This window comes from Nicotiana tomentosiformis, chromosome 4, assembly GCF_000390325.3.
Source record: "Nicotiana tomentosiformis chromosome 4, ASM39032v3, whole genome shotgun sequence".
Lineage (NCBI taxonomy): Eukaryota > Viridiplantae > Streptophyta > Magnoliopsida > Solanales > Solanaceae > Nicotiana > Nicotiana tomentosiformis.
The window spans coordinates 6979870-7124048 of record NC_090815.1 but is presented as its reverse complement, the minus strand read 5'-3'; the positions used below and the strand labels follow the sequence as shown (position 1 = coordinate 7124048).

Sequence of the window (144179 nt, the reverse complement as noted above, 5' to 3'; positions counted from 1 at the left end):
GGAGATGATATTGTTATAGATCGTGTTTATCGTTCTTGTGTAGTCACCATTGGGAGTCTTGAGACTTGTGTAGACCTTCTACTTCTCGATATGGTTGATTTCGATGTCATCTTAGGTATGGATTGGCTAGCACCTTATCACGCTATATTGGATTGTCATGCCAAGACGGTGACCTTATCCTTGCCGGGGTTGCCTCGATTAGAGTGGAGAGGGTCTTCTGGCCATTTCACCAGTAGGGTTATCTCTTATGTGAAGGCTCGGCATATGGTCGAGAAGGGGTGTCTAGCTTATTTGGCTTATGTCCGCGATTCTAGTACGGAGGTTCTTTCCATGGATTCAGTAACGGTTGTTCGTGAGTTTCTAGAGGTATTTCCTGCAGACCTGTCGGGGATGCCACCCGACAGGGATATTGATTTCTGTATTGATTTGGCTCCGGGCAGTCAGCCCATTTCCATTCTGCCATACCGCATGGCCCCACCAGAGTTGAAAGAATTGAAGGAACAATTGCAAGATTTGCTTGATAAGGGCTTCATTAGACCCAGTGTCTCGCCCTGGGGTGCACCTGTGTTGTTTGTGAAGAAGAAAGATGGATCGATGAGGATGTGTATAGATTATCGACAGTTAAACAAAGTCACCATCAAGAACAAGTATCCATTGCCGAGGATTGATGATTTATTTGATCAGCTTCAGGGTGCCAAGGTATTTTCGAAGATTGATTTGAGATCTGGCTACCATCAGTTGAGGATTAGGGCATCTGATGTCCCTAAGACAGCTTTTCGGACTCGTTACGGGCATTATGAGTTTCTGGTGATGTCCTTCGGGTTGACAAATGCCCCAGCAACATTCATGGATTTGATGAACTGGGTGTTCAAGCCCTACTTGGATTCCTTTGTGATTGTGTTTATCGATGATATCTTGATCTACTCCCACAGCCGAGAGGAGTATGAGCAGCACCTTCAGATCGTTCTTCAGACTCTAAGAGACAACCAGTTATATGCTAAGTTCTCAAAATGCAAGTTTTGGTTGAGTTCAGTTGCTTTCTTGGGTCACGTTGTATCAGCAGAGGGTATTCAGGTGGATCCAAGGAAGATTGAGGCAGTTCAGAACTGGCCTAGACCCACATCAGCTATAGAGATCCGTAGTTTCTTGGGATTGTCAAGTTATTACCGTTGGTTTGTGGAGGGGTTTTCATCCATAGCAGCCCCGTTGACCAGGTTGACCCAGAAGGGTTCCCCATTCAGATGGTGAGACGAGTGTGAGGCGAGCTTTCAGAAGCTCAAGACAGCTTTGACTACGGCACTGGTATTGGTGTTACCCTCAGGTTCAGGTTCTTATACAGTATATTGTGACGCATCTCGTATTGGTCTGGGTGCGGTATTGATGCAGGGTGGCAAGGTTATTGCATATGTTTCGCGGCAGCTGAAGGTTCATGAGAAGAATCACTTTGTTCATGACTTAGAGTTGGCAGCCATTGTTCATGCGCTGAAGATTTGGAGGCACTATCTTTACGGCGTGCCATGTGAGGTATTCACGGATCATCAAAGCTTGCAGTATTTGTTCAAGCAGAAGGATCTCAATTTGAGGCAGAGGAGGTGGTTGGAGCTATTGAAAGACTATGATATCACCATATTGTATCATCCCGGTAAGGCCAATGTGGTAGCCGATGCTTTGAGTAGAAAGTCAGCTAGTATGGTTAGCCTTGCATATATTCCAATTGGTGAGAGACCACTTGCACTAGATGTTCGGGCTTTGGCCCATCAGTTTGTGAGGTTGGATGTTTCTGAGCTCAGTCATGTTCTAGCTTGTACTGTCACTCGGTCTTTGTTGTTTGAGCCCATTAGGGAGCGGCAGTATGATGACCCTCATTTGCTTGTCCTTAGGGAGACGGTGTGGCACGGTGATGCCAAGCAGGTTACGGTCGGAGATGATGGAGTTTTAAGGATGCAGGGTTGTGTTTGTGTGCCTAATGTGGATGGACTTCGTGAGTTGATTCTAGAGGAGGCCCACAGTTCCCGGTACTCTATTCATCCGGGCGTCGCCAAGATGTATCAGGACTTGCAGCAGCATTATTGGTGGAGGAGGATGAAGAAGTATATAGTTGCATATGTAGCTCGGTGTCTAAAGTGTCAGTAAGTCAAGTACAAGCATTAGAGACCTGGTGGCTTGCTTCAGAAGATAGAGATTCCTGAGTGGAAGTGGGAGCGTATTACTATGGATTTTGTTGCTGGACTCCCACGTACTCAGAGGAAGTTCGATGCCATTTGGGTCATTATGGACAGGCTAACTAGGTCAGCGCATTTCATTCCTGTGGCAGTTACCTATTCTTCGGAGAGGTTGGCAAAGATTTACATCCGCGAGATCATTCGTCTTCATGATGTGCACGTGTCTATCATTTCTGATCAAGGTACGCAATTCACTTTGCACTTCTGGAGAGCAGTACAGCGTGGCACGCGGGTTGAGTTGAGCACAGCGTTTCATCCTCAGACATACGGACAGTCCGAGCGCACTATTCAGATCTTGAAGGATATGCTCTGTGCATGTGTTATAGACTTCGGAGGATCGTGGGATCAGTTCTTTCCCCTTGCATAGTTTGCCTACAACAACAGCTATAAGTCGAGCATTCAGATGGCTCCCTATGAGGCATTATATGGTAGGCGGTACCGGTCGCCAGTTGGGTGGTTCGAGCTGGGGGAGGCTCGATTGTTGGGCGCAGACTTAGTACATGATGCCTTGGATAAGGTCAAGATTATTCAGGATCGACTTCGCACAGCTTAGTCCAGGCAGAAGAGTTATGCCAACCGTAGAGTTCGTGATGCTGCATTCATGGTCGGAGAGAGAGTGTTTCTTCAGGTATCACCCATGAAGGGTGTTATGAGATTCGGAAAGAAGGAAAAGTTGAGCCCTAGGTATATCGGGCCCTTTGAGATTCTGGAGAGAGTGGGTGAGGTGGCTTACAAACTCGCATTGCCACCTAGTTTAGCAGTTGTTTATCCGGTATTCCATGTGTCCATGATCCAGAAGTATCACGGCAATCCATCCCATGTGTTTAGACTTCAACTCTGTCCAGTTGGATAAGGATTTGACTTACGAGGATGAGCCGGTGGCTATTCTATCCAGGCAGGTTTGCTAGTTGAGATCAAAGAGTTACCCTTCAGTTCGAGTGCAGTGGAGAGGTCAGCATGTTGAGGCTGCTACTTGGGAGTCCGAGTCTGATATGAGTAGTAGATATCCCCACCTTTTCAACAGCTCAGGTACTTTTCTATGTCCGTTCGAGGACAAACGGTTGTTTTAGAGGTGGAGAATGTGATGACCCAAAAGGTCATCTTATGTTTTAGAACTCGATTCTGCGCTCTTAAGCCTTAGAAATATCATTTTTATCCTCCTCGACTTGTGTGCGCAGTCCGGGCGTGTTATCGGAAAACCTTTATGTTGAAAATTGATGAAAATAAGAATTTTTGCCTTAAAAGTTGATTTTAGTTGACTTCGGTCAACATTTTTGGTAAACGGGCCCGGATCCATATTTTAATGGTCCTGGTGGGTCCGTATTGAATTATGGGACTTAGGCGTATGCCCGGAATCGAATTCGGAGGTCCTTAGCTCGAGTTATGAATTTTTGATGAAAATTAAAAGTCTGAAAATTAATTATTTTTAAGAATTGGTTGATGTTTGGCCTTGTTGATACCAGGTCCGTATTTTTGTTCCGGAGCCCGGTATAGGTCCAATATAATATTTATGACTTATCTGTGAAATTTGGTGAGAAACGAAGATGGTTTGACGTGATTCGGACGTCCGGTTGTGAAGATAGAAATTTTAAAGTGTTCTTGAGAATTTCATTTGATTTGGTGCTAAATTCGTAGTTTTAGGTGTTATTTTAGCGATTTGATCGTGCGAGCAAGTTCGTATGATATTTTTAAACTTGTGTGCATGTTTGGTTTGGAGCCCTGAAGGCTCGGGTGAGTTTCGGATAGGCTACGGGATGTTTTAGACTTGGAAAATCTGGTGTGTCTATGATGTATCTGGTGTCTGCTATATTGTGCTTCACGATCGTGAAGGGGAAACTGGGCTGGGGAGGATTTTAATCTACGCGAACACGAGACAATGGTTGCGAACGCGGAGCATTGGGGGGAGTTGCTTTACGCGAACGCGACCCGTCAAACGCGAACGCATAGCTTTAGCTAGGCTGGGCAGGGGACCTGGGAAACTCTATGCAAACGCGAGCCCTGTCTCGCGAACGTGAAGGTAAGGCGGGCTAAACCTTCGCAAACGTGTAAAGCCTCCCGCGATCGTGTAAGTCCGAAGGAGGCTGCTCTTCGCGAACGCGACAGTGTTCACGCGATCGCGATGAACACCGTCGCCCAGCACTTAAAACAGAATAAAAAACGGGACTTAAGCCATTTCTTCAACTTTTCAAAAACCAAACGGGCTAGAGGCGATTTGCAAGAGATATTTTCTTCCCCAAAGTGTTGGTAAGTGATTCTAAACCATTTTCTATCAATTACCCATTACATTTCAGGAATTTTCAACCTAAAATCTAGAGTTCTCATGGTAGAATTAGGGGTTCGGGGTAGAAACTAGGGATTTCAAAATTTGGGGATTTAGACCTCAATTTGAGGTCGGATTCCAAAACCAATTATATATCCGGACTCGGGGGATAAATGGGTAAATGAATTTTGGTCCGAACCTCGGGTTTTGACCAAGCAGGCCCGGGGTCGATTTTTGGACTTTTGGGGGGAAAAGTTTGGGAAATCTAAATTTATAAATGTAATTGATTCCTTTAGCAACATTTGATATTATTGAGTCATTTTTGAATAGATACGAGTGGTTTGGAGGTGAATTCTAGAGGAAAAGTTGTGATTGAGTATTAAGTGGCTTTCGGAGCGAGGTAAGTGTCCTCATTAACCCTGACTTGAGGAAATTAGGAACCTTAGATTAATTGCTATGTGAAATTCATGTGAGCAGCGTATATGTGAGGTGACGAGTACTTATGCGCCGCCAATTTACCTGTTTTCCCTGTTTCTTCCATTTTTCTTATATTGTCTCTTTCCCATGCCTAATTGCTACGTGTTTAGATTAATGTTGTTAAATTAATCGTCCTTATCATGTTTACGGATCTTCTGGTGATAATTGAGTATTTATTTTGAAGTTGAGATTTATGTTTTGGAACCAAATGCTGAAGTAAGGCTTGTACTTGTTATTCTATCTCCCTGTTGTTAATTGTTCATTGTATTATGGTAAGGGAGAGTGTCAATGCACGGAGGGTAATGTCGTGCCATGTTGTGAGTGTAAAAGAACGAAGGGTGATGTCATGCCATATTATGAGTGTAAAAGCACGAAGGGTGATGTCGTGCCGTTTCTATTGATTTTATGGTGAAGTTGAGAGTAAAAACACGAAGGGTGATGCCGTGCATTTTTCCTTTGTTGTATTCGTGTTCCTGTTGATTCATAGTATATTAGTTATTCCAGCTATCATTCTGTTGTAGTTCTTTATCTCGTATTTCCCCCAGCATGTTTCCCCCTCCCGATATTTCCAGTCTAGCTCTTCATTACTGTTATTTGGATATACACTGTTAAATTGTATAGACTGATTTGTAGGTGCCTTGCCTTAGCCTCGTCACTACTTCGTCGAGGTTAGGCTCGACACTTACCAGTACATGGGGTCGATTGTACTGATATTGCACTACGTACTTTTTGTGCAGATTTTGGTACCGGCTCGGGTTGATCGAGGTTTTTGCTGTTGGACCCGCTATCCCAAGACTCAAGGTAGATCTGTCGGCGTTCACAGACCTTGAAGTCCCCGTCTATCTTTTTGTTTTACTGTTTCTTTCATTCAAACAATTGCATTTCTCTCAGACTATTATATGTAGAAAATTCTAGAATGCTCGTGAATTGTGACTCCAGATCCGGGTGGTAGTAGTTAATACAATCTTGATGTTATTCCGCACTCACTATATTTCATCTTAGCTAAATTTGTTGTTAATTACTGAATGGAATAAGGATTGGTTTAATGATTCTCTAACATTGTCTTGCCTAGCAAGTGAAATGTTCGGCGCCATCACGGTCCCGACGGTAGAAATTCTGAGTCGTGACAGCTATAAGCTCATTATCTATAGTAGAACCAAGACACACGAATTTAGTAAGAGTAACCAGCTCTTCTAGAGCTCGCATTATCATCACTCGCACGGGCAACTCACGTGTTATAGTATCAATATCTGAACCCGCACGGACAACTCACGTGCCAATAATATCAGTATATGGATCCACACGGACAACTCATGTGCAAATAATATAATCTTCCTGGCATGGTCACAGGCCTCCAGTCCAAGCATATAATGTTGAGCAATCAAATAAGTACACATGTATATGATAAATGAAATAAAATTCACATGCTCGTGAACTAGTATAAATAACATGCCATAGAGTAGGCATGTGCAAAGTGTGATATCATAACTCAAATCGGCAAGTTAACGCAGAAATAGTAACTACCTAATTTATTCAGGGAATTAGCCTCTTTGTAACCTCAAGTGTAGCCCAGATAGTTCTCGACAAAGGTACGAATACAAGAAACGTTATAACTTTATGCTTAACAGTCAACTCTAGGCATATCTTTGCCTAAGCATTCTTCCGAGTATGAATACTTGCCCCGATAACCGCACATGGCTCAAACCTCCCATATGTACGCACTCGTGGCGCGCAACTATCACAAATAATTAACGCAATTAGTGCCTCCACTGAGTTTAAATAAAATAGTCATAAAGTGCAATATAACCTATATCCAAGAATTTCTTTACTCGTGTCATCCTCGATCTCAAACTCTGTAAGCCATAACCGATTCACATGTATGCCTCCAACAGAAACTAGTACAACACATAACTATGAAATAAAATCGTCAATAGCAGGCTCCCCCACTTGGCCCAAAGCCATATAACAAAACATCTGATATCTCACCATACCCAGATAATATCTATATTGACCATACTAAGCAATAAAATATCAACTCTGGTTTCGTCCCCCAATAATTTCCACATACGACCGATACACCCAGTACACAATTATAGTATCGCCCACCGGCGTAGATACATGAACAGGTGAAACTAAGGACTCGTAGGGGATATCCAGAAAATGAACAAAAATATGATGAAACATACGAATATGTGGAACTAGAGTCAAAAAATATATATGCCTCCCTGTGGCAGACTGAGACAATACCTGTGATCAATGCATCTGAAGCAACAACATCTGGTCCGGCAGGAAAAGCATAAAATCGGCCTCCCCCTCTTGGGCGACCCCTAGTTGACTGAGCCCCACCCTGTGCTAGCTGAGCGGGTGGTGGAGTAACTGGTGCAGAAGTAGTAGCCTAACTCCTCTGCTGAACTGGACCTCGCATATGGCGGGGACAATATTTTCTCACATGGCCCAGCTCTCCACACTAATAGAACTCCATCTCAAAGAATGGTGGCGAGTTCTAAGACGGACCTCGGGAACCAGAATAAGCTACCAGAATGACCTGGTACATATGATACCTGAAATGATGGTGCACGGAGCATACTCGGGGCTGGAAGTGCACTGAGAGCTGACTGACTCTGATTAGAACTGTATGAACCATGGATGGATGATGCGCCACGATGAACTGGACGACCCCTGTTGTGGTAGAACTGCCCTCCATAAGGTACCCCACCAAAATTGCCTGAACCTCAAGGCCTCTTAGCCTCCCTGTCACCACGCTCCTGGCTACGGACCACCTCTATATGTCGAGCAATGTCAACCACCTCGTCAAAAGTGGCACCAGATACCCTCTCCCTAGTCATAAGCAATCGCAGCTGATACGTGAGTCCATCAATGAACCTCCTAATCATCTCCCTATCAATGGCAACCAGCCAAATTGCGTAGCGAGCCAACTCAGAAAATCTCATCTCGTACTGTGTCAAGGAACTGCCATCCTGATATAACTGCTCAAACTGTATGCACAGCTCCTCTCTGTGAGACTGCGGCACACACAGTTCCAAAAAGAGAACGGAGAACTCCTGTTATGTAAGTGGTACTGCACCAACTAGCCTGCGCCTCTCATAAGCCTCCCACCATCTGAAGGTAGCCCCAGAAAACTAAAATGTAGTGAACGAGACACCACTGGTCTCCAGAATACCTGTTATCTGAAGCATCCGCTGGCACTTATCCAGAAAACCCTAAGCATCCTCTGACTCAGCACCTCTAAATGATGGAGATCGAAGCCTCCCAAATCTCTCAAGTCTTCTCTGCTCATCATCTGCCATAACAGGGACTACCAGGGCCTGAGCGGCTGCAACTGGCTGGGCTGGTAGTGCCCCCAGTATCTGAAGTCCCTGTACTACCTGGTCTATAGTACGGGCAACAGGGGTATGAGTACCTCCCCCGGCCTGAGAAGTGGCAGGTGCGTCCTGAGTCAAAACCACCTGAGCAAGGCTAGTGCAAACTGTCAATATCTGGGCCAAAGTCTCTTGAAGACCTGGAATCTCAATGGGCACAGCTGGTGTCTGAGCTGGTGCAACTGGTGGTACTACAGGTGCTGGTCCCACTGTGGTACGAGCTACACTTCGACCTCTACCTCGGCCCCAGCCTCTACCATAGCCCCGGCCTCTCGCGGCCCTAACTGGTGGCACTGGTGGCTGACCGTCCGATCCGGTACTACGTGTCCTCACCGTCTGTGAGAGAATAGAATAACAGGACTTTTAGTTTCCGGAATCAACAAGTTCGCATGACTGAATACAATAAAGTGGAATTTCCTAAGGGTTCGGTAGCCTGTCAAAGATAAGTACAGACATATCTGTACCGATCCGCAAGACTCTACTAAACCTGCTCACGACTCGTGAGACCTATGTAACCTAGGCTCTGATACCAACTTGTCACGACCCAAAATTTCATATGTCGTGATGGCGCTTAACTCAATACTAGGCAAGCTAAAAATCTTAATAAACCACCATATCTTTTAAATTTGAAAACATAATAATTAAATTCAGCGAAAGAAACTCACAATTTCAAATATAAAATTCCCAAAACCCGGTGTCACTGAGTACATGAGCATCTAATATGAATATAAAGTCTGACTGATAAAATCACTGTCTGAAAATATAGAATAGTATAATAATTAAACAGGAAGGGAATCAAGTCTGCGGACGTCAAGCAGCTACCTTGATAGTCCCCAATAGAATTAACTTCGAAATCTAGCAGCCGCCGTATTCGGGAGCACCTGGATCTGCACGCGAGGTGCAGAGTATAGTATGAGTACAAATAACTCAATAAGTAACAACGCTAACCTCTAGGCTGAAAGCAATGACGAGCTCCGCCAGTACAGTCCAGTATAAATAATGGTACAAAAAATATAGGCATGCTTTCAAGTTTTACAGTCCAAGCGTGATATAAAGCCTTTATGGCCTACTGCAGGCGGGCAGTCCCGATCCGTATAATAATAAAGCCAATAAGTCCTACTACAGGCGGGCAGCCCCGATCCATAAAATAGTAAAGCCTTTAAGGCCTGTTGTAGGCGGGCAGCCCCGATCTATAAAATAGTAAAACCTATAAGGCCTGTTGCAGGCGGGCAACCCCGATCCATATAATAATAACTTATAAAGCCATTATGGCCTGCTGTAGATGGGCAACCCCGATCCATTTAATGATAACATATAAAAAGCCAATATGGCATGCTGCGGCATGCAGCTCAATCCCATAAATATACTCACAATGGCCGAATATGTCTGAGTATGGAATTACAATTTAAAATAATCAATTCAACAGCAACTCGACCCCATATGTCCCAAAATATCGGCACGTAGCCTAAACATGATCTTTAATAGGAGCCTCAGCTAAATTTCTCTAGCACGTAGAGGATACACGGATAATAACATGATTCTTTAATTTTTCAACTCCACAGAATTTATTCAAGTAACAATTTCTATGGTGCATGTCCACACACTCGTTAACTATCATGTGCGTCACCTCCAAACAATTTATATAACACCAATTCGGGGCTTCATACCCTCAGAACCAAGTTTAGAAGTGTTATTTACCTCAACAAGACGAACCCAACGTCGAGCAAGCTAATTAATACTCAGGAAATTCCATTCTGTGCGTAGCCACCTTTGAATGCCTTATTGTCTCCTCAATTCAATGCCAACGATCTGAAACTGAAATTTACCCCTTAATGATAATACAACGATCTACTCTACTAAGCAACTTCAATATACAATATCAACATCCATTGGGACCAACATTAGTAACCCATTCCATAGTTTAGGCCATTTAGACAGTTTACCAAACACCTAGTGGGCATACATTTATACATTTCTTAACCATAGAATTAGTTCTTCCAACTACCATCATTTACCAACAATTCATCCCACCATCATTCTTTAACAACTTATAATCCTAACATCACATGTGTGACCAACCATTCTCACCCAACCAACAAAATTCCAACAAATAATCACCTTTCAATCTCTTCAATGGTTATATATTTAAATTGGGAACTTATGGCTTCCAATCACCATACCATGAGTTCCTATACTTAATTCATACTCATATTCCCGTAATATATCCATACATGTAAGTCTAAGGGTATAGGATTACCTTTTGAAAGAAATCTTGCAAAACCTTCTTTTGAGTTCTTGAAGAAATTTCTTGAAGATCTATGTATTTTATGTGTAGATTTCATCAATAATAGTGTAGAAATGATGGAATTTCATACCAAAATAATGGGGATTGCTTACCTTGAAGAAGAGGGGAGTTGGTGCTACTTATGAAGCAATATAATCTAGTATATTATAATGGAGAAGTGTAAAACAATAAAAATTTTGTATCTAGAACAATTTTATGGAATTAAATACTTTAAAATTTTTCTTTCAGTATATTATGCTGGAGCTCTATCATCTTAAAGTATAATCTCCAGTTTCTTATACTGGATGTGTACAATCCATTTTTTTTTTTTTGCTAGATTTAAGCGATTTATTGATTGAAATAAAGATATATGGATTAGAGTTTATATTTTTTATGGTGTGTTTTTATGTATAACAAGTTAAATTTCATAACTTTTGTTGGAGCTATTCTAGTATAATTAGCTGGAGTTTTTATTTTTGGTTGTTTCCTGTGTATTATGCTGGAAACGCTACTTATGAAGCGATATAAGCCAGTATATTATAAAGGAGAAGTGTAAAACAATGGAAAATTTGTATCTAGAACAATTTGATGGAATTAAATACTTTAAAATTTTGCTTCCAGTATATTAAGCTAGAGCTCTATCATCTTAAAGTATAATCTCCAGTTGTTTATACTGGATGTGTACAATCCATTTTTTTTTTGGCTAAATTTGATCGATTTCTTTATTGAAATTAAGATATATAATGATTGGACTTTATTTTTTTTATGGTGTGTTTTTATGTATAACAAGTTAAACTTCATAATTTTTGTTGATGCTATTCTAGTATAATTAGCTGGAGTTTTTATTTTTGGTTGCTTCCTGTGTATTATGCTGGAAATGCTACTTATGAAGCGATATAAGCCAGTATATTATAATGGAGAAGTATAAAACCATGAAAAATTTGTATCTAGAACAAAATGCTGGAATTAAATACTTTAAAAATTTTCTTCCTATGTATTATGCAGGAGGTCTAAAATCTAAAGCATATTCTCCAGTATTTTATCCTGGATGAGTACAATCCAGTTTTTTTTGCTAGATTTGACCGATTTATTGATTGAAATAAAGATATATGGATTGGAGTTTATATTTTTTATGGTATGTATTTTATTCCATCAAGTTAAACTTCATAATTGTTATTGATGCTATGCTAGTATAATTAGCTGGAGTTTTTATTTTTGTTTGTTTCCTGTTTATTATGCTGAAAATGATACTTATGAAGCGATATAAGCCTGTATATTATAATGGAGAAGTGTAAAACAATGAAAAAATTTTATCTAGAACAATTTTATGGAATTAAATTGTCACGACCCAAATATCCCTCCGTAAGATGTCGTGATGGCACCTAGTCTCAGGGACTAGGTAAGCCTAACATTTACTGAATAACAACAATAATTAAATAACATCTAACAATATATTATTTTTTTTTTGAAATGGAAATCTCTATAAAATTTACAATTCTCAAAACCGGTAGTACAAATCATAAGCTCTATTGAGTTACTAGAAAACCTATAAATACAACTGTTTTGAAGTAGAGATAAAACAGTGCAAGAACAATATCGGAAGGTGACTCCGAAGCCTGCGAACGCAGCAACAGGTTTACCTTGAGTCTCCACAGCAAGATCTGTACAGCTAGCTAGCGATCAACTGACTCCAATTTACCTGGCTCCGAACAAAAATATGTAGAAGTGTAGTATGAGTACACCACAGTCGGTACCCAGTAAGTATCAAGACTAACCTCAGTGGAGTAGTGACGAGGTACAGTCAAGACACTCACTAGTCAAATAACTTGTGCCATACAAACTAATCGAAAACAAATAGCAATGATAGAAACAATAATCCACTAGTGATATAAACAGTAAGGCAGCAAAAACACCATAATTGTTACTCAGACGAATAAGAAACATAAGTACAACCAATTAAACAAGTCTTTCACATATAATTTCTTCAAATAAATACCCTCCAAATATATTTCTTCAAATAAGTATCCTTCAAATATAAAACTCTTTCAAATAAATATCTCATATCATAATCATAAAATACGGCTCTACCCCCTTTCATATTCTCACGGCACCTCGTTCCCATATCTCTATCACAACTGCACGGATAACTCTCGTGCCAAATATGTCTATACATAAAATCCGCACGATTAATTAATTTTCAATAAAGTAAGGTTACAATTTTTAAACCAAGTAAAAATTCAACAAAGAAATGAGCTTATTTTAGAAATAGTTTGAGTAAAGAAAAATGACATTTCTATTCAATAAAACATCAGATAATCTATTGCTTCGGATGTAAAACTTATTAATTTAAAACATAATAGTAACTTCTTTTATTTAAAATAACTCAGTCATCAAAAATCTGTAAAAAAAACCCTGGAATATATAAATCTTCAGAGTCTCGTACTAAAAAGCCCAAGCCAACACAATACAACAAAGAATACAATCACATAGTAAAAATCAAATAATACATCACGGCAGATCACAAGGATTGACCTATCACGGAAATACAAAATAACCAAAGACAAGTGCAACCATAGAGAGATGTCAACAAAGGGCACTCCCGAGATACCGTCTGGTAGTCCCAAACATAAATGCTCAATAGGGGATCTCCCGAGGTACTGCCTCGTAGTCCCAAAGTAAATATGCAACAAACAACAATGCCCCCACGCTATCACAAATCATCACAATTCAATTCCCGACATAGCCCACCTTGTCTCGCCACGTGCGCAATAATAATGTAAATGCACACCTTGTCTCGCCGCACGCGCATAATAATATTCCCACCATGTCTCTCCACATGCGCAAACCCACATATATATATATATATATATATATATATATATATATATATATATATATATATATATATATATAGAGCCCGCCTTGTCACGCCGCATGTGCATAAATCAATAGTAATAATAGCACGGCAGAAACCTCGTGCAAACACCCGAACAAAACTTTCCAACAATATAACGTGCCAATATCACATCTAATAAATTGTACCTAAAGTGCTCAAATATTACAATTCATCACAGATTGCACATGAAGTACTCAAATATTACAACTCGCCACAAAATTCAACAATACATTATTTTCCATAATAAGGAGCCCATGGCTCGACCATAATGTGCACAAAATCTTAACAAATATATTCGGGAGTGAACAGCTCAACAAAATAACATTTCACATAAATATCAAGGTGGAAATCACACCAAATTATCATATAAAAACAAATCCAACAAAACAAGGATTTAGGCAAGACAATTAAAGGATTTAATAAGTGCCAATAATTTCTAATTTAATACATAAGGGCTTCTAAGGATTTTAACCAATGTAATTTGCACATATAGACCAAGTACGTACTCGTCACCTCGCGTACATGGTTTTCAATTTCACAAATTACACATAAGACTCAATGCCTAAGGAGAATTTCTCCTACTCAAGGTTAGGCAAGATACTTACCTCGACGAAACTAAACTGATGCTTTAAATGATCTTCGCGAGTGAAGCCACCTCCGAACTGTTCAAATCTGAAATTCGCCCCTTCATAATACTACGATGGTCCACCACACTAAACAAATTTCAATCTACAACAATGCACCACAATTGCGCCAATATTAGCAAGATTTCTATACTTTAAGTCATTTAGACATTTTATCAAACATCTAATGTCACGACCCAAAATCGATAAAGGTCGTGATGGCGCCGGACTCCACTGTCAGGCAAGCCAACAATAAATACTTAATTAAATCCTCATTTTAATATTTTTGAAATTCGTAAATTTACTTGTATTTGTCTAGTAAAAGACGAATTTACAGAATAAATAACAATGTTTTCCAATACCAATAGTGAACATCTCATAATCATCCCAGAACCCGGTGTCACAAGTGCATGAGGCTTTTCGAGACATTTAAAATAAAATACAATAACTATCCGGAATACAACTTGGACAGGAAAGAAAATACAATACTCTGAAGGAGACTCTGCTGGTTGCGGTGTGTCGAATAGAAAGCAGTTCACCTAAGTCCCCGCCATAATCGCGCCTTTGCGCCCACAAGGCCGCTAAACATATGTGTACCTGCACAAAAATATGCAGCAAGTGTAGTATGAGTACGTAAATCAACGCGTACCCAGTAAGTATCCCGCCTAACCCCAAAGAAGTAGTGACGAAGGGTCGACTTCGACACTTACTATGGGCTATAAATGGGATGTCAATGATATAATTAAGTATGGATTATATGAACAGATGCAAGCTCAATATTTTGAAGCTTTTGGGTCCTAGACTACCCAGACTTAAGCATAATAGTAGCTACGCACGGACTCTCGTCACCTTGTGCGTACGTTGCCCCCATAAATAGGAGCACATATTGATTTATTTCTCCTATGGGGTAAATTCCCTATTACAAGGTTAGAAAGGAGACTTACCTTGCTCCGAAATTCCATAACCGGCTCCAAGGCCGCTCCGGCAATTCAAACGGATGCCCGTCGCTCCAAAACTAGTCAATAATTGAGCAAATCCATAAATATATACTCTAATACTCATTATAATCCAATTTATAACAATTTCTAACTCCGCTCGAAAAGTCGATAAAGCAACCCTCGGGCCCACGTGCCCGGATTGCGAAAATATTTGAAGATAAACACTACCCATAGCATTACGAACTTCAATATATAATTTATTCTCAATTCTATGCCCAAATTCGTGGTCAAAATCCAAAAATACCAATTTCTAGGTTTTTCTTCAAAATCCCAAATTTCTACAAATTTTCATGTCGTAATCCATGTATAAACCTTATATTTAACTCACAACTAGAAGAAATCACTTACCTCTTGATGATGATGGAACCCCCTCTCAAAATGCTCTCAAAAATCGCCTAAGTCCAAGTGGGAAATGAGGAAAAATGAGCTAAGTCCCGCATTAAAAGCTATTGCACAGGTCGCAGATGTCGCATTTGCGACACTTGGTTCGCAAATGCGACAAAATCATCGCAAATGCGAAGCTGAGCTCCCCACTGCCTAGGTCGCAAATGCGACTGAAAATCTCGCAAATGCGATTCCTGCCCAGATCAGGCTTCTTCGCAATTGCGAAACCTTTCTCGCAAATGCGAGGTTCGCAAATGCAAACCAATTCTCGCATTTGCGATACCTGAGACACCAGCAAAGGAAAACCAGAAAACTCAAGCCTTATCAACCATCCGAACACGTCTGAAACTCACCTGAGCCCTCGAGGCTCCACACCAAACATCCACACTAGTCTAAAAACATCATATGAACTCGCTCGCGGCCTCAACTAACATCAAACAAAATTGAAATCGCGAATTGCACCCTAATTCGAGCTTGATGAACTTTAGAACTTCAAACTTCTACATTTGATGTTGAAACCTATCAAACCACGTCCGATTGACCTCAAATTTTGCACACAAGTCACATTTGACATTACGGACCTACTCCAAATTCTGGAATCGGAATCCAAACCCGATATCAAAAAGTCCACTCCCGGTCAAACTTCTCAAAAACCTTCAAATTCCTGCTTGCGCCAAATGACCTCAAAATGACCTACGGACCTCCAAATCCACATCCGGACGCGCTCCCAATACCAGAATTACCATACGGAGCTATTCCCAGGCTCGGAATCCCAAACGGACATCAGTAACATTGAAATGCACTTCAACCCAAATTTAAGAAATTCTTCCAAATGCCAACCTTCCACAATAGGCGCCGAAACGCTCCCGGATCATCCAAAACCCGATCCGGACATACACCTAAGCCCAAAATCATCATACGAACCTGTTGGAACCTTCAAATCCCGATTCTGAGGTCATTTACTCAAAATTCCAATCTTAGTCAATTCTTTTAACTTAAGGCTTTCGAAATGAGGATTTTCCTTCCAAATCAACCCTGAACTCCCTGAATCTCAATTCCGACTACGCGTACAAGTCATAATACCTGAAGTGAAGTTGCTCATGGCCTCAAACTGTTGAACAACGCGCTAGAGCTGAAAACGATCGGTCGGGTCGTTACATTCTCACCCACTTAAACATACGTTCGTCCTCGAACGTGCTAAGAACTGCACTGGAGTTGTCCGAAATCACTGTTTAACACCTCATGCACCTACCCGTGCTACCACAACTCAGTTGAGCACATTAGCTCGATCAAATCTAAAGTTATTCCCTTTTATTTAGGCAAATAAGCCTTAGAGCAAAGTTCCAACATCCGGAATTCTCTGCCAGGTCGGCTTCCCACATACGAACAACGTATCAATCACCACACGATGTACCAGAACATGACTGCATACCTTTGCTGAATTCACACCATGCACCGCAACGTTCACATGACCATAATAACATTCTCTGATCATAATAGTCAAAATCTCATGAATCTGATGCTCACAATACACCTCATGACATATATAAGTCTTGTTTCAACTCTGGCAATACCGCCACGACAGAAGAGATATGTAGAAATGACACGACCCAAATTCCCCTCCGTTTGGGTATCGTGATGGCACCTAGTCTTAGGGACTAGGTAAGCCTAACACTAATTGAAACAACAACATTATCTAAATAACATCCAACAATTTGAAATAGAAATCTTTTAAATTTAAAATTCCCAAAACCGATAGTACAAGTCATAAGCTCTACAAAGATCGCTACAAATTTCTATATGCAACTAGTTGGAAATAGGTAAAACAGTGTGAATACAAAATAGGAAGGGGACTCTAAAGCATGCGAACGCAGCATCAGGTCTACCTCGAGTCTCCGCAGCAATAGTCCGCACAGCTAGCTAATGATCAATACCTGGATCTGCACAAAAATGTGCAGAAGTGTAGAATGAGCACACCACAACGACGCCCAGTAAGTATAAGGACTAACCTCGGTGGAGTAGTGACGAGTAACAGTCAAGACACCCACTGGTCTAATAAACTGAACAAGTATAAGTATAGGAAATAGCAGAAAATGATATCTACATAAAGACTATGCAATATGGCTCACAATACAGTAATTTCAACAAGAAAGGAAACAACAAGTATCAGCGGAATACCATAAAAGTGACACAGAAAAGTGAATGGAACACAACCTAAATCCGGAATCAAAAATACAGCAAGGACAAGTAATAACTCAACAACTACAACCGCTTTTACATCAGGTTTTAGTCAACAAACTCCACGAGGTATCGAACCTCGGACAAATCACAATTCACATGTCTCAATACCTAAACCCTAACACTTGGCATCCTGTGCCCTCATAACACCTCATAACCGCACTGACAAATCATGTGCCAATAGAGCCATTCTCACATAGAAGGCAAGTAAACAAAGGTGAGCATATATGTTCAACAATATCAAGAACACCTCTTATCCGATAAGAGTGCTTAACTACGTGTATGCTTGTGCAAGTGTCCTAACATAGTCCATACCAGCAAATAAGCATAAGGAAAAAGAACGGACAACAAGTAGAATATTTTTCTCACAACTTTCACAAGATAAAGCTCACACAGGTAAGTGTACCACTACACAAATATCAACAACAAGAATGCCCCCAGGCCATCACAAATCATAACAAAACAATCCCCAACACACCCCACCTTGTCTCGCCACGTGTGCAATAATAAAGTAAATGCCCGCCTTGTCTCGCCACACGTGCATAACAATGTTCCCATCTTGTCTCGCCACATGCGCAACCCATATATATATATATATATATATATATATATATATATATATATATATATATAGCATTGTCACGCCACATGTACAAATATCAATAGTAACAATAGCACGGTAGAAACCTCGTACAACCCCATGACAACAACCGCACAGCAGAAACCTCGTGCATCACAATAACCACAACCGCACGGTAGAAACCTCGTGCATTACAATAACCACAACCGCACGGCAGAAACCTCGTGCATCATAATAATAACAACCATACGGCAGATACCTCGTGCATAACCACAACAAGTACAACAGCAACAATGGCAATAATACAAAGTACGACAAGTAAATCAACTAAAGAACTTTAAATCGCAAGAAAAGGTAGAACCAATTCACAAGGAATAACCATAGTAAAGAATGTTAGGCGTAAAGAGATCAGCTCAACAAGGAAAAACTAATATGTAGCAACAATCCCACAATATACATTTCAACAACAGGGAAGCTAACACGAGTCAAATAATTCCAAATAAACAAGTCGACTAAGATATAGGATCTCTAAACTTCTCTTAAGGTTGATAATTTACGAAAGATATTCAACAATTCAATTAAGGATAAGCAACGTAAAGATAATCATAACCTTAATTAAGACTGAACAATTATAGGATGAGATAATAATGATTCCAAATAAAGATAAGCAGATATGAAAAGATAGCATGGCAATAGAAGAGGTAAAATCTTCAGTTAAGCCAAATAATAGTCAAATAGGCAATAAGAGTGAATCCTTAAGCAATTAATTCAAATTAAAGCATGTAGAGGTGAAATTAGTAAATAGGAACTTAATCATATCAAGAACAACTTCAAACTCAGTGAATATAAGGACCTAAGACCCTAAAAGGCCAACTTTCCACAAATAAATCCGAGTACGCACTCGTCACCTCGCGTACATGGACTACAATCAACATAGAAGACTCAAATCCTAAGGGAAAATCCCACACACTAGGTTAGGAAAGATACTTATCTCAAAGAAGACAGACTGATACACAAAAATGAACTTCGCAGGTGAACTGACTTCCGGACGGCTCAAATCTAATCAAAATAAGTTCAAAGCACAAATAAAACCCATTAGAGACTATTCTGAATCATAAAGCTTCAATCTTTATCAAATCTAAAAATCGATCCAAAAGTCGACCCCCGGGCCCGCAACTCGAAACCCGACAAATTTTACAAAACCCGAAAACCCATTCCGATATGAGTCCAACCATTCAAAAATTAACAAATTCCGATACCATTTCGTCCCTCAAACCATGATTTTTCATTTTGGAAATTTGCTTCAAAAACTACCATTTTCCTCAACTCAAAATTGAAATTAAATGATAAAAATAAAGATAAAATCATGGAATATAATAAATTCTAGGTGAAGAACACTTACCCAATCTATTTGCTTGAAAAACCCACAAAGAATCGCTCAAAAACGAGCTCTACAAGTCAAAATATTATGAAAATGGCCTAACCCTCCATTTGGAAAACTTATGTACTGCCTAGGTCTGAAAGCATCGCGAACGCGGAGAAAGGCTCGTGTTCGTGAAGAAGAAAAATGGAATCTGCCCAGTTGGGCTTCGCGAACACGAAGGCACACTCGCGAACGCGGAGAAGAAGAGATGGAGACCTACGCGAACGCGTAGGGAAACACACAAACGCGAAGAGTAACGACCTCCAGTGCTCAGGGCCTGGTTTCTACTACCCGAACGCGGAACTGAGGACGCGAACTCGATGAAGGAAATGTGCAGAGTTACGAGATCGCGAGGGATACTACGCGAACGCGAAGAAGGAAATTGAGGGGGATCAGCAGAGACACTTTGCGAACGCGAAAGTAGCTTCGCGATCGCGAAGAAGGACAACAGACACCAGAACCAGCAGTTCAAAAATAGGGGAAAATGACCTGTAACCCATCCGGAACACACCCGAGACCCCCGGGAGCCGATCTAAACACACAAATAAGTTCCATAACCTAACACGGACTCGCTTGAGGTCTCAAATCATATCAAACAACGTCGAAACTACGAATCGCACCAAGAATCGAACTTATGAACTTCCAACTTCTAAAACTCGTGCCGAAACCTATCAAACCAACCCGGAATGACGTCAAATTTTGCAGGCAAGTCCCAAATAACATAACGAAGCTATTCCAACTCTCAAAATTGCATTCCGACCCCGATATCAAAAGGTCCACTTCCGTTCCAAATCTCTAAGAATTCGACTTTTGCCATTTCAAGCCTAAATCAGCTACAGACCTCAGATTCACAAACTAGACACGCTCCTAAGTCCAAAACACCCAACGGAGCTAACAAAACCGACGGAACTCCATTCCGGAGTCGTCTTCACATAGTTTCGACTACGATCAAAATCCTAAGACTTAAGCTTCTGTTTTAGGGACTCATCCGGTAACTGAATTGAACCACGCACGCAAGTCAATACACATAATACGAAGCTGCTCAGGGCCTTATGCCACCTAACGGGTATTGAATTCTCAAAATGATCGGCTGGGTCGTTACATCCTTCCCCTCTTAAACAAGCGTTCGTCCTCGAACATGCTAAGAATCGCCTCGAAGTCTTGAAATCACTGAAAGTACATACCCAACATACACTCATGGGTGACCCCACGTCACCCCAATAAACATAAGCCTGACGACACCATCTCAACTGTAATGTATCCTTTCTGCCAATACCGATAAGCCTTAGAGTCAAAAATGCTCACCTTCTATTTATCTTCAAAAGACTGGATTCTAAATCCATAACCGGTATCAGTCTCAACCAGCTGTAACAACTCATGCCTACACCCACAAGGTACGACTACACAATAAGACACACCACATATAGGCCCAAAATAACATTTCTGATCACAATAGCTGCCCGAAATCAAAATCAGCACCGGCAATTAGCCTCATATCCGTTAGCAACCCATTTCAAAACTCCACAACGCTGACAATGATGCAAGAAACATGAAGACCTCATAATTATATACCCGAATCAACAAGTCACAACTAACACTATCGGGCACACACCAATTCCGTCTTACCAAACAAGACTGACTTCTTACCAACCCGCGAAGGGTTGTGAGGCTGGACCAGGTACGAAGAATGAATCTATATCTGTGCACGAAAGTTGCTGGCCGGTGGCCGCTCAACTGTTCGAGCGCAATGCAGTGGTGTTGTTTCCGATTCGACAAAGGTAGAATGCCTGGTCGAAGGTCCAGTACAGTAGGTAGCAGGCGTGTTCGTTTTGGCTCCCGAGCAAGAACGATAAATAGGCGATGCACCATCCTTGCTGCTACGTACGTTTTCCTTGACTTGACAGATTCATTCAATTGAACCCACACTCAAAGGAGGACCACAAGCTTGGGGCTCGACAAAACGGAAAGTTTCAGCATGTTGAAACTTCTTGGGGTTAGCAGTGAAAGAAAGAGCCCGACATTCATTTCTTCATGAATATTCATAGCTGAGTCAATTTAAAAGAAGCCCGACAGGCACAACCCTCTAACAGTACCCTACTACGAATCAATTTAAAAGGAAAATTAAAGTAAATGAACAAATCACAAGGATCTCGTCCTGATATAACTTCCACCGCAGTACTCAGCCCGGCTCAAATATATCAAATCACATGGAAATCGCGAGGGTCTCACCCTCAACTCCGAATCACAAGTCGAATACACATCATAGTAATGGAAATCTTCCACTAACTCAATTCTGTCAATAAAATCACAACACTTACTAAACTCTCACCCCGATAGAGTATCAAATCACAAATCGTAACCAAATTACTCAGGAATTACATCAAACTTTCCATAATGGACAACATAAATTCACTTCTAGTCTCGTAACTTTCAAAAATGAATTAAAATAACAATGGACACGGCTATCACTCATAGAATCTCCCAACAGGGGCAAGCACATAAACATGATACTAAGTCATGAACTCGCCCATATGTGGGACAACAAATTGGGAAACTCGCCCCGATAAGTAGAACCGAATCAAAATACGGATATTTCCGCTCTGTAACAAATCAAAAGCATACCTGTATGACATCATCAGGCGCAGTGACCTCAAGCCTGCTATATGAAACACATCAACGGGTCGGGCCTTCCCCTCTTGGGCATCCTCTACTCGCCTGAATACTCCGCTATGACACACCTGTCTGGAGTCTATGACAATCTCTCACCCTGTGGCTGGTATCTCCACACTCGAAGCAACCTATCTACTGACGTGGTTGTGGGAATTGTGCGGTACGGGTACTCTGAGACCCATGAGCACCTGAAACACTGTGCGAAGCCTAAAGTGCAAACTGAATTGGCTGACCCACAAAACCTCTACCATGTCCTACCCTGCCTCCAAAATAAGGACCAATAGATCTCTCCGGTCTATGAGGCCTCCTCGCCTCCCTGTCCTCTTTCTCTTGATCTTGCATGTACTCTCTCTCATGGCCCCGCCTGTCCTCTCTCTCCTGATCCTACATGCCCTCTATATGGCGAGCGATCCCTACCACCTGCTGAAACGAAACATCAGACTCTAACTCCCAAGCCATGCTGAACCGAATATCATGCCTGAGTCCCTCAATGAATCTACGGACATGCTCTCTAACTGTGGCTACCAAAACAGGTGCATGCTTGGCCAAATCACTGAATCTCACGGCATACTCTGATACTGACATAGTGCCCTGGCGCAGCTGCTCAAACTCTGCGCACCATGCATCTCGAAGGGACTGAGGTACAAACTCTCTCAGGAACATCTCTTAAAATTGAACCAGGGTAAGTGAAGCTAACTCGACTGGGCTACCCAACTCATATACCCACTAACACTGATAAGCCGCTCCCCTAAGATGGAACGTAGTAAAAGCAACCCCACTCGTCTCAACAATACCCATAGTGCGGAGAATGCGATGGCACTCCTCCAGAAAACCCTGTGCACTCTCTGAAGCCAAACCACTGAATGTAGGAGGGTCATATTTCTTGAACCTTGCAAGTCTAAGCTACACTTCCTCGGATGCTGCTCCGGGGTGTGGGCGGCGGGAGTCTAGGTTCCTTCCCCAGTCTGTGAAAGAGCTGGTGCAACCGAAATCAACCCCGCCTGAGCAGTTACATATCGTGTTTTCGTACGTTAAAGTTTCGTCTTCAGTTAATCGACGTAGACTCGGGAATGAGATTATCTTGAGGTTAACGTATTTATGTTATTTATCACAAGCGATAAGTAAATGCCATGAAGGGTAAAGGGTACACGAATCAAAGAAAATGAGGTTTGTAGAAGGTTGCCGATTTGGGATAAAATACGGTCTAAGCTATAATACACGATATTTATGGACTAGTACCATACAAGATACCATATGACCGTAATAGTATGATGTATAAAGTATATTAAAAATGAGTAGTATTTTAAGTAATTTGAGATAATTTTTAATTATGTGGGTAATTGGTTAATTATCGGGTGACGGAACATTACCTAATTAACTAATAAATTGGATAAATATTAAAATTCCCCCCACCCCCCACCCCCATATGGAAGAAATCCACTTCTTAAACAAATGACTCTTAGTCATTTTTAATTAAGTGGCAACCTAATTGATAATTAAAAGACACTTCATTTCTTATATTTTGTATACAAAAGCACTACAATCAGAACGTTAGCAGTTCTTACAAGTTTGGTTTCTTCCAAAATCAAATTCAAAACATTTTCAAACCAGAAGCTAAAACTCAATCCAACAAAATTTCTTGCGACCAAATCAATTCCAGCGAGAATTATTAGCACCTTAGCAACGTAAAATTTTGCAGTTCTAAAGGAGTATGGTGCAACCTTTTCGAAATATATCATACGGATTTTTCCCTACTCCAGGTATGTTAAGTCTATCCTTCTTTCTTTTTGACATGATCCAAATTATACAGAAGAAACGAGCAAACGCACAGTTTTCATGAACGACTCTATTCATAGAAATACTAGGGGTCTCTATGTTCTTGATTCCCTATGTGACATATTATTATATCTTCTGTTCATGGGTCTCAGAATGATACGCAGTTGATAAAGTTTATCTGCAAGAAATATTGAGATTATTAACATATTTCCATGCATTCATTCATTTATACATGTACCTTGACCCATGACCAGATGGCGTTATATACGCGTATTTATATGTATATATATGTATATGGGATATGGGAAAAGGTTACGGCGTTATATACGCACCACCACCTGATCAGTTGGTATATGTTGATGATTTTGCCCACAGTGGCCGAGATGAAATAATGGGATGCCCTCAGAAGCTTGATGATATTATGTACACCTATACCTATGCATGACACAACATTTACATACCTCGCCCTCTCCAAGAGAGCTCCGAAGGGCACCAGCTCCAGCGCCCGCCCCTGTATGTTCAGCCCCTCAGCCGGATGCACCGGGTCAGGAGATGAGAGATGTTATTCAGTTATTAACTCGACTAGTAGCCGTACAGGCTCGGCGTCAGGAAGTAGGTATTGGTCATGCAGATAGGTCTGTCAGTGCGGAGGTTCATGGTTTCATTAATTTAGACCCTCCGGTATTCACGGGGGCATATCCAAATAAGGACCCTCAGGTATTTATTGATAGAATGCAGAGGACGTTGAGGGTAATGAAGGCCACTGCGGCTGAGACAGTTGAGCTAGCTTCCTATAGACTCCAAGATATTGCAGTTAATTGGTATGAGTCTTGGGAATTTTCCAAAGGTGAGGATGCCCCTCCAGCAGTATGGCAGGAGTTTACAAAAGTTTTTCTTCGTCATTATCTGCCACCAGAGCTTAGACGGGCCAGAGTTGATAGGTTCTTGACCCTTCAGCAGGGTAACATGGGTGTTCGAGAATACAGTCTTCAGTTTGATTTGTTGGCTAGGTATGCTCCCACTATTGTATCTAAGATGTAGGATCGGGTTCACCGGTTCGTGATGGGATTAAAGCCCCACTTGCTTAACGATTGTATGTCGGTCTCACTTCAGCCAGACATGGATATTTCTCGTATTCAGGCATACACTCAGGGTGTATAGGAGTGTAAGCAAAAGCAGAGGGCCGATCGTGAGCACGATAGGGCCCAATATAAGAGAGCGAGGTCTTAGGGTCCTTCTGGTGAGTTTCGAGGTGGTCAAAGACCACAATACTCGAGGTATCCAGCCCAGCAATCGGCTAGCGCACCCCCTCAGTTTGGCAGTAAGAGATTTGATTGTTCCATATATTCAGGGCCTATTCAGAATTTCAGGGCCTCAGGTTCTCAGTATAGGGGTAAGTCAAGTCAGATGAGGCCGCCCTTGCCACGATGTGTTTAGTGTGGTAAGAAGCATGCCGGGCAGTGTCGTATGGGGTTGGGTATTTGTTATACTTGTGGTTATCCGGGCCACATTATAAGGGATTATCCGACGAAAGGTGATGCAAGCATAGCTCAGCCAGCGGGATCTGTAGCCGGTTCATCATCATCAGTACGCCCCCCTGGGAAAGGTTCACAAGCACAAATGAGTCGTGGTAGAGGCAGAGGCAAAGCATCTAGCTCGAACAGTCATCAGAACCGCATTTATGCGTTGGCAGGATGACAGGATCAGTAGTCATCGCCTGATATTGTTACAGGTATATTATCAGTCTTCTCATATGATGTATATGCACTGATTGACCCAGGGTCCACCTTATCATATGTTACTCCGTTGGTTCCTAGTAAGTTTGGAATAAAACCTGAATTGGTTAAACCTTTTGTGGTATCTACACATGTTGGGGACTCAGTGGTAGTTAAGCGAGTATATAGGGGTTGTATAATAGTGGTTCATAGTCGATTTACCATAGCAGACCTAATCGAGTTAGATATGGTAGAAATTGATGTTATAATTGGTATGGATTGGTTGGCTTCTTGTCATGCCAACGTTGATTGTAGATCAAAGATAGTCCGATTTCAATCTCCAGGGGAGCCCGTTTTGGAGTGGAAAGGTAATACGGCGTCGCCGAGAGGTAGATTTATTTCCTATCTCAAGGCAAGGAAAAAGATCAGAAAGGGTTGTATTTATCACTTAGTTCGGGTTCAGGATGTGGAAGTAGAGTCACCAACCATTCAGTCCATCCTTGTGGTTAATGTGTTTCCCGATGTTTTTCCTGATGAGCTTCCGGGTTTTTCGCCAGAGCGAGAAATTGAGTTTGCTATTGACCTACTACCAGATACTCATCTAATATTTATTCCTCCCTATAGAATGGCCCCCGCAGAGCTAAAAGAGTTAAAGGAACAACTAAAGGACTTGCTTGAAAAAGGCTTTATCAGACCTAGTACATCACTGTGGGTAGCACCTGTGTTATTTGTGAGGAAGAAAGATGGTTCCTTACGGATGTGTATTGATTATAGACAGTTGAATAAGGTGACAATCAAGAATAAGTACTCGCTCCCGAGGATTGATGATTTATTTTATCAGTTGCAAGGTGCCAAGTGTTTTTTAAAGATAGACTTGAGGTCCGGGTACCATCAGGTAAGGGTTAAGCAGGAAAATATTCCAAAGACAGCATTCAAGACCAGATACGGGCACTTTGAGTTTCATGTTATGTCATTCGGTTTAACCAATGCCCCAGCAGTATTCATGGATTTGATGAGCCGTGTGTTCATCCCCTTTTTAGATATGTTCGTAATTGTATTTATCGACTATATATTGGTGTATTCTCATTTAGAGGCTGAGCATGTAGATCATTTGCGTACTGTGCTCAGAGTTCTACAAAAAGGGAAGTTGTATGCAAAACTCTCTAAATGTGAATTCTGGTTGAACTCTGTAGCTTTCCTTGGGCATATCATTTCGAGTGAAGGTATCCGGGTTGATACACAAAAGATTGAGGCAGTAAAGACTTGGCCTAGACCCCCGACACTAATGGAGGTTCGTAGCTTTCTCAATTTGGTAGGTTATTACAGGAGATTTGTAGAGGGATTTTCTTCCCTTTCAGCACTTTTGACAAAGTTGACTCGAAAGGGAGCAAAGTTTCAATGGACTGATGCTTGCGAACGGAGTTTCCAGGCATTGAAGGACAGATTGACTTCTGCACCGGTTTTAGCGCTCCCATAAGGGACCGATGGTTATGTTATCTATTGTGATGCTTCAGGCATTGCATTGGGTTACGTGCTGATGCAGCATGGTATGGTTGTAGCTTATGATTCTAGACAACTAAGAAAGCACGAGAAGAATTACCCGACCCACGATTTAGAGTTAGCCGCAGTAATTCATGCACTAAAGATGTGGAGGCACTACTTGTATGGCATTCATGTTGATATCTATTTGGATCATAAAAGCCTCCAGTATATCTTCAAGCAAAAAGAATTGAATTCACGTCAAAGGAGATGGTTGGAGCAACTTATAGACTATGATGTTGATATTGTATACCATCCGGGGAAGGCGAACGTAGTAGCCGACGCCCTCAGCCGTAGATCTATGGGTAGCCTGTCATATTTACAGCCAGAAAAGAGGGGAATAGCCCATGAGATTCATCGGCTAGCTAGTCTTGGAGTTCGGTTATTGGACTCAGGTGATATTGGAATTACTATTCAGGATACGGCAACATCCTCTTTAGTAACTGAAGTAAAGGAACGCCAGTACGAGGATCCTATGTTAGTTCATTATAGGGATACCACCCCTCAGAAGGAGAAGATACCATTTGAAATTACAGAAGATGGGGTCCTCAGATATCGAGGACGATTATGTGTCCCTAATGTCACAGGGATGCGTCGGCAGGTTATGGGAGAAACTCAATATTCTCGTTATTCTATCCATCTAGGAGAAACAAAGATGTATCACGATATCATGGAAGTATATTGGTGGGACGGAATGAAAAAGGATATAGCAGAGTTTGTTGCTCAGTGCCCTAACTGTCAGCAGGTCAAGATTGAGCATCAAAAACCCGGTGGATTATTGCAGGCTATAGAGATTCCGAGTTGGAAGTGGGAAGTAATCAATATGGATTTCATCGTAGGCTTACCTTGTACCCAGCGTAAGTTTGATTCTATATGGGCGATTGTTGATAGGCTTACAAAATCAGCCCATTTTATGCCCGTTAGGACTACATATTCCGCAGAGGATTATGCAAGGCTTTATATTAAGGAGATAGTATGAGTGCATGGTGTCCCTATATCTATTATCTCGGATAAAGGAGCTCAATTTACAGCTAACTTCTGGAGGTCCTTCCAAAAAGGATTGGGGACTCAAGTAAGTCTTAGTACAACATTTCATCCCCAGACAGACGGACAGGCTGAGCGTATAATTCAGACACTTGAAGACATATTACGGGCTTGTGTGATAGACTTCAAGGGTAGCTAGGATGATCATCTGTCGCTTATTGAGTTCGCATATAATAATAGCTACCATTCCAGTATTCAGATGGATCCATACGAAGCTCTTTACGGACGAAGGTATAGGTCGCCTATAGTGTGGTTCGATGTTGGGGAAACTATGTTATTAGGACCAGAATTGGTATAATAGGCTATCGAGAAAATTAAGCTTATACAGGAAAGGCTATTAGCAGCTCAAAGTCGTCAGAAGTCTTATGCGGATAATCGACGGCGAGACTTGGAGTTTCATATTAATGACTGGGTATTCCTAAAGGTATCACCGATAAAAGGTGTCATGAGGTTTGGTAAGAAAGAAAAACTTTTCCCCCGGTACATTGGACCATATAGGATCATACGCAAGGTAGGCCAAGTAGCATATGAGTTAGACTTGCCTTCAGACATGGAGTCTGTACATCCAGTCTTTCATGTGTCTATACTCCATAAATATATCGGAGATCCTTCCGGAATCGTGTCAGTTGACGATGTTCAGGTCACCGAGCAACTATCATATGAAGAAACTCCCATTGCTATATTAGACAGACAGGTTCGGAGATTGAGAACTAAAGATGTAGCTTTGGTGAAAGTACTTTGGAGAAACAGCAATGTGGAAGAAATGACTTGGGAGGCTGAGGAAGACAAGAAGTCTAGATATCCCTACTTATTTCCTCCTCTAGAGAAGGGTCCGACTGAGACATCACAACCTTAAGGTACGTGTATGGATTCTTGTGTTAGTTATTGTCATTGGTCGTGTGAGGCCATTATCGTTATTGATGATTGTGGTCCTAGGTGGTGTTGAATTATTGAGTTTCTACAGGAAGGGTTGGTAGTAGTATTGTTACAAAGGCGACTCTGCCAAAGTTATATAGATCCCGGGGAGTTAAATATTCGAGGACGAATGTTTCTAAGAGGGGAAGGATGTTACATCTCGTGTTTTCGTACGTTAAAGTTTCGTCTTCAGTTAATCGACGTAGACTTGGGGATGAGATTATCTTGAGGTTAACGTATTTATGTTATTTATCACAAGCGATAAGTAAATGCCACGAAGGGTAAAGGGTACACGAATCAAAGAAAATGAGGTTTGTAGAAGGTTGCCGATTTGGGATAAAATACGGTCCGAGCTATAATACACGATATTTATGGAATAGTACCATACAAGATACCATATGACCGTAATAGTATGATGTATAAAGTATATTAAAAATGAGTAGTATTTTAAGTAATTTGAGATAATTTTTAATTATGTGGGTAATTGGTTAATTATCAGGTAACGGAACATTACCTAATTAACTAATAAATTGGATAAATATTAAAATTCCCCCCACCCCCCACCCCCACCCCACATGGAAGAAATCCACTTCTTAAACAAATGACTCTTAGTCATTTTTAATTAAGTGGCAACCTAATTGATAATTAAAAGACACTTTATTTATTATATTTTGTATACAAAAGCACTACAATCAGAACGTTAGCAGTTCTTACAAGTTTGGTTTCTTCCAAAATCAAATTCAAAACATTTTCAAACCAGACGCAAAAACTCAATCCAACAAAATTTCTTGCGACCAAATCAATTCCAGCGAGAATTATTAGCACATTAGCAACGTAAAATTTTGCGGTTCTAAAGGAGTACGGTGCAACCTTTTCCAAATATATCATACGGATATTTTCCTACTCCAGGTATGTTAAGGCTATCCTTCTTTCTTTTTGGCATGATCCAAATTATACAGAAGAAACGAGCAAACGCACAGTTTTCATGAACGACTCTATTCATAGAAATACTAGGGGTCTCTATGTTCTTGATTCCCTATGTGACATATTATTATATCTTCTGTTCATGGGTCTCAGAATGATACGCAGTTGATAAAGTTTATCCGAAAGAAATATTGAGATTATTAACATATTTCCATGTATTCATTCATTTATACATGTACCTTGACCCATGACCAGATGGCGTTATATACGCGTATTTATATGTATATATATGTATATGGGATATGGGAAAAGGTTACGGCGTTATATACGCACCACCACCTGATCAGTTGGTATATGTTGATGATTTTGCCCACAGTGGCCGAGATGAAATGATGGGATGCCCTCAGAGGCTTGATGATATTATGTACACCTATACCTTTGCATGACACGACATTTATACGCACGTGCATAACATTATAAATGTTTCAGGATTTACAAAGTGATTTAGACTTACAGTCAGAATTCTTTATTCCATGTTTCATCTATGTCTGTTATGTACTGATTTTTATACCTTACATACTTAGTACATTATTCGTACTGACACCCTATTCCCGGGGCCTGCGTTTCATGCTCGCAGGTGCAGGTAGCCAAGTCGACGGTCCCCCTTCTTAGGATCCCCAATCAGCGAGAGTTAATGTGCTCCACTTGATCCGGAGCTGCTTTTGATTTTGGTACGATATGCTTGTATACATATTTGGGTATGACGTGGCCCAGTCTCGTCCTTGTACAGTTGTATTTTCTATTAGAAGTTTGTAGACAGTTATGTATAGTTGAATAGTATGTGGCCTTGTCGGCTTCCAGTTTTGGGTATAGATAGTTGTCTATAGCAGCCTTGTCGGCTCGCCCCACTATATTTCGTATGTCTATCTATATATGTCTTTTGGGCAGGTTTCCCTCACATACACTATTCATGTTTATATCTTAGACGTATGCTTAAGGGTGTTCGACAGGTAGGACTCGGGCATCTGTCGTGGCCCATCGGTTTGGGTCGTGACAAAAGTGGTATCAAAGCAGTTCTGTCCTAGGGTTGTCTACAGACCGTGTCTAGTAGAGTATTGTTTATGGGTATGTTGTGCACCACACTTATAAACAGGAGGCTACAGGACATATAGGATGTTATACCCTTTTCTTATCTTAGATCATGCGATATAAGAATTCATGTTCCTAACGTTATGTTATATTTTCAGCAATGCCTCCAAAGACTACAGCCGCCCAGAAGGCAAAGTCCGTGGCTGGTGAGATTACTAGTTAAGCGCCACGAGTGACCAGGGCTCGGGGAGAGTCTCATAATGAGATTCCATCTCAGACTTCACATACACCACCCTCTCCAGGAGAGCTCCGAAGGGCACCAGCTCCAGCGCCCGCCCCTGTATGTTCAGCCCCTCAGCCGGATGCACCGGTCAGGAGATGAGAGATGCTATTCAGTTATTAACTCGACTAGTAGCCGTACAGGCTCGGCATCAGGAAGTAGGTATTGGTCATGCAGATAGGTCCGTCAGTGCGGGGGTTCGTGGTTTCATTAATTTAGACCCTCCGGTATTCACGGGGGCAGATCCAAATGAGGACCCTCAGGTATTTATTGATAGAATGTAGAGGACGTTGAGGATAATGAAGGCCACTGCGACTGAGCCAGTTGAGCTAGCTTCCTATAGACTTCAAGATGTTGCAGTTAATTGGTACGAGTCTTAAGAATTGTCCAGAGATGAGGATGCCCCTCCAGCAGTATGGCAGGAGTTTACAAAAGCTTTTCTTCGTCATTATCTGCCACCAGAGCTTAGACAGGCCAGAGTTGATAGGTTCTTGACCCTTCGGCAGGGTAACATGGTTGTTCGAGAATACAGTCTTCAGTTTGAGTCGTTGGTTAGGTATGCTCCCATTATTGTATCTAAGATAGAGGATCGGATTCACCGGTTCGTGATTAGATCCGCACTTGCTTAACGATTGTATGTTGGTCTCACTTCAGCCAGACATGGATATTTCTCGTATTCAGGCATACGCTCAGGGTGTAGAGGAGCATAAGCAGAAGTAGAAGGCCGATCGTGAGCATGATAGGGACCAGAATAAGAGAGCGAGGTCTTCGGGTCCTTCTGGTGAGTTTAGAGGTGGTCGAAGACAACAATACCAGAGGAATCCAACCCAGCTATCGGCTAGCGTGCCCCCTCAGTTTGGCGGTAAGAGATTTGATAGTTCCACATATTCAGGGCCTGGTCAGAATTTTAAGGCCTCATGTTCTCAGTATAGGGGTGAGGCAAGTCAGATGAGGCCGCCCTTGCCACGATGTGCTCAGTGTGGTAAGCAGCATGACGGGCAGTGTCGTATGGGGTTGGGGGATTGTTAAACTTGTGGTTATCCTGGCCAAGTTATAAGGGATTATCCAACAAAAGGTGATGCAAGCATAGCTCAGCCAGCGGGATCTGTAGCTGGTTCGTCATCATCAGTACGCCCCCCTGGGCAAGGGTGACAAGCACCAATGAGTCATGGTAGAGGCAGAGGCGGAGCATCTAGCTCGAGCGGTCATCAGAACCGTATTTATGCGTTGGTAGGACGACAGGATCAAAAGTCATCGCCTGATATTGTTACAGGTATATTATCAATTTTCTCATATGATGTATATGCACTGATTGACCCAGGTTCCACCTTATCATATGTTACTCTGTTGGTTGCTAGTAAGTTTGGAATAAAACCTGAATTGGTTAAACCTTTTGAGGTATCTACACCTATTGGGGACTCAGTGGTAGTTAAGCGAGTATATAGGGGTTGTATAATAGTGGTTCATAGTCGATCTACCGTAGCGGACCTAATCGAGTTAGATATGGTAGAATTTGATGTTATAATGGGTATGGATTGGTTGGCTTCTTGTCATGCCAACGTTGATTGTAGATCAAAGATAGTCCGATTTCAATCTCCAGGGGAGCCCGTTTTGGAGTGGAAATGTAATACGGCGTCGCCGAGAGGTAGATTTATTTCCTATCTCAAGGCAAGGAAAAAGATCAGAAAGGGCTGTATTTATCACTTAGTTCGGGTTCAGGATGTGGAAGTAGAGTCACCAACCATTCAGTCCATCCTTGTGGTTAATGTGTTTCCCGATGTTTTTCCTGATGAGCTTCCGGGTTTTCCGCCAGAGCGAGAAATTGAGTTTGCTATTGACCTACTACCAGATACTCATCTAATATTTATTCCTCCCTATAGAATGGCCCCCGCAGAGCTAAAAGAGTTAAAGGAACAACTAAAGGACTTGCTTGAAAAAGGCTTTATCAGGCCTAGTACATCACTGTGGGTAGCACCTGTGTTATTTGTGAGGAAGAAAGATGGTTCCTTACGGATGTGTATTGATTATAGACAGTTGAATAAGGTGACAATCAAGAATAAGTACCCGCTCCCGAGGATTGATGATTTATTTTAACAGTTGCAAGGTGCCAAGTGTTTTTCAAAGATAGATTTGAGGTCCGGGTACCATCAGGTAAGGGTTAAGGAGGAAGATATTCCGAAGATAGCATTTAGGACCAGATACGGGCACTTTGAGTTTCGTGTTATGTCATTCGGTTTGACCAATTCCCCAGCAGTATTCATGGATTTGATGAACCGTGTGTTCAGGCCCTTTTTAGATATGTTCGTAATTGTATTTATCGACGATATATTGGTGTATTCTCATTTAGAGGCTGAGCATGCAGATCATTTGCGTACTGTGCTCAGAGTTCTACAAAAAGGGAAGTTGTATGCAAAATTCTCTAAATGTGAATTCTAGTTGAACTCTGTAGCTTTCCTTGGGCATATCATTTCGAGTGAAGGTATCCGGGTTGATACACAAAAGATTGAGGCAGTAAAAACTTGGCCTAGACCCCCGACACCGATGGAGGTTCGTAGCTTTCTCAATTTGGTAGGTTATTACAGGAGATTTGTAGAGGGATTTTCTTCCCTTTCAGCACCTTTGAAAAAGTTGACTCGGAAGGGAGCAAAGTTTCAATGGACTGATGCTTGCGAACGGAGTTTCCAGGCATTGGAGGACAGATAGACTTCTGCACCGGTTCTAACGCTCCCAGAAGGGACCGATGGTTATGTTATCTATTGTGATGCTTCAGGCATTGCATTGGGTTACGTGCTGATGCAGCATGGTAAGGTTGTAGCTTATGATTCTAGACAACTAAGAAAGCACGAGAAGAATTACCTGTCCCACGATTTATAGTTTGCCGCAGTAATTCATGCACTAAAGATGTGGAGGCACTACTTGTATGGCATTCATGTTGATATCTATACGGATCATAAGAGCTTCCAGTATATCTTCAAGCAAAAGGAATTGAATTTACGTCAAAGGAGATGGTTGGAGCTACTTAAAGACTATGACGTTGATATTGTATACCATCCGGGGAAGGCGAACGTAGTAGCCGACGCCCTCAGCCGTAGATCTATGGGTAGCCTGTCATATTTACAGCCAGAAAAGAGGGGAATAGCCCATGAGCCAATATACCAAACATGCTTAGGAACTATGCTAAGGTCTCCTGAAGCCTGGGGGTAACAGCAGGCGCCTCCGGTACGTGCCCCCAGCTGGAACTACTGATGGCTCCTCAACTTCTGCTCTGGTAGGTGCTCTGGCTGCGTCACTTACTCCTCGTTTGCCTCTGCCTTTGCCTCTAGCGATACCTGCTCCGGGAGTAGCGTCGTCGATAACTGCAGCTTGTGTCCTCACCATCTATGAGAGAATGGAATGATAAAAGTTCAAACTCCGAGATCAATAAGCTCGCACGATAAGAATGAAAGAAGTGAGATTGTCCTAATAGTTCTGTAGCCTTTCGAAGATAAGTACAGACGTCTCCGTACCGATCCGCAAGACTTTACTAAACTCGCTTATGACTCATAGCACCTATGAATCTAGAGCTTTGATACCAACTTGTCATGACCCAAATTCCCCTCTGTTTAGGTATCGTGATGGCACCTAGTCTTAGGGACTAGGTAAGCCTAACACTAATTGAAACAACAACATTATCTAAATAACATCCAACAATTTGAAATAGAAATCTCTTAAAATTTAAAATTTCCAAAACCGGTAGTACAAGTCATAAGCTCTACAGAGATCGCTACAAATTTCTATATACAACTGTTTGGAAATAGGTAAAACAGTGTGAATACAAAATAAGAAGGGGACTCCGAAGCCTACGAACGCAGTAGCAGGTTTACCTCGAGTCTCCGCAGTAATAGTCTGCACAACTAGCTAATGATCAATACTTGGATCTGCACAAAAATGTGTAGAAGTGTAGAATGAGCACACCACAGCGGTGCCAAGTAAGAATCAAGACTAACCACGGTGGAGTAGTGATGAGGAACAGTCAAGACACCCACTGGTCTAATAAACTAAACAAGTATAAGTATAGGAAACAGCAGAACATAAAGACTATGCAATATGGCTCACAATACAATAATTTCAACAAGAAAGGAAACAACAAGTATCAGCGGAATACCATAAAAGTGACACAGAAAAGTGAATGGAACACAACCTAAATCCGAAATCACAAATACAGCAATGACAAGTAATAACTCAGCAACTACAACCGCTTTTACATCAGGTTTTAGTCAAAAAACTCCACGAGGTACCGAACCTTGGACAAATCACAATTCACGGGTCTCAATACCTGAACCCTAACCCTTGGAATTCTGTGCCCTCATAACACCTCATAACCGCATTAACAAATCACGTGCCAATAGAGCCATTCTCACATAGAAGGCAAGTAAACAAGGGTGAGCATATATGTTCAACAATATCAAGAACACCTTTTATCTGATAAGAGTGCTTAACTACGTGCATGCTTGTGCAAGTGTCCTAACATAGTCCATACCAGCAAATAAGCATAAGGAAAAAGAACTAACAACACGTAGAATATTTTTCTCACAATTTTCACAAGATAAATCTCACACAGGTAAGTGTACCACTACACAAATATCAACAACAAGAATGCCCCCAGGCCATCACAAATCATCACAAAACAATCCCTGACACAGCCGACCTTGTCTCGCCACGTGTGCAACAATAAAGTAAATGCCCTCCTTGTCTCGCCAGACATGCATAACAATGTTCCCACCTTGTCTCGTTACATGCACAACCCACACACATATATATATATATATATATATATATATATATATATATATATATATATATATATATATATATATATATATATATATATATATATATATCCGCCCTTGTCACGCCGCATGTGCAAACATCAATAGTAACAATAGCACGGCTGAAACCTCGTGCAACCCCATGACAACAACCACACGGCAGAAACCTCGTGCATCACAATAACCACAACCGCACGGCAGAAACCTCGTGCATCACAATAATAACAACCGCACGGCAGATAACTTGTGCATCACCACAACAAGTACAATAGCAATAATGGCATTAATACAAAGTACGACAAGTAAATCAACTCAAGAACTTTAAATCACAAGAAAAGGTAGAACCAATTCACAAGGATTAACCACAGTAAAGAATGCTACGCGTAAAGAGATCAGCTCAACAAGGGAAAACTAATATGTAGAAATGATCCCACAATATACATTTCAACAACAGGGAAGCTAACACGAGTCAAATAATTCCAAATAAAACAAGTCAACTAAGATATAGGATATCTAAATTTCTCTTAAGGTTGATAATTTACGAAGGATATTCAACAATTCAATTAAGGATAAGCAGGGTAAAGATAATCATAACCTCAATTAAGACTGAATAATTTTAGGATGAGATACTAATGATTCCAAATAAAGATAAGCATATATGAGAAGATAGCATGGCAATAGAAGAGGTATAATCTTCAGTTAAGCCAAATAATAGTCAAATAGGTAATAAGAAAGAAACCTTAAGCAATTAATTCAAATTAAAGCATGTAGAGGTGAAATTAGTAAATAGGAACTTAATCATATCAAGAACAACTTCAAACTCAGAGAATATAAGGACCTAAGACCCTAAAAGGCGAACTTTCCACAAATAAATCCGAGTACACACTCGTCACTTCGCATACATGGACTACAATCAACATAGAAGACTCAAATCCTAAGGGGAAATCCTCCCACACAAGGTTAGGCAAGATACTTACCTCAAAGAAGACAGATCGATACTCAAAAATGAACTTCTCAGGTGAAATGACCTCCGGACGGCTCAAATCTAATCAAAATAAGTTCAAAACACAAATAAAACATATAAGAGACTATTCCGAATCATAAAGCTTCAATCTTTATCAAATCTAAAAATTGGTCCAAAAGTCGACCCCCGGGACCGCACCTCGGAACCCGATAAATTTTACAAAACCCGAACACCCATTCCGTTATGATTCCAACCATACAAAAATTAACAAATTCTGATACCATTTCGTCCCTCAAAACATGATTTTTCATTTTGGAAATTTTCTTCAAAAACTACCATTTTCCTCAACTCAAAACAGAAATTAAATGATAAAAATAAAGATAAAATCATGGAATATAATAAATTCTAGGTGAAGAACACTTACCCAATCAATTTGCTTGAAAAATCCACAAAGAATCGCTCAAAATCGGGCTCTACAAGTCAAAATATGATGAAAATGGCCTAACCCTCGATTTGGAAAACTTATATTCTGCCCAGGTCTGAAAGCATCGCGAACGCGGAGAAAGGCTCGCGTTCGCGAAGAAGAAAAATGGAAGCTGCCCAGTTATGCTTCGCGAATGCGAAGTCACGCTCGCGAACGCGGAGAAGAAGAGATGGAGACCTACGCAAACACTTAGGGAACACGCGAATGCGAAGAGTAACGACCTCCAGTGCTCAGGGCCTGGTTTCTACTATGCGAATGCAAAACTGAGGATGCGAACACGATGAAGGAAATGTGCAAAGCTATGTGATCGCGAGGGGTACTACGTGAACGTGAAGAAGGAAATTGAGGGGGGTCAGTAGAGATACTTCGCGAATGCAAAAGTAGCTTCGCGATCGCGAAGAAGGACAACAGACACCAGAACCAGCAGTTCAAAATAGGGGGAAATGACCCGTAACCCATCCGGAACACTCCCGAGACCCCCGAGACCCCCGGGACCCCGTCTAAACACACAAACAAGTTCCATAACCTAACACGGACTCGCTCGAGGTCTCAAATCACATCAAACAACGTCGAAACTATGAATCGTACCATGAATCGAACTTATGAACTTCCAAAACTTCCAACTTCTAAAACTCGTGCCAAAACCTATCAAACCACGGCAGAAACCTCGTGCATCACAATAACCACAACCGCACGGCAGAAGCCTCATGCATCACAATAACCACAACCGCACGGCAGAAACCTCGTGCATCACAATAATAACAACCGCACGGCAGATACCGCGTGCATAACCACAACAAGTACAATAGCAACAATGGCAATAATACAAAGTACGACAAGTAATTTAATTCAAGAACTTTAAATCACAAGAAAAGGTAGAACCAATTCACAAGGAATAACCACAGTAAAGAATGCTAGGCGTAAAGAGATCAGCTCAACAAGGGAAAACTAATATGTAGCAACGATCCCACAATATACATTTCAACAACAGGGAAGCTAACACGAGTCAAATAATTCCAAATTGCGATACCATTTCGTCCCTCAAATCATGATTTTTCATTTTGGAAATTTTCTTCAAAAACTACCATTTTCCTCAACTCTTAAATGATAAAAATAAAGATGAAATCATGGAATATAATAAATTCTAGGTAAAGAACACTTACCCAATTGATTTGCTTGAAAAACCCACAAAGAATCGATGTAATTCGAGCTCTAAAAGTCAAAATATGATGAAAATTGCCAACCCTCGATTTGGAAAACTTATATTCTGCCCAAGTCTGAAAGCATCGCGAACGCGGAGAAAGGCTCGCATTCGCGAAGAAGAAAAATGGAAGTTGCCCAGTTGTGCTTCGCGAAAGCGAAGGCACGCTCGCGAACACGGAGAAGAAGATATGGAGACCTACTCGAACGCGTAGGGAAACACGCGAATGCGATGAGTAACGACCTCCAGTGCTCAGGGCCTGGTTTCTTCTACGCGAATGCGGAACTGAGGACGCGAACGCGATGAAGGAAATGTGCAGAGTTACGCGATCGCGAGGGGTACTACGCGAACGTGAAGAAAGAAATTAAGGGGGGTCAAAAGAGACACTTCGCGAACTCGAAAGTAGCTTTGCGATCACGAAGAAGGACAACAGATACCAGAATCAGCAGTTCAAAAATAGGGGAAAATGATCTGTAACCCATCCGGAACACACCCGAGACCCCCGGGACCCCGTCTAAACACACAAACAAGTTCCATATCCTAACCCGGACTCGCTCGAGGTCTCAAATCACATCAAACAACGTTGAAACTACGAATCGCACCACAAAAATTTTCAAAGATAAATGTTACCCATAATCTCACGAACTCAAATATATAATTTTTACCTAATTCCATAATCATTTTCATGGTTAAATCTTATTTTTACTAATACCCTAGGTTTTCCTCAAAATCCCAATAATTTCACCATTTTCCATGTTAAATCTACCCACGATTCACGTATTTAGCTAAAGAATTGATAGGGAACACTTACCTCTTGATGTTGATGGAATCCCTCCGCAAAATGCTCTCAAAATCGCCTAAGACCAAGTGGTAAATGAGGGAAATAAAGCTAAGTCCCGTAATAAAAAGCTCCTACACCAGTCGTAAATGTCGTATTTGCGACATCTTGTTCGCAAATGCGACAAAATCATCGTAAATGCGAAGGCTGGCCTTCTCTAACAGGGTCACAAATGTGACCAAGAAGTTCATAAATGGGAAAAGGGTTCAGATCGCAAATGTGAGTCCTGCCTTGTCCAGGCTTCATCGCAATTGCGAAGACAACCTCGCCAATGCGAGGTTCGCAAATTTGAACAAAACCTCGCATTTGCAATACCTGAGGCACCAGCAAAAAAACCAGAAAACTGAAGTCTTTCCATCCCTCCGAACGCGTCTGAAACTCACCCGAGCCCTCAAGGCTCCACACCAAATGTCCACACAAGTCTAAAAACATCATACGGACTCGCCCACACTATCGAAACACCGAAATAACATCTAAAATCATGAATCGGATGCCAAAATGCATGAATCAAATCATGAAACGCAAAAACTTCTAAAAATACTTCCGCACGTCCGGTTCCTATCAAATCAACTCGGAATAACGCCAAATTTTGCGTGCAAGTCTTAAATCACCATACAAAACTATTCCCAGGCTCGGAATCCCAAACGGGCCTCGATAACACCAAAACTGACTTCAAACCAAATTTAAAGAACTTGAAAACCTTTAATGCGCCGACTTTCAATATTAAGTGTTGAAATGCTCCCGGGTCGTCCGAAACCCGATCCAAACATACGCTCAAGTCCAAAATCATCATACAAACCCATTGGGAACATCAAATCCTGGTTTCGAGGTCGTTTATTCAAAACATTGACTCAAGTCAAACTTAACCATTTTAAGTCAATATTAAGGAACTAAGTGTTCTGATTTCAACCCGAACCCTTCCAAACCCGAACTAACCATCCCCGCAAGTCATAAAATAGTAAAAGCATATACGGGGAGTCTTAATTAGGGAACGGTGATCTAGAAAGTAAAACCATCGGTCTGGTCGTTACATTCTCCACCTCTTAAACAAACGTTTGTCCTCGAACAGGTCTAGAATCGTACGTGGAGTGCCGAATAAGTGTGGATATCTGCTCTGCATGTCCTCCTCAGTCTCCCAAGTCGCCTCCTCGACTGGTTGACCCCTCCACGAAACCTTTACCCCAGAAATCTTCTTGGACCTCAACTGGTGAACCTGTCTGTCAACAATGGCAACTAGCTCCTCCTTATAACCCAGGCTCTCATCTAGATGAACCGTAATGTAATCTAACACATGCAACTTGTCGGCATGATACCTCCGGAGCATAGACATATGGAAAGTTAGAAGAACTCTCGATAGACTGGGAGGCAAATCAAGCTCATAAGCAACCTCCCCAACTCGCCTCAACACCTCAAATGGACCTATAAACCTTCGGCTCAACTTGACCATCTTCCCGAAACTCATAATACCCTTCATCGGTGAGACTTTCAAGAAAACCTTCTCGCCACCATATAAATAATAAAAAATGCACCTTCTGATCTGCGTAACTCTTATATTTGGATTGTGCTATGCGAAGTCTCTTCTAAATCAACTTCACCTTCTCCAAGGCATCCTTCACTAAATCAGTACCATATAACCTAGCCTAGCCGGGCTCAAACCATCCGATGGGCGAACTACATTGTCGACCATACAAAGCCTCAAATGGAGCCATCTTAATGCTGGACTGATAATTGTTGTTATAAGCAATCTTGGCCAAAGGGAAGAATCGATCCCACTAACCTCCGAAGTCAATCACGCATGCTCTGAGCATATCCTCCAAGATCTGAACCGATCGCTCTGACTGCCCGTCGGTTTGCGAATGAAAGGTTGTGCTGAGCTCTACCTGAGTCCCCAACTCACTTTGTACTGCCCTTCAGAAATATGAAGTAAACTGAGGGCCTCTATCTGATATGGTGGAAACAAGCATACCATACAACCAAACAATATCCTGAATGTAAAACTGGGCCATTCTCTCTGAAGAATACGTGGTCACAACCGGAATGAAGTGTACCGACTTGGTCAACCTGTCGACGATGACCCAAACTACATCAAACTTCCTCAAGCTCCATGGTAACCCAACTACAAAGTCCATAGTGATGCGCTCCCATTTCCACTCAGGTATAACCACTCGCTGGAGTAGGCCACCTGGCCTCTGATGCTCAAACTTAACCTGCTGGCAATTTAGGAACCTCGCTACATACTCAACTATGTCCTTCTTCATTCACCACCACGAATAATGTTGCCTCAGGTAGCGATACATCTTCATAGCACCTGGATGAATAGAATACCGAGAACTGTGTGCCTCCTCTAGAATCTTTTCCCTTAATCAATCAACATTAGGAACACATAGATGACCCTAGAGTCGCAGAACACCATCCTCGCCGATAGTAACCTCCTTGGAACCACCCTGTAGTATCGTCTCTTTGAAAACCAACAAGTGCAGGTCGTCGTACTGACGAGACTTGATCTGCTCCAATAGTGAAGACTGGGCGACGATGCATGCAAGAACTCGGCTAGGCTCGGAAATATCCAACCTCACAAGTCTGTTAGCCAAGGAATGAATGTCCAATGACAATGGCCTCTCCTCTACTGAAATGAATGCCAAACTATCCATAATCTTCGCCTTTCTGCTCAAGGCATCCGCAACCACATTTGCCTTGCCTGGATGCTAAAGTATGGTAATATCATAATCTTTTAGTAACTCAAGCTACCTATGCTGCCTCAAATTGAGATCCCTCTGCTTGAACAAATATTGCAAGATGCGATGATCGGTGTAAACCTCACAAGACACCCCATAAAGATAATGCCTCCAGATATTAAGAGCATGAACTATCGCGGCCAACTCCAAATCATGTACGGGGTAATTCTTCTCATGGGACTTCAACTGACGTGAAGCATATGCAATAACTCCCCCCTCATGCATAAATATACAACCTAGGCCAACGCGTGAAGCGTCGCAATACACAGTATACATCCCTGAAAGCGTCACAACACTAACACCGGTGCTAAAGTCAATGCGGTCTTAAGCTTATAAAAGCTCGCCTCGCAATCATCGGACCATCGGAATGGAGCACCCTTATGGGTCAATCTAGTCAAAGGTGCTACAATAGATGAGAAGCCATTCACAAACCGACAATAATAACCTGCTAACCCTAAGAAGCTCCTGATCTCGGTCGTTGTGGTAGGATAGTTCCAACTCTAAACTACCTCAATCTTCTTGGGATCGACCTTAATACCCTCGCCTGACATAATATGCCCCAAGAATACCACAGAATCTAACCAGAACTCACACTTGGAGAATATAGCATATAGCTTTTATTCCCGTAAGGTCTGAAGCACCACTCTCAAATGTTGCTTGTGCTCCTCTATGCTATGCGAGTAAACCAAAATCTCATCTATGAAGACAATGACAAACGAATCAATGTATGGCCTAAACACCCAATTCAATAGATCCATCAACGTCGATGGGCATTAGTCAAGTCGAAGGATATCACTAGAAACTCATAATGGCCATATCTAGTCCGGAAAGCCGTCTTCGGTCACGAATCTTCAGCTGATGATACCCCAACCTCAATTCAATCTTAAAGAACACCCTGACACCCTGCAACTGGTCAAACAAATCATCAATACGCAGAAATAGGTACTTGTTCTTAATGGTAATTTTGTTCAATTGGAGGTAATCAATGCACATCCGCATCGTCCCATCTTTCTTCTTCACGAACAACACCGGTGTACCCCAAGGCGACACACTTGGTCTGACGAACCCATTTGCTAGTAACTCTTCAACATGTTCTTTCAACTCCTTCAACTCTTTCGAAGTCATGCGGTACGGTTTAATAGAGATAGGTTGGGTACCTGGAGCCGAATCAATACAAAAATCAATATCACGATCTAGTGGCATGCCTAGAAGATCAGAAGGAAATACATCGGAGAACTCCCGCACCACGGGCATTGAATTAATTGCCGGAGTCTCTATAGTAGTATCCCGAACATAAGCTAGATAAGCCAAAAAAAACCCTTCTCGACCATGTGTTGAGCCTTCAGAAAAGAGATAACCTGACTAGATGCACTGACAGACAAACCCTCCCACTCTAATCTAGGCAACTATAGCATCGTCAAGGTAACAGTCTTGGCATGGTAATCAAGGACGACATGATATGAAGACAATCAGTCCATGCCCAGGATGACCTCAGAGTCGGTCATATCAAGCAACAAAATATTCGCTCTAGTCTCATAACCACAGAAAGCCATGATACAGGACCAATAAATCTGATCCATAACAACAAAATTACCCATTGGCGTGGACACATATATGGGAGCACCCAAGGACTCGCGAGGGACACCCATAAAATGAGAAAACAGAGATGAAACATATGAATATGTAGACCCTGGATCAAATAGTACCGAAGCATCCCTATCGCAGACAATACATGTGATCACGGCATGTGAGGCTACTACATCTGGTCTGGCTGGAAAGGCATAGAACCTAGCTAGAGCACCACTTAACTGGCCTTCACCTCTAGGATGGACCCTACCCACCTGCCCTCTACCTCTGGATGGTCAGACGGCTAGTGCGGCAGTTGGTGCTGTAATCATAGGCTGATGACCCTACTGCACTACCTTGCCCCAAAATCTGGGCCAGAATCTCTTCATGTGGCCAGAATCCCCGCACACGAAACAACCCCTCGAAACGGTGGGCTGCTGACCAGAAGTCTGACCCCGATGGCCTGAATACCCACTGGAGGAACCCTGAATAGCCCATGGACAGTAGGAGGTCTCTGGAATGGCTCTGAAATAGGGACGCACTGGAGCACCCCGAGAAGGCGGCGGTGCTAGATATGTGGTCCTGCTAGACTGACCCCTCCCAAACTAACCTCTGCCCTCAGATGGAACACCATTAAACCCTCCAGAATAACAGAACCGCTTATCCCTCGTCGTCTGCTCTCGGCTCCACAAACGAACACCCTCGATCCTCCGAGCTATCTCCACAACCAACTCGTAAGAAGTCCCTATCTCAACCTCTTGGGACATAGTGTCCTGGATACCAAAGTGCAAACCTGTAACAAACCTCTGTAGTCTCTCTGCATCGGTGGGAAGTATCATAAGTGAATGGCGATACAACTCGAAGAATCTCGCTTCATAGTCGGTCACCGACATCTGACCCTGCTGGAGCTGCTCGAATTAAAATCGCAACTCTTCCCTATGAGGGGGTGGAATATACCTATCCAGAAAGATACGTGTGAACTGGTCCCATGTCAATAGAGGAGAACATGCTGGTCTACCGAGAAGATATGACTGCCACCACCTACGAGCCCTGCTCTCCAGCTGAAAGGTGGTAAAGTCCATCCCGTGGGAATCCAATATCCTCATGTTGTGCAGTTTGTCCCTGCAATAATTAATAAAGTCATGGGGGTCCTCATGTCGCTCGCGTCCAAAGACAGGAGGATGTAGCATGGTCCATCTATCCAATAGCTTCTGCAGCTCACCAGCTGCAGCTGGTCTGGGCTCAGGTATAGTTGCTGCAACTAGCTGATCCCCGCCCACGGGTAGTGCGCCCGGGGTCTGATACACGACAACTACATGCCTTGGATCCTGAGCGGTAGGGGTCTATGCTCCCTCTCCCGCCTGAGATGTTGTTGGGTCTGCTAGAAATAAACCAGCATAGGTCGTAGAATCCATGAATCGCAGCATACAGCCCATTACCTCCTGGAATCCTGGTGCGGACATGAAATATGTTGGGGCTGGCTCCACTGCAGGCACCTCACCCTGCTCCTGAATAGCAGGATCCTCTACCGGATCCACTGGTGGCACAACTGGAGCAACTCTGGGATGTCCCCGTCCTCTACCATGAGCTGGAGCCCTCCCTCGCCCTCTAGCAATAGGGGAGCAGCTCATCCATGGTCGGGTGCATACGTCGCACGCGTTCTCACCATCTATGAGAGAGTAAGAGAAAGATACTTTGCACAACATCAATTGCATGATAGGAGATGAATAAAGAGTAGTTTCCTAACACTCTATAGCCTCTCAAAGATAAGTACGGACGTCTCCGTACCGATCCGTAAGACTCTATTAAGCTTGCTCATAACTTGTGAGACCTACATGAACCTAGTGCTCTGATACCATGTTTTCACGACCCAATTTCTCCTATAGCACGTGATGGCACCCAACGTCGCCACTAGGCAAGCCAACGGTGAACTAGCCATGTATTTATTCTTTTTAACAAATTCGAAATAGTGGATTTTTATTTATTAAGTAGATAAGAGGTAAAGAATTTAATAAAATAAAGCGTAAACAAATATAAGAGCAAGTGTGGTAAAATAAATACTCAAAAGCCATCAAATGTCTACTAGTGTATTTCCAAGACCCGGTGTCACAAGTTTATGAGCCACTAATAGAATATACAAATTACAAACTACTGTCTAAAATAAAATAGATACAAAGTAAATGCAAAGAGAGACTCCGGGTGCTGCAGAACGGACTCGGAAAGCAACTCAGCACTAAGCCTCGAGGTATCGCGGGTGCGCGCTGGGATGACTGCCAGGTGCACCTGCCTCAGATCCTGCATGATTAGTGCAGAAGTGTAGCGTGCATACATAAACAATATGTACTCGGTAAGTATCCAGTCTAACTTCGAAGAAGTAGTGGCGAGGGGTCGACATCGACACTCACTATGGGTCAGTAATAAAATGCAGAAGTTTAAACATGCATGGAATATGGAAATAATAATAATGATACAATTGCAAGCAATGAATAAATGATTCTACAATTGATAATAAATTCCAAAATCTCCATCTAACACATAGTTCCAAATCACTTTCGGACATGAACTAAATTATACCTCTAAGCGATAACATAATATCATGTGAAATCGGGTTCTGGGTATTATCACGCACGATTTATGCCGAGGTTGTACGGTCTGATCCAAAATAGTGTGTGTATTGTCGATGTTCAAACGGCACGAACCATAGATGAATCCACTATACTGCCGAGGCGAACGACCCGCTCTCATGAGAGTAGAGAAGTTTACATCGCTCGCGGAAGTACTTGTTACGCGAGAGGACATGGATTTTTCAGAGTTATTATTCATTCCTCAATTCTTTCCAAAAATAAGAAATCTAAATTGGAAGTTTGCAACTTTAAAATCTCTAGTCTCAGCTCTATTTAAGATAATTAGTATGCCTAACAAACATGACAGTACAATGAAAGCATGATGTGAATCTAAGACTACCCGGACATCTTATGGAATATAGCTACGCACGGACTCTCATCACCTAGTACGTACATAGCTTCACACACAAGTAATACACAACAAAATACACCCAAGGGGATGAGTTCCCTCTTACAAGATTAGGCAAGAGACATACCTTATTCTCAAGTTCACTTTCGGTCCCCAAATCCGCTCTAAAGCTACAACTTGATTCCAAACAACCCGAAACTAGCCAAATATTATATAAATTAATCAATATACACTCACTAGTTCATAATTTAACTATTAGAGAAATTACCCAAAATTTGGAAGATTCCTAAAATTCACCCCCGGTCCTACGTGCCCGGATTCTGGAAATTTTCGAAGAGAAATAATACCCATAACGTCACGAACTCAAACATATAATTTTTACATAATTACATAATCATTTTCGTGGTTAAATCCCATTTTTACCAAAACCCTAGGTTTTACTCAAAATCCCATTAATTTCACCATTTTTTCATGTTAAATCTACCCATGATTCAATATTTAGCTAAAGAATTTATAGGGATCACTTACCTCTTGATGTTGATGGAATTCATCCACAAAATGCTCTTAAAATCACCTAAGATCAAGTGGAAAATGAGGAAAATAAAGCTAAGTCCCGTAATAAAAGCTCTTACACCAGTCGTAGATGTCGCATTTGCGACATCTTGTTGGCAAATGCAAGGGTCGCAAATGTGAAGGTTGCCTTCTCTGACAAGGTCGCAAATGCGAAGGGGTGCTGATCGCAAAAGCGAAGGAAAACCTCGCAAATGCAAGTCCTGCCACGTCCAGGCTTCATCACAATTGCGAAGACAATCTCGCAAATGCGAACAAAACCTCGCATTTGCGATACTTGAGGCACTAGCAAAAAAAAAACTAGAAAACTAAAGTCCTTACATACCACCGAACGCGTCCGAAACTCACCCCCTGGGGCTCCACACCAAACATCCACATAAATCTAAGAACATCATACGAACTCGCCCCCGCGATCGAAACACCGAAATAACATCTAAAATCACGAATCGGACGCCAAAGCGCATGAATCAAATCATGAAACTCAAAAATATCTAAAAATACTTCCGCACATTCGATTCCTATCAAATCAACTCGGAATGATGCTAAATTTTGCGTGCAAATATTAAATCACCATACGAAACTATTCCCAGACTCAAAATTCCAAACGAGCCTCGATAATACCAAAACCTACTTCAAAGCAAATTTAAAGAACTTGAAAACCTTCAACGCGCCCACTTTCAATATTAAGCACTGAAATGCTCCTAGGTCGTCCGAAACCCGATCCGAACATACGTCCAAGTCCAAAATCATCATACGAATCCATTGGGACCGTCAAACCCCAGTTCCAAGGTCGTTTACTCAAAATGTTGACTCAAGTCAAACTTAACCATTTTAAGCCAATATTAAGGAACCAAGTGTTCTGATTACAACTCGAACCCTTCCAAACTCGAACTAACCATCCCCGCGAGTCATAAAATAGTAAAAGCATATACGGGGAGTCTTAATTAGGGGAATGAGGATCTAGAAAGTAAAACATCTGGTCGGGTCGTTACATATCTTTTGGTGTTGAAGAAAGTAATAATGGACTAATCTTTTTAATTTTCATAGATTAAATTCTGTTTATAGTACCACAATGTATGTGTAATTCTGATTATTACCTTGATTATTCCTCGTGATTGTTCTTCGGGATGATACGGAACTCCCTGTGTTGTATTTGATTACTATGAAAGTCGATCATTATATTGTATGGATCTTCTTCATGAAGTATTTTGATTATCAAGAAGCGTCCAGTCGTCTGGCCATCAACATTTCACGTTGATCTTGAGAAAGAACATTTCTTAATCACTTTGGCTTAGAGAAAGATATTATTTTATGTCTTCATCTTCTTATAAATAACCCAAGAGTTTATGGAATTTTTGTTAGAGAACAAAGAATAATAAGAGAATTTTCTGTGTATTGATTGAAAGAATTCGTTGTACAACTTGTGTATATATGCAAAAGAAATAGAATCTATTTATAACTAACTATGACACTTGTCCATATTTTACTAGCTTCTTAATAACCAACTATGGATAAATATAAAATATGCAAAACTATTTACAGCTGAAAATTTTATATACAACATCTGGTATGTTCTAGCAGGCCCAAGAAAAGGCTGAGCCCAAAGTGTTGAATGCTTTGAGCCCAAATGATCATAAAATCGGTGCATCCCAATAGATCAAAGATATAGACCAAAAGCTTAGGTGTTTAGACAAAAATATAAACCCTTCGATATGTCTGATGTTCTGGTCTTCTTAGAATCATCTTCCTCAATCTCTTCCCCTCTCTGTGAAACACCATAACCATCTGATAAATTTGAAGACCTAATCCTAACATCCCCCCTCAAGTTGGAGGGAGGTGAAGCAACCCCCAACTTGCCCAAAATCGATCGATGAACAGCGCCAGAAAGTGGTTGGTGAAGACACCGACGATCTGTGAAATTGAAGGCACAAATGATAGATATATAAGGCTAGTGAAATACTGCTACCTAACAAAGTGACAATCAAGGTTAACGTGTTTGGTGCGTTCGTGAAACACGGGATTTTTGGCAATACGAATTGCCACTTGACTATCGGAGTGAAGAGGCACTGGAACAGAGCGGTAAATGGACATATCAGCGAGCAAATGAAGAAGCCAAGTCAATTCTACCACAACTCTATGCATGAAACGATATTCTGCCTCAGCAAAAGACAAAGACACCAAAGACTACTTCTTTGATTTCTACGATACCGGAGAATAACCTAGAGTGATGTAATAACCACTGATGGAGCATCGTGTGTCTGGGCTTCTTCCTCAATCGGGGTCACAAAAAAAGCAAGCAAATTAAGGGAAGAGCTAGAGGATAAGAGAATGTCCAAACCCGGATCCACGAGAAGATAAACGCAGGCAATGTAAAGCAGTATCAAAGTGAGGTCGATGAGGAGATTGCATGAACTGGCTGAGGTGTTGGATGGCGAAAGACAAATCCGGCTGTGTGTGAGTTAGGCAATTTAGCTTACCTAAGAGCCTACGGTAGCTGGTGGGATCAGGCAAAGGCTCCCCTTCACTAATGCGCAGGAGAACACAAGGGTCAAAAAGAGAAGAAGCAAGCTTTGAATCCACAGAGAGGATATCTAAGGTAAACTTTCATTGAGTTAAAATTATGCCATGAGGTTCCCTAATTATCTCTATCCTAGTGAGCATGCACCAAGTCCTTGATCTTGAATTCAGTATCAAGGAAATCCTTAATCGAACCAATTTCTATAGGATCATCACCCGTTAATAAAATGTCATCCACATACACGACTATAACTATGATTTTGCCTGCTGGTTTCTTAAAAAATAGTGAATAGCCATTCAGAGAGTGTGAATAACCTTTAAAATTGAGGGTTGCAGTGAGCCTGACATACCACTACCTAGAGGCTTTCCGCAATCCATATAGGGATTTTTTGAGTTTGCAAACATGATTGGGAGTAGGAGGAGTAAGGCCAGCAGGAACCTCATGTAAACTTCTTCCTGTAAATCACCTCCAACTGTGAAACAACCCATTGTTTCTTAATAGCTACAACTAGCAAACATCCGATGGTTGTCATTTTAACAACTGGAGAATATGTCTCAGTGAAATCAATTCCTTCCTTCTGTATGTTACCCCTAATAACCAACCGAGCCTTGAACCTTTCAACTGTACCATCTTGTTTGTATTTGACCTTGTATACCCACTAGCAAGGAAGTGCCCTCCTATCCTTAGATAGTTCTACAACTTCCCAAGTTTTGTTGGCTTCCAAAGCTGCAAACTCTTTGTTCATAGCTTTCTGCCATGCTAGATGAATGGAAGCTTGGGAATATGTAGTAGGTTCAGAAATATAGGAGATGGAATTTAAAAGGGACTAATTATCAGGAGATAAAGTAGAGAAAGATATAACAATAGGAGAAATAGTTGAAGCTAAACAACTAGGTGTGAGGTCGGTCAAGACTACAGATTCCAAATGTAATCACTGAGATAGGAGGGCAAGTGATGGTCCCTGGTGGACCTTCTAAGTGCAGGCTGAGGAGTTAGAGGTGTTGGACAGGGAAATATAGGATAATTGACCTGAGTAGGAAGAGGTGAAGCAGAGGTGGAAAGAGGAGATCTGGAGAGTGTAGGAGATGATGTAGGATATGAGGATACTAATGAAGGTGAGGGAGTTCTAGGCTGTGGTGAAGAACATGAAAGAGGTGAAGGAGAGAAAGAAGAGTGTGTGGAAGGAGTGTGTTCCGGAAAAGAAGAAGACATATGGAAAGAAAATTTAGGTATGGATGGTGTGGCTGGGACAAAAAGAAAGATAGTTTCATGAAACATTAAATCTCTAGAAACAAAAACCTTGAGAGTTTGAAGATTGAGCAACTTGTACCCCTTTTTCCCAGTAGGATAACCTAAAAAGACACATTTTACTGATATTAGATCCAATTTTGTTCTGTGTACAGGGAGTGTGGAGGCATAACATAAACAACCAAATACCCTTAAATTACCATAACTAGGTGGTTGGCCAAATAATAGTTCATAAGGTGTTTTCATTTTGAGTACTTTGGATGGAAATCTATTAATCATAAAGGTTTCTGTCAACAAGCAATCACCCCAAAACTGAATAGGAAGATTGGATTAGTAAAGTAGTGCCCTGCAAGTTTCAAGTAAGTGTTTGTGTTTCCTCTCAACAATACCATTTTGTTGGGGAGAGGAAACACAAGTGGTTTGACGTAAAATCCCCTGTGAAGCAAGAAACTGTGAGGTGGTTTGACTGGATCCTAATTCAAAAGCATTATCTATTCTCATAGACTTGACTTTGATGTTAAACTGTCTTTCAGTCATAGAAAAAAATTATTTGAGAATTGTGAAAGCATTTGTCTTAGAACTGAGAAGAAATATGTTCCTCTTCTATAATCATCAATAATGGTAAAAAAATATTTATAACCGTCATAGGTTTGTGTTCTATAAGGTCCCCAAGTGTCAACATGAATGAGGTCAAAAGTCTGCTTAGCGATAATTGAACTAGAGGGAAAAGGCAACTTAACTTGTCTCGCTTTAGAACAGATATCACAAGGTTGAATATTAGAAGGAGAAGAAGAATAAGAGATAGATGAAATGCATTTCATATTAGAAAAAGGCATGTATCCCAATCTATTGTGCCATAGGCTTACATCCTTAGAAGCAATTACTAAGCATAAACTAGAATCATAAACGGGTGCATAAGCACTTTGATTACAAGCAAAATAGCTAAGAGCCTTGATTAAACTCGAAACTACTATTCTAGGCTTGACTTCACTAGACTTGTCATGGTTTGAGATAACAGAGTTGAACAGGTACCAAGCACCACTGGCCTCTTCAGTGAAGGGGCCTGCAAAGTATGACCAAAAGAGAAGAAAATTAGAAGTTAGTGGAATTGCAAACATAATTTATGAACTGATAATAAATTGTAGTTGAAACTTGGGACAAACGGGACATGATGAAGTCTAAAACCAGGTAAAATGGTCACACAACCTGACTGGTAAACCAGGACTCTAGTAGAATTAGGTAAAGTAACATAGATTGGTTTTGGAAGCACCTTAATATTGAATAAGAGTTTAAGGTCTGAAGTCATGTGTTCAGAGGAACCTGAATCTAAGATCCAAGAAATAGATTGTAAACACACACTGATGTAAGTTTTGGTATAGGGAAGGGAAGGTGATATACCAGCACAATTGGCAGTAGCAGTGTCCTCAGCAGATTGCTCACTCTGAGAGCCAACATTGACATGTTGAAGCAGTCGATATAGGCTGTAGAATTGATCCTGAGTCATTGGCTGATCCCATGCACTATTAATTTTTGAATCTGCAGCATCCATAGAAAGAACAGCATTGCTCTTGGCCCCATTAAACCTTTTAGACTTGGTAAACTTAAAATCTGCAGGAAACCCAATTAGCCTATAACAATTCTCAATTGTATGATTCTGCTTCTTGCAATAATTGCAAAATTGGCCCCCCTTTCTTTGTTGCAATGTTTCTTTTCTTATCAGAGGTGTACCTTTGTCCAGCATAGGACTGTTGAGCTGCAACAAAAGCACTCTCAGCAGGGTGATGGGAGATCCGTACCTCTCTCTTTGTTTTTCATCCCTTATAAGCAAAGAGTAGGCATGGTTGACTGATGGGAGTGGTGACAACATAAGCAAATTGCTCCTAGCAGCTGAATAAGCATTATTCAGTCCCATGAGGAACTGAATGAGCCTCCCATCTTGCTATGACTTGAACTTTTGGAGCTTGCCACCACAAGTACAAGGACAGGTACAGTATTGAGTAACATCCAAGCTATCTAGTTCATCCCATAGCCATTTCAGATTGGTGTAGTCTCCAACTATATCCAGATTACCTTGTATTGATTCACTTATCTCCTTTTTTAGGTGATAAAGCTGAGATTCATTACTTTGGTTAAAGCTCTCTTCGAGTTCATTCCAGATATCCCTGGCGGTTTTAGAGTAGGGAACACTCTCTGCTATCTCTTTAGACAGAGAGTTTAATAGCCAGGAAATGACCATATCATTGCAGTGAGCCCAAGACTTGAAGGTATCAAAAGAGATCTTGGGTTGAATGAGAGTTCCATCTATAAAACCAACTTTGTTTTTAGCAGACAAAGCAATCAGAATCCCTCTTCTCCAACCTCCATAACCCTTTCCATCAAACACTATGTTGACAAGGAGCATACCAGGGAGTCAGAAGGGTGGAGATAGAGAGAGTGAGATGAATCAAGGAGGACAGTCCCAGCTGCAGAGCAGCAACATTGGTGATCTATGGGATGCTGGTTCCTATTACAGAAGCATGATTTTTTTAGCTTCATCTCCTATGAAGAAGATCGAAAGAACAAATAGAGAAGAAAGCAAAGAACAAATTGAAGAGAGAGATTGTCCTCTTAGGCCTCTAATACCATGTTAGAGAACAGAGAATAAATAGAGAATTTTCTGTGTATTGATTGAAAGAATTCTTTGTACAGCTCGTGTATATATGCAAAAGAAACGGGATCTATTTCTAACTAACTATGACCCTTGTCCTTAGTTTACTAGCTTCCTAATAACCAACTACGGATAAATATAAAATAAGCTAAACTATTTATATCTGAAAATTCTATATACAACATCTGGTATGTTCTAGCATGCCCAAGAGAAAGCTGAGCCCAAAGTGTTGAATGATTTGGGCCCAAATGATCATAAAACTAGTGCAGCCCAATATATCAAAGATATAGACCAAAAGCTTAGGTGTTCAGACAAAAATCTAAACACTTTGATATGTCCGATGTTCTGGTCTTCTTAAAATCGTCTTCCTCAATCTCTTCTCCTATCTGTGAAACACCATAACCATCTGATAAATTTGAAGACTTAATCCTAACAATTTTCAAGATAATCAAGACATTACTAAATTGGCTATAACTAAAACATCAAGTACAAAATTATTTTACTATGTCGGATAACCTTGCTCCCTGCGATATTCTCCTAGTGATAGAGTCTCCAACTCTCGTTACAACAAGCTTAATCTTGAAAAGTATTTTTTATTGATTGATTGACCAATAAATGTAACTATGTAAATGAATCAAGCGAACGAATAAAATGAGAAAGATCGAAATGACAATACACTGAAAATAAATATTGCAAATAACTAAACCAGAAGGAAAGTGAAAAGAAAAAAAAAAGATTGAAAGGAGTTCTATGAAATGACAACCTACTGGATACTAATTAGCGTAAACTAACTAATCATAAGGAAAGTGAGAAAAGATTGAAATGACAACATAAACAAAATGGCCATCTTTTCAACTTGCAACTAATTTATAAACCATCCAGAGTTAGATGAAATAACAAGAAATCATAATGTACTTGCAACCAATGGTAAACAAGAAATAGATCGGAGCTAAGATTTAAAGATGGACTCGAGATTTTAATCCTTTTGAGTTAATGGATTTTAATTTAATAATTTATACATATTCAATTAATTTTTTGAGATAAATACAAAGTTTGAACCAAAGCTATGAGTTCGGCCGAAGTCAGTGACGAAGCCACATGGTCACAAGGGTGGTCAGTTGATCACCCTTCACCGAAAAATTGTATTGTGTATATAGGTAAAATATTACGTTTTAGATATATATAACACATATTGAACACCCTTTATTGGGATATTTTTATCATTTATTTCAAATTTAAATACCCTTGAGAAAATTCCTAACTTCGCCACTGGCCGAAATCGTAGCCCACACTCTATCTTTGCCCCTAATGTTGTAGACTTGTAGTGCATAATTTACAAGTACATTCCAATACGATACTTTTGCGTCAAACTCTGATATATATATATATATATATATATATATATATATATATATATATATATATATATATATATATATATATATTAGCAAAATTCATTAAATAAACACAAACAATATATTTTAAACCCAATAATAGAATTTTGAACTCGAGGCTATAATATTTAAATATTTAATCCGTCTCGAATAAGCATATTCATTTAAGTTTTATGCAATCTGTTGATCACTAAAATCTGAAATTGAGGCTATGTTTTGGATGTGTTTAATGGTATATATCCCCATCGGTGACAAGCTAATATTAAACTTTGTTTCTGTTTAGTCATCTAACTGCCAACATAATTCACAATCATTAGTGATGTCAATTCATCCAAAAAAAGAAAAGAAGATAGTTTTTCTAGACTTATTTTCTTTCTGAGTTAGAAAATTAAAAAAATATCTACAAAATATTCCCTTATTATTGTTACTGTATAGATTTATATGATTATTTCGCATCATATCACACATAAAACAATGGAGTATATGTTTAAACTTTCAAATAATTTATTGCAAATATTGTTTAATGCTGTTAACTAAATATCGCGTTAATGCGACGATTATTTCTTTCTTATGAAACTAATCAATCACTGTAAATTATGCAGCATTTTATGTTGCGATTAATTATGAAAATACAACTAACCAAACGACCCCAAGATTCACAAAAGCCTTAATCATGAACAAATGTTGAATTAATAATAAATAATCGATTTGTTATGCAATAAATCCTAAGGGGGCCCATTAATTATTATAATCACGTTAAACTCCTAGTCCAATCCCTATCTCCTTACCCTCCTAATTATTTCCCTATCGCTTTCTCCAATATTTATCTATCACTTAGCTCATGAGATATTAATGCTTTTGTATTCTTCTTTTTTTTTTGGCATGACAATAAATTAAATAAAAAGGCATTTTAATCTCTAACATCTTATTAACAAAAAAGAATTGTGTTACATCTCATAAACTATTTGATTTAGATTGCAACAAAAAAATAATAACTGATCCAGACTTGCTCGTGATTAAGGAGTAATCTCAACCACAAACTAATTCAACTCAATTGAGGTAAACGTATTATTATTGAACATGGATGCGTTTAAATTGATCGACATAAATATTAAATATTCATATAACCGACATTAACTTGTTTGTGATTGATTTGTAGTCATTATTGTATGCAACTATTTTGCTATCACATTGTAATAAAAATGTATATGGCATTGTCAAATTAGATTGTGGCTAATAACTTCATTATCGCTTTTGTAATCGCTTTCTTAGAAACTTTGTCTCTCCGGTGAAAGACGAAAATATATCACCTAATTTAGTAAGATTTTAAACACAAAGAACCAAAACGAATTTAATTATGTTAATTAGTTAGGGATAAATTTTTGTCTCGAGTCTCTAGATAAAAATTCTCTCAAATGGGAGGACATATATTAAAGATCACATGAAATGTCCAAGCTAGACATAAATGACATTGTCCACTGATATACCTTTATGTTACTTGGGAAATGGATCAAACTCAAACAATACTCCCTCCGTTCACTTTTACTTGTCTACTATGGACTTTGCACACATCTTAAAAAAAAATAGATGCAATGTATAATTTGCCATGATACTCATATTAATTGATGCATATTTTAATGGATTTGAGAACATGATTTGAAATGAGTAATTAATACTGTTGATATAACATGAAAAGAGAAATTGTATTCTCTTGATATGCTAAAGTGACAAGTAAAAGTACAAAATCTATTTTTAGAATACTAGACAAGTAATTAACGTGAACGGAGGGAGTACTAAATTAACACTAATATTTAAAAATCTTGAAAAAAAATTTGTTGCGAGTGATGAAGTTGTAAAAACTAAATTGATACTTTTTCCGTTCACTTTTACTTATCCACTATATTAAAAATATATTTTTACTTTTACTTGTTCACTATACTAAATCAAGAGAACAATATTTTTTTTTTTTTACCCTTATCATTAATTACTCATTTTCAAAATTATTTCCCAAGACTTTTTGAAATACTATCATTATTATAGGTTATATAGTAAAATACATACTACAATTATTATTTCTTAAGGGGCGTAATAAGTCTAAAGTGGATAAATAAAAATGAACGGAGGATAAATTATAAGTTGTGTTGATATATACATGATTCAATATTAACAAAGAATTTATTCTTACGATTAAGACTTTATTTTTGGGTTCGTCGAAGTCCTCAATAGAATAGATCGTTTCTCCTAACGAAATGAACACAAAAATATAAGATAATTATTTACTATATGAGGTTAAATGATCCAAATTTTGAATCTCATTATTAACAATTTCTTGAAGTTATATCATTGGAGCCAACCATCATTGTCCTATAACTTACCACTTTTTCATAAATTTTAGCATGAATAAGCTAAATAGGTTTTTAAGGGGAAATTTATGGAGCAATAGATGATAACTCGTATTGCATGCAAAATCACTAGTAACAAATTTCAGTTATCTTATAGCAGTATTTAAATGCTATTTAGTTGGAACCTTTTATGCTTATTACTTAACTATGTAATAAAATTGTAGTTTAGTTCGTAAACCTGCTATCTAAGACAATTCAGTTAACAAAGAATAGTCTAATTTAACTTTACTGCATATTACATATCAAAACTTTAGTTTAAAAATGAAAACATCTCCTATTTCTATCTATGGATGAGACAACCCGTCAAAGGAATGATTTTTTTCCAAAGCCGACTTTTTTTATCGAGCAGCTCTCTCTGTTGACGATAAAAGCGATGGTTCGGACTGTCTGAAATAAGCGGTAATTTTTCTCAATCCTACTATCTATTCTTGATCCATCAGAAAGAAATCGATATGTATCTTATGGAGTCTACATCATACGTAGAGCGCCCAAGCACTTTTTAGGCCAGCTCAGTTCTCTTATCCGTCGGCCCAATGCACTGGGCTCATCTCATGGAGGGAAAAGCCAAAATGTAATTGTCTTGTTCGCCGCCTCGACGCATTCCCATTTATCTCTGGTATCGTCCCACACAGAAAGAAAGAGCGCAGAGCCCTAGCCCGACCTATAGGTCCACTAACGTAAAGCGAAGAATTGAACCTGAACTGGCGAACCGAAGTCACTTTCGGAACCAGAAAAATACAAGTCCCAATCTAGTGTAGCTTTGCATGTAAATCTGAAAACAACGGGCAGAAAAAGTTAAAGTAATGGTTTGCCAAAGTAACGGCTTATGAAAGATAGAGCAGTTGTAGGGGTTACTATCCACTTACAAAAAACTACTAGTCCTGTATTTACTATTATTAAGTGATAAAATTGAGGTGAAAATATATACTACCCGTTATTTCTGGTGTTCACTTATTTTATTATTTTACTATTATTCATGCTTTTATCATGGCTTTTTCACTACCATATTTCTTTTCATTGATGTTTTGATTATTGCTTGTCTATCTTGAGCCGAAGGTCTATCGAAAATTGTATCTCTATCTTTACATGGTAGATGTAAGGTCATTGTATACACTATCATCGTCAGACCTAACTTATGAGATTTTACCTGGTTTGTTGTTATTGTAGTAGTTATGTGATAATGATAACAATACATGAAAAAAAACACGTTTTACGCACCATTAAAAATGTAAGTAAATATGTTATACAGAGCAAAAGTTGGCTCAAAATGGTTATAACTTATCCGTAGATACCATGTGTCCCTACTTTTAACTTATTACGGTCACACTTCTCTATAATATCATTTCTATATAATAGACATTTATTATAAAAATCAAATTTTTCTCTCAATCGATTTTATGTTATGTTATAATATAAAAAGAATTATAAGAAAATACATGTGTGTCACGGCCTAAAATCCTAGCCTGTCGTGATGGCGCCTATCTCGATATTAGGCAAGCCGACAACCTCAACAAACCATAATTTTTTTTAAATTTGAAAATATAATATTTAAACACAATCCAGGAGTCTCGCAAATACCGATACAAACACTCCCAAAATCTGATGTCAATGAGTACATGAGCATTTATACATTACAAGCCTGAAAAATACGGTTTATAATAATCTGAGACCAAATACAATAAATAAATAAAAAATAGGGAAAGAGAGACAAGGACTGCGAAACATGGCAGCTATCTCTGAATCTCCGAAAAATCGACTGTGTGAAAGAATCAACACCCACTGTATCCGAAATCACCTGGATCTGCACACGAAGTGAAGGGTGTAGTATGAGTACAACTAACTCAGTAAGTAACAATAATAAATAAAGAACTGAAAGTAGTGACGAGCTTCTCAGCTAAGTCCAAATACAATACTTTCCAATATAAAAGAGTAGGAATGCTCTCAAGTTCAACATTTAAGATTTCACTGAAATTTCATATCAAGTTTGACCGAAACCGAAAATAATATTTTTTCGAAATTTTTAAAATAGTGATATATGACAGCTAAAATGTAGCAAATAATGAAATCAATGCATCCTCTCAGAGTAACAGCCACTCAGTCCTCCCATTCACTCCAACCTCACAGTCACTCTTTCCTCATAGTTACTCTTTCCTCACAGTCACTCATTCCTCACAGTCACTCATCAATCATCACTCGGCACTCACACTCAGTAGGTACTTGCGTTCACCGGGTGTGTGTACATACTCTGGAGGGGCTCCTTCAGCCCAAGCGCTATATCAAGCCAATCATGGCATAAATCAATAAAAACATGATGCGGCGTGCAACCCGATCCATAAATATCCTCACAATTAGGCCCTCGGCCTCACTCAGTCATCAACCTCTCCAGTCTCTCGAGCTCTTAGAAATCATGATATTCAGCCCAAAATTTGATAATATGATATTTTAGTAAATAGCAACAGAGACTGAGATATGATATGAAATGAATAAACATGACTGAGTGCGAAATTACAATTTGAAGATATAATTCAATCACAGAAATAACCCCAATGGGTACCAATAATAATAGCATATGTCTAAGCATGATTTTTAATACGAGTCTCAGCTCAATTTTTCCCTAACACGTAGAGAATGTACAGATGTCAACAAATAATTCAACTACATAGTCCCATGGTATTTGACCTAGTCACAATTTCTACGGTGCACGCCCACACGCCCGTTACCTAGCATGTGTGTCACCTCAAAACCAATCACATAACACATAATCCGGGGTTTCATACCGTCACGACCAAATTTAAAATTGTTACTTACCTCAAGCTGTGTAATTCTTTATTCTGCAATGTCTTTTCCTCATGAATTGGCCTCCAAACGCCTCGAATCTACCCACAAATAATTCGATTCAGTCAATAAAATTTATTAAAATTAATTCCATGAAAAAATACTAATTTTCTAACAAAATCCGAAATTTAGCTTAAAAAAATACGTCTTGGAACCCGACAAAAGTTACAAAATCCAAAAGCTCATTCAACCACGAGTCTAACCATACCAATTTTACTTAATTCCGACATCAACTCGACCCTCAAATCTTCAAATTAAACCAAAAGGGTTTTCTAATCTTTCCAATTTAATTCACCCATTAAATGTTAAAAATAACCATGGATTCGGGTAATTTGAACAATAATGAGTTAAGAACACTTACCCCATTATTTTTCTAGAAAATCTCCCAAACATCGCCTCTTTCCGAGCTCCAATCCGTCAAAAATGGAAAATGGGATGAAGTCCCATTTTCAGAACTTAAACTTTCTGTCCAGACCTCTCTTCTTCGCGAACGCGACAGGTCCCTTGCATTCGCGAAGCACAAAATCGTGCTGCCCAAACATTGCTCTTCGCGAACGCGAGACACTGCTCGCGAACGCGATACTTTACCGAGCTCTTCTTCGCGAACGCGAGCTCTCCTTCGCGAACATGAAGGAAAAAAATCCATGCCCACTATTTTTCCCTTCGCGAACGCGATACGCAATCGCGAACGCGATGAACAACCCAGCTCCTCTTCGTGAACGCGAGACCCCCTCGCGAACACGAGACCCTCTCGCGAACGCGAAGGAAAAATCTTGCCTGCCTCAAATTCCCTTTCGCGAACGCAAGGGCCCACTCGCGAACGCGAAGAAGGAAACCAGAAAAAACACATCAGTAGTCTTCAACCAACATGCCAAGTCCAAAAATAATCTGTTAACCTCCCGAAATTCACCCGAGGCCCCCAGGACCTCAACCAAACATACCGTCAAGTCCCATAACATCATACGAACTTAGTCGAACCCTCAAATCACATCCAACAATGCTAAAATTATGGATCATACCCCAATTCAAGTCTAATGAACATTGAAATTTTAAGTTTCCACAAACGACACTGGAACCCATCAAATCAAGTCCGATTGACCTCAAATTTGGCACACAAGTCATAATTGACATAACGGACCTATTAAAATTTTTAGAATTAGATTTTGACCCCGATATCAAAAAGTCAACCCCCTCTCAAACTTCCCAAAAATTCGACTTTCGCCATTTCAAGCCTAATTCCACTACAGACCTCCAAATAATTTTTCGGCCACACTCCTAAGTCCAAAATCACCATACGTAGCTATTGGAATCATTAGAATTCAATTGCGAGGTCTTTTACATATAAGTCAATATCCTGTCAACTTTTTCAACTTAAGTTTTCAATTAAGAGACTAAATGTCTCATTTCACTCCAAAGTCCTTCCGGACCCGAACCAACTAACCCGGTAAGTCATAAAATAAATATAAAGCATAGATTGAGCAGTAAATGGGGAAACGGGGTTATAATATTCAAAACGACCGGTCGGACCATTACATTCTCCCCCTCTTAAACAAACGTTCATCCTTGAACGGGTTTAGAATCATACCTGGAGTCTCAAATAGGTGTGGATATTTGCTCCGCATCTCCTGCTCAATCTCCCAAGTAGCTTCTCCGACCGGCTGGCCTCTCCACTGTACCTTCACTGATGCTATGTTCTTTAACCTCAGCTTTCGAACCTGCCGGTCTAAAATAGCCACCGGCTCTACATCATAAGTCAAATTTCCGTCCAGCTGCACTGTACTGAAATCAAAAATATGAGACGGATCCCCGACATACTTTCGGAGCATGGACACATGGAACACTGGATGAACACCTGATAGAATAGGTGGCAAAGCAAGTTTATAAGCCACATCTCCTATCTTCTTAAGTATCTCAAAAGGCCCAATATATCGAGGGCTCAACTTTCCCTTCTTCCTGAACCTCAACACACCCTTCATGGGTGAAATCTTGAGTAGAACCTTTTTCCCAACCATGTAAGCAATATCACGGACCTTCCGGTCGGCATAACTCTTCTGTCTAGACTGCGCTGTGTGAAGCCGCTCCTGAATCAATTTAACCTTCTCCAAAGCATCCTGAACCAAATCAGTACCCAATAGCCTAGCCTCACCCGGCTCAAACCAACCCACCGGAGACCGACACCGTCTCCCATATAAAGCCTCATAAGGAGCCATCTAAATGCTCGATTGGTAGCTGTTATTGCAAGCAAACTCTGCCAGTGGCAGAAATTTATCCCAAGAACCTCCAAAATCAATGACACAAGCGCGTAGCATATCCTCCAATATCTGAATAGTACGCTCAGACTGTCCGTCCATCTGAGGGTGAAATGTTGTACTCAACTGAACCTGTGTGCCCAATTCTCGCTGCACTGCTCTCCAAAACTGTGGTGTAAATCGCGTGCCCCGATGTGATATGATGGACACTGGCACACCGTGTAGGCGAACAATATCGCGGATATAAATCTCCGTCAACCGCTCTGAAGAATAATTAGTACCAACTGGAATAAATTTCGCAGATTTGGTCAATCGATCCACAATCACCCAAACAACATCAAACTTTCTCAAAGTCCGTGGGAGCCCAACTACGAAGTCCATGGTAATACGCTCCCATTCCCACTCCGGAATTTCAAGTCTCTGAAGTAATATGCCCGGTCTCTAATGCCCGTACTTCTCCTGTTTATAATTTAAACACCGAGCTACAAACTCAGCTATATCTTTCTTCATTCGCCTCCACTAATAATGCTGCCTCAAATCCTTATATATCTTCACGGCACCTGGATGAATGGAGTACCGCGAACTGTGAGCCTACTAGAGAACCAACTCATGCAAACCATCTACATTAGGCACACATAGCATGCCCTGCATCCGTAATACACCGTCATCCCCAATAGTGACCTCCTTGGCATCACCGTGCTAAACTGTGTCCTTAAGGACAAGCAGATGTGGATCATCATATTGGCGCTCTCTGATGCGATCATATAAATAAGACCGAGAAACCATACAAGCTAAAATTCAGTTCAGCTCGGAAACATCCAATCTAACAAACTGGTTGACCAAGGCCTAAACACCCAAGGCTAAAGGCCTCTCTGCTACAAGTAAATATGCTAAGTTGCCCAAACTCTCCGCTTTACGACTCAAGGCATCGGCCACCACATTGGCCTTTCCGGGATGATAGAGAATTGTGATATTATAATCCTTAAGCAACTCCAACCACCTTCGCTGCCGCAAATTAAGATGTAAGGTCTAAAAAAATATTGTAGGCTCCGATGATCAGTGTAAATCTCACAATGGACCCCGTACAAATAATGCCGCCAAATTTTCAAGGCATGAACAGTAGCTGCTAACTCAAGGTCGTGTACCGTATAATTCTTCTCATGTACCTTTAATTGTCTGGACGTATAGGCAATCACCCTACCGTCCTGCATAAGCATTGCGCCAAGACTAATACGCAACGCATCACAATACACAGTATAAGACTCTGAACCTGTAGGCAACACCAATACTGGAGTTGTAGTCAAAGCCATCTTGAGCTTCTGAAAGCTCTCTTTATATTCATCCGACCACCTGAACGGAGCACCTTTCTGGGTCAATTTAGTCATAGGCGATGCAATAGACGAGAATCCCTCCACGAAGCGACGATAATAACCGACCAAGCCGAGAAAACTCCGAATCTCAGTAACTGAAGATGGTCTGTGCCAACTCTGAACTGCCTCTATTTTCTTCGGATCCACCTTAATCCCTTCACTGGACACTATGTGTCCCAAGAATGCCACCAAACTAAGCCAGAACTCACACTTAGAGAATTTGGCATATAGTTTCTCCTCTCTCAGCCTCTGTAATACAATACCCAAGTGTTATGCATGCTCCTCCTGGCTACGTGAGTACACCAGGATATCATTAATAAATACCACGACAAATGAGTCAAGATACGGCTGGAATACGCTATTCATCAAGTGCATAAATGCTGCTGGGGCATTGGTTAGCCTAAATGACATCACAAGAAATTCATAGTGACCATAATGAGTCCTGAATGTCATTTTTAGAATATCCGAATCCTGAATTTTCAACTGGTGATACCCAGATCTCAAATCAATTTTGGAGAATACCCTCTGAAGTTGGTCAAATAAATCATCAATATGCGGCAAAGGATACTTATTATTGATTGTAACATTGTTCAACTGCCTGTAATCGATACACATCCGCATAGTACTATCTTTCTTTTTCACAAATAGAACCAGTGCACCCCAAGGCGACATACTAGGCCTAATAAACCCCTTATCAAGAAGTTCCTGAAGTTGCTCTTTCAATTCTTTTAACTCAGCTGGTGCCATACGATACGTAGGAAAAGAAATGTGTTGAGTGCCCTCCACCAAGTTAATATCGAAATCAATATCCTTGTCGGGTGGCATACCTTGCAGGTCTGCAGGAAATACATCCAGAAAGTCTCGCACGATCGGTACTGAATCAATAGTAGTAGTATCTGCATCAATATCTCTCACAAAGGCCAAATATGACAAATACCCCTTCCCAACCATACATTGGGCTTTCAAATAAGAAATTACCTTACTGGGAACATGATCTAGAGAACCCCTCCATTCGACCTTCGGCAACCCCGGCATCGCTAACATCACGGTTTTTGCGTGACAATCCAGAATAGCATGACATGGAGACAACCAATCCATACCCAAGATTACATCGAAATCAACCATACTGAGCAATAAGAGATCAACTCTAGTCTCCAGTCCCCCAATGGTTACCACACAAGACCGATATATAGGGGCATATCCAGATAATGAGTAAAGTATGATGATATATAGGAATAAGTAGAACCAGGGTCAAATAATATAGAAGTTTCCTTGTGGCACACTGAGACAATACCTGTGATCACTGCATCTGAGGCAACGACATCTGGCCTGGCAGGAAAAGCATAGAATCGGGCCTGACCTCCACCTGATCGGCCTCCCCCTCTTAGGCGACCCCTAGCTGACTGACCCACACCTCGAGCTGGCTGGGCGGGTGGTGAAGTAACTGGTGCTGAAGTCGTAATCTGACTTCTCTGCTACACTGGACCTCCCGAGCGACGAGGACATTATCTCCACATATGCCCAAATTCCCCGCACTCAAAGCAATTCCCTGGTACTAGTGATGGTGCTGACTGAATTGGGCCCCGAGAACCAGAATAACTGCTAGAAGCACCCAGTGCAAATGAACCCTGAACTGAAGAGGCACGGGACGAACTCTAGGCTAGAAAGGCATCGAGAGATGGCTGACCCTGATCAGAATTGTATGAACCATGGCCGGATGATGCACCACGGTGAGCTGGACGACCCGTCTGAGCGTGTCTGTAAGAACGACCCCTACCGCAGTAATACTGGCCCCTTGAAGGAACACCGCTGAAATCACCTGGACTACGAGGCCTCTTGGCCTCCCTCTCTCCACGTTCCTGACTACGGACCATCTCTATCTGCCGAGTAATGTCAACTACCTCATCAAAAGTAGCACCAGATACTCTCCCCCGAGTCAGAAGTAACCGAAGCTGATATGTGAGGCCATCAATGAACCTCCTAATCCTTTCCATATCAGTGGGAACCAACCAAACTACGTGACGAGCCAACTCAGAAAATCTCATCTCGTACTGTGTCACAGACATGCCATCCTGACGTAACTGCTCAAACTCTCTGCGCAGCTCCTCTCTGCGAGACTACGGCACAAACTTCTCCAAAAAGAGAACGGAGAATTCCTGCCATGAAAGTGGTACTGCACCGACCGGCCTGCGTCTCTCATAAGCCTCCCACCATCTGAAGGTAGCTCCAGAAAACTGAAAAGTAGTGAACGAGACCCACCCCACTGGTCTCCAAAATACCCGTTATCTGAATCATCCGCTGGCACTTATCCAGAAATCCTTGAGCATCCTCTGACTCAGCACCGCTAAATGATGGAGGTCGAAGCCTCCCAAATCTCTCAAGTCTTTTCTGCTCATCATCTGCCATAGCAGGGACTACCAGGGCCTGAGCAGCTACAACTGGTTGGGCTGGTATTGCCCCTGGTATCTAAAGTCCCTGCACTACCTGATCTGGAGCATGGGCAACATGGGTATGAGTACCTCTACCGGCCTGAGAAGTGGCAGGTGCGGCCTGAGCCGAAACCACCTGAGCAAGGCCAGTGCAAACTGTCAATATCTGGGCCAAAGTCTCCTGAAGGTCTGGAATCTTAATGGGCACAGCTGGTGCCTGAGCTGGTCCTGTCGGCTCAGCTATATCTAGAATTTGCTCCTGAGCTGGAGCAACAGGTGGTACTACAGGTACTGGTCCAACTGTGGTACGAGCTACAGCTAGACCTCTATCTCGGCCCCGGCCTCTACCACGGCCCCAGCCTCTCGCAGCCCTAACTGGTGGCACTGGTGGCTGACCGTCTGATCCGGTAGTACGTGTTCTCACCATCTGTGAGAGAATAGAATAACAGAAATTTAGTTTTCTGAATCAACAAATTCGCACAACAGTGTACAAGAAATTGAAACTTTCCTAAGGGTTCGGCAACCTCTCGAAGATAAGTACAGATGTCTCCATACCGATCCGCAAGACTCTACTACAACTGCTCATGACTCGTGAGACCTATGTAACCTAGGCTTTGATACCAACTTGTCACGACCCAAAATCCTAACCTGTCGTGATGCCGCCTATCTCGATACTAAGCAAGCCAACAACCTCAATAAACCATAATTTCTTTTAAGTTTTAAAATATAATATTTAAATACAATCCACAAGTCTCGCAAATACCGATGCAAACACTCCCAAAACCTGGTGTCACTGAGTACATGAGCATCTACATATTATAAGTACGGAAAATACTAAAACCAAATACAATAAACAAAAAAAAGATAGGGAAGGAGAGACAAGGTCTGCAAAATATGGCAGCTACCTCTGAATCTCCGAAAAATTGACTGTGTGAAAGAATCAACACCCATTGTATCCGGGATCACCTAGATCTGCACACGCAATTCAGGGTGTAGTATGAGTACAACAAACTCAGTAAGTAACAATAATAAATAAATAACTGAAAGTAGTGACGCGCTTCTTAGCTAAGTCCAAATACAATACTTTCCAATATAAAAGAGTAGGCATGCTCTCAAGTTCAACATTTAACTGAAATTTCATATCAAGTTTGACAGAAACCGAAAATAATATTTTTTCGAAATTTTCAAAATAGTGATATATGACAACTGAAATGCAGCAAATAATGAAATCAATCTGAAGGCACCCAGTCTTCCCATTCACTCCAACCTCACAGTCACTATTTCCTCACAGTCACTCTTTTCTCACAGTCATTCATTTCTCACAGTCACTCATCACTCAGCACTTGCGCTCGACACTCGCACTCAGTAGGTACCTGCGCTCACCGGAGGTATGTACAGACTCCGGAGGAGCTCCTTCAGCCCAAGCGCTATATCAAGTCAATCATGGCATAAATCAATAAAAACATGTTGCGGCGTGCAGCCCGATCCATAAATATCCTCACAATTAGGCCCTCGGCCTCACTCAGTCATCAACCTCTCCAATCTCTAGGGCTCTCAGAAATCATGATATTCAGCCCAAAATTTGATAATATGATGTTTTAGTAAATAGCAACAGAGACTGAGATATGATATGAAATGAATAAACATGACTGAGTGCGAAATTACAATTTGAACATATAATTCAACCTCATAAATGACCCCAATGGGTACCAATAATAACAGCATATGTCTAAGCATGATTTTTAATACGAGTCTCAGCTCAATTTTTCCCTAACATGTAGAGAATGTACGGATGTCAACAGATAATTTAACTACACAGTCCCATGAAATTTGACCAAGTCACAATTCCTACGGTGCACGCCCACACGCCCGTCACCTTACATGTGCGCCACCTCAAAACCAATCACATAACACATAATTCGAGGTTTTATACCCTCAGGACCAAATTTAAAACTGTTACTTACCTCAATCCATGTAATTCTTTATTCTGCAATGTCTTTTTCTCGTGAATTGGCCTCCAAACGCCTCGAATCTAGCCACAAATAATTTGATTCAGTCAATAAAATTTATTGGAATTAATTCCATGAGAATATACTAGTTTTCCAATAAAATCCGAAATTTAGCTCAAAAACACATCTCGGAACCCGACAAAAGTTACAAAATCTGAAAGTTCATTCAACCACGAGTCTAACCATACCAATTTTACTTAATTTCGACATCAACTCGACCCTCAAATCTTCAAATTAAACCAAGAGGGTTTTCTAATCTTTCCAACTTGATTCACCCATTAAATGTTTAAAGCAACCATGGATTCGGGTAATTTGACCAATAATGAGTTAAGAACACTTACCCCATTGTTTTCCTTGAAAATCTACCAAACATCGCCTATTCCCGAGCTCCAATCCGTCAAAAATGGAAAATGGGATGAAGTTTTCAGAACTTAAACTTTCTGTCTAGACCTCTCTTCTTCACGAATGTGACAGGTCCCTCGCGTTCGCGAAGCACAAAATCGTGCTGCCCAAACATTGCTCTTCGCGAACGCAAGACACTACTCGCGAACGCGATGCTTTACCGAGCTCTTCTTTGTGAACGTGAGCTCCCCTTCGCGAACGCGAAGGCAAAAATCCATGCCCACTATTTTTCCCTTCGCGAACGCGAGACCCAATCGCGAACGCGATGGACAACCCAGCTCCTCTTCGCGAATGCGAGACCCCCTCGCGAGCACGAAGGGCAAATCTTGCCTGCCTCAAATTCCCCTTTCGCGAACGCGAGGGCCCACTCGCAAAAGCGAAGAAGAAAACCATAAAAAGCACACGAGCAGTCTTCAGCCAACATGCCAAGTCCAAAAATGATCTGTTAACCTCTCGAAACTCACCCGAGGCCCCCCGGGACCTCAACCAAACATACCGTGAAGTCCCATAACATCATACGAACTTAGTTGAACCCTCAAATCACCTCAAACAACGCTAAAACCACGAATCATACCCCAATTCAAGTTTAATGAACTTTGAAATTTCAAGTTTCCACAAACGACGCCGGAACCTATCAAATCAAGTACGGTTGACCTCAAATTTTGTACACAAGTCATAATTGACATAACGGACCTAGTAAAATTTTAAGAATCGGATTTCGACCCCAATATCTAAAGGTCAACCCCCCGGTCAAACAACAACAACAACAACAACAACAACAACCCAGTAAAATCTCACTAATGGGGTCTGGGGAGGGTGGTGTGTACGCAGACCTTACCCCTACCCCGAAAGAGTAGAGAGACTGTTTCCGAAAGACCCTCGGCTCAAAAAAAAAGGAAAACAAAAAAAAAAAAGAAAAAAGAAAGAAAACAAAAAGGCAAAAAGGGAGATAATATTAGTATCACAACAACAATATTCAACCCCCCCGTCAAACTTCCCAAATATTCGACTCTTGCCATTTCAAGCCTAATTCCACTACAGACCTCCAAATAATTTTTCGGATACGCTCCTAAGTCCAAATCATCATACGGAGCTATTGGAATCATCAGAATTTAATTTCAAGGTCTTTTACACATAAGTCAATATCCGATCAACTTTTCCAACTTAAGTTTTCAATTAAGAGACTAAGTGTCTTATTTCACTCCGAAAATCTTCCGGATCCGAACCAACTAACCCGGTAAGTCATAAAATAACTGTAAAACATAGATTGAGTAGTAAATGGGAAAACGGGGTTATAATATTCAAAACGACCGGCCGGGTCGTTACAACGTGACTTCACACCATAACAAAAGAAGGGCCATATTTGAAAGCACTCGCAAATTCAAAATCTGTGTTCCGTTGCTTCTAAAAGTTATGGAGTTAAATCTATATTCTCACAACCATTGCTTTCACTCTCTCTTCTTCTCACATCTTCTACATATGCTTCGAGGGGCCATGTATTTTCTGCTTCCCCCGTGTGTCACCTGGTTGCAATGTAAGAAAATTAAAAAGTAGAAGTCCACCATTGAAGGTCATTCAAAGCTTTGCTTTCGAAAATATGATTTTTTTGAGTTTGTTAGTTGTTTGAATTGGGTGTTGTTCCAATTGATTGAAAATATCAAAAGAAGTTCAAAATTTAAATTTGAAGTGATTTGGAGTAGATTTGAGCAAGATTTGAGTTACATTTCAGAAAAGACGCAAGGAAGAAGACGGAGTCAGTTTTTTATATAATTATGTATAATCTTGTATAATAGTTTATATGACTGTATAAACACATTTTATACACTATTATATACTTTGATACACGTTTATACAAGCGTCTGTAGACGAACTTCTTCCACGATTTTCAGTTGCAATTCTTGTTCAAAACCAGTCCAAATCTCCATTAAATGATTTCAAATTTTATACACAACCTCCTTATACTATTTCTAACAAGTCTAAATAACACCCACTCCAAATTTCTCACAAAATCAAATTCAAAATTTAAACCCACATATTTAAGCTTGTTAAAAATCTAATTTTCACCAACCAAATGGGTTTGGTTTGTTGAACTAATATTTGAGTCACAGTTACTGATTCGAAAATTAACTTAAAAGTTTGAGCAATCTTTTTTTTAAAATTAAATAGTAATTTCGAGAATCTATTGGAGTTGGATGTTGAATCTTAGTCTATTATTTTTAGGCTAGTTGGTTGTAAATTGAAATGTGGGCTATAAAATTAAAAAGTAGGGAGCCCAGTTATTCTTATGTGAAATTTTCCCTAATATATATATCTTGTATAACAGTACTTCATTATAACAATAAAAAAATCGGAACAAACGAAACTATTATAGAAATATTTGACCGTATATAAAACTAAATACTTTCCTAAAAAATACTTTATATTTATATTTAGTGCGCATCCATTACTACAAAGAAAAAAATTATATTTATTGACATTTTGTATTACAATAATATTTTGAATCTTTCCTAGAATATATAATTGTCCAACGAGAAGATGTCGAAGGGGATATATTATATATCATCCACCAAATTCTAGGCTGTATCATGGAAGCCATTTCTGTTCTCCCTTCTTCTTTCTCCTTATTATTATTGTAATAATAATTTGTGGTTTAGTCCCTAAATATATCCATAAATTTTTATTTTGATCCTCATTATATATATTTAACATTCAACTAGTTGAGATGTGCACTTTTGATTCTTCTGCATGTCTTTACAAATTTAACGAATTATTAACCGTTAAATCATTTAATTATTCATGCATTGTGGTAAATTAGTATTGTTACTCCTATAAAAACACATATTTTAATTAACTTAAGGTTAAATACGCTAAGTGAAATTCTAAGGAGCAAACTAAAATTTATCAATAACTAAAAGATAAAATATATTAAGAAAATTTTGGTGCAACGGTAAAGTTATCTTCGTATAGGTCATCAGTTCGAGTTGTGAAGACAGTCACTAATATTTACATTAGGTTGGGTTGTTTATATCACACAAACATTAGGTTGGGTTATTTATATCACACCTCTTGGAATTTGGTCCTTTTCTAAATCCTACGTCGAAATGCCTTGTGTGGGACTCTTTTAACTGATGCAATTATCCATATTGTTATTATATTATTCTGATTTTCATTTTAGTTATTCTCACAATACACGGATCACCACATGACCATTTCCTTTTTATGTGCCTTTAACTTCCTCAAACTAGCCCCCTCATTTCTCTCTCTCCCTCTCTTTCCCCTTTCATCTATTACAATATTATTTTTTCTTGGTGTCTTTTTCCTGTTAGCAAGCTAAGTTTTATCCTTTTTCTGTGTATTAGTTTTACTTCAAATTCTTTTTGACCATTTTTTCCCTCATCCTATACACTTTTCCATAATCACCCCACTTCTTGTATTTTAATAAAGATTGATTCTTTTTAGGTTTCTTTAAAAAAATTTACCTCCCTTTTTGGAATTTTCTAGCTCTTATTCTCTTCTTGTCATATCAAATATAACATCTTGAGTACTGAATTAACGAGAAGTGGTAATAGGCCTTTTATTTTCTTGTGTAATATCTTGTCAAGAACTTTGTTGGTTCATGTCAAGAAACTGTTTGGGTGAATAATTAGATTAGCAGAATGGGATTTGAGGATAATAAGGAAGGTAATAAAGAGGAATTAGCACCTGTTAATGAGGCTAATAAGAAAGGAGGAATTGCTGATTCTGATTCTGAGATAGAGCATGAGGTTAATGAGAATAAAGTTAGCAGACAAATGAGTGAGAGTTCAATGTACACTACTGATCAGGAGGATGATGAAGATGAAACTACTAACAAGATTGAGTTGGGTCCTCAATGCACTCTCAAAGAACAATTTGAGAAAGATAAGGTGTGTGTGTGTTTATTTTTCTTCTAATTTTCCATTATACCTTCTGTTTCTAGTAATAAAAAATGCATCTTTTTGTCTTCTTGATGCTTAATTGTCATCTTTTTCTTAGCATCATTCCTTTTGTTTCTAAGAAAAATATGAATATTCGTATCTTCTTGGTGCTTAATTATGTGCCTTTCATATGTTTTTGCTTATAAGCTATGATTTCTATGTTCATTTTTATTTTGTATAATGCTGGCCTGATATTGGTTGAGGCGGGGTCTATCGAAAATAGCCCCGTCTCTCTCTTAAGGCCTGCGCATATTCCACCTTCCCGGACCCTACTTTGTGGGATTTCACTGGGTTTGTTGTTGTTGTTGGCCTAATATTGGATTTAAACGAGTAACATGATCAGTGAGGATTCATATAGCTTACCCGACGACGTGTTGTTGTTGTTGTTGTTATATCATCCCTTTTGTTTTTAGGGAAAAATTGGATCTTTCTGTATTCTTGATGCTTAATGTCTGATTTTCATATGTTTTTGTTTATAAGATATGATTTGTATGATCATTTTTTGGGAATTTAGGATGATGAGAGTTTGAGAAGATGGAAGGAGCAGCTTCTTGGAAGTGTGGATATTAATGCTGTAGGAGGTAATTTAACCATTTTCTTTTCAAGATTTGCTTCATCAATTTTCATGCATTTATGTGCATTTAGAAATTTATCCTTTTCTTCTGCCTTTTTTTTAAAAGATTTTATGTCATTACCCCCTTTTAATCATTCTTCATGGACAGGCCTGTGTAATTTGAGATTCTTTTGCTGGTTTCTCTAAGATATCAATGACTATCCCTTCTCACAAAATGACAGCTTGAAAGAGATTTTAGTAGTGGTCCTCTTTTTTTCCTGCATTTATCTTTCTTTTGGTGCGAGCAGTGCATGGTAAAATTATTAACTTTCAGATCTCTGCCTTACATCAAAGTGAATTTTGGAATGTCGTAATAAGACACATATCTTATGTATCGGTACTGGTAGGAGGATGGAGGGACTCGGTGGAATAGTTGAGGTCGGCGAAAGCTAACCAGACACCACGGTTATGAAAAAAAGAATATACTAAGACACAATCTTGTGAAATTTGACATCTTTCAGATTGTTATTTTAAACGAGCCCAGAGTTCAAATCATCTTATGGATACATATTCAGTTAAATATGGGGGTGGGGGTGGGGGGAATGGGATCATGTTTCGCTGAACATGTTCAGTTAGATGGATCAGTTGTTAAGTATATTTGGTAGAATCTTAAGTACATATTTGCTTTGCATAAATGGATTTCCATCTCAATGAATTCGGTGTCGAGATAGAATTTGGTTACCAGCTATGTTGCGCGGACTCTCCAAAACAGCTGCCGCACCCATATTGGATACTCCAAAATGCACTACTTTTGGAGGATCCGACACGCACCCATCGACATTTTCGGAGAGTCCGAACAACATAGGTTACCAGATAGGATCTAGTGATGGAGCATTGGACGACTGTTTGATAGAAAATTCTGACACTTTTTTCTACTGTCTGCGATAAAATTGTAAGAGTCGCTGGATCCAGAAGTGAAGATCTTGAGCCTCGAAATTAAGTCCCCCGGTAGACCTGATATTGTTCTGCCAATCCCAGAGGATGGAAAACCCAAAAGTCCATGGTTTGTCCTGAAAGAAGGGAGCAAATACAGCCTAAACTTTAAATTCCAGGTCAGCAATAATATAGTGACAGGTCTCAAATACACAAACACAGTTTGGAAAACTGGTATCAAAGGTATCCATCTCTTTGTGAAATGTCATTTTGAGGCCTAAGAAATTTGTTTATATGATGTTTCTGATTACTGTTTTCTTTTTTCAAAAACCTTATCTCAGTGGACAGCATGAAAGAAATGATTGGAGCCTTTAGTCCTCAATCCGAGCCGTATACACACGAAATGCCAGAAGAGACTACTCCCTCTGGCATTTTCGCAAGAGGATCTTACTCGGCAAGGACAAAGGTGATTATCAGCTTTCTCATTTCATACATTTAAATATTTCTCATCAACCATTCCACATAGTGAAGGGCAGCCTTGGCATAACAGGTAAAGTTGCTGCCATGTGACCTGAGGTCACGGGTTCGAGCCGTGAAAACAGCCTCTTGCACAAATGTAAGTTAAGGTTGAGTACAATAAACCCTTGTGGTCCGGCCCTTCCGTGGACCACGCCACACACATAGCGGGAGCGCATGGGGCTGCCCTTTACCATTCAACAGAGTACATCCTGTATACCCCAGAAATTGAATTTTAGAGCTTCTGCTTGGGTCATGGCTTAGTTTAATGGCTTATCACATATTGAATTTGGTGAATAGGCCCTTCTTCAATATGATAGATTGACAGTGATGTTGCAGTTCATTGCACATGGTCCTTATCTTTACCTTATAGTAGGGGACCATTTGAGCTTCATTATCTTTTGTTTTCTACTACTCTTTTAAGTAAACATAGGACCACCATATGAAAATGCCAAATGAAGCAGAGTCTTGGATATGGTTTCAAAAGCAACATTAAAATTTAGGCATTCACCTGAAGCTGAATTTTGTGGCATTCTAGATGCTTTCACATGTATATGTTTTTTGCACTTTGGAAATAAACACATCTTTAATCGCACATGCTCTTATGCGTATCAACTAAACTTTTGTCGTTCTTCTTGTTTTATTTTGTAGTTTCTTGATGATGATAACAAGTGCTATTTGGAGATCAACTACACATTTGATATTAAGAAAGAATGGCAGGCAACATGAAGAAAAATTATTGTTGCTCGACTAGTTGTCCCAGACTGTCTTGTTTTCGTTTTTCATTTTTATCAGTTTTTTCAGAAGAGAAAATAGGAGGGAAAAATGAGAGGATGTCCTGCTTCAATTGACTGTTGAGATATGAAGGGGGGGGGGGGGGGGGGTAATTTTAGCAGTTAGATCTTTTTTGTGAGTGTGATTCAATAAAGCTGAGCTTTGTCTATGATAGATTAACCAAGAATTTTCTATTTTTATATGTGCTTAGGTGTGTGATTGGTTCCTTTTGAATGTCAAGAAACCAAGAAGATATTTCAAGAAATAGAAAACTTTCATTCATTATGATATTGCATTCTTTTGCTTTTCTTCCAACCAAAGATTTCCAGTTTAGGAAACTTTGGCTACTTTTCTCTATAGTCTTTAGTATTTTATATGTTTTGCTGGTTCAACCACCCCCTTCTTTTATCTTTCCCTTTCTTTTCCATAACTGAACTTGAAATTCATGCATTGGCATGATTGTTCATGATTTCTGAGTTGAAAACCTACCAAAGATTGAAACTTGCTATGTTTTAGATGTCCAAAGTCTAACACACTTAGAGTCTGTTTGGACATAAGAAATTTTTCACTTTTTTTCAAAAAATTCACTTTTTTCGAAACCAACGTTTGGTCATAAATTTTTCAATTTTCACTTGAAGATGCATTTTGTAATTTTTCGAAAATTTGAAAAACTCCAAAAAGCTGTTTTTCAAAATTTCACTCAGATCACTCACAAAACTTCAAAAACAATCCAAAATTATATTCATGTCCCAACACAACTCAAATTTTCAAATACCATTTTCATTTGAAATTTTTTTCACTTTTTTTTGGAATTTTACAATTTTTATGTCCAAACGCCCACTAATTTTCCTAACCCCCTCCTCCCCCTCCCCCTCCCCCCAATTTCCACCCTAATCCCAGACACCCAAAAATCATGATTAGAAGTAACAAATGCTTATTTCTTTTGTGCCATTGAAATGTTATACTATCCTAACAACTTAGTTCTAAATAATGATATTTACTTTTTGTAATTCTTGAGATATAAGGTTTAGTAAATGGACTATAAGTGCCTTTCTATTTTCAAACTATACTTCCATCCCTCCTTTAAACCTAAAGTGATCACGGAGCTACTTTGTTGAAACTAAAGGTGGCTAACGGGCCGGGCCGCCCGGTTCTAGACCGAACTAGCCCGGTGTATAAGGGGCCGGACAAGGTTGGGCTAGGGAATCGGTTTATGCCGGTTGAAACATGACTTTTTTTATTTTTAGCTCGCGTCAAAAACTATTTATATTTAATAATCAAAAAAGTGTGTAAAATTTGTATAATTTTTGTATATAACATACATAATGTATATATACACACAAAATATACAAAAATTATACATTTTTTTGTTATTATTTTGAGAGCGGCTATACAACATAGAGGTGGACCGGACCAGTACAAACCGATAAAGTCACATCAATGGGTTACTAGTTACCCAAATCGGCTCGGATTGGCCCGGACCGGTTCAACAGCTATAATTTCAACAAAAAAAAATAATATGTAATTGAACGTTGGCAGTGGTCAGCTCCTTTTCACCGTTTCCCAACGGCTGGAATTGCAAAACTAGCCCCTTTTGGAGTTTTTTAAAAAAAAAAAAAAAAAAATTATAACACCTCCATTAATTACTAATTTAAATATAAATAGACTTTATTTCTTCACTCACAAAACATAACACTCTCAAGTCTCAATTGTCATTCTCTCATAGCAGAATATTGTTGTTTTCTAAATTTCCAAGAAAAGTTGCCTCAATTAGCTGGTTATATTCACTTGCAGATGATATTCACTTTCCCAAAAAAAGATCTCAAATGCATGCTACCCCATATGGCATTTAGATTCCAGGAAACTTTGCATAGGTAGCAAGCAAAAGCAGTAGGCAGGACAGGACAAGGATGTCAATCATTTAAAACCATATACTAACGAGGAGATGAGGCACTATTGAGCAACCCAAGACAATAGCCAACTTTAACTGCAACACACATTAAATTTAACTTAAATGCTGATAAAAACCAGGACCAGAGTACTAAATTTTAGGTAAAAATCTGTGCCAAACCATGCATGAATTCTGTCTAAGAATTCTCTCTGCCTCTTAAGGTTTTTGCACTCTCCTTAATCATAAGAGTACGTTTTTGTCTAAACTATCCTTTATCTCCCCATTAAACGTCTTACGTAATTAACACTCCGTCAATTGGAGCAATAAGGGTAGATTTTAAAAGGAAAAAAAAGTAATAAATGACTTCTTGTTCTTCTGAAACGTCAATGTTTTGAAACAAATTTAGTCGGTAGAAAATGACAACTAATATTAAAATGTTAGTGGACAGGAGTGTATCTTTCAAATCTTGTAGTATTAGTATTATTCTCGTATTCTCTTATGTTTAGATCTTTATTAATACCGGTTATTTCTTTCACTTCTGTTTCCTTGTTGTTGCTGCTCATTTTCATCTTTCTTGAGTTGAGGGTCTATCGAAAACAAATTCTTTACCTTCACAAGATAGGGGTAAGGTCTACGTACACGCTACTCTCTGCATACCCTATTACATTGTGTTTGCCGTTGTTGTTGTTGTTGAAAATAACAACAATATTTGAGATTGGAGGGATTACAAGTTAAATTGAGTTGAATACCCGCTATAAATAGATCTCTTCCCTCTAGTGACCTTCTCATCAAAAGTCACAAGAGGGCATCTATAAACAAGAACTTATATAGAGTGTAGAAAAGATCTATGGGAGAGGGAAAGATGCTATCATCAAAGACACTCTTTGGGTGTCTGTTAATGTTAATAATAGTGTGTGAGATGATTACTTTGCCCTGTTTAGGGTGCCCAACAGATGGTGATGGCTGCAGAAATTGCATAGTAAATCACATGAAAGCCGACTGTCCAAAATGCGCGCCTATCATGCGTTGCATGGCCAAGTGCTTGTGGGGTGGAACTTCGCGTACCAAGTGTACAAAGAAGTGCGATTGCAAAGGTGTCTACCCAAGGCTTTCTGATTGCAAGAATTGCTTGTCACAATGCAAATGCAGTTGCACCTCTGTCTAAACATGTCTCATTTGGCATGTAAGTTCTATGTTTTATCAAGTATAGAGAGATCAAGAGAAAACAAAGGTTGCTTTAGCGGGGTTGCTTTGGGGGGGGGGGGGGTAGTTTGTCATGCTATTCAATTGAAGGAAATATCAGTAACTGCTAAATGATGTAGAGAATTGATGTGGAAGCTTGAGAAGCTGCTGTATCAGTATAATAAGAACTTATTATTCCATTGAAATGAACTGCACACATACTTTTGCTAGAGTACTATATATGTATTACAATTGTCACATAGGCGAATTCAGGATTTTAACGTGATGGATTCATCAACTTTTAAAGTTCTTGCCACTTAACAGGTATTTCTTCATACGCTCCATCTTTCTTCTTTTTTATCAGATTAGCGTTAGCACTTTTTTCTCAAAATTTTACGATAGAAAACGCTCTTAGGGCATATATACCATAACACCTTGTTTATGCAATATACTTTTAGAATATTCTTGACAGAATCAGGGAACTGAAGGAAAAATATACATCTACGCCTTATCGATCAAGTTTAATTTCCTAATGTAGCAAAGAATTTAGATAAATGTTTCTAGAAAACCTATAGAAAGCAAATGTTACCTACCAGATGTCATTAACACAGAACGAAGACGAGAAGGAAAGAGAACTCTCATATGCATTATACAACAGGATTACAAGTCAGATACATGTATAGATATATATAATGTATTAACAAGAAAGGAAAGATGACATTACATTTGTGAGGATTAGTATCATTATTGGTCGCGGAGAAATCTTTGTAGGCACCGAAAACCCAAATGCTCAGCACAAAACGTCTCCAATTCATTATCACCTCTTTCTTTGCAAACCTCCATTTCCATCCTCTCTATAACATCATCCCAGTCCATCAAAAACCCATCCCAGTTTTGAATCTTAGTGTCAGAAACAGCATCTAATATCTCTTGCAACCCCACGATCCGGCGGCTCACGTGTCGCCTCAGCTCCCTGACTGTTGGATCAATTCCTGGCACTGAGTCTAATCTCAATAGTAGACCCATTAGCGCCTCGTTCATCCTGATTCTCTCTCGCTCACTGGACCTTACAGCATCAACTGTATCCTGCTATCAACAAGTGACATGTCACGGACATGATTTCAGTGAGATCATCTATCATTCTAGCTAGATGGTTTGTGTACTTCACAAAAATAGTTGATAAGATTTAACTTAGATATGATCTGATTGTACCTAAGTGACATAACAACCAGTCATGACCCAGCATGGGGGTCATGTCATGACCAGCGGCACTGAGACTAAGCCACCTAGCGAGCCTACCCCTTTTTCACGATAAGAATCCGGTAGAGTATCCTTTGTAGCGGTAGCAAACTACAATTTCAACCTTGTCATTATTCAATCATCTCAAATTGCAAATAATGTGGGATAGAGATGTAGTTGAAAATACATAGCACTATAGCAGCATCAACTGTGACAAGAGTGGGTTGCTCTAGCGAGCACCCTCCACTTCCAACCAAGAGGTTGTGAGTTCGAGTCACCCCAAGAGCAAGGTTGGAGTTCTTGTTGTTGATGTTGTTATAGTAACCCCTACTAACTAAAGAAGTCTTATACTTGCACAAGGTGCAACTGGAGTTTTTACAAATCCTCTTACCTTAATAATTAATACTACTATGTTATGCATGTAGCCCCTCTCTGCAACCTGAAAATTTTATGTTATAACTTTTTAATCAATTCGCCTATGAATATCCGAGTATATGACTAATATAAGATGAATTTTTTTCAAACCCATATTAATTAATTATTTTATGTGGCCATCAAAGAGGGATTAAGTGGAATAGAATTGACTGGGTGGTAGAGTCGTGGAAGCTCGATCTAAGCACTATCGTGTAAAAATATATATACAATCACGTCACTTATTAGGTAATTATAGGTAAATCTCTTGATAAACATTAATTGGTAATCTGATAAGAATAGTAACTAATCATTTACGACAGGTTAAAGTTTTAGATCCATATATGAAATTTTGAAAGTATGAATTTAATAAGCTGAAATTCAGAGAGCAATTTAGTAAAGTGTACAGTTAAATAATCGGTCAATTATACCTGCCGTTGGATGAGACGTTGTAAATAGTTTGCTTCAGAATTGACGGCTGAAATCTTCTTTACAAGGGTACGAACTATGTAAGACCTATAAGCTGACTGTATTTTAACAGCAGCCGTACCGGTCGGAGCTGAGAGGTTTGGGAGTGCATTTTCCGGCGGGGACTGAATGGGAATTTGAATGATCTCCGGGGTAGATTGGTCATTTTCCATAAAGCAGGTGACAGTGGAAGAAGAAGAAGAGTAAAAGCTGTTTCTGCGAGAAGACTTCATAGCTATAACTGAAAGAGTAAGAATAAAGAACCCACTTTATTTATTTTTAGCTCGAAACTATGTTAGTAATAAAATAAATAAAAAAAGAAATTATAACGAATAAACTGGATCATTAAAAAATAATTTGAAATTAGCTACCAACTTTATCGTTAATCTATTATTAAATTGCGCGTATCTAATATAATCTTTTAATAATTAATCGCTAAATTAAATCAGTGACTTTTAGCTACAGTGTTTAGCGGATATAGTAAAGTGGAAAGTGGGAAATCGTAACGAAGGGATGGATATAGTTTGAGAATTGAGATCATATACTTTGGCGGGTATTGCGCATCGCTGCCGTTAGGGGGACCCCGCCTATTTTTTTATTTTTTTTTTTATTTACTTTAACAGTCATTTTTTGTGGCTTTTTCATACGTTAGTGGGTTCCATGTCTAGGAGCTGTCGGTTGATTTGTTTTTGGAGTAATATTACTTTTTAGCATGCGCCAAAAATTATTTATATTCGTTAGACGAACATGAATATAAAATTTATATAATTTTTATATATACTATACAGAATATATATATACAAAAAATATATTTTTCGACTATTATTTTAAGAGCGACTATATAGTGTCATTTGTCTCCTTTTTTTACATTCCGACGGGGCCACAATTCGATAGTTGAGTAAAACAGTGAGTTATCTATGTATATCTATATTATTATAAAAGTATGAATACAATATCGGTTTACAAAAATAACCTTATAATATTAAGCATAATAACTCATAATAAAATGACATAACCGAAATTCTAGATGTTAGACTCTTAACCTATCAGTTTTAGGCCATAATAATACACGTTAGGAATCCTACGTGATTACCTTAAGAATCCTATTAGTATAATTACTTTCGGGATATCTAATTCATATAAAATTGAACAAGTAAATATCTTTAGTAATGTAATCATATTACTTTTATGATACACTTCTTAAAAATTCCTATTAGTAATTTAATTTGAAAACGTATTATAATGTCCTATTACTAATTTAATTTGAGAATATATTATATTGTCCAAACACATTCAGAAACATAAGAACTTATATTTTTATAATAGCATAAATATAACATTAATATATCAAAATAGCCCTAAAATATTAAACGGAAGAACTCACGGGGAAAGGACATAACTGCAATAACCTATTTTTTGGACTACAATACCTTCTACGCTAATTTTTAATATTTAAGGTTTTAAAATTAATATAATTTTATCTATTAAATTCTTAATAAAAATATGTAGGAATGGTTAATAAAATCAATTTCATAAGAATCCTCTGTATTGGCAATACATTACCACTCCATAATGTCCAATACGAAGAAGAAATAAAAGTAATATTAAATGGACTGCATAAAGAGTTGAAATTGAGAGAAAAAAAATACCCCAACGATAATATATTTTTATATTATATTTGAACTATTTTCCTACTCAAATAATATTTTTATTAATTTTTCATGTAATATTGAAAAATACTCAATTATTAAACAATAACTAAAAAAATATTTAAAAATATAAATGTGTGAGAAAGAGGAAAAAAATGGTTGATAAGAGTCAATACCACTAATAATACTACAAACATAATGATCTAAAAGTGAAATATCATATCAATCTTTTACTCTTTGAAAATAAAATTTATGGAGGATAAATTTATAATTGAGATTAAATATTCAAAATAAAAGATGAACTAATATTAAGATCTGAATCAATATAGAATAAATTATTTTTTATGTTAAAACTAAATAATTAAATCTTTTAATTAATTATTTAGCAAGAGAATGCAATTCAATTATTTTTTAAATTCATCACATGAGTAAAATTCTTATTCAAGTTAAAAAAAATCTTAGGGTACATTAATTTATTCCATAAAAAGAGTGTTAGAACACAGAGGAAAAAGGTTAGTATATTATTAAGAAACAAAATGCTACACAAGTGTCTGAGTAAGCACAATTAAAGCTAAATCATAAACAAGAACACGCTTTCAAGACTATATTATAAAGAGTCGACTATGATATAATGGGATTATTCTTTGTAGATGCATTACTTGCAAATATCATATCAAGAGGCATGACACTGTTAACAATAATAGCAAGTGGTGTACCAACAATAATTTTATTGTAAGGACACTCACTTTAGATTTGATATACCTTTTCAAACAACTTAAATAACCATCACAAATATATCAAAGCAAAGCAACAGTACTAAATTTATAAGGAAAGCAAAATTGATAATATGGGATGAAGCACTTATGGCTAAGTGTCAAACGATCGAAATAATTGCCCGGAGTTGTAGAGATATGGATATTAATGAACCATTTGGTGAAAAATTAATGGTTTGGGAGGTGAGGTTCTGTCAAGTACTACCAGTAGTTCCAAAATCGATAAAAGTAGAGATTGTAAAAGCTAGTTTGCCAAAGGTATACTTCTAGCCTCAAACGAAAAAGATTCAGCTACAAGAAATATAAAGTAAGAACATATCCAGTATTTAGTGTCTTCTTGCTTCGTGTCGGAAACGAAGAAGAGCATCCAATAAAAAATGATTTGGTTCTTCCTAAACACTTGGTTATCAATCCCAATGGTAATAGTAGTGCATTTAATAAGAGAAATATTTCTATCATTAGATTAGAACGCAATTTGTGCAAATCACATGATAGAATTAAAAAGATATTTTAGCTAGCAGAAATAAATATGTTGATCAACTAAATAAAAGGTTGATTGCAAAATTTTATAGTAAAAATAAAATATTTTTCAGTTTTTGACTCAACAAGAAAATGATACTAATATTTACTACCAAGAAGAATACTTAAATACTTTAGTACCAAATGACCTTCTACCATATATGTTTGTTGTCAAGTTTATTATTTCTTACGTATGTTAGTGTCACCGTATATATAATAGACTAAGTTAAAATTGATCTTCCATTGTATATAGTTAATTTTGAAGAAAAATATGCCCGTTATGCCACTGAAAAACTTAGATACGTCGAATAGCTTATGTAATAGCACATAAATGGTATATAGAAGTTTTGACAGTAACGTCATACATGCAAAAAGTATGATACTGGTTAATGTACTTCTAAGTATATTCTTATCCCTGAATTCAACTTTCGTCATCTGAAACTAAGTAATATCCTTTTAAATTTGTGTGAAAATAATTTTTAGTATGTTTATGTTTTACAAATATAATAAATAAAGCACAAGGTCAAACATCCTAAATATTGAATTATATTACCGCAATATATTTTCTTGCACGAACAACTGTATATTACACTTTCAAGAGGGATATCAAGATCGACAATAAGAGTTCTGGTTAAGGCAGAGCAACCAACGCATTATGAGAAAACATACACACAAAAATATTGTCCACAAATAAGTGTTCGTTAAGATACCATCACATTAAATACTTTTAAACTATAATATATAATTATAGTTACTAACATGACAAAATTGATCATTTGTGTAAGTTTTGATGATGTCCTTTTATTTTAAATTCCATGTATTATGCTAATGTAATAATATTTTTTGGCATTTAGATGATTGTTGTATTATTATACATAAAATTTCTCTCATTAACTAAATTTTATTGTTCCTTCATATAAATAAATATTTAAATCATCATGTGTCATTATTAACGTGTAACACACGTTCATGGATACTAGTATATTCTATTAGTATAAAAGAAGTATACTACGTATAAGTTATTAGAGCAATTTGGTTAATTATAATGAGTTGTTACTTTGCTTTTTAATTATCATATTAGATTTCTTACAAAGAGCTTTATAAATATTGTTGTCGGTTAATTAAAAATGATAGTGTAAAAAGTGTATATACGTGTGAGAGCACGGAACCTAAATTTAATAGCAATTAGATAAACAATTCCAGCTTAGAATTTTTTTTAATTTTTGTCACGTAGGGTGTAGGGAAAGGGAGAAATGGGGAAGGGGATTACAAAATAGGAATCGAACCCTTAGTAATAAGGTAAAAGTTCATGTAGCCAAATTGGCGACGCTCAATTATTCGCCTTACAACACCCGTCGTCCGTGTGTATTATTCTTAATTTTCTAACTTTGGAACACACAGCAAAATGGAAAATGCATGTCTTTCGAGTACATTATAGCAGCATACTACTGGTTATTAAGGCATATATAAACTTAAATGGTAGGTATACAATATAACATACACTTCCTCCGTCCCAATTTATGTGCCATACTTTCTTTTTCAGTTTGTCCCTGAAAAAATAACATACCTCTTTATTTAGAAATAATACTCCCTCGTCTAGAAATAATATAACTTTAAACTTTTTTATTTTATTTTTAATGAGAGATTTATAGTTATACACATATCTATTGATTTGTTTTGGACCACATTTTTTTTTAAAACTTTCGTATCTAATTAAATACCACATAAATTGGGTCGGAGGGAGTAACAAATAAGTTAAAAACACATGCTTGGCGTGTTTTATCCCCAAAAAATAATAGAATCACAAAAATGGTAAAAATGGTAGCATTTGATACTAGCTAGCTGATTACATAAATTTTCGGAAACATCCTTGATCTCTACCTCCACAAAGTAGAACTAACGTTTGCGTATATACTCTCCCCAAATCTTATTTATGAGAATACAATGCGTATATTGTTGTTGTGCTACTTAACCAAGTTTTATTTCTATTTGTTTGGTGAATGTTCTTTCACACACAGCAAAATATAGAAAGTTTTATTAATCGTATTCCTCAAAACTCTTAATTGGCGAATTAAATATGATATTAACTTGTACTTCACCACTAGGCACAACTCCGTCATAGTTAGCGTTTATATTTGAAACTGAGAAAAAAATTTGCAAAGCTTTGTGAATTTGAAGAGGATTTGTATTTTCGTTATTTTGTTTAGAATTTGTTGGGGTGATTTTTTTCGGTTGTTGGGGTTCTGAATTTGGGTGGTTGAGACAACAGAGTTTTGCACCCATAATTGGAAATTTGGTATATAAGCTTATTCTAACAAGAAAATAAATAAATTTTACTAGAAACTCGAAAGTACTATAAGTGGTGAATATCCAAGGTCAGAGAAAGGGGTTGGAAAAGAATTTGGAGGGGAGATTATAAAGGGATTTTTTTGGAGAGACCTAGAAAAGAATATAGAGGTCTTTTGATTTACCCTATGTTGGCTTAATTTGATAGCAACTCTAAAGGGTGCTATTAGGATTTAGTCAGTGCGTCGTGAATTTTAATTGTTTAGTTTAATTTTTCAGGATAAAAATATCTTAAATTGTCTTAAAGTTAAGATTTTTAATTTAAAATTTCAGGACAAAATATGTACTGACTAATCTCTAAATAGCATTCCTAAAAATAACTACATGTGCACTTGCCCCTAGTTTATACTTGTCTTTAATTTCATGGATATTGGATACTTATCCAAATTGATGGTATTTACTATTGAGAGCTAGTAGATTTCTTTTTCACATGATTATACGTTTTCTTATGTATTTCAAAAGTATTTAATAAATTTTTTAAAGGGTTTAAATCATTCTACAATATATTCTTGTCTATGTAAGTTTAGTTTCATTGGAGTGCAATTATGATGAGATCGTGTCTTTTGTAATCACAGGCGAAGCTACAGTAGAGGGTGCGGGTTCGGACGAATTCAGTGATTTTTTTCGAGACCCTATATTTGTATTAAATTTTTTTACTGATTCTATATAAATATATCATGCCAAACCCAGTAACAAAATGGCTCTGGATTCAATGGTAAGAGTTCCTAGGTTCGCCTGTAGAAAGCGCGGGTTCGAATCACATTGAAAACATTGAGCTATTTTGTTGCTTTTTATAATTTTTCTTTCTAAGAAAGCACAAATTAAACGACATCGGAATTCCGAAACAACTCCAAAGTCCAAACGATACTTTGCCTTCCTTTAAACTAGCATTTATACTTTTTAATAAATAAAACATAAAATCTTTTTTCTTTCTAATAAACAAATCCTTCTCTAAACAAAAACACGTTTTCTCATCTTCTCAATTCCAAATCAAAAAAGCTAGGTTTCTGCCTCTGTTGATCGCTGGCGCTGCTACCGCAATCTGCCGGATCCAGACGTCTTTCAACTCTCGCTGTGTATGAATGTATGCTCTTTCTCCCTTAGAAGTTAGGCCATTCTTCCTTCTTCAATTCTTCTTTCCTGATTTTTTTCTTTCATATTTTCCTCTTATATTTTATATTTGACAATTTATACAAAATCTAATTTTTAATTTTTGATTCTAGGGTTATCCCTCATTTTGAACTTCATTCTCTTTGTCAGTTTGTGCTTTGGTTCTTTCCAAAAGTTTAAATTTGGAGTACAAGTAGACAGACAAGGTATGTGGTTGTTGTCCTAATTTCTTATTTTTAGTTTCTTAGTGAGACCAACTTGCATTCACATGGAGTGGCCTTATGCCCTTATTAAGAAGAAAACTTTCATATGTGGTCAGGGCGGAGAAGAAAATCAGGTGATTTTTTTTTAGACTCTGTATTTATAATTTAGAACCCGTACACTTCAAATCCTATCTCCGCACCTGTTGTAATAACCTTGTCAAATGTTGGCACCAATGGTCCGTAAATAAATCCAATAGTGTCATGTCATGCCTAAAATATAATTGTACCGAACCAGTATATAAGCTCAATATATATTATTGGATTGTGTGGAACCAGTACGTCGATCTTAGTATATATGAGTGTTATTATGTGTATGAACGAACATTTTTTTTTTAACGAGAATTCTCTTGACATGAAGTTTAATTTTGTTCAAAGTGATGCCGTGATACACTCACCAAAGACAATCAATGGCGAAACTAGAAAATATTTCAAGGGTGTTCAAACTTGAACAAGAAAAATAAAAATTGTGGAGAGTGAAGCTCGAACCCGCGCCTATGAGGCCCTCTTGACCACCCTTTGCCACTGAGCTATGACCCTTCATTGTTGCAAGGGTGTTCAATATGTATTAAATGCATGTAAATCCAAAATTTTACCTATATACACAATGTTAATTTTTCGATATTTTCGGACGAAGGGTGGTCATTTGACCACCCTTGCTACACTGTAGCTTCGCCCCTGAAGACAACCATTAGATGGGCAAAAACAGGAACTGTCCACGAATTGAAACCTAGTTTAGACAAGGCTGATTATATCTTGAGACACTTAAAGTTGACATCATTTTTCATTTAGACACCTAAACTTAAGAGTGTTCAAATTGAGCACTTATAGTACTCTAAACTTTTCCAATTAGATATTTTTTTGACAATTAGTCAAACTTACAAAGAGTGTGCAATGCACTCGCTGCCGTGGCGAATGACAAATAAAAAAATGGACATATATCATTTTGGGTTAAAAAAAAGAAGAAAAAAAATATTTTAAAATCTATTTAGTAAAAAAAAAAAAATAACATTCTCAAAAAGAAAAAAAAAACTTTAATTTACACCCAATCAGAAAATGACACATTATTAACAAAAGAAAAGACAAAAGAATGACATATTGGTGTTCTTGAAATCATTATTCTTGGTGTTCTTCACTATCTTCATGTGTATTCTTGTTCTAACCACGATTTTAATCCAAAATTTCAAGAGAAACTCCTCCAAATTTGTTATAAATTCAGCTAAAGATTCCCCACGAAGACTCGAAGACAACCCCAATATTAATTTCTCAAATTTTCATCAAATTAAGTAACCCATTTTAAACCTTCAAGCTTTCTTAAAGACTCCATTAGTGGTGTTTTGATTTCAAATGAAGAATACGGTCTCTCTTCGGTTTCAATCAACTTAGACGATTGTTGGTTCAAACTTTCGGGCTAAATTAATGGCGGAGGCACAATAATGGTGAAAGTGGGGGAGACAATGGTGGAAGTGACGGTGGAGAGAAAAGAAGAAGAAGAAGGAAGAAATAAAAAGAAAAAATGAAGATAAAATATGTTTTTTGGGCTCTTCACGCGCCTATTTTAGGTGAACTTCACTCTATGTGCCAACTCAGCAAGAAACGTCTAATTGAAAAAGTTTAGGGGTACTATAAGTGCTCAATTGGAACACTCTTAAGTTTAGGTGTCTAAATAAAAAATAGTGCCAACTTTAAGTATCTCAAGATACATTCAGCGTGTAAAAGGTTGGTGATAAAATCAAAGCAAACTTACATTCCTGCTACAACTGTCAAATTTGGCCCAAGCCTAAATGATCCGCCCAACGTTGGGCTAGAGTTCAAAGATTTTAAAAATGAAACTTCAATAAACTCTGTTAGAATTTCATAGCTAGGAAGTTTTCAAACTATGTCGAAGCTTCACTTATAAAAACTTCTCTAACGTGTTAAGCTAGAATTTTTTCATGTATTAAGTAGGAATATTTTTGTCTAGATATTTATGTTCTCATTACAGAGTGGTTAAATATTTTTTAGTTTTGAAATTATGATTAATTTTTTATTAACAGTATAAAAAGTGGCTATTTGTAGGGCCAAATCTAATGTCAAATGATCCAGTAAAAATAGCATAGGCTAGGATTGAAAAATAGTCCGCATTTGCAAAGTCATTGAAAAATAGTTACTACTTAATGTGGAGATAATATGAACAAAAATATACAAATCTCGCGTATAAACTTCTAACATATTAGGTTGGAATTCAAACACATTCACATATAAAAAATTCGAACTCCACCATATTATGCTGAAAAAAATTCAGATTTTTAAAGGTATTTTTATTCAAATTTTGTATTACACAAAAAAAATGGCTAAATTTTGATTACTTTTAAAACTGTGACTAATTTTGAATTAGCAATCATAAATCACCCTACTTATAGATTTTCCTCAATTATCCAACAATTCTAAACAAGCCCAAAATAACCAGTTCTCCAGTTAGAGAAATGAACCGCTGCCATTTCAGTCACTAACCCTAGCTTACAACTCTATATAACAAAATAATACAGCTAACTCTCTCTTCCTCCAAAGCTTCTCCAATGGAACCCAAGAAAACAATCCGCAACCCAAACCTAATTCCCGGCGTTGGAAAATTCTCACGTTCCAAAATGTACCACAAAATTCCCTCAACACCGGAAAAAACCCACCCCATCCCCACCCACCTCAAATCCCCCAAAATTTTACCCAGCAGATGAGGTCGCAAAACCCCTTGTAAACAAACACAAGCCAAAACCCACAAAATTAAGATCAAGTATTACACCTGGAACTGTGCTTATTATCTTAGCTGGAAGATTTAAGGGTAAAAGAGCTGTGTTTTTAAAACAGCTTAAATCTGGGCTTTTGCTTGTTACTGGTCCTTTTAACCTTAATAGAGTTCCATTAAGACGTGTTAATCAAGCTTATGTTATTGCCACGTCAACTAAAGTTGATGTTAGTGAGGTAAATGTTGAGAAGACTGACGATAAGTATTTTGATAAGGTAGCTGAGAAGAAACAGAAGAAGGGTGAAGGCGAGTTCTTTGAAGAGAAAAAAGAGGTTTGTTTTCATTTGTTCATTTTCTGCTTTAATTCTTTCTAGTTTAAATCATTTTTTGCATTTTTAGATATAAATGTGAAATGTAGTGAGAGTCTATTTTTAAAAGGCCTTTAGGTTATCACAAATGACAATGGTTGATCAGAGACGGAGCTAGGATTTGAACCTTATGGGTTCAGGATTATAATCTTTACTGGGTTCTAAATTAATAATTTGTACATATTCATTGGATTTCTTAATATAGGTTCAGCTGAACGTGCAACCAACACTGTGAGCCCGCCCTGTGATTGATGTTTATGGAAAATTAAGCAATTTAAACTTATCATGTCGGGAGGGGTGCCACTGATATTAGAAAAAAAGGTTAAATTGTAATGATTGATTGAAAGCTACATGTACCAAGAGAAGGGTGAAATTGAGTATCCTTAATCTTGATTGCCAATGTGGCTGTAGCTACATGAATTCAAATTTGAGAGGTTAACTGGCCGGTTGTCGTTCTGCTGTCGACATATATCTGCTTACCGAACTTCTTACATTTCAAATACTATTTGTATTTCTTTTAACTGTAATGGAATGAAATGGACTCGGATAAAGTGGAATGGATATGGAGAATTGTATTAAAATTGATATGGAGCATTACATAGGGAGCGATATCTATAAATTCATGTTGCATCACCTCAATTATGGTGACTGTTGCACTTTTGCCACAGAATGATTTAACTTCTGGAAGGCAAGATACCTGGGAATGAACAATCCAGCAATAGACGGCAGTTCCGTTCTAACTATATAAGGCCTTTAAAGAAAGAAAGAACTTCCTCAAACTTCTTACAATCCATATATATATTTGTTGCACTCAACTACCTTCTGCCTCTCAATTTTCAAGACCTTTTCTCTGCTTCACCACACCATCAGTCCATCACAAATATAACTCGAGTTTATGTTTTGTGCACAACACTTTTTACACCGTCTAAGTCATTTTAAAAGGTAATTTTTACCCTTTTATATTTAGTTATTAATCTAGGACATGAAAGAATTAAGGTTGAGGTGTTGATTGATATTGACTGAAATACTAATGGATCTTTTCTGTTCACATTATTTTTCTCGCAGGAGAAAAATGTTCCTCCACAGGAAAAGAAAGATGACCAGAAAACTGTTGATGCAGCATTGATCAAGGCTATTGAGGGTGTTCCTTATTTGAAGGATTATTTGTCTGCGCGGTTCTCACTCAAGTCAGGCATGAGACCACATGAGTTAGTCTTTTAGGCAAAGAAATTTTATAGTACTTTTACTTGAATTGATTCTTGTTATCTCTATTTTTGTGTCCTGTTAACTAGCTTTTAGTGGTTCTTATTAAGGATTTTGTTGATGAGAATCATCTTAAATTAGAACATGCAATTTGAGATATCCCTCGTTGGAACTGTTTATTCTTTATTACTAGCTATGTTGACTGTATCTAAGATGTTCTTGCTCTACATTTTGTGCATAGATGATGGATTTGCCTCTGATATTAGAAATGATCAGATTGTAATGCTTGATCGGAAGCTACATGTACCTAGAGAAGGTGTGAGAAATTGAGTAACAAATTGAGAAGTTTATTGGCGGGTTGTTGTTTTGCGGTCGACATATCTGCTTACTGAACTTCTTACATTTCCAATACTAGTTGTAATTCATTTTAGAAAGATAATACTTACGTGATATTAGGGTAGAAGGTTAGGGGGTAGTTGCGTGTATTCCTTTGCCATTCTCATGGCAATAGTATTAGCCTTGCATTTTTGTTTGTAGAGTTATATGTTTACCTGTTACTTGTTTACTATATCATTGTTGTTAGTGCTTGTTGATACTGCTCATTTTTATTTTGTCCTTGAGCCGAGGCTCTCCGCAAATAGCCTCTCTACCTCCACAGGGTAGGGATAAGTATGTTGTTGTTGTAATACTCTATGTTATGCGGACTCTCCAAAAATGTTGCCGCACCCGTGCTTGATCCTCCAAACTACTTTTGGAGTATCCAACGCGCACCCGGCAATATTTTTGTAGAGTCTGAACAACATAGGTAATACTTATGTGATATTAGGCTGTAAGATATTAGAAATGGTCAAGTTCTAATGCTTGATTGAAAGCTACATGTACCAAGAGAAGGGTGAACTTGAGTACCCTTGATCTTGATTGCCAATGTGGCTGTAGCTACATGAATTCATATTGAGAAGTTTACTGGCCGGTTGTTGTTTTGCTGTCGACATATCTGCTTACCGAACTTTCTACATCTCCAATACTAGTGGTAATCCATTTTAGAAAGATCATACTTATGTGGTAATTTATGTCAAATTCTAATGCTTGATTGAAAGCTACATGTACCAAGAGAAGGGTGAAATTGAGTACTCTTGTTTTTGATTGCCAATGTGGCTGTAGCTACATGAATTCAAATTGGGAAGTTTACTGGCCGGTTGTTGTTCTGCTGTCGACATATCTGCTTACCGAACTTCCTACATTTCCTATGCTAGTTGTTGTAGTTCACTTGTTCTATGTTCATGTTTATGTGATAGTAGGCTGTTGGATGAGAAGGGCAGAAGAAGGAAATGGCGTAGAATTTAACCATTTCAAGATGCCCTTCTAAAACCAATCATCTATGCACTTTCCAGGCTCACTGCTTTGACTTCCAGCAGTTTGCGTCTATAGGTGCATACAAGAAAACACTATAGTATTCTCTTTTTCTGTTGTTTTTTTGCGTTCTTTTAGCAGACAGTTTGCAGTTGAGTTGCTGTTGTGATATCAGTATTGCAAAACCAATTTGATCAAGATCCAGTAAAGTGAGAAGCAGACAGTTCTCCAAGGAAGAAAAATGATGTTCCCCTGTTGTCAACCTAAATTTGGTGTGCTTATATTTTGTTACAATGCGTAAATTCATCGGCAACTCAATCCTGTTAATAGTCTCTTGTTATTTCCTTTAAATTAACAAGTGATCAAAACTTGTATTCTGATTCTTGATTGCCTTTTCTGATTAGTAAATAAAGATAATTGTTTTTCAATTTTCTAAAGAATAAAAGAGTTAGGGTCATTTGGTAGGGTATATAAGAATAATGCTGAATAAGGTGTATTACTAATGCAAGCATTAGTTTATTTTTTATGCACTGTTTGGTGTGGTGTATTAAATATTAAGATGCATTGCATAATTTTTAAGAAAATTAGTTGCTTACAAAAGTGCCCTCCATGTTCTTTAGCTTTAAGGGGCTTAAAGGTTTTGTTTTTGACCATGCTAATACATGCATTAATAGCCTTGGTATTCGTAATAACATGGTATGTTATGTATTAATTATTCATAAGATAATACCAAATAAGTTGTATAACTAATGCTTGCATTAGTAATACATAGGAAGACTAGAAATTTTCCTTGTATTATGCTCGACTCTCGAGTAATAAATATCGCCATTCTTCAAGAGTGGGGAAGACTGAAGAGTGACAAAATGAAATAAAAATGTCTTTTGTTCTATCATAAACAACAATCCTCATATCATCATAACCACGAAAATTTGTTCCCTAAATAAAGGCATTTGTAAAATTCATAGCAAGTAATTTCTCCGCTTTACTTTGTTTGGCACTAGTCTTTTATTTGTCTGTTTTAAAAAAAAAATCGATACATTTTTTTTTTTTTTAATTAATAAAAATCATTTATAGCCACACAAGTATTTTGACAGATTTAAGACAAAAGCTTTAAAAGTCTTATAACCATACAATGTTATGGCTCATTTAAGACCATAAGAAGTCTAACTTTTTTTATTAAAGTTTGTACTCCCTACGTCTCATATTATTAGTCGTGGTTACTAAAAATAATTGTCTCAAATTATTTGTCACTTTAAAAGTTCAAGACAAAATAGATTATCTTTCTATTTTTTTACCCTTAGTAATAATTATCCTTGAAGACTACATGCACCTAACTTTATTCAAATACTAATGAAGAAAGATTAAATATTAAGACATGAATAAGGGTAAAGTAATCAAAATTTCATCCTAATTAATTTTTTTTAAGGGGCGTGTACAAAAGAATCATGACAGATAATATGAGACGGAGGGAGTACCAAGTTGAACTACAACAAATAAAATGAAACGGAGGAGATAGTTAGCACTAACACAAAACAATGTTTATAATAAAGCTAGTGTATGGGTCGATATTTGTATCAGTACTTGGGACTAAGCAATATCGAGAAAAGAGTCAGCCGAGGTCGACCAGGAGATGGCGAAACTCGTGGTCGAGATGCAGAAAATGGTCAGTGTCGAGCACTGTAAAAAAAAGCTATAACGGCTAGTTTATTAGGGCAGGATATTAAAGAGAATATTTCATTGGATATTCTTTGTACTTATACTACTAGGATTTATTGGGGGTATGTCCCATATAAATAGGAAAAAAGATAATGAATAGGGGCATGTGATATTCATTTTGATAAGAGCAGACCTTGCTAAAAGATTCTCTTCCTCTTGAAAAGATACAAATAACACCTTTTTATCAAGATTCTTGTTTATATTATCCTACACTTTTCCATCAGATCCGAGAAGATTTCGAATGTTCTAAGATCTGTCTATCACTCATCATTGTTAGGAGGAATAATCACTCAGCTAATTATTTATTGGGTGAATCACTCCTTCTATTTATTCAAATATCATTTATTACTATTTATTATCAGCCACTTTCCATTATTGCTTATACTTTATGACTATTTAATGCTTGTTATTGTCAACCCCTTATTCGATCTGTCTCACCTCACACACGTTTTCAAGATTCGCATATAGAGATATTATCATTAACTAGGTTTAACCTGTTATTACATAAATATAATAGTTTCAGCCGAAAATTATACTTTTGGTCAAATAATTTGGCATTGTATGTGGGGATTATCTAATTAAATCTTTAGTTTCTTCTAGATCTACAACTGACACTGGTTACTAACGTAAAAAAAAAAAAGAACAAGATCCTTTTCATTCTGCAGACAGATCTAATATGGCAGGTAATGAAGAAGAAAGAATGAAAATAATGAGTGACCTCCCAACCAACCTCATAATTATCATCAATGAGAGCTCTAAAGTAGTGGACGAGGACGCAACGCCTAAATGCCTCCCCCAGGTGAGGTGGCTCACCCCTCCCCACGACAGCATCACAAAATTTCTTGGTAAGGGAGCCTCCACATCCGTGGCGGGGGGAGGCGCCACCAGCAATAAAAAAGCTCCTAGAGGCCTGGCTAACTGACACGCTAACCAGCGTCCTCCATAAGCCCGCTCGGGACACAACTACAGAAAACGCAAGGACTTGCGTTATACCACCAGCGGACAAACAGCATGATCATTTCCCTCCTCCTCCCCAACGACATGTATTACTCACAATATCATTAATGGTGCAGGTGACGACACTCTCGTAGCCATTTTGAAAAGGATGGAGGAAATGGAAAATGAGAACAAAGCGCTTCGGGACCAAATCAGAGAACACCAAGAAAGGGTCGATAAGATACCGGGCGCCCCTAAGTTCTTACCTAAGAGAGATGCCGGTCAGTTCGTCGAGCAACCGTACAGTGATGATGTCGCCCCACATGCCATACTGAATACCTTTAAAATGCCGCCTTATCTGAAAATATATGATGGCACGACCGACCCCGAAGACCATGTGACTCACTACGTCACCGTCGTGAAAGGCAATGACCTCGCCAAGGAACAAGTATCCTCCATTTTGTTAAAAAAAATTGGCGAGACCCTCACTGGAGGAGCATTAACTTGGTATTTATAAGTCCCTACACGTTCTATTGAAACATTCGAGGAAATGGCCGATAAGTTCATAACATCCCATGCTGGGGCCAAAAAGACAGAGGTGAGAGTAAACGACATATTTGCTATTAAACAGTCTCGGGGAGAGGGATTGAGGGATTTCCTCGCCCGGTTCAACCGAGTAAGAATGACCTTATCGAATGTATCGTAAGGGATGACAGTCACAATTTTGAAAAATGGGCTGAGCAGAAACGGTTCGAGGGCAACAAAAAAGATACTGAGTCAACTTATGAAGTACCCCCAACTACTTGGGATGAGATACATAACGCATATTGCACCGAAGTCCAAGCAGACGATGATGACCTCAATGGACCGACCCATCGACTAACCTCGATGCAAGCAGAATCCAGGAAAGATCGAAGAAATGATATCAGAAGAGATCTCGCGACCTCGCGACCCAACTAGGAATGACATCTACCATATGTCATAATTGCCACTGCGTCCTCATCCCGCCATGAAGAGGGCCCACACCGATCAAGAACAGGGACACATCAGAATGAGAAAGGTATGCCCCATTTATTATCTTCTCACAATGTTTATGTGTCACCTACAGAAATAGTCTACGCCTTGAAAAAGCTCGTACCGAAGGTGAAGTGGCCACAAAAGATGAGGTCAGACCCAAATACCAGAAAATCACACGCCCTCTGCGAATTCCATCAAGAGTGAGGACATAAAACCGAAGATTGCATCGCCCTAAGACAGGAGGTCATAAACATGCTACGATAAGGACACCTCAAAGAGTTGCTGAGCGACCGGGGAAGGACCAACTTTTCCAGAGGATGTGAACAACATCAAGGACCGCCGAAACCACACTCGCCCACCCGTACCATCCTGATGATCTTCGGTGGAGGTGACGATGCTTCCATCAATAGTGTGAAGTTCACCATAACCCACAAGCTCAAATGGTTGATCACCCACGAATGGTATGATGAACTCGAAGAAAGTATCATCTTCGATAAGTCAGATACCAACGGTTTGGTTTTTCTCACTATGATTCTCTTGTTATCACTTTATGTATTTTAGATACCGATGTGAGGCACATTATGGTAGACGATGGGAGCGGCACATGCATTATCCACCCTCGTGTACTTGCACAAATGAAACTCGAGGATAAGATAGTGTCGCGCTGCATCACACTAACATGTTTTACAATGCAGCTGAGCGAACATCCTGCGAGATCACACTCCCTATCCTAGCCAGTGGCGTCACTCTGGAAATCATATTCCATACCATGGACCAAGACACAACGTACAACGCCATAATAGGGCGACCATAGATACACACCATGAGAGTCATCCCCTCTAGCTTATACCAAGTCATCAAATTCCCAATTCCATAGGGAATATTCAGTATACGAGGGGAACAACATACATCTCAGGAATGCTACCGCATCGCCCTAGACTGTACAACCACCCAACAAACAAAGGACAAAGAAAAAGAGGCATAACAATCAATAGGGTCGAGGTCGATGTGGGATGACAGCGAGGACGTCATCAGAGACCCCGATACGGTCGAAGTTGCAGGATCAACCGTAGAGGACCTCGACCCTGTTCAGTTAGATATCAACGATAACAACAAGAAAGCTTACATCGGCTTCAAACTTCAAGAACCAGGTAAGTTTCGTCAATTCTTAACTACTAACGTGGACTTGTTTGCTTTTAGCCATGCATATATGCTAGGTATCCCAAAGGAGATCGCCACACACAAATTGAACGTCGATCCATTCCATCCCCCTGTGAGGCAGGTTAGGCGTATGTTCAACTCCGCAGTTAATGATGCAGTACGCGAAAATGTTGAAAAATTATTGGAAAATGGCTCCGTCAGGGAGTCGAAATACCCCCAATGGGACGCCAACGTGGTCGTGGTGAAAAAGATGAATGGAAAATGGCGTATGTGCGTAGATTTCACAAACCTGAACAAAGCATGCCCCAAGGATTCATTTTCATTACCCCATATCGACAAACTCATCGACGCAATGACCGGGCATGAACTACTAAGCTTCTTGGATGCCTACTCATGCTATAATCAGATCCTCATGGAGGAAGAGGATCAGGAAAAAACCACCTTCATCACCCATCAGGGGACGTACTGCTACAGGGTCATGCCCTTCGGGCTGAAAAACACGGGGGTGACTTATCAAAGGTTAGTGACGAGGATGTTCAAAGACCAACTCGGTAAAATGATGGAAGTCTATATAGATGACATGCTGGTCAAATACAAAAGGAAAGAATATCACATCGACCACTTGACAAAAACCTTCGGCATACTCAGGCAATACAGAATGAAATTGAACCCCGAAAAATGTGCATTTGGCGTGGTCTCAGGAATTCTTAGGTTTCCTAGTGTCACATCGAGGTTTCGAGGTCAACCCCAACCAAATCAAGCTCATCGAAGGGATACCAGAGTACTTGACCACCAAAAAATAGATTCGGAGGTTGAATGGCTGTATGACCGCCCTTTCAAGGTTCATTTTGCTATCATCTGATAGGTGCCATAAATTCCCCGGCGTACTCAAAAAGGATAACGACCTCTAATGGACCCCTGAGTGCACCCAAGCCTTGAAGGAGTTAAAGGTGTACTTGCCATCGCCACCATTGCTTTCAAAACCAGAACCGGGGCAGCACCTCCTCGTCTATTTCGCCGTGTCCGAAGTAGATGTGAGCGCGGTCCTGGTCCGAGTAAATAAAGGTACGCAGTCTCCCATCTATTACATTAGCAAAATACTAGTCGACGCCGATACAAGATACCCCCACCTCAAAGAACTAGCTCTGGCCTTAGTCGTAACTTCATGAAAGCTTAGACCATATTTCCAATGTCACCCCATCTCGGTCGTCACGACATCCCCCTAAGAAGCATTTTGCATAAACCCGAGCTATCAGATAGGTTGGACAAATGGGCCATCGAATTGAGCGAGCATGATATCACATATCATCCGCGAACATCGATAAAGTCACAAGTCCTTTCAGACTTCGTCGCCTACTTCAGCGCAAAAATAATGCCCAAAGTCAAAAAAGAAGCCGTCCACGCTTCTCCCCAAACACAAGACTTGTGGGTCCTCTACACTGATGGCACGTTTAACGCGTCAGGGTCCGGGACTGGGACTCGTACTCGAAGTCCTAACAGGAAAAGTGATTCGCCAGTCCATAAGATGCCCGAACATGACTAACAACGAGGCCGAGTATGAGACCGTAATTGCAGGGTTAAGACTAGCACTCAAATACGGAGTGAAGCGGCTGAGACTGTACTGTGATTCTTAACTCGTGGTCAACCAAGTCACATTGACTTTCCAAATCAAGGAGCAAAGGTTGCAAAAGTACTAGACCGAAATCTACAAGCTACTACCCGAGTTCGACGAATGTCAACTCAACCAGATCCCCCAAGCACAGAATACCGAGGCGGACGGCCTCGCCAAATTAGCTGCAGCCACCAAAAATATTGCAACCGGAGACAGAAGCGTAGTTCATCTTTTCAATTCATCTATAGACATAATCGAGGTAAGAACCATAAACGTGACTTGGAACTGGCGCAGCCGTATTGTTACATACTTGCAAGACGGAATACTCCCAGTTGATAAAAAAGCCAAGAAATTGCGGATGCAAGCATCCAGGTACAACATCATTCACAACGACATGTACAAGAGAACGTACGAAGGCCCTCTGGCGAAATGCCTAGGCCCAAATCAGACGCGGTGTGTCCTTAAGGAAGTACACGAAGGCCACTGTGGAGATCATTCTGGCAATCGGGCTTTGGTGAGATGCCTCATACATGCAAGGTATTGCTGGCTCACCATGAAAAAAGAGGCAACGGATTTTGTGAAAAAGTGCGAGAAATGCTAGAAGTATGCCCTAATGATTCACCAAGCAGGCGAAGACCTACACTCAGTGACTTCCCATTAACCGTTCATCAAATGGGGAATGAACATAGTGGGCCCTTCCTGGCAGGACGAGGTAACGTACGATTTCTTTTGGTTTTAACTGATTATTTCTCTAAATGGGTAGAAGCAGGAGCATTGGCCCAAATACGTGAACAGGAAGTGATCACCTTCATATGGAAAAACACCATATGCGGATTCAGCCTCCCCAAATAGATCATCTGCGACAACTGACCCCAATTTATAGGAAAGAAAGTCGTTGAGTCTTTTGAGAAATGGCATATCAAAAGAATACTCTCAATGCCATACCACCCCACGGGCAACGGACAAGCGGAGTCCTCCAACAAGTCGATACTGAACATCACGAAGAAGAAACTCGAAGACGCCAAAGGGTTGTGGCCGGAAATATTACCAGAAGTACTCTGCGCCTACTGAACAACCCCGAAGATGAGCACATGAGGATACCTTACTCATTGGTCTATGGGACTGATGCAGTAATGCCGGCCGAAGTCGGGGAGCCCATCCTAATATACTCCCACGAAAGCGGACCCAACAATGATGAAAGCAGAAGGCAGGAGCTCAAAGAAGTCGAAGAATGAAGAGATATGGCCTACATAAGGATGATCGCCCAAAAGCAACAAGCAGAACGCTATTATAATAAAAAGGCAAAGATCAGGCCACTCAAAGTCAGGGACTACGTGCTTAAAGCTAAAACACAAGAGAGCAAAGACCCACAAGAAGGTAAACTAGGAACAAATTGGGATGGCCCGTACAAAATCACAGCGACAACGAGCAAAGGTTAATTCCAACTAAAAACAATGGAAGGAAAGCTACTACCAAACAACTGGAATATTGCACACCTCAAGTTCTTCAACTTTTAAGACATGAAGCGTACCCAAAGTCATACTCTTTTTCCCTCATTTGAGTTTTGTCCCAATTGGGTTTTCTCAAGGAGGTTTTTAACGAGGCGACGAAGGGGGCATATCAGTTTAAAGAGCGCACAGACTGAAGCACATGATGGCTAGTTCATTGCTCGACCTCTCAATACTTCTACAGGTCGATCAATGAAGGGACTGGATAGGCTAGGACTGGGACGGAAATGCCAGCCAACGTCCAAAAAAATATGTAAATTTCTCCAAATGTATGAACAAATCACAAATGCGTGACGTTTATTTCTATTTCTCCAAATGTACAACCAAGGCAACGTTGCCTTAAAGATCACAATGTCGACAAATGTCGCACCTAGAGTTATACCCAACCGGCCCTCGGTCATAACTAAGTATAGGTTGTATTTTACCTCATTCGAATCAACACCCAACCGGCCCTCGACCATAACTATGTATATGTTGTATTCAACCTCATTCGAATCAACACCTAACCGGCACTCGGCCATAATTGAGTATAGGTTGTATTCGACCTCGTTCGAATTTACACCTAACCGACCTTCGTCCATAAATAAACATACGATATGTTCGACCTCGTTCGAACTAACATCTACTGGCCCTCGGCCATGATCAAACTTAGGTTTTATTTCGACCTCGATCGAACTAACCCCTATCGACCCGCGACCGTAATTAAACTAAGGATATGCTCAACCCTACTCGAGCTAAATGATTACGACTAAAAAAACCAAGGTAACCAAGCAACAAGATCAAAAGAATACAAGTTCGAACCGAAGAAAAGGAATCAGGTACAAATAACAAAACTAGTATTTCATACTTAGAATATCTTTTACAAAGGCTCGAAAAGACGCCCACAAAAAATGCACAAGTTTGCGGCAAAACAAAAAAAAGGAAAAGAAAAAATACTAATTGCGCTAGGCCCAGCAGCACCATCGGCCTGATCACCTAGGCCATACCCATCTGCCCCTTCACCATCACCATCACCATCGCCCTCAGGATAATCATCCTTATACCAGGCGTTCTCTTTAATCTGATCCACGTCCGCATATCCCTCATCATCACTGGCCTCCGGTGTAGCAGGATCGTAGCCATAAGTGACCCGAGCTCCACGTGCCTTAACACGAGCATCCTCGAAGATGGCTCCGTTTTCCTCATAGCCCCCGACCGAGCTAACTCTGCCTTCTTGAGATCCGCTGCCTTCTCGGCAACCTCGCCACTTAAAGCATCCACTTTGAATTCATACTCCTCAAGCTCGGCGCGCAGCGAGACCACCTGGGCTTGGAGATCACCGCACTGGGCTTCGACCCCCTACTAACCTCAAGTTCCTCTTCTTTATATCTTAGCGCCCCCTCAAGAACGCTGCATTTTTCGATGACCCTCACCAGCTCGTCATCCTTTTTCCTTCAGCTCGTATCGAAGAGCCTGGAAATTGCCGCTCTCACCAAAACGCCTACAAATCTCGCGGTACTTGCCATGGTACTTGTGGTATTTTTGATCCATCTTCCAAAAAATAGACTTACACCTCTCCTCTCTTCGGGTGCTTTCAATTTCCAAAATCACAACCTGAAAGAGGAAAAAAAAAACAGAGAGTAAAAATGAAGCCTAAACGTTGAACTTGATAAACAAAAGCGAAAGAAGTCGAAAAGCTTACCCTGAGAGCGAGGCCGGCTATGCTCCTTGATAAGATAGCGTCATCCATCTTTTCAAGGGTTTTACCCTCCGAATCGGAATAGAGGTGACCAAGGGAAGGAACCACGTTCTCTGTATTTACCAACAAATCTCGATCCATGGGGATCGCAATGGTCCGCGTGAACCCCTCCAGTCTCACTTCGAGTCAGGTAAATCCCCCCATCATCCTCACCTAATCGGCATCAATATCAGACCCTGTCTCATAGCCATCCTCGGTAACGCATTTACCTTTCCTGTTAGCCAGCGAAGAAGGACCGTCGGTCGGTCGCGAGGCCGATGGCTCATCTTACCATAAAGTATTAGAGACCTTCGTAGACGGCCCTTCGGCTTCCATCGTGGCATCGAGAGTGGACATGCCCTCTGCGGCCTCAGCCGATGGCGAAATCTTAGACGACAACTTGATGTCGTCTTCAAGAACTATTGTCGCCGTCTCACGGATGACAAAATTGCCCCTTACTTAATCCACAGCCCGGGCGACCCCGTCACACACGTCAACTGATATTCTCTTACGGGGAACCAAATTCTCGCCGCTCGGCTGTTATAACCCAAATTCGTGTACCTTAGATCACGCCGTAAGTTAGTCAACGTAAATCCGAGAAGAGAATATCTTTGAGATGATAAAAAGTTAATCTTATTGGTCTTAAACGATACAAGGGTGTATAAGAGTGGTTAACAAGTATTAGAAGTTAAAACGAATCAAGGATGTTGTAACCCGTATTTTCAGGTAAAACTAGAGGTGCTTATTTGTCCCAAGAGGTCATGTTTTAATGTATTTGAATCATAAGTCTTGAAGTCAAGCGAGTGATGAAACAAAAGTCGACAAAAGTTGTCGCAACTTACGTTTATAATTTTACTTAAACTTTAGGTCAAATGTTACTACGTGTTTCTCCCAATATACTTGTAATTAAGGGGTGATATACTCACCAAATTGAAGATCTATGTGTCTAGTTTCCAACGCATTAAACCGTTAGTCGATACTGTCTTGGAATAGAGAGATATTCAGTTTTCTGCGAGACTGCGCCAAGCAGCTCTCTATGGGGCCCACATAGGCGGTTTAAGACATATGGATATATATAAGATGCCTCAACCCCATTTTAAGTCATTATTTTTCAGTATATTCAGACCTTAGAACCCTAAAAACACTCTCTCAAGGTTCTCTCATGATCCAAGGCCCAAACAAAGGGCAAACAACATAAATCAAATGTCGGGAATCCCGTGGCGCTAGTAAGTTTCTTGCTCTTCTTGTTGTTGCTAATTTTTATGTTGTTCCAGATCATGTGGGAGGTTGTTTTAAGTGTTTTATGTTCTGTAAATACTCCCTCAAGTTTTTAATATCAACCCTAGGTGATTTCAAGTCTTCTAAAGTAATTCTAGTGCCGAAAAACCCAATTATAAAGTAAGTCTTCTAAAGTAAGTCTTCTAAAGTAATATGCTAGGTGATTTCGCTTCCTTGTTCTTGTGGCAGCATTGGGGGGATATTTCGTGGATAATTAAGGTCAAATTAGAGTTGTTATTTCCATTTAAAGGTAAGTAACCTCTTACCCTATATGTATTTAAGATTATCCAAGTTGCGGCTAAGTCGTTGAAGCTAGAACTTGTGAAATATATATCGAAAGGCTTGGTAGTAATGTTGTTGGTTGGTGGACTATTTTGGGAGGCTTAATATGATTATTTTTGATATTGTTTGGGCTTTTTGGTGATTTTATTGACTTGTGGGGAGTCATATAAATAGGGAAGGTGTTGTCCGTTTCATCGTAAAATAGGTTGCGGTTGATACATAATAGTTACGGCGCTTAAACGATAACGATAGTGTCATTTCTCTTATTGTAGACTAAGGAGTCATGACATTTGCATAGCTTGAGGTTGGGAAGTATATACAAGGTATGGGAGGATATCCCCTTAATTATTTTGCACGACTCCGATTGTACATAATATAATGAACGAGCTTCCAAAGATACTCTACTCTTAGAAGCTAGCAGTACTTACATTGTTGCCCTTCTTATGGAACGATTGATGTTGATGTTACTTCTCTTATTCTTATTTTATCAATGTTGTTGGTACTTCCTGATTCTTATAAGATTCTTGATGAAGAGTTAATCCTAATAATGTGTACGAAGGATACCGACCTTACATCACTTCGAAAGGTTCAAAATATGATTCCAATGAGTCCAGCATGCATCATATATATATATATATATATATATATATATATATATATATATATATATATATATATATATATATATATATTTTACTCTACTGAGCCACGCAATAGTCAGCCGGGTATGACATCTATTGTTCAACCACTGATCAGTTGGGTTTTACCGAGCTCCACGTGGCCGGGTACGATTCTACCGAGCCTTATGATGGCCTGGCACGGTCGGGTACGATAATGATGATGATGTCCACAGAGGCATATGTTTTTAATGTTTATGTATATATATATGTATGTATCATGCATTTCATGTCAGTAGCCCTCAGAGGTACCCAGATGTCACAGGTTGTATATTTTTTATCCCTGTTTACATTACTGTTCTTACTTATGCTTTCCTGCCTTACATACTAAGTACTTTATTCGTACTGACGTCCTTTTAATTTGTGGATATTGTATGTCGTATTGCAGGTCCCGATAGACGGGTAGAAGCAGCTACCCCACCACATTAGGCTGCCCAGTTCAGCGGTTATTGGCGAGATCCCTTCTCCGGACTTGCCGTGGTCTTGGTATGAATTTTTGTTATAAACATTATGGGTATGTCGGGGCCCTGTTTCGGCAATGTTGCAGCACTTATGTTCCTTTAGAGGCTCATAGACAAGTGTCGACTCATGTATGGTTTGGAATGCCTTGTCGGCTGATTTTTGTTGTATAGTCTTTCATGGTAGCGTGGTAGCTCGTACCTTATATATAGTTTCTTGACAGTCTTGTCGTCCCATGTTATGTATGTTCATGCCATTCTCTTTAATTCTTGGTTGTTCATGATCCATGTCTACCATTTATATTGATTTCGTTGGCCTTTAAAGATAATAAGGAAGGTTAGATAAAATGTACGTTGGTGCTCGAAAAGTATGGCCTGAGTGCTAGTCATGACCCTCCAGTTGGGTCGTGACAAACTTGGTATCAGAGCAAGTCTATCCTAGGGGTTGTCTATGAGTCGTGTCTAGTAGAGTCTTGATTATGGATTTGTAGCGTGCCACATTTATAATCAGGAGGCTACATGACATTTTGGGTTGTTACCTTCTTCCTGAATCTAGATCGTGCATAGAGTTGAGTCGTAAGTGTTCATATCTAATATTCACCTTGTTTGCTTTCAGCGATGCCTTCGACTAGGAAGCAAGCGATTAGTAAACGGCTTGATACAGCTACGGGAGAGGGTACCAGTCAGGTGCCTCCAGCCAGAGTAGGCCAAAATGAGGCTCAGAGTGAGATGCCGTCTCATACCTCTCCGTATCCTCCAGAGGATATTAGAAGGCACTCAGTACCTCCAGTTCCTCTGTCTGGTACTACAGACCACGATATGCGCAGTGCGGTACAGTTGTTGACTAGCTTGGTAGCTGCTCATGCTCAGAGGAAGAATATCGGTGCTGCTGATAAACCGGTTAGTTCGAGAGTTCTTGATTTTATTAATCTAGACCCTTAAGTGTTTACCGGATCATACCCCATGGAGGACTCGCCGACTTTTATTGAGCAGGTTCATCGTACATTGCGGGTTATGCATGCTAGTGATACGGAGGCAGTAGAGTTGGCTTCTTATCGGTTACGGGATTTAGCAGTTTTTCGGTATGATAGTTGGGAGAGATCTAGGGGTTCGAACGTTCCTCCAGCTGTGTGGAAGGAATTTTCTGAGGCCTTTCTTCATCACTACATGCCAGTCGAGATACGACGAGCTAGAGTTGATAAGTTCTTGAACCTTCGACAGGGTAATATGAGTGTACGAGAGTATAATATGCAGTTTGATTCTTTAGCAAGGTATGCTCCCTATATGGTGGCCGAGATGAGCGATATGGTGCACCTGTTTGTGAACGGGTTGAGACCACATCTGGTAAATTAGTGAATGACAGCCTCCTTGGTATAGGGCATGTATATTTCCCGTATTCAGGCTTATGCCCATACCCTAGAAGATCGTAAGCGCCAGCAAATGGCAAATAGGGAGCATGATAGGGGCCATCATAAGAGGGCGAGATTTGCAGAGTGTTCCGATGACTTCAAAGGTAGTATCATGCCCCAGTCTTCGAGGAGTTCGGCGCCACCTGTAGCTAGTGCTGCTCCACAGTTTCAGAGGCCTCGGTATGATCGATTTGCCTATTCTGGTTCAGGTTAGAGTTCGAGGGCATCAGGCTCACAATATCATAAGGATACTATTCAGACGATCCCCCCAATACCACGTTGTGATCAGTGCGGCAAGGCCTACTTTGGACTGTGCCCTCGAGGTTCCGATGCATGCCATTCTTGCAGACAGCCTGGCCATATGATGAGGTATTGTCCTAACAGAGGAGGTGGCTATATGGCTCAGCCGACAGGATCTGTGTCTGGTTCTTCCTCATCAGTTCGACCTCCAGCACAGGGTTTTCAAAAGTAGACAGGTCGTGGTAGAGGTAGAGGTGCAGTGCCGAGTTCGAGTGGTGATCAAAATCGAACATATGCTCTAGTAGGTCGACAGGATCTCGAGTCGTATCCGGATGTTGTTATAGGTATATTGTCTGTGTTTTCTTATGATGTATATGCGCTGATTGATCCGGGATCTACATTATCATATGTTACACCCTTTATGGCTAATACGTTTGGCATTGAACCTGAATTGATAAGTAAACCACTTGCGGTATCCACTCCGATAGGAGATTCTGTGATTGCTAGAAGGGTATATAGAGGTTGCACTGTGATGATTTGTAGTCGTCAAACCTCGGCAAATTTATTTGAGTTAGAAATGGTTGATTTCGATGTGATAATGGGAATGGACTGGTTGGCCTCATGCTATGCAAATGTTGACTGTCGTACGAAGATGGTTAGGTTTCAGTTTCCTTGTGAACCCGCCATTGAATGGAAGGGGAACATTGCTACGCCGAAAGGTAGGTTTATTTCCTATCTTAAGGCAAGGAAGATGATCTCAAAAGGTTACATTTATCATCTTGTTCGCGTTAGGGATGCGGAGGCGAAGCCGCCTACTCTACAATTAATCCCCGTGGTCAATGAATTTCCAGATGTTTTCCCAGATGAACTCCCAGGCCTTCCTCCTGAAAGGGAGATTGAGTTTAGCATTGATGCATTGCCTGACACTCAACCGATCTCTATCCCTCCATACAGGATGGCCCCGGTAGAGTTGCGAGAGTTGAAGGCACAGTTGAAGGACTTGCTGGATAAGGGTTTCATTAGGCCTAGCACTTCACCTTGGGGTGCGCCAGTCTTGTTCGTGTAGAAGAAAGATGGGTCATTAAGGATGTATATCGATTATCGACAGTTGAATAAGTTTACTATAAATAACAAGTATCCACTTCCAAGGATTGACGACATGTTTGACCAACTCCAGGGTGTCAAGTATTTCTCCAAGATTGACTTACGTTCAGGGTATCATCAGGTGGGGGTTAAGGAGAAGGATATTCCAAAGACGGCCTTCCGGACAAGATATGGGCACTTTGAGTTCTTGGTGATGTCGTTCGGGCTAACAAATGCCCCAGTAGCTTTTATGGATCTCATGAATAGTGTATTCAGGCCCTATCTTGATGTGTTCGTGATCGCATTCATTGATGACATTCTGGTGTATTCTCGTTCGGAGGCGAAATATGCGGGCCACTTGCGGATAGTATTACAGACCCTTCAGGATCATAAGTTATATGCTAAGCTCTCCAAATGTAAATTCTGGCTGAACTCAGTAGTATTCCTTGGCCATGTGATATCTGACGAGGGTATTAGTGTCGACACTCAAAAGATCAATGTAGTGAAGAATTGGCCGAGACCTACAACACCGTCAGAAGTCCGCAGCTTCCTGGGGCTAGCATGATATTATATGCGGTTTGTAGAAGGGCTTTCCTCTATATCAGCACCATTGACTAAGTTAACATAGAAAGCTACCAAGTTCCAGTGGTCTGACACTTGTGAACGTAGTTTTCAGGAGCTAAAGAATCGATTGACATCTGCGCCTATGCTCACTCTCCTAGAAGGAACAAAAGGTTATGTGGTATATTGTGATGCCTCAGGTATATGTTTGGGGTGTGTATTGATGCGACGTGGGAAGTTGATTGCTTATGCATCAAGACAATTGAAGAAGCATGAAAAGAATTACTCGACTCATGATTTGGAATTGGCTGCAGTGATATATGCTTTGAAGATATGGTGGAACTACTTATACGATGTCCATGTTGACATCTACATAGATCACAGGAGTTTACAATACATCTTCAAGCAGAAGGAGTTGAATTTGAGGCAGCGTAGGTGGATTGAATTACTAAAAGATTGCGACGTCGAGATATTGTACCATCCCGGTAAAGCCAATGTTGTGGCAGACGCTCTCAGTCGTAAGTCAATGGGAAGCTTAATACACATTGAGGCAGGTAGACAAGGGTTGACCAAAGAGCTTCACCAGCTGGCCAATATGAGAATCAGATTGTTAGACTCTGATGACGAAGGTGTTACTGTACAGAATACAACAAAATAATCTTTGGTAGCCGAGTTAAAATGATAACGACAACGTCGGGAATCCAATTGATTTGGACTCCAATTGGGCTCCTTTTGAAACACCCCCTTTTGGACCTCTTTTAAGTTCATTTTGAGCCCTTTTGGTGGACTTAGAGGTCTGATTTGGTGGCCTAATCTTCCTCCTCTTGGACTTCAATTTGGATCACCAAATAATTGTAAAACTTGGATAATTTATCTACTTCGGGCTTGATCTCTTCCTCTACAATTAAAAGCTTCTTTATTTGCCATTGAAGTTCAGCAACCTTAAAATTCAACTCTTTAGCTTGAGATCTTGTAAATAGCTTTGGAGCTTCCAAAACTCTATCATTGTCCTTGATGCTATCATTCCCCTCTTCTTGAAAAGAATTCGTGCCCGAATTCGTTCCTACATCAAACAAAGACAAGTCAGCAGCATTGAATGTAGCACTTACTTGGAACTCACCAGGTAGGTCCAGCTTGTAAGCATTATCTCCAATCCTTTCAAGGACTTGAAATGGGCCATCTCCTCTAGGGCGCAACTTTGACTTCCTTTTGGAGGGAAATCTCTCCTTTCTAAAGTGAACCCAAACTAAATCTCCAGGTTTAAAAATAACTTGTTTTCGACCCTTATTCTTTCTTAAGGCAGTTTGCTCATTTTTCTTCTCAATTGCAAGCCTTGTTTGTTCATGAATTTTTTTCATCATCTCAGCCTTTGTCCTACCATCAAGATTAACAATATCATTAGTAGGTAGTGGTAATAAATCAAGGGGAGTGAAGGGATTAAAACCATAAACAACTTCAAAAGGAGACATACCTGAAGAAGAATGGATTGTTCTATTGTAAGCAAATTCAATCATAGGTAAGTGAGCCTCCTAAGAAGTTAATTTACCTTTAAAAACAGCCCTCAACATGTTTCCTAAGGTTCTATTAACTACTTCAGCTTGTCCATCAGTTTGTGGGTGACAAGAAGTAGAAAACAATAATTTAGTGTCTAACTTTCCCCAAAATACACGCCAAAAGTGGCTCAAAAACTTAGCATCCCTATCACTAACAATAGTTCTAGGTATACCATGCAATTTGACAACTTATTTTACAAAAATATCAACAACATGTGAAGCATCATTAGTCTTTAATCAAGGAATAAAACGAGTCATTTTGGAGAACCTATCTGCCACAACATATATATTATCCTTACCATACCTTGTTCTAGGCAAACCTAACACAAAATCCATAAAAATATCAATCCAATGTGAAGTAGGAACATGTAATGGTGTGTAAAGACCATGTGGTAATACTTTAGATTTAGCTTGTTTATATTCCAAACACTGTACACACATTCTTTCAACATCTTTTCTCATTCCAGGCCAAAAGAAATTTTCAGCAAGTATGTCTTGTGTCTTTGGGACTCCAAAGTCACCCATAAGCCCTCCACAATGTGCTTCCCTTACAAATACTTCACGTAAAGAGCAATTAGGGATACACAATTTATTTTTCTTAAAGAGAAGCCCATCTTGGAGGTTAAACCTCTTAAAAGGACCCAACTTACAATCTGCAAAAATCTTGCCAAAATCAACATCATTAGCATAAAGTCCCTTGATTTGATCAAAACCCATCAATTTAGAAGTCAGGGTACAAACTAAGACATACCTTCTTGAAAGTGCATCCGCAACAACATTCTCTTTCCCTTGTTTGTAAGAAATTACATAAGGAAAAGTTTCAATGAATTCATCCCACTTAGAATGCCTTCTACTAAGCTTACCTTGACTCTTCAAGTATTTCAAGGATTCATGGTCAGTTTTAATGACAAACTCTCTTGGCCACAAGTAATGTTGACATGTGGCTAAAGCCCTTACCAAAGCATATAGCTCTTTGTCATAAGTGAAATAGTTCAATGTGGCTCCACTCAACTTCTCACTAAAGTAGGCAATAGGTTTAGAATCTTGCATCAAAACAATACCTGCCAGAAGCATCACATTCAATTTCAAAAGATTTAAACAAATCAGGCAATTGTAACAATGGAGCAGAACATAACTTTTCTTTCAACAAGTTAAAAACATCATCTTGTTCTTTTCCCCATGTAAAAATCTTATCCTTTTTAATAAATTCAATTAAAGGAGAAGCAATGGTGCTAAAATCTCTCACAAACCTCCTATAAAAACTAGCAAGTCCATGAAAACTCCTAACTTCAGTTACACTCTTAGGTTTTGGCCATTCTTTTATTGCTTTAATTTTCTCTTCATCAACCTCAACTCCTTTAGAACTAACCACAAAACCCAAGAAAATCACACGATCCACACAAAAAGTAAACTATTTTTTTACTGAGTTGAACAACTGGAATACTGCTGCTAATGACCAAGGAAAAACCAAAAATCACAATACCCCTTTAATGATTCTCACGAGTGGAAAAGTAGTCGGGAACGTAGGTGAACAGTGGAAGGAAGTTCGAGATAATCGGGGAACCAACAAAAATAACAAATCCCAGGTACAAGGGCAAACTGGCAATGCAATCGTGCCAGTGAATGCTGGTGTACGGTAAGTGCACAATAACTTTGCACTGGTGGAGGTCGAAGAAGATCAGACAAACAAGGTTCAAACAAGGAATAAATTTACAATATTAGAGAAGGAACAAAGTAATATAAACGAGAACAACCAACTAGTTTTGGTGGGGGAAAAACCAGTCTTCAGTTCTAAAGATGGTCCTACTCCTTCTGGGATTCAGTCCACAATCGACTGGGTTCATAGAAGGTTTGGGACTAGCAAAGAGGAGCTAAAACAACTCAATGTAATCACAAACCAATCTTGTCATGCGATTCCATCTCAAACATTTAAAGATTCTGGGCAGATTGAGGATCTTGATGAGGTAAACTCTACAAAGGTATTATGGAGCGATGCAGTTGAGGTTAATGATGATCAGCTGGGCAAAACAAAGACAACAGCAGACAAGGTGAAGAAGGACAACAAGCCAAGCTCACTTGGCGATAGGCTGGCGACGCCAGGCCTAAAGCCAAGCTCACCTGGCGATAGGCTGGCGACGCCAGGCCTAAAGCTAGGCTCACCTGGCAATAGGCTGGCGATGCCAGGCCTAAAGTCAGGCTCCCCAGGCATTAGGCTGGCGATGCCAGGCCTAAAACCAGGCTCCCCAGGCGTTAGGCTGGTGACGCCAGGCCTAAAGCCAGGTTCACCTAATGAGGCAGCTACAGTAAACCCTAACCTTAGAGCCACTGGAGAGATTTTGGCCTATGTAGATGGTGTTCCGGCGTATGCATCAGAGAACAAACTTGATGGAGATATTGATGTGAAGATTAGGGATAATATAGTGGGTTCAGACCAAATTTCAGGTAATGGGAAGTGTGGTGATCTCACTAGAACAATGCTTTCAGAGCAGACTGTTATAGTAACTCCGGGGCTAGGCAATGTCTATGAACTACAACTCAAGGAGTATGAACATGCTGATGAGCGGGAAATTGTTCCAAGAATATCTAGGGAAATAGAGGAAGTGCGTATGGAATCTGGCACTGATCAAATTATGCAACTACATCTTAATGTTCCAATTAAGACTCTTCTACAATAGTTACATGATTTAGTTACACACAATGTGACACCAATTGATGAAGACTTATTGGGACAAAATCCAATGGAGGATGAAGGAGAAGATGAATCAACTACAGAAAACTTCAAACAAGTGGCTAGGGAAGGGGATTTATCATCCACAGCTAGTGCTAAAGGAGGTAAGAAAACTAAGAAGAATCAGAGTAAAGATCCACCACAACCTTCAAGAATAATGCCCAGGAGGGCAGCCTCTCTATCTAAATGATGATGATCAAAACATTAATATGGAACATAAGGTCTGTAAATACACAACATGCCTTTCCTAGGGTGATCAACATGAATAGGGAGCATAATTTTTGTGTAGTTGCATTGATGGAGCCTTTTCAAAAGAAGGGACTCATTGATAGATATAAAAGGAGGTTGAATATGGAGACTGCTTATGCAAATATTAATGGGCAAATATGGTTGTTCTTCGATGCAGTGGTGGAATGGGAATTAGTGGAGGATACTGAGCAACAAGTGACTGTGAGAGTGTTTCACCATTACATGGGGCATCACATGATGATGACATTTGTTTATGCAAAATGTTCAGCAATGGAGAGGTTGGATTTGTGGGATCACTTGTATTACTTAGCAAGTGATATGGAATTACCATGGTTGGTGGGAGAGGATTTCAATGTGATATTGCATGAAGATGAGAAAATAGGGGGACTTCCAATACACCCCCCTGAATATGAGGATTTTGCATTTTGTGTAAACTCTTGTGGTTTGTTTGAGCAAGGGTAAAAAGGAAGTCCATTCACATGGTGGAATGGGAGATCCAATGTTGAGTGTATATTCAAGAGATTGGATAGGATTTTTGTGAATTTGCCATTTCAGAACATGTTGCCAACTATTGAAGTTGAGCATCTAATCAGAACTGGATCAGATCATGCACTATTACTAATGACATGTGGGGTGCAGACAACCAATTTTGTCAAGCCTTTCAGATTCTTGAACTTTTGGACAAAGCATGCTACATATATGGATGTGGTGAGGCAGAATTGGGAAGCTGATTTCATAGGGGATCCGTTTTTGATGTTCAAGCAGAATATCAAGAGGGTGAAGGCAGCACTCTCAAAATGGAGTAGGGAAACATTTGGTGATATCTTCAAGCAATTGGCTATTTTGGAGGACATTGTTAGGGTAAAGGAGATGTTGTTTGAAGAAGAGCCTACAACTGAGAATAGGATTGTGCTTAAAAAGGCTCAATCTGAATTAAAGAAATACTTGAGTATTGAGGAGCAGTATTGGAAGCAAAAAGCTGGGATGACTTAATTTGCCGAAGGAGATAGGAATACAAGTTTCTTTCACAATCATGTCAATGGCAAAAGAAAGAAATTGCAACTGAGAGGATCAAAAATGGTAGTGGGGGTGTGGATTGAAGACCAGGAGCAATTGGCTACAACTGTAGTGGACTTCTATCAAAAATAGTTCACAAATGAATGTGATGCTTCTGAATTTTTCTTGCTCAATAATGTACCTTCAATGGTCACTATGGATCAGAATTTGGAACTTAGTAGATTGGCAACAATTGAAGAAGTAAGGGCAGCAGATTTTGAGCTTAGTGGGGAGAGTGCTAGTGGTCCTGATGGATTCACTGGCTTGTTTTATCAAACATGCTGGGATGTTATTGGTGTTGATATACACAACATGGTGCTACACTTCTATGGAGGAGCGGCATTGCCTAAATCTATCACTCACACTAATCTAGTGTTGCTGCCCAAGAAACCTAGAGTTGAGACCTTCTCTGACTTAAGACCTATTAGTTTGAGCAACTTTATTAACAAGGTCTTGTCTAGGGTGTTACATGACAGGTTGGAGAGTTTTTTTGCCATCTCTAATAGCTCCTAATCAATCCGGATTTGTAAAGGGTAGGAGTATATTTGAGAACATCTTATTGACTTAAGAAATTGTCACTGACATAAGGTTAAGGGGAAAACCAGCTAATAAGTTTGGCATTGAACCTGAATTGATAAGTAAACCACTTGCGGTATCCACTCCGATAGGAGATTCTGTGATTGCTAGAAGGGTTTATAAAGGTTGCACTGTGATGATTTGTAGTCGTCAAACCTCGGCAAATTTATTTAAGTTAGAAATGGTTGATTTTGATGTGATAATGGGAATGGACTGGTTGGCCTCATGCTATGCAAATGTTGACTATCGTACGAAGATGGTTAGGTTTCAGTTTCCTTGTGAACCCGCCATTGAATGGAAGGGGAACATTGCTACACCGAAAGGTAGGTTTATTTCCTATCTTAAGGCAAGGAAGATGATCTCAAAAGGTTACATTTATCATCTTGTTCGCGTTAGGGATGCGGAGGCGAAGCCGCCTACTCTACAATTAATCCCCGTGGTCAATGAATTTCCAGATGTTTTCCCAGATGAACTCCCAGGCCTTCCTCCTGAAAGGGAGATTGAGTTTAGCATTGATGCATTGCCTGACACTCAACCGATCTCTATCCCTCCATACAGGATGGCCCCGGCAGAGTTGCGAGAGTTGAAGGCACAGTTGAAGGACTTGCTGGATAAGGGTTTCATTAGGCCTAGCACTTCACCTTGGGGTGCGCCAGTCTTGTTCGTGCAGAAGAAAGATGGGTCGTTAAGGATGTGTATCGATTATCGACAGTTGAATAAGTTTACAATAAAGAACAAGTATCCACTTCCAAGAATTGATGACTTGTTTGACCAACTCCAGGGTGCCAAGTATTTCTCCAAGATTGACTTGCGTTCAGGGTATTCATCAGGTGAGGGTTAAGGAGAAGGATATTCCAAAGACGGCCTTCCGGACAAGATATGGGCATTTTGAGTTCTTGGTGATGTCGTTCGGGCTAACAAATGCCCCAGCAGCTTTTATGGATCTCATGAATAGTGTATTCAGGCCCTATCTTGATGTGTTCGTGATCGTATTCATTGATGACATTCTGGTGTATTCTCGTTCGGAGGCGGAACATGCGGGCCACTTGCGGATAGTATTACAGACCCTTCAGGATCATAAGTTATATGCTAAGCTCTCTAAATGTGAATTCTGGCTGAACTCAGTAGCATTCCTTGGCCATGTGATATCTGATGAGGGTATTAGTGTCGACACTCAGAAGATCGATGCAGTGAAGAATTGGCCGAGACCTACAACACCGTCAGAAGTCCGCAGCTTCCTGGGGCTAGCAGGATATTATAGGCGGTTTGTAGAAGGGTTTTCCTCTATATCAGCACCATTGACTAAGTTAACACAGAAAGCTACCAAGTTCCAGTGGTCTGATGCTTGTGAACATAGTTTTCAGGAGCTAAAGAATCGATTGACATCCGCGCCAGTGCTCACTCTCCCAGAAGGAACAGAAGGTTATGTGGTATATTGTGATGCCTCAGGTATAGGTTTGGGGTGCGTATTGATGCAACATGGGAAGGTGATTGCTTATGCATCAAGATAATTGAAGAAGCATGAAAAGAATTACCCGACTCATGATTTGGAATTGGCTACAGTAATATATGCTTTGAAGATATGGCGGCACTACTTATACGGCGTCCATGTTGACATCTACACAGATCACAAGAGTTTACAATACATCTTCAAGCAGAAGGAGTTGAATTTGAGGCAGCGTAGGTGGCTTGAATTACTGAAAGACTACGATGTCGAGATATTGTACCATCCCGGTAAAGCTAATGTTGTGGCAGACGCTCTCAGCCGTAAGTCAATGGGAAGCTTAATACATATTGAGGCAGGTAGACAAGGGTTGACCAAAGAGCTTCACCAGCTGGCCAATATGAGAATCAGATTGTTGGACTCTGATGACGGAGGTGTTACTGTACAGAATACAGCAGAATCATCTTTGGTAGCCGAGGTAAAAGCACGGCAATATGAAGATCCTACCTTAGTAAGATTGAGAGAGGGAATTCAGCAGTGTAAGATTACAGCTTTCAAGATCGGAGGAGATGGGACACTGAGATACCAGGGCCGATTATGTGTACCTAGTGTGGCAGGGTTGCGAGAGAAGATTATGATTGAGATTCACCAGTCCCGATATTCTATCCATCCTGGCTCGACAAAGATGTATCATGACGTTAAGGAGCAGTATTGGTGGGATAACATGAAGAAGTCTATTGCAGAATTTGTAGCCCAGTGTCCTAATTGTCAACAAGTAAAGATCGAGCATCAGAAACCTAGTGGATTGATTCAGAATATAGAGATTCCGACCTGGAAATGGGAGGTGATTAATATGGACTTCATTATTAGATTACCTCGCTCTTATCATAAGTTTGACTCCATCTGGGTGATAGTTGATCGACTTACAAAATCTGCCCATTTTCTGCCAGTTAAGACAACTTACACGGCTGAAGATTATGCGAAGTTGTATATCAAGGAGATTGTTAGGCTTCATGGTGTGCCGGTATCTATTATATCAGACCGAGGAGCTCAATTTACGGCTAACTTTTGGAGGTCTTTTCAGAAGGGTTTAGGCACACAAGTAAATCTCAGCACTGCATTCCATCCGCAGACTGACGGACAGGCTGAACGTACCATCCAGACGCTTGAAGATATGCTACGAGCATGTGTTCTAGATTTCAAGGGGAATTGGGATGACCATCTGGCACTTATAGAATTTGCCTACAATAATAGCTACCATTCCAGTATTAAAATGGCCCCGTATGAGGCACTGTACGGGAGGAGATGTAGATCACCAGTTGGATGGTTCGAAGTCGGTGAGACAGAATTATATGGGCCAGATTTGATTTACCAAGCCATTGAGAAGGTGAAACTGATACAAGAGCGGCTGAGGACGGCACAAAGCAGGCAAAAATCTTATTCCGATGTCCGACGTCGTGATCTGGAATTTGAGGTTGGTGATTGGGTTTTCCTGAAGATCTCGCCGATGAAGGGTGTTATGCGTTTTGGGAAGAAGGGTAAGTTGAGTCCACGGTATATTGGGCCGTACAAAATTCTTCGACGAATTGGACAGGTTGCTTACGAGTTAGAATTGCCATCTGAATTGGAATTTGTCCACCCGGTATTCCATGTATCTATGTTGAGGAAATGTATTGGAGACCCTTCTCGGGTCGTCCCTATCAAAGATGTACAAGTTACAAAGGATCTATCATATGATGAACTGCCAGTGGCTATATTAGATCGACAAGTCCGCAAGCTGAGAACAAAGGATGTAGCTTCCGTGAAAGTATTATGGAGGAACAAGAATATAGAAGAAATGACATGGGAAGCAGAAGAGGAGATGAAGTCTAAATACCCTTACCTATTCCAGAGTGAAAATAACGAGGATACCGGGGGAAAGAAGGACGCATTATAAGGTGAAACGGCTCTATGAGGTAAGCAATAGCTTGTGAATACTCTTTTTTTAATACAAAATGGTGATATGCAGATAATGTACATATCCATAATGCTTTGTATAGTCTTGTATGGCCATAGGTTGGGTTTAACTGCTTGCAAGTTTGGCTAGTGTCCATTTTATAAGGGAAACTCAGCCGGAAATCTCCGTCGGAATCCACGATGAGTTAGACACCCCATAAACCCTTACATTCGAGGACGAATGTTCCTAAGGGGGAGAGGATGTTACAACCCAAATTCGCATATCATAGATCACGCCGTAAGGTAGTCGACGTAAATCCAAGAAGAGATTATCTTTGAGATGATAATAAGTTAATCCTATTGGTCTTAAACGATACAAGGGTGTATAAGAGTGGTTAACAAGTATTTGAAGTTAAGCTAATCAAGGATGTTGTAACCCGTATTTTCGGATAACACTAGAGGTGATTAACTGTCCCAAGAGGTCTTGTTTTAATGTATTTGAATCATATAATATCCGCATCATAAGTCTTGAAGTCAAGCGAGTTATGAAATAAAAGTCGATAAAAGTTGTCGCAACTTAGGTTTATAATTTTACTTGAACTTTAGGTCAAATGTTACTGCATTTTACTCCCAATGTGCTTGGAATTATAGGGTGATCTATCTATCAAATTGAAGATCTATGAGTCTAGTTTCCAACGCATTAAACCGTTCATCGATACGATCTCGGAATAGAGAGATATTCGCGTTTTCGCGAGAGTGCGCCAAGCTGCTCTCTATGGGGCCCACAAAGGCGGTTTAAGACATTTGGACATATATAAGATAACTCAACCCCGTTTTAAGTCATTATTTTTCAGTATATTCAGACCTTATAACCCTAAAAACATTCTCTCAAGGTTCTCTCATGATCCAAGACCCAAACAAAGGGCAAACAACACAAATCAAATGTCGGGAATCCCGTGGTGCTAGTAAGTTTCTTATTTTTCTTGTTGTTGCTGATTTTTGTGTTGTTCCAGCTCGTGTGGGAGGTTGTTTTAAGTGTTTTATGTCCTGTAAATACACCTTCAAGTTTTTAATATCAACCCTAGGTGATTTCAAGTCTTCTAAAGTAATTCTAGTGCCGAAAAACCCGAATTAATTGCTAGTTTCACTTCCTTGTTCTTGTGGCAGAATTGAAGGGATATTTCGAGGAAAATTAAGGTCAAATTGGAGTTGTTCTTTCTGTTTAAAGGTAATGAACCTCTTACTCTATATATATTTAAGATTATCCAAGTTGTGGCTAAGTCGTTGATGCTAGAACTTGTGAAATATATATCGAAAGGCTTGGTAGTAATGTTGTTAGTTGGTGGACTGTTTTGGAGGCTCAATATGATTATTAATGATGTTGTTTGGGCTGTTTGGTGATTGTATTGACTTGTGTGAAGTCATATAAATAGGGGAGGTGCTGTCCGTTTCATCGTAAAATAGGTTGCGGTCGATACATAATAGTTACGACGCTTAAACGATAATGATAGTGTCATTTCTTTTATTGTAGACTAAGGAGTCGTGACATTTGCATAGCTTGAGGTTGGGCAGTATATACAAGGTATGTGAGGCTATCCCCTTCATTCTTTTGCACGACTCCAATTGTACATAATGTAATGAACGAGCTCCCAAAGATACTCTACTCTTAGAAGCTAGCAGTACTTACATTGCTGCCCTTCTTATGAAACGATTGATATTGATGTTACTTATCTTATTCTTATATTATCAATGTTGTTGGTAGTTCCTGATTCTTATAAGATTCTTGATGAAGAGTTAATCCTAATAACATGTACGAAGGATACCGACCTTACGTCACTCCGAAAGGTTCAAAATATGATTCCAACGAGTCCAGCATGCATCATATATATGTATCTATTTTACTCTACCGAGCCGCGCTATAGTCGGCCGGGTATGGCACCTATTGTGCAACCACTGATCAGTTGGGTTTTACCGAGCTCCACGTGGCCGGGTACGATTCTACCGAGCCCTATGATGGCCGGGTACGTTTTACCGAGCCTATTATGGCCGGGTACGATATGATGATGGTGATGCCCACAAAGGCGTATGTTTTAAAAGTTTATGTATATATATGTATGTATCATGTATTTCATGTCAGTAGCCCTCAGAGGTACCCAGATGTCACAGGTTGTATATTCTCTATCCTTGTTTACATTACTGTTCTTACTTAGGCTTTCTTGCCTCACATACTCAGTACTTTATTCGTACTGACGTCCTTTTTATTTGTGGACGCTGCATGTTGTGCTGCAGGTCCTGATAGACGGGTAGATGCAGCTCCCCCATCACAGTAGGCTATCTGATTCAGCGTTATTGGCAAGATCCTTTCTCCGGACTTGCCGTGGTCTTGGTATGCATTTTTGTTATAGACATTATGGGTATGTCGGGGCCCTGTTCCGGCAATGTTGTAGCACTTATGTTCTTTTAGAGGCTCATAGACAGGTGTCGACCTATGTATGTTTTAGAATGCCTTTTCGGCTGATTTTTGTTGTATAGTCTTTCATGGCATCATGATAGCTCGTACCTTATATATAGTTTCTTGACAGTCTTGTCGTCCCATGTTATGTATGTTCATGACATTATCTTTCATTGTTGGATGTTCATGATCCATGTCTACTATTTATATTGATCTTGTCGACCCTTAAAGATAATAAGGAAGGTTAGATAAAATGTACGTTGGTGCTCGGCAAGTATGGCCCGGGTGCTAGTCATGACCCTCCAGTTGGGCCGTGACATTGAGAGTCCTCCCAGTAGGTTATTAGCTCAACAAAAGTTGTTGGTGCACTCCACTTGCTCCGAAGTTGCCTATCTGGTCAGTATGATTTGGACATGTATTGATTGGTATGGCGGGGCCATATCTCGAACTTTATGGAATTTATGTACTCGTAAAGTCTTATAGACAGATGTCATGTATATGGATACTTCTTTGTCCTTGTTGGCCTATGTTTTGAGTATACAAATGATCATGTCAGCCTTATAGGCCCGTATGTCGCATGCATAAGCTTCTATATCATGTTGGGTCATCCCATGTCGAGTATTCTCTTATGTTTAGTTCTAGTTATATCATGACGGTCTTTCCGATTGATTTACCCATGATAGTATGACATGAAGGATACGTTACGTTGGTACTCGGCTGAGTTAGGCACTGGGTTCCCATCACGTCCCTACGGTTTGAGTCATGATAAAAGTTGTATCATTGCAGTTCTATCCTAGGGAGTCTACAAGCTGTGTCTAGTAGAGTATTGTTTATGGGTGTGTTGTGCACCACACTTATAAACAGTAGGCTACAAGGCATTTAGAACTGTCACTCTTTCTTCTTACTCTAGATCATGTGGTAGAGCTCAGTTGTAAGAATTCAAACTCCTAAATTTTATTTTATTTGTAATACAATGATACGTACATCCAGAAAGACAGTTGGTAAGAGATTGAATATGGTTGTGGAAGAGTTGAGTCAGAGGAACTCCATTTTGTATAATGCTTATGATGAGTAAATGTGAGGTCTTCAGCAGATCATGTGTGTACTAAGATGTGTAAGCTTCTTGATAAGGAGCCCTAAGGCAAGAATATCTATCCACCCATATAGTAAAAAGAAATAAGAGAATCAGAAGGTAGATACAAGTTTCAGCAAGTAAAAGAAGCAAGATGAAGAAGGGTATGAGGTACCTAGTTAATGAAGATTATCAGTATTTGCAATTCAGACAAAGAAATACAAGCATTATGAGTTACTTTCAACAGTAATAGAGTTATATACAATTGGCCACACTCATCTTAATTATGCCCTATGGGAGCCAACAGATATAGTTTAAGAGAAGGATAGGATATCAGGATCCAACTGGGGTTAGAGTAACCCACAAATGGTGGATGGATTGTTATCATTAGCTAACAATTCCGAAGATAGTGCAAATATGGTAATAGATCTCCTTGTGAGATACCCAGATGGTGAACTCTAGAATAGTACAGTCAGATATGAATACTAGAATGTTCAGAAATTTCAGAAGATAGGCAATGGAATCCTAGAAGGGATAAATATTTACCTTAGTATGACTCCAGCCCCGGGTAAAAAAAAAGAGGAGAATGTTAGGCATTCCGAAGAGCTAGTGAGATGAAGTAAGGGGAGCTAAAAGTGAAAGAACATTTTGTTGAAGTTTTCATAATAAAGTGATAGATAAAATTATTATCCGGTGAATAAGAAGAGAGTAAATGAAGCATCATGAGTAAGATGTGATATATGGGTGATAACGGTAAGTCAAAATATGACACGATGACAGAGTCTATATTCAAGTGAAGGAAAAGACAAGAGGAGACATGCCTTGAAACAATAGAAGAGTATAAGCCATAAAGTCATATCCTTCTTTCGAGAAATAAGTTGGTGACTACAACGTGATTACCAGAAGGAAATGTTAGACCCCGGAGTAATAAAAATTAGTATGAGCTGGTGAACAAGAAAAAATGAATATGAATTAGGGACCGAATGATTTGACAATAGCCGGCATCATGAGAATTTTAGAGATCCCGTTCCGGCGATAATAGAATGGACAACAGAAAAATAACCTTTAAAGGTCATTCAGGAAGACGCTTCCCTAAAGCGAGCACTGCGAGCAAAGTTAAGATTAAGGGACTAAGTGTGCCAGTTACACTAGGTGTCACCTTCGTGCGTAAGAATTTTAGTTATCCTTGGTACAAAAGGGTTACCGCAAGACAGGTAAGATGTCAGTAAAGATTAAAAAGATGCCAAATATGAAGAGGTAACTATGGAATAGTAAAGAAAGTAAAAAGGTGAAAGGAATGAGATTGCATTTATTTAGATCCTACAGATATAATACAACTCCAGAATATTATGCAAGCATGACGCCAGGGAAAGGCAGTAAGGGTTCTGCACCAGATGATACTGATAAATAAGTGGGAATGAACACTCGATACATAAGGGGCTAGTACGATAGGTAAGTTAAGATAAAAGACATAACCCAAGAGGGGTTACGTAGAATATAGATATGAGAATGGACCAACAAGTAGTCTGTAGTGGATTCAGGAAGAGTCTAGTTATGGCTAGACCAGAGGATACAAATAAATCAATAGATCATGCAAGATAAACATAGTGAACCCCAACATAAGGAATTCAGTCTCGCAGATACGATATCGCAATTGTTGAAAGACTTTCAGATAGGAGTTGGGGTAGTTAAAGGTACTATATAAGTGTTCCAGAAATAAAAGAGAGTGCCACTGGGGAGACATTCAAAATTTCAGTTCAGAAGCAACCCTACGAGCACAGGGGCGCGGAGGTATGTAACTAAGGATAATTATAGGAGAGTAATAACATCAAAGATTCCTTTGGGTAATGCGATGTAATAAGCTCGTAGCTTTATAGGAGTCAAATGGTCTCCACTATGTACTACCTCAAAAGACTAGCTGAGGAAATAAGGAAGAAGGCTTCAACCTAATCATAGTGACATAAAGAAGAAATGGTCTTGTAACAATAGTCTCACAACAACATTGTATGCACTCCATAAGAAAGTGGCACCTATCGTGGCTAATGAACGGGAAGAAAAAAAATCAAAAGGTGATATTCAAGATCATATGGGTTGCATGAAATTCCAATATGTGTGGGCACTAAGATAAGTCAAGTATTCATGCAACAAGTGGCGAAACGACCAGGAAAAGTCATTGCTTACATTTAAAGACAACTAAGAAGGCACAAAAGGAAATCTATGGTGCTAGCAATTTAAAGGAAGATTGCGAGTAGTATAAATAGATATGTGTAGGTCGCAAGCTAAAGTATGATATAGCAACAAGTTTTTAGGTAGATAAGAGTAAGGATATGAAAAGGCAAGTAGGAAGGTGACGAGAACAGGTAAGGCCTCGAGATTAAGCCCATCAAAACAAGAGAGTTGATGATTTTCGTAAGTTATAGAAAGCTAAATATAGCCTTAATGAATGCAAATGAGTCTAAGACTAGTAGTAGTTAGAAGATATGGAATGTTGCCCTGGTAGTAGAATAAGGGTGTAATGGTGATAAATAAGAGGATGACGTTTAGGCCTTTGATTGAGTAACAATTTTGAGAAAAGGGATTTCATGAGTTGCACGAGATTAGAACCCATATGATGAATCATGTTGCGATGCTATGAAATATGGTTATTGAAGTATAGTATTGTCCCTAGGTGGATCAGGAAAATCACTTTAGATGTTGCCGATGAGACGTGAGCCCTAGTGACAATGTATTACGTAATAGGTCTCAAGTTATCAATGGTAGATATAGATCAATATTAAGGTGAATCAACAATAGATGGATAAAAATTCCAAAGTATAAGAGGATGTTATGATATTTTTCTTTAGATGAACAGTAATAAGAAAGCATTAAAGGACTTAGATTTATACATATAGGATAAGCAGTGAGAGAGTAACCTGGAGTTGGGTAGCAGACCTAGGTAGTAATAAACCGAAGTAAGTGCTATGGTATAGTATAACCTACCTAGATGTAGTAAAGTAATAATGATAGATAACCAAGGCTAGGAAACAAAATATAGGAACAGTGGTATATTCAACAAAGTACCAAGCGAAGAACTTCAGTATACTTATAGATGCCCAAAGGGATAACTTATTATAGTCCTGTATATATTCACAAAGTGAAGCCTACAGATTGGCTAAAAGCTGGAGGAAAATGAGAGAAGAGTCGCATAGGCGCACATACAAGGACAAAGTCGTATAGATTGCATGATAGAAGGTAGCAATAGTTATGAGATTAGAAGAATTCTGACCACGAGTCGTGGCATGAGAAAGAGGCCTAAAGGGGGGAATTCCCTGGCCTTTGGATTTATTCATAGAACGGTTGCCTAGATGGCAAAGGACAATATTAAAGTATTCATAAGAGCCATAGGTTATGAGAATGATAATCGCATCAGTCAACATTCAAGGACGAATGTTCCAAAGGGGGGAATGATGTTACACCCCATGTTTTTGTACGTGAAAGTACGTCATAAGTCAATTGATGTAAGCTGGAAAATGAGATCCTCTTTGAAAGTATATAAAGTGATTTAATGATATTACGTCACATTTTCGCAAGCCTATAAGAGTTATCATTCGGGGACAAATGTTTCTAAGGGGACATGTTGTTACACCCCGTACTTCAGACGTCACTATCATTATAGGATTATCTAATGTAAGCTCAAAAAGGACGAAATTCTTCTATAAGGGTAAGAAAGGTTTACGAAGTATTAAGTAAGTTAAGATGAATATGAAACTTATTAATCATGATTTAAATTGGATATGAAATATAAAGTCTGGGAAAAATCGGATTTAAGTTGCGGAAAAACCGACTAAGTATTTGCCTTATAATGAAGCTTTTTGAGCAATACATTTCGTAAGCTTTGTGATATTTTTTTGGGATATATTATATACAAAATTGATGTTATTTGAGGCTAATTTCTAACACATTTAACCGTTCATCGATATGATATCGGAGTAGAGAGATATTCGCATTTTTGCGAGACTGCGAGACTACGCAAGCAGCACCCATGGGACCCACAAAGTCGGGGGGAAATTCCAGCTTGTATTAAAGTCACTTTTCCGTCATTTTAACTCATTTTTCTGGTCCAAAACAGTTCCTAAATCCCTCTAAATGCTCTCCAATGGTTCCTCCATGATTCTAGGGTGAGAACCTAAGATGCAAACATGAATCCAACGCTAGAAATCTTGTGGTGCTTGCTCGATCGTAGTTCTTTGTCTTGTGGCTATTTTGGAGGGTTTTTCAAAGCTAAGTAACCTTAGATTTCGTGTTGTTCTTGTTTATTAAGGTAATAATCAGTCCCTCCTTCATATAATTAGATTTTCAAGTCGAACTACAAGTGCTTACACACCAACTTGAATACCAAAAGTTGGTTCAAGAAGAGAATACAACACCTATAGTGTTGTGGTGTTATTGAGGATAGTTGTGGGCTGTGTTTGGCTGGAATTTTGTGTTGTTTCTACTGTTTAAGGTGAGTATAAAATCCTACTACATGTACTTGAAGTCGTTTGTGTGTTGATTGCATTATTTGAGCAAAATACTACAAAAGGAGACTTGGAATAATTTGAGATGTTATGGGTTTTAATGGACTGTTTTGGAAAGGTTATTTCCATGAACTATAAATGGCTGGAAAATAGGGAAAATAACTTGATTATGATATGGTTTCTATTGTTATGCATGTCTATATATATATCAAGTGAATTGGTGAAAGAACCATACGAAACTTGAGATTGGAAGTGAAGATTAGCTTAAGTTGAGATAGGGTTTTGAGGTATAACTATTTTACAAGGTATGTATAATATATTCTTGATTGTTCCTAATGCTAATCTTATGTTGGTTGAGTTGTTATAGTGAAAAACCATAAGATAGCACTTGAAAGAACGTGGGATATGGTTGTCTTTTTGGTTGGACTGTTTTGTGGCTAAATATATAGTTTGTGGTGGCTGGAAATTGTGAGAAATAATTTGATACTATTGTGGCTGCTGTTGTTAATCTTTTGTAGGTGTTAATTAAGTTGATTGAAGAAGAAAAGATGAAAAATAAGTGATTGACGATAAAAATTAAGGTGCTAGATGTATGAGGTTGTTTTGGAAGGCATTTTGTGGATGTTTTGTTCTAGAAATAATATAGTACATATAAGTATGATGTTTTGAAGGTTGTAAACTAATTTATGAAATAAGAGTTGGATTCAATTTATATCTTGTTATGAGTAAAAACGAGCTTGTCGCTCAATATGATTGTTAAGATAATCGGAGAAACTCATATTGGATTATATTGTTGTTATTGCTATTGTTGGTTATAGTTATTGTTGTTGGGTTGTTCATGATCCTTAGTGGTCTTTGGGATGTATTAGAAATAGGGGAGTTGCTGCACGATTTTCCTTAAGCCATACGACTAGCCAAATACGATGGTACGATATTATATGTTAACGGTAATATCATTTCACTTGTTGTAGATGCAAGAAGTTGTGTTGAGCTTGGTTGAGTTATAAGGAAGAAATCATACAAGTATATTAAGGCTATCCCTTATTTCCTTTTGGCATGATCCAAATGATGCAACGAAACGAGCAAGCACGTAACTTTCACAAATGATTCTATTCTTAGAAGTACTAGAGGTGCATATGTTCTTGATTCCCCATGTGTCCTATTATTATATCTTCTGTTCATGGGTATCAGAAAAATACGTAAGTTGCTAAAGTTTATCCGAAGGCATATTGATCTTATGACATTCCGAGAAATCTTACTGACTTACTTCATTATGCATTGCATTCATTTATACATGTACATTGACCCATGACCAGATGGCATTATATACGCGTACATTATATGTATATGGGATATGGGAAAAGGTTATGGCATTGTATATGCACCCCCACCTGATTAACCGGTATACGTTGATGATTTCGCCCATAGTGACTGAGATGATATGATGGGATGCCCTCAGAGGCTTGATGATGTTATGTACGCATATACCTATGCATGGTATGGCATTTATACGCACATGCATAACATTATAAATTTTTCATGATTCACATAGCTATTCAGAATTACAAGTTGAGTTTTTAACTCTATGTTTCTTTCATATCTTTTATATACTATTGTCATGCCTTACATACTCGGTACTTTATTTATACTGACGTCCCTTTTGCCTGGGGATGTTGCGTTTTATGCCCGCAGGTCCCGATAGAAAGGTTGAGAGTCCTCCTAGTAGGCTATCAACTCAGCGAAAGGTGTTGGTGCACTCCACTTGCTCCGGAGTTGCCTATCTGGTCAGTATGATTTGGACATGTATTGATTGGTATGGCAGGGCCATATCTCGAACTTTTTGACATTTATGTACTCGTAGAGTCTTGTAGATAGATGTCATGTATATGGATACTTGTATATCCTTTTGTGCCTATGTTTTGAGTATACAAATGATCATGTCGGCCTTTGAAAATGTGATGGATGCCAAAGCAATGCTTAGATGATTCATCGAGCAGGAGATCTGCTATATTCGATCTTATCACCATGGTCGTTCATAAAATGGGGGATGAACATCATTGGCCCCCTTCCATGGGCACCCGGTAAGGCTCAATTTATTTTATTTATGACTGACTATTTTTCTAAATGGGTGGAAACACAGGCATATGAGAAGGTTGGAGAAAAAGAAGTCATCGATTTTATCTGGGACCACATCATATGTCGGTTCGGAATACCGGTCGAGATCGTGTGCGATAACGGTAAACAATTTATCGGCAGCAAAGTAAGCAAGTTTCTCGAAGACCATAAGATCAAAAGGATCTTATCCACTCCCTACCACTCTAGTGGGAACGGACAAGCAGAATCCACCAATATAACCATAATCCAAAACCTCAAAAAGAGGTTGACCAATGCCAAAGGAAGATGGAAGGGGATACTGCCCAATGTCCTATGGGCATACAGTACAATCTCAAAATCCAGTACCGGGGCCACCCCGTTTTCATTGGTCTATGGCACTCAAGCTTTAATACCGATCGAGGTCGAAGAACCGAGCATCAGATTCGGATATGCAACAAAGGAATTGAACGACGGGGCTATGAGTACGAGCCTAGAGCTATTAGATGAAAGGCGCGGAGCCGCCCTTGTCAGGTTGGCCGCCCAAAAACAGCGGATCGAGAGATATTATAATCGAAGGGCCAACCTTCGATACTTCAATACCGGGGACTTGGTACTAAGAAACGTTACACTGAACACCCGAAATCGGAACGAAGGGAAATTAGGGCCAAACTGGGAAGGACCATATCAAATAATCGAGATCACCAGAAAAGGATCCTACAAGATCGGAACAATAAATGGCGAGCAATTGCCGCACAACTGGAATATAACTCACTTAAAGCGATATTACTACTAAGGTACGACACCGTTCTTTCTTTTATTTTACATTTCAAACTAACATTTGCAGGTGACCAACAAGGGATGATACGAGATCCTAGGTCTGAAAGTATGCGTTGCACTCTTTTTCCCTTGAACCGGCTTTATACCAAATGGGTTTTCCGACAAGGTTTTTAACGAGGCAACAAGTAAATTGTGCTTACTTAGAATTGAAGGTTGGATATGAACCGGTGACAATAATCACAACAACATTCGAGGCTACTCTAAGTAAGCCCCGAACACTGGGGGAAATACCCTCGGATATCGACTTTAACAAGGAAATCAACTTCGTGATTGAAGGGTCTCGATCAATAGGATTTATTGTAAGGGCCAAACGGTCAAATGAACCGTGCCCACACAGACCGCTCGAGCCCTGGCACAAAACATGTATACAAGTATAACTATTGTGCACAAGAATAAAAAAGAAGATTCTTCCTTGCACATAAACATCTTGTCCTTTAAAATATTTCTTACATCTTTCAAGGAATTTCCTAAAGCTATCGAGCCCAAGGGCCACCTTAATCTTAGTTCGAACATTCACACTCACTCGCGGACTGCCACTTAGGCAACGTCCGAATTAAAAGGCTAAGGTCATTCCGAGTAAATAACACTCGAGGGCAAGAAGCTTATTTGACATTGCCTGAATTAAAAAGCTAAGGTCATTCTGAGTTAACACTCGAAGGGAAGAAGCTTATTTGGCATCGCCCGAATTAAAAGGCTAAGGTCGTTCCAAGTTAATAACACTCGAGGGCAAGAAGCTTATTTGGCATTGTCCGAATTAAAAGGCTAAGTTCGTTCTGAGTTAATAACATTCGAGGGCAAAAAGCTTATTTGGCGTTGACCTAATTAAAAGGCTAAGGCCGTTCCGAGTTCATAACACTCGAGAGCATAGAGTTTATTTGGCGTTGCCCGAATTAAAAGGTTAAGGTCGTTCTGAGTTAATAACACTCGAGGGCATGAAGCTTATTTAGCATTGCCCGAATTAAAAGGCTAAGGCCGTTCCGAGTTAATAACACTCGAGGGCAAGAAGCTTATTTGGCATTGCCCGAATTAAAAGGCTAAGGCCATTCCGAGTTAATAACACTCGAGGGCAAGAAGCTTATTTGGCATCGCCCGAATTAAAAGGCTAAGGTCGTTCCGAGTTAATAACACTCGAGGGCATGAAGCTTATATGGCATTTTCCGAATTAAAAGGCTAAGGCCGTTCCGAGTTAATAACACTCGAGGGCATGAAGCTTATTTGGCATTGCCCAATTTAAAAGGCTAAGGTTGTTCCGGGTCAACGAAACTCGAGGGCACAAAACTTATTTGGCATGGCCCGAATTAAAAGGTTAAGTCTATTTCTCGGTAAACAAAACCTGAGAACAAGAAGCTTATTTGGGATTTCCCGAACTAAAAAGGCTACGGCCATACTAACACGACTCGGAGACATCCGAGACTCGTAACAAAAACAAGGCCTTCGGAAAATTCTTATAACCAGTTCTAAAGGCTACCCTCGGCAAGCTATAAACCTATATTATTTTGGGGAAAAGTTTTTGGTAACACCGAATCTCTATAATACCTTAACACAAAGTAACGTTAAAGGTAAGGTTTGTTCGAACCTTCGAACATAACCTAATTATTTCATGCTACGGCATTTCGTTCTTTGCGAAGACAAATAAAAAAGCAAAGGAAAAATTCAAAAGTGATGAAAAGGAAAAGCCTTATATATATATATATATATATATATATATATATATATATATATATATATATATATATCAAAATATCAAAATTTCTTTACAAGTGCTGAATAGCCCCGATACATATTTTTTACAAAGGTCGAACGGCCTCAACAAAATGATGGTACAAAGAGATGGCCTAATCTTCATCGGGGGCCACGTCATCGCCTACGGGGTCTTCTCCACCATCGGACTCACCGGAATCATCGGATCCCTCAGAATCTTCCTCGGGATAAGCCAGCTTCCTGGCCTTGGCTTCGTATATCTTGGCACTCTCGATTTCAGCCAGTATGTCAAAATTCTGAACATGGACTCCCTCGAGGGCCTCCCTTCGAGATTGCCACCTCACATGTTTCACCATGTTCCTCGCTTGTTCTTGAATCGCCTCGGTATCGGCCTTGTACTGGGACACTTTATCATCGGCCTCGTTTCTGACCACGGCAACCTCTGACTTGGCTGCCTCAAGCTCCCTGGCCAGATTCTCTTGATCAGAAACAACCGAGTTCAGCTGAGACTGGAGCCTCTCGATCTTTTGGGTTTGCTCGAACCTGCACCTCAGTCGAAACCAGTTGCGCCCGGGTAGTCTCCTTCTCCGAGGCTAGGTGATCCATGTTCTTCTTCCATTCTTCGACCTCGGTTTTGACCATATCCACCTCCCCTCGAAGTTGCTAGATCTGCTCAAGTTTCTTTTGAACCTGCGGGTTCGGATCGTTACCAAATGAGTTTGACTCATTATCACTAACTTCAAGAACTCTTCTTACCCTGCTCGACCAGGTCGGCATGCTCCTACCGAGACGCTTCTAGCTCAGTCTAGGATTTCTCACTAAGAAGTTTGTAAGCATCCTTCTTCTCAGCAAGCTCCCGAGTCTCGGACTCGAGATGTTTGAACTCTTCCCGGTATCGAAGAAATGCCTCGTGATGAAGCACCGAGGCCTGCAAACACAAAGGAAAATGTTACGATTATTCACGATTAAATCTAAGTACATAATGAAGGGACATTCGAAGTTACCCGATTCAATGCCTGTTGAGCTTTGTTGAACATGCAGGGCACTTCCACCTTGTTCATTTTAGCTTGATCCTCTTCGGTCACCAAGCACCGAAGATAACTGGAAATTCCCACTGGGGCAGAAAGAACCCAGGCATCCTTAGGAAGGGAAAAGACAACGGTGCGTTTTCGATCAGGATATGCACTTAGGGCAGGGAATCGATCAACTAATTTCGGGCTCGAGGAAGGCCCGCTTGCTTCAGAGGGAGAGTTGTTTCTCAGTATCTCTAAATCACCAAATCCAATGGTATCCTCTATGGCCGTCGAATCCACACCATCGAATAAACCACGAAAAGGGTCTTTTGATCTATGGGCTTCATCGATGGGGCATTCTTTTGCTATGTGGGCCTAGTTAAGCATCGACTCTGTAAATGAGGGTGACTCGACAATATCTATCGAACCAAGTGCTTCCTACGGCTTTTCACGCATCGCGTGAAGCATCAGCTCCTGCCTCCCCCTCCGCCTCCCCGACATGATGAAAACCGATCTCGCCTACCCCTGGTTCGGAGGCCCCTTGCCCTTCGAGCTGTGATGGCATACTGGCCACTAGTTCAAAGGCTTCTCCTTCCTTCTCAGACTCATCTCTCAGTCGATAGAGTGAGTACGCGGACAATGCTCGACCACTGGCATTTCCCTTGGGCTTACGCGCCAATCTTTTTCTTGGCCTCTTCTTCTCAGGGCCCGGAGAACTTAGAGCCTTTTTCCTTTTCTTCTCTTTGTCCTGCTTCAGAGCAGGAGCCTCAGTGTAAATATCATCATCAGCGGATGGAGGCCTCATTTTAACATCTTTTGATAAACCTGCAAAGGGAAAGTAGAGCAATTCAGAAATCAATGGCATGAAAAGTAAGGCTGAATATAAGGCTAAATATAGTAACATCTCACCATGAGAACGGGCCTCCCATCTCTATGTTACGATACCCTCGACCCACTCCTTAAGTCGAGGTACCGCATCCGGCATCTAGACAACAACTGCATCATCACAAAATATCAATGAGAAGAGAGGAAAAAGAAAAGCAATAAAAGAAATCTTAAAGGCAAAGTTATACTTACATTTCATGTTCCATTTCTCAGAAAATGGCATATCCGCGGCCGGGATTAAGTCCTAAGTCCTCACTCGAACGAATCGGCCCAACCAGCCTCGGTCCCGATCCTCGTCGATACTCGAGAAGGGGGCCTTAGTGGCTCAGCGTGCGAGCTTGATTAATCACCCTCGGTAGAGTCGAGGGCTATACATGCGCATAAGGTGGTCGATGGTAAAAGGACATCCCTCGAGCTTGCTCACGAAGAAACGAAGCAGAATCACAATCCTCCAAAATGAAGGATGAATCTGCCCGAGAGCCACCTCATACCTTTTGCAAAAGGCTATGATAACTGGATCTAAAGGACCCAGCGTGAAAGAGTAAGTGTAAACACTTAAAAAATACCTCAACGTGGCCAGGTGGCGATCGATTCCTCGGGGGTAGGGACCACTATAAGCTTATCAACCCAGTTACAGTCCTTCTTGACCTTCTTAAGGACACTGGCAGTAATCGTACATATGTACCTCGAGACCGACTCGCACCGGCCCAGTACCGAGGAGGTTTTCTCGATCTTGAAGTCATCCCCAGTTGGGCACCCCATAGGGACATACGACTTTAGAGGGGGTTCCGGTGTTGGTTCCTCGGTAGCAGCAGGCGAACCATTTTCAGATGATTTCGAGGAAGAAGGGGTTTCTTTTTGAGGAACAGATTTGGAAGTCTTTGCCATTTCTTATAAACAGTTAAGTAAAGAAAGTGTTGGAAAAAAAGGAGGCGAGCTTAGCAGATAACTTATGTAAATTTTCAAAGAACGAGAAGAGAAGAAGTTTTAAGCTAGAAAACCAGAAGATGAAGGTGATGAAGCTTTCTTAAAACACAAGAGAAGAGTTTGAATGTAAAAGTTCTAATAAATAGATTAAAGGATATTTATAGTTTTCTCAAACGGCAGTTCCCATCCCGAAGCGGCCGATCGTTAACTGACACACATTTAATGCCTTGAAAACTGGGCCGAAGGGACATTTCAATTATTCGTATCACTTACGTCATGAATTCGTCGTCATGATTTATCGGAGTGAGAATCGGAAGCTCGTATCATTTCTCATCATTTACTCTCTAAAAAACAAAGGGATTTTGACGTCATGTTTTTGTCACTTGCGTCATGATATATCGAAGTGAGAATCAGAGGCTCATGTCGTTCCTCGTCATCTACTCTCCAAAGAATGAGAGGACTATCTGTATACAGGTAAAATCGAGCTCGATATTCAATCGAACTTCCGAACTCCCTAATTAGGCCAGGGTCGAAATATCTGTGATCGGGTGAAGTCGAGCTCGAAGATCCATCTGACGTCTAACACCATCGGCCAAGATCGGCACATGGTGATTATGATCGAACCCAAAGCATTGTCAAAGTTAGCCATCGAAACCATTAGATTTGCCCTCGAGTTTACCGAAGGCATAAACGGTCTTGTTTCCAACGGCCTCGAAGAAAGCTTTGCCAACTCATCCAACGAGGGTCTGTAATTCTCGCCATTAACCAGTCATTATGGTAGAAATCACGGAAAAGGGAATCAATGATCAGCAAATCAAGGACTTTTGCCTTTTATAGAACAATAAAATAATAACTTAGAAGGTAGATCTCCCGTGATATATAAAGGGGACTTGATAATTCATTAGGGATATTGTAACATACACTCATAAGCAATACATTACCATTATACTTATTTCTTTGCTATCTTGGTGTGAATCAAAGTGCATTTAACTCAAGGGTGGCTTGTATTCTTAAGCTGAAATCATCCAATTCATGTGGTTTGCAGTTATTTTATTGCTATTTATTTTAATTGTAATTTAATTTATCGCTTTGTATCAAGTTAATCCACATGTTCTTATAACCACTAACAAATTCAATTGTTATCCGATTTTCAGGATAAACATAAATAAAGAGGAGAAAAAATTATGATACTTTAATTCTAATAATAATCATCAAATTACAATGAATCCACAATCCAACCGATGTCTACAGGGTAAATTTGGAAATTCAGATCCCTTAACAAGTGTGAGTTATTCGCTGCAAATAAGCTATTAAGCTTATATTTTCTATTCATTCTCTTCTCATGACAAAGAAAAACAAAGATGGCTATCAAATTCAATTTTATCCTTGAAACTCTCTCAGCACTGGTGGTGGCCGCCGTTCTCTTCCATGTCTCCACCGCACATGGCGACCGGAGAAAGGTTTTGGTATTTAAATGGAATCCTATAAAAAATGTAACGGATCCTAAGGTGGTGGATATAGGAAAATTTGCAATAAATGAGCACAACAAAGAGGCGAAGATCAAGTTGAAATTTCAAAAAAACGTGAAGGGCGAGATCCAAGTAGTTGAAGACGTATATTATGCCGAAAATTATCGGATGGTTATCGCCGCCACGGATGGCGGTGGTTCACCACATAACTATTTGGCAGAGGTGATTGACATGCCATGGGAGGAACGTAGGATCCTCACTTCCTTTAAAGAAATAAATTAAAAAATTGTAAAGTAGAAAGAGAAGAACAGAAAATATTATACATGCAACTATATAGAATGTAAAAGTTAACTGTGAACTATCATTATTAAAGATTGATACCAATTGAAAATCAGTTTTAAAATGGATCAGCAGCTCCAGTTTCTCACGTTATCATGAATTTCATCGTTGCTCTGTCTCTAAAGTTTACATCACTACCTCTAATTTATTAGATCAAAATCGAGTCGTGAAAATAGTTTTTTTTGCAGAAACATAGGGTAAGGCTGCATTATAAATAGACCCTTATGATTCGGTTCTTCTCCGGACTCCGCGCATAGCGAGAACTTAGTGCAACGAACTGCCCTTTAAAGTTTGAAGTTTGCTTGCTTCCCGATTGTCTGAAGTTTTAACAAGCCTAATTTCATACGCGTGTCCGAACTTTAGATAAAGCAAATGCGAAATTTCAGGCCAAATTTGTAACTTTGGACACGGATTTTGCAACTTCGATTGTTTATGTCTCGAAAGTTAATTCTGAAGTGGCTAAATTTATAAAAATTCATAAATGCGGCTATTCCTTAAACGGGGGCTCTAAAATTAGCTATCGGTACACTTCCCGGGTAATTATTTGATGCATATACTATATTTTTATTTGATGCAGTGCGAATACTTTTATATTACCAGTCATTTGTTAAGTAGTTTAATAGTTTTTGGCTTTTTGCTTTTTTCGTTTTTGCTTTTTCTTCCTTTTTCACTTTTTTGGGTGTGTTCCTTCCTCGTACTCAGTTTGAACATGCCGCTTTGTTTTTTTCCCACATAATATAGTTGTGTTAGGTGCGTATAGGTATCGATTTATCCGTTATAGGGATCCTCTATTATATCTAATTCACAATGTTTATGTTCATTTCAATCCACTAGTAAAGTATCTTATTCAAGTTTATTTCAATCTGATTATAAAGAATGAATTAAATGTAAAAAAAGAAAAAAAATTGATCAAATCAATAGCAAATGTTAATTGAGTATGATAGTATTAAATGTTAATCATATATAAACAATTTTAGGGATAATTCACAAATCAATGTGTCCTTATCCCACGTCCCACATTAACTATAGTCCCTTGAATTCAATTTTTTTTCTACCATATATAGTGTGACTTCTTCACTATAAATAAAGCTTATATTTTCCATTCATTCTCATCTCATGACAAAAAGAAAAACGATGGCTATCAAATTCAATTTTTTCCTTAGAACTCTCTCAACTCTGGTGGTTGCCACCTTTCTCATCCATATCTCCGTCGCACAGGGCGGCCGGAGAGAGGCTTTAATGGTTGGTTGGTGGACGCCCATAAAGGACTTAACGAACCCTAAGGTGGTGGAGATAGGAAAATTTGCAGTCGATGAGCACAACAAAGAAGCGAAGACCAAATTGGAGTATCAAAAAGTCGTAGAAGGGGAGAAACAAACCGTTACTGACGTACATTATTATCGCAAAAATTATCGGCTGGTCATCGCCGCCACGGACGGTGGTTCGCCGCATAACTACTTGGCAGAGGTGGCGGACATGCCATGGGAGAAAAGTAGGAACCTCACTTCGTTTAAAGAGAAAAATTAAAATATTGTAAAGAAGAAAAAGGCGAACAAAAATGTATTACTGTGTAAATTTAGTTGGTAATTAAGACTGAAGGAAGCATCTAATATGCTATATAAATACTCCTTAGTTTCAGTTTATTTGGCCGCATCTTTTTAGTCCGTTTAAAAAAGACGATAATTTTAAATTTGAAAATATTTTAACTTAAATGTTAAGTGCAAAAGCCCATGATCGATAAAGTAATTATAATTATTTATTTGCATTACATTTAATATTCACATCAAACCAATAAATACTAGGTACGTGCCTTGCATATGCACAAGTTTCACTCGTTCTACTTTATTGAAGGAAATGCAAACTGCAAATTTTGTGTATGCAGATGTTTGCATATGCACAAGTTTCACTCGTTCTACTTTATTGAAGGAAATGCAAACTGCAAATTTTGTGTATGCAGATGTTTGGCGAGAGGTTTTAGGCCTTCTTGGCCTTTTACAATGTTGAATTTAAGAAAATGTATTTTTTAGATCTCTTATGTGTAAATGAAAGATCTCTTATGTGTAAAAGTAAATCTCTCATGTGTAAAAAAAGAGGTATGATCATAAAACTAAAAACAAATTTATAAAAGGCCAAAAAACCAATTGACCAGTCCGGCGATTTGGAAAAAATAAAGGAAAAATAAGTATCTGATTATAAGCATGTATTAAATGTAGAAAAATTTGGTCAAATCAATACCAAGTGGTCCAAATCTAGCAAATTGTAATACTCATTTTAAATGTCGTTTTAGTTTAAACAATTGTCAAATAATTATCACTTTAGAAATTCAAGACTAAATGTGTTAATTGTTCCAATTATACCCGTAACACTAAAGAAGTATAGGGAGTAATAAGAATGCACAGTATTTAAGAGGACAAATTCATAATCTGTTTTTATTAAATAAGGTTAACACAGTAAATTAAACCTTGTATTTGTTATTTTCTTAATGGGCTTGGAAAGAGTTAAGCGATTAATTATGACAATATAAATGCTCATCATATATAAATGAAAAATTTTCACATAAGAACAACTGGGTCCCTACTTTTTAATTTTATAGTCTATATTTCAATTTACAACCAACTAACCCAAAAATAATAGGCTAAGATTCAGCATTCAACTTCAATATGTTTTAAAAATTACTATTTAATTTTTAAAAAGATTGCTCAAACTTTTAAGTTAATTTTCGAATCAGTAATTGTGACTCAAATATTAGCTCAACAAACCAAATCTATTTGGGTGGTGAAAATTAGATTTTTAACAAGCTTAAATATGTGGGTTTAAATTCTGAATTTGATTTTGTGAGAAATTTGGAGTGGGTGTTATTTAGACTTGTTAGAAATAGTATAAGGAGGTTGTATATAAAATCTGAAGTCATTTAATGGAGATTTGGACTGGTTTTGAACAAGAATTGCAACTGAAAATCGTGGAAGAAGTTCGTCTACAAACGCTTGTATAAAGGTGTATAATAGTGTATAAGATGTGTTTATACACTATTATACAAGATTATACATAATTATACAAAAAATTAACTTCGTCTTCTTCCTTGTCTTTTCTGAAATTTAACTCAAATCTTGCTCAAATCTACTCCAAATCACTTCAAATTTAAATTTTGAACTCCTTTTGATATTTTCAATCAATTGGAGCAACACACAATCCAAACAACTAACAAACTCAAAAAATCCTATTTTCGAAAGCAAAGCTTTGAATGGCCTATGGTGGACTTCTACTCTTCAATATTTTTACATTGCAATCAGGTGATAGAGGGAGAAAAGCAGTAATGACGGACGACGCCTTGAAGCAAATATAGAAGATTTGAGAAGAAGAGAGAGTGAAAGAAATGATTGTGAGAACACAAATTTAAGTCCATACTTTTTAGAAGCAATGGTTGTAAGAACACAAATTTTGAATTTGCTACTACTTTCAAAATATGTACAATATGGGCTAAGTCGGGTAAAACTTAAAAACATGTTCTACTTTTTGTTATGGTGTGAAGTCACGTGTATTTTCTTATAATTCTTTCTATAAACAAATCAACGGATTAATTCACAAATCTATTTGTCCTTGCCCCACGATTCACATTGACTGTCAGTCACTTGAACTCAAATTATTTTCTATCAAAAGAGAAGAAAATTTTACATATTGAGATCACTTATATTCCTGTTTTTCAAAAAAAAAAAAATGATAAAAGAAATAAAGAGGGAGTAACTTGTTTTCCATTTAATTCAATCCACGAAAATTATGTTTTGCCTCCTTAGGATCATTCATGAAAATTAGGAGGAGATAGAAATGTTATACTACTAACTTTCCCATATCAATTATAAATTATTTTCTTCATTTATTTTTAAATATACACCAACAATTACTACACGGATACTACATCTTATTAGTAAAATTAAATTAATGACTTACCCCAAGTGTTTACCAAATTTGACATGTTAAATCCAACTCAAATTATAATAGATTTTGTCAAAATAAACTTGGGTTTTATTTGACAAACACATATTTGGCCATAGATTTTACCTACATTTTGGTCAAATCCCAAATTCCAAAACCAGCTCAATAGCTGATTTTGGGCCAAAATATCACTATTATATTTTTTAAAAATTGTCCCAAACTTTTGTATTTTATAAAAGAGCCCACCATTTATTATTTTGTAACGATGTTGCTTCGTTTTCTCGGTCATCTGATAGTGTATCATGTAGTTCATAATAAAAATGATATTTTTGTATCAAATTTATTTATGTTCAGGACTTTGGTTTGCGATAATATAATAAATGTTATTGATAATTGTATTGTTGGGTATTTGTGATAGTTTTTAGAACTTGTGGGTATAAGTCATGTTTCATGTTTTTCCAAATCAAACTTCACCCAAAACAGATGTCTAAACATATTTTCATCTTCAAACTAAACTTCAACCAAATCAAATTTTTTTTAGAATAAATTTGGAAATATGTTAGTCAAACTCTAGCTAAGAGATTTCACAGATTTTGAATTGACCGAAGAAAGAAAAACACTTTGAAACTTTGGGATAGTTGGGTGAAGGGCAAATTTGGAATTTCACATTCCTTGACAAGTTTGGGTTCTGTGCTATAAATAAGCCCACACACTGAAGTATTTTTACTTGTCAAACACAACTTAAATTTTCAATTCACTCTCCTCTAAAGGAAAAACAAATGGCTATCAAATTCAATTCCATCCTTGGGACTCTCTTAGCTCTGGTGATTGCCGCCGTTCTCTTCCATGTCTCCGCCGCACAGGGCGGCCGTAGAGAGGTTTTGGCGGGCGGTTGGAGGCCCATAAAAAACATAACGGATCCTGAGGTGGTGGAGATAGGAAAATTTGCGGTGAATGAGCACAACAAAGAGGCAAAGACCAAGTTGGAGTTTGAGAAAATAATGAATGGAGAGAGCCAAGTCGTCGCCGGAATAAATTATCGACTGGTCATCGCCGCCAAGGACGGTGGTGAACCGCACCAATACATGGCAGAGGTGTGGGACAAGCCATGGGAGAAATATAGGAACCTTACTTCCTTTAAAGATTTACGTTGTAATGAAGAAAAAGGAGAACAAAATTGTATTTCTGCTTAAATTTAGTTGATAACGATGTTAGATTTGAAGGAAGCATCTAATCTGCAAAAGAAATATAATAATGTAGTTTATTGAAGTTAATAAAAGCAATCATATACATTGCATGTCATCTTTTTATTTAATGTTGTGTGATCATTTTCTTTATGTTATATCTTGTTAGTCATTTGATAAGGTTAAAATTCTTTTCTTTTAATTTTTTGGGATTTTGCTTTTTTCTTTTTCTTTTGAAGTTCTTGTATGTAGATGGATGTATACGTATCAATTCATCAATCAACTATATCTCAATCTCCGATGAATTATATTTTGTTATAGATTGTGTATATCTAATTTACATTATCCAAGTTTACTTCAATCTAGTGATAAATAATCTTATTCAAGTTTATCCCAATCGAATAATAAACTGTTTGCTTTCTAAGGTTTTAGGAATCTTGTAATCTCATACAAATACTATACCCGGTTAAACGTTTTTTTGAGGCGCAAGCAGATTAATCTAAAATTTATAGCTGATTAAAATAACAAAACTGTTGGAAAATATTATTGGGTCGGGTCGGGTCCAATTAAAGAGGCGCTAGATAACATATCCATTAATAAGTGCTCCTTTAAACCCTACTTATAACCTATAAAATATACCATTATGAGTGTATATAGGAAAAAAGTTAATCTAACGTTTCTTATGGGAACCAATGACGGTTAGAGTTCGATTCTCTGCATCTTAGTGAAAACAGGGAGTCCATCCGCCACGTGAGAATTCTCAACGACTAGTAATTCGAGTCGTGGTTACTACGGATGATACGAATCCGCTAAGGAGAAAGTCATAAGTCTACTAACTCGTTTTATAACAAAAATAAAGTAAATTAATTTTGTCATGGAGTGCAAAGTAGCCCTGTTCGTGTGTTGAATATGAGGGAAAAAGACAATGTAGCTTCACGTGAATTGTTGTGTGCATTCTCTCTTGGGATCCCTTAATGACACAACTTTAACGTTGAGAGACAAATAACTGTCAATTTATCCCGATAAAGTTATAAAACTAATTTTTACTACAAAAAATAACTCAACTATATCTATATATTGCAGAAAATAAAAAATATCCGAAAATGCAAATTTGATATCGGAAACACAAATAGACTTTCACCTTAGCAACTCAACTTATATAATTTCACGTGATACCCGTTAAAAAGAACATAAAGAAAACTCATTTTCTCACCCCGCTTAAAAAAAATGTGTCACATGATGAAATGCATTGGATATTAAATAAGTTGAGTTAACAAGTAAATGCCACCACTTAAAAAAGAAAGTAAAGAAACCATTTTAATTACGACCCAAAATGTTTTTCATAATGTGTCATATGATGAAATATATCATATATTGTATTGAGTCGAAAATTAATTTTTCTATTTTAGTGATGTGAATATGACGTCTCATTAGATGTGGGAACTATGGTAGCTCATAATATAAGACATTAGTACCTGACCATGCAAAAAGTACATTAGTAATAAAAATAAAATATTGCGTAAAATAAAAGGTTTTAGAAAAATCTTGGGAGGATACTATTGGAATTTTGTCTAAGTAAAAAATTATAAATCAAATATTTTGAAGGTGCATCCATTCATCTTAAATTGATTTTTCACTTCTGTATAAATAGGTGCTTATTTTTATAACAGATACTAACGTTGGCATCCGATTCCTATTTTACAGTTATCATCAGTGACAAAGATGCTTTCCCCTTTTAATATTCCTCTCATACTTTTCCAATTTGCCTTTAGTTAAATCAAGTTGAATTTTCATTTATGTCTAAATTCTATTTACAAAATTCCACCAGCAATCCTTCTCAGATTACTAAAACCAAAGATAAAGCTTTAAATCGACCTCCTTAATTAATGCTAAAACAAATCAACGTACATAAGTTTAGCTCTTAATCATTTGCAACATTAATATAGTAGTCAAGGTAATTATAATGGTTGAGGGCCGATAATATGGCGGAAATAAATGGTGATTAATAAAATTGAAGATGAATATATGAGATAGATTATGTGAATGGAGGTAATCTTTCTTTGGAAATTTATATATTCTTTTTTGTAAGTGTCATGGAAGTGAAGTGGTTGTGAAGTAATGGTGATCTTCAATTGGCATTTTTAGATTGAAATTTGGATTATTTCGCAAATTACAGGGTATATTTAGATTATTTCACATAATTCAAGGGTAAATTTACTAAAAATAATTTTTTTACCTCCACAAAAGTAATGATAATGTCTGCGTATATATTACCTTCCTCAAATTTACTATGTGGAATTATATAGGTACGTTGTTGTTTGTTGTTAATTCAAGGGTAAATTTTTAAAAAAAAATCTTGCAAAAATTAAAAAGACTCGCGTGTTAAAAAGTTTTTACCGTTAGTCAATAAGGGCAATTTAGTCCATTTCTTTAACGACAAAAGTATATCCGACTTCAACAATTAACAAAGGGTAAGTGTTCTATTTAACAAAGGGTAAGTTTTGACCATTTCACAAAGTTCAAAGGCAAATTCAAACCTTTAAATACATGTATTTTCTTATCATACATTATACATTATAGTAGTTAGTTATAATTAATATATCTGGCACTCCAAGTAAGTTCATTGCATTTGTGATAAATTAAAGTACATTTGGGGTAGTACTAACGAAACCAATTGAGGAAGACATTATTATTTATTATTTTCTATATTAAATATTTACTCTTATGTATCTCCGGAACAAATAATTCTCATTTTGTTCTTTCATCTCAGAAATCCCAAATAGAGAAAATTAGCGTTAAATATCAAAACCAATTCAATTCATCAACTTTTCTCTTTCCCAATCCATTTTCCAAACAGAAAATACTGAAGATGGCTCAACACGGTCCGCCCCCATTGCTATATTCTTCTCACACACACACACACACACACATCAGCATATATATAATCATATATATAATGCATGTTTGCTTTGATTGGCGTTTGTATATGTACCCAATTTGTT

General features: G+C 39.1%; 9 protein-coding genes, 4 non-coding genes and 1 pseudogene across 14 annotated transcripts in view; 12 read left to right on the top strand and 2 right to left on the bottom strand.

Annotated features, from left to right (window-relative positions):
• Positions 1-24763: 24763 nt before the first annotated feature.
• On the top strand, positions 24764-25252 carry LOC138909211 (uncharacterized). The gene has a single exon (XM_070200399.1). It carries the CDS (start codon positions 24764-24766, stop codon positions 25250-25252), a length of 489 nt encoding a protein of 162 aa, XP_070056500.1.
• A 7626-nt stretch (positions 25253-32878) lies between these two features.
• Positions 32879-35114, top strand: LOC138909210 (uncharacterized). Its single transcript, XM_070200398.1, has 2 exons — positions 32879-33681; positions 34928-35114. Exons 1-2 carry the CDS (start codon positions 32879-32881, stop codon positions 35112-35114), a joined length of 990 nt encoding a protein of 329 aa, XP_070056499.1.
• A 15918-nt stretch (positions 35115-51032) lies between these two features.
• On the bottom strand, positions 51033-66513 carry LOC138909209 (uncharacterized). The gene is made up of 9 exons (XM_070200397.1): positions 66207-66513; positions 54583-54675; positions 53612-54004; positions 52775-53509; positions 52489-52685; positions 51823-51934; positions 51674-51726; positions 51404-51505; positions 51033-51200 (listed from the first exon to the last, which is right to left on the bottom strand). Exons 1-9 carry the CDS (start codon positions 66511-66513, stop codon positions 51033-51035), a joined length of 2160 nt encoding a protein of 719 aa, XP_070056498.1.
• A 6084-nt stretch (positions 66514-72597) lies between these two features.
• Positions 72598-76130, top strand: LOC104088078 (rho GDP-dissociation inhibitor 1-like). Its single transcript, XM_009592697.4, has 5 exons — positions 72598-73264; positions 73830-73896; positions 74826-75044; positions 75143-75267; positions 75969-76130. The coding sequence occupies exons 1-5, from the start codon at positions 73016-73018 to the stop codon at positions 76044-76046; spliced, it is 738 nt and encodes a 245-aa protein (XP_009590992.1). The 5' UTR covers positions 72598-73015; the 3' UTR covers positions 76047-76130.
• A 2578-nt stretch (positions 76131-78708) lies between these two features.
• On the top strand, positions 78709-79233 carry LOC117274617 (uncharacterized). The gene has a single exon (XM_033653945.2). The coding sequence runs from the start codon at positions 78830-78832 to the stop codon at positions 79145-79147; it is 318 nt and encodes a 105-aa protein (XP_033509836.1). The 5' UTR covers positions 78709-78829; the 3' UTR covers positions 79148-79233.
• Positions 79234-79790: 557 nt separating this feature from the next.
• On the bottom strand, positions 79791-81572 carry LOC104088080 (BAG family molecular chaperone regulator 5, mitochondrial). Of its 2 annotated transcripts, none has more exons than XM_009592700.4 (2): positions 81246-81572; positions 79791-80253 (listed from the first exon to the last, which is right to left on the bottom strand). In XM_009592700.4, exons 1-2 carry the CDS (start codon positions 81513-81515, stop codon positions 79909-79911), a joined length of 615 nt encoding a protein of 204 aa, XP_009590995.1. In that variant the 5' UTR covers positions 81516-81572; the 3' UTR covers positions 79791-79908. The 2 variants fall into 2 exon arrangements, with proteins under 2 accessions (XP_009590995.1, XP_009590996.1); XM_009592701.4 differs by having other exon boundaries at positions 79791-80250; positions 81246-81563.
• An 8804-nt stretch (positions 81573-90376) lies between these two features.
• LOC104088081 (large ribosomal subunit protein eL6-like) lies at positions 90377-93964 on the top strand (annotated as a pseudogene).
• Positions 91432-91525, top strand: LOC117274619 (small nucleolar RNA snoR109). The gene has a single exon (XR_004504758.1). It is a non-coding gene; the product is annotated as a small nucleolar RNA snoR109 (small nucleolar RNA).
• Positions 92560-92637, top strand: LOC117274621 (small nucleolar RNA snoR109). The gene has a single exon (XR_004504760.1). It is a non-coding gene; the product is annotated as a small nucleolar RNA snoR109 (small nucleolar RNA).
• Positions 93160-93250, top strand: LOC117274620 (small nucleolar RNA snoR109). The gene has a single exon (XR_004504759.1). It is a non-coding gene; the product is annotated as a small nucleolar RNA snoR109 (small nucleolar RNA).
• On the top strand, positions 93385-93475 carry LOC117274618 (small nucleolar RNA snoR109). The gene has a single exon (XR_004504757.1). It is a non-coding gene; the product is annotated as a small nucleolar RNA snoR109 (small nucleolar RNA).
• Positions 93965-135616: 41652 nt separating the features above from the next.
• LOC138909208 (cysteine proteinase inhibitor 5-like) lies at positions 135617-136006 on the top strand. Its single transcript, XM_070200396.1, has one exon. It carries the CDS (start codon positions 135617-135619, stop codon positions 136004-136006), a length of 390 nt encoding a protein of 129 aa, XP_070056497.1.
• A 4766-nt stretch (positions 136007-140772) lies between these two features.
• LOC104119601 (cysteine proteinase inhibitor 1-like) lies at positions 140773-141186 on the top strand. Its single transcript, XM_009631150.4, has one exon. It carries the CDS (start codon positions 140773-140775, stop codon positions 141184-141186), a length of 414 nt encoding a protein of 137 aa, XP_009629445.1.
• A 2716-nt stretch (positions 141187-143902) lies between these two features.
• Positions 143903-144179, top strand: part of LOC104119600 (inositol monophosphatase 1) — a 5036-nt gene continuing 4759 nt past the window's right edge. The window contains exon 1 of the mRNA XM_009631149.4: positions 143903-144059. Within this exon, the coding sequence (XP_009629444.1) occupies positions 144047-144059 (13 nt within the window). The 5' untranslated portion in view covers positions 143903-144046. The remainder of the gene's footprint in view (positions 144060-144179) is intronic.

Coding starts and splice junctions, on each gene's coding strand:
- LOC104088080 (XM_009592700.4), bottom strand. CDS start 81,515: ATGAAGTCTTCTCGCAGAAACAGCTTTTACTCTTCTTCTTCTTCCACT. Junction 80,254..81,245: donor AACGTCTCATCCAACGGCAG/GTATAATTGACC, acceptor ACTTGTTGATAG/CAGGATACAGTTGATGCTGT.
- LOC117274617 (XM_033653945.2), top strand. CDS start 78,830: ATGGGAGAGGGAAAGATGCTATCATCAAAGACACTCTTTGGGTGTCTG.
- LOC104119601 (XM_009631150.4), top strand. CDS start 140,773: ATGGCTATCAAATTCAATTCCATCCTTGGGACTCTCTTAGCTCTGGTG.
- LOC138909209 (XM_070200397.1), bottom strand. CDS start 66,513: ATGGAAAGGATTAGGAGGTTCATTGATGGCCTCACATATCAGCTTCGG. Junction 54,676..66,206: donor TTCATACAATTCTGATCAGG/GTCAGCCATCTC, acceptor CAAATTTATCAG/ATGGTTATGGTGTTTCACAG. Junction 51,727..51,822: donor TGGCCAACCACCTAGTTATG/GTAATTTAAGGG, acceptor GTGTCTTTTTAG/GTTATCCTACTGGGAAAAAG.
- LOC138909208 (XM_070200396.1), top strand. CDS start 135,617: ATGGCTATCAAATTCAATTTTATCCTTGAAACTCTCTCAGCACTGGTG.
- LOC138909211 (XM_070200399.1), top strand. CDS start 24,764: ATGAGAGATGTTATTCAGTTATTAACTCGACTAGTAGCCGTACAGGCT.
- LOC138909210 (XM_070200398.1), top strand. CDS start 32,879: ATGAGTCATGGTAGAGGCAGAGGCGGAGCATCTAGCTCGAGCGGTCAT. Junction 33,682..34,927: donor ATCAGGCCTAGTACATCACT/GTGGGTAGCACC, acceptor GGGTAACAGCAG/GCGCCTCCGGTACGTGCCCC.
- LOC104088078 (XM_009592697.4), top strand. CDS start 73,016: ATGGGATTTGAGGATAATAAGGAAGGTAATAAAGAGGAATTAGCACCT. Junction 75,045..75,142: donor TTGGAAAACTGGTATCAAAG/GTATCCATCTCT, acceptor ACCTTATCTCAG/TGGACAGCATGAAAGAAATG. Junction 75,268..75,968: donor CTTACTCGGCAAGGACAAAG/GTGATTATCAGC, acceptor TTTATTTTGTAG/TTTCTTGATGATGATAACAA.